At 38.0% G+C, this 144,179-nt stretch overlaps 2 pseudogenes; both read right to left on the minus strand.

Moving 5' to 3' along the window:
• Positions 1-13,235: 13,235 nt before the first annotated feature.
• On the minus strand, positions 13,236-106,616 carry LOC139438525 (olfactory receptor 2G2-like; annotated as a pseudogene).
• Positions 106,617-115,039: 8,423 nt separating this feature from the next.
• On the minus strand, positions 115,040-116,481 carry LOC101440882 (ornithine decarboxylase pseudogene; annotated as a pseudogene).
• Positions 116,482-144,179: the final 27,698 nt, after the last annotated feature.

Genomic DNA, 144,179 nt, shown 5'->3' on the forward strand with positions numbered 1-144,179 from the left:
CTTGTGTTTGTCATGTTTTGTTTGTTTTTTTCCTTCCCTTTTTGTCTTTTTTGTTGCTTGTACACTCTCCTCCAACTCTGCCTCTCCTGTTTTTTTTTTTTTTTTTGTTCCTGCAGAACTCCCTTTAGTATTTCTTGAAGGGCAGGGTTCTCGTTGGCATACTCTTTTAATTTCAGTTTATCTGTGAATATTTTTAACTCTCCATCATTTTTGAATGCTAGCTTAGCTGGGTGGAGTATTCTTGTTTGGAAATTAGTTTTTGTTTTATTATCTTGACTATATCATACCACTGCCTTCTTGCCTCCATGGTTTCAGATGAGAAAGCAGCACTTAATCTTATGGAGCCTCCCTTGTATGTGATGGTTCTCTTTTCTCTTGCTGCTTTTAGAATTTTCTCTTTGTCTTGAGCATTGGATAATTTGACAAGTATATGTCTTGGGGTGGGCCTGTTGGGATTTATGATGTTTGGGGTGCATTGTGCTTCCTGGACGTGTACATCTCTCTCTCTCAGTAGATTTGGGAAGTTTTCAGCCATTATTTCCTCCAACACCCTTTCTTTCCCCTTTTCCTCCTCTTCTCCTTCTGGGATGCATATAATACATATGTTTGTGCATTTTTCATTGTCATTCACATCCCTAAGTCCTAACTGGATTTATTCTATATTTTTATCGATCAGTTTTACTCTCTGTTTGATTTCAGATCAGATGTACTGTCTTCCATGTCACTAATTCTCTGCTCTGCCTCTTCTAATCTGCTGCTATTTGCTGGGAGTGTATTTTTGATTTCTTAAACTGTGGTGTTCATCACCATCATATGTTATCTTTTTGCATATGTCTGCAATTTCCTCTCCCAGTGTTTTCTTCATCTTGTTAATCTCTTCCTTTGCTTCATTGAGTTGGTCTCTAATATATGTTTTGAAATCTTTAATTACTTGTCCAATGTTCTGCTCCCCTTCCTGGTTTTTAGTTTGTTCATTGGATTCAGCCATGTTTTCCTGATTATTGGTTTGGTTTGTAGTTTTTTGTTACTGTCTGGTCATTATGTTATCTTGACGGGATTAATCAGTTCCTTAGCTTCTTTGTCTAGTCTTCCGGATCAATTAGTTGTTGTTCATACATAAGTGTTATGTATTCTCTTTGTCACTTTGTTCTTCTTACTCTGTTTTTTTGTTGCTTGCTAAGTTCACTTTGAACGAAAATATTAGGGCCAGGGAACAAAAATGAGTAAGAAAAGAAAATGTATAAAGTAGTATAGGTAATAAATGTTATCAGAGCAACAATGTGAGATCTGGGAGAATGGATATTAGACCCATGTAAGTTGTGTAGAGTTATAGCTGTAAGTAAAGTACCTATAATGAGACAGTCAACTGAATATGGGGAGGAATATAGTATGAAATAAAAAGCCAGTGTTTTAATGAGAGAGGGAAAGAGAAAAGAAAGACAATAATATTAAGAGTGGATAAAAGACAGAAAGCAGAACAAAGGTATTAGACATTAAATGTCAGACAATTAAGGGGCCAAAGAAAGGAAAGTGGAATGTAAGAGAAACAGTAGATGATGGAGGATAGAAAGATGTGGGGGAAAGGGGATAGTGTAGGTGGCCAAAATCAATACATACAGAAAAGTGAAAATGGAGGATGAGGAAACACAGCCAAATGTTAAGTGCTCCCTGCAGCACCTATTATCTAAATAAAATAAAATAAGAAGGAAAAGAGAAGAGAGAAAGGGGATGGGCAAAGAAAAGGGAGGGAAACAAGAAAAAGAAAAAGAAAAAAAAACTAAATAAATGAAAAAGGACCTTGGGGGATAAAATGGGAGAAAAGACCAGGAGACAATGCAATATTAGCAACCAAGACAAAAAAAAAAAAAAAAAAAGAACCAACGTTTTAAGCTAGGAATCTCTTTGCAGTTAAATAATACACTTAGGGATCTGACCTTCCCCCTTTCTCCTTTCCTCACTTCTCTCTTCCAGGGCAGCAGGAAAGCTGCCTGAGAGGTCCAGTAGGAGATTCAAGTAGGTTCTTTTTGAACCAACTCAACACAGAAGACTATAGCTCTTTATTTCCAATGTGAGATCACCTACACCTTACCAGCAACCCTAAATATGCTACTGGAAGCTTGGATAGCATCTCCTACAGTTCCTCATCATTAGATGTGCTAGGAGAGGTCTAATTGATTTTCTGCCTCCACCTTCTCCCAGACCAAGTTTCCTATCCCTGGATGTTTAGGTAAATTGGGCTTTCTCAGCAGATTCACCTCTCCTTTCTTCCTAGACTCTCCCCAAGACAGCTGGTATACTCCTCCAAGTTCAGGGAGAGAGAGAGAAAAAAAAAAACACACAAACTCCAAGGGCTAGGTTAATCAAGGACCTCAGATAGACCTCAGGGTTCGGTATATTCAGGAATGGGAAGTCTGTGATATTGCAGACTCAAGGTGTGTGAGTCTCTGAAGTGTGGTCCACCAGGGTTTAGGGGACACAGACCTGGGAGCCCTGTATCCAGTTAACAGCATGCCTAGGAGCACCACAGCATAACACAGCCTTCAGGGATCCCCACAGCTGGGTGCCAGCCCTAGGGGGAGGGGTCCTACCCACAACCTCTGACCTTCATGTCAGAAACTCAAAATTCCACCTCTAACAAGAATCTCCTCTGTCACTGTCTCACCAGATCGACATCCTGACACTTCCTGCCCTGCAAGCCCCTGAAACCGCCCACTCAGGGTTTGGGAACACCCCACATGACAAAGATTCCAGGGATCACCAAGGCCTGGCCACCAGCCCTAGGGGGAGGGGCTCCACTTAGAACCTCTGACCTCCATGTCAGAAATGCAAAAGTCCACCTTTCACAAGAATCTCCTCCATCACTGTCTCACCAAATCAACTTCCAGACCCCTCCCACACAGCAAGCCCCTGAAACAGCCCACTCAGGGCTTGGAAACTCCCCAGCATAGCAAAGCCTTCAGGAATCCCCAGTGCCAGGCCACCAGACCCAGGGGGAAGGGTCCCACCCACAACCCCAACCTCCATGAAAGAGACCCAAAATTCTACCTCTTGCAAGAATCTCCTCTGTCACCATCCCACTAAATTGATGTCCAGACACCTCCTGCCCTGCAAGCACCTGAGTTAGCCTAGTCCAGCAGGACTCCAACTCTACTCAGCCTCTTCTTTGCAGGAGAGATTATCACTCAGATGCAATCTTGCCCCCCCCCATTCATCTCTTGATGGACATTTGGATTGTTTCCAACTTTTGGCAATAGCAAATAATGCCGATATGAAAATTGGTGTGCATATATCTGCTTGCGGACCTGCTTCCAATTCTTCTATGTATATTCCCAGCAGAAGGATTACTGGATCATATGGCACCTCTATAGTTAGCTTCTATAGCACAGGAACCATCAAACTGTGCACAATGGCTGCACAATTCTATATTTCCACCAGCAATGGATAAAGGTTTCTATTCCTCCACATCCTCTCCAAATCTTGTAGTCCTGTTTTTAAAATAGTTGCCAGTCTAATGTGTGTAAGATGATATCTCTTGTAGTTTTGATTTGTATTTCTCTAATAGCTAGTGATATTCAGTATGTTTTCATGCACTTTTCAGACATTTGTATTTCTTCTTTAGAGAAGTGTCTATTCAAATCTCTTGCCCATATTTAAAAAATGGGTTGTATGTTTCTTTTATTTTTGAGATGTAGGGTTTCTTTTAAAATTCTAGATATTAGGCCCCTATCAGATATATGGTTATCAAATATTTTCTCTCATTGAGTAGGTTGCCTTTTCTCTTCCTTGACAAATGGACACTATAGGCAGGGCAGACAGCTCAGGATTTTGGCACCCTACCAGCAGGCCCTACTTCAAATTTATGCTCTATATGACAGAGTTGGGCTCAGTGGTGGTTTTCCTAACATGGCTCTTTTGCCTCTTCCATTTGAACCTGTAGTTAGTGCTAAAGACTCAAATCTCTGGGTTGTCCATGTACCAGGTGGGCCCTGAATCTCAACAGATTTGCAAAAGCTACTCTCCAGTTCATTGGCTCACCCAGGATAACTAACCAGATGATAATTGACAACAGCCATCTCAAGGAACAGAGAGTCTGCAACTGCACCCAAGATAGTCCCATCCATTGATCCCATGGGATCTAAGCCTCTTTTCAACTAGAGACAGAGTGGTCCTCACCATCCCAGAATCCTCAGAATTGGGGAATGAACAATGGACAAGAGGAGGCTTACTGTTATTCTATTATAGACTTATTGTGATCCTAGCAATGGAAGAACTCTTATCATTGACGTGGAGGCAGTGGCCACTGGAGGTTCTGAGGGGAGGGAGAAGGAAAAATAGGTATAATTTAGGGATATTTTTGGGACGTGGGAATTGTCATGAATGACATTGCAGTGACAGGTATAGGCCATCATATATCTTGTAATAACTTACAAAAATGTGGGAGTGTAAACTATAATGTAAATTATAATCAACACTTAGTGGCATGTTCCAAGATGTGTTCATCAATTGTGGCAATTGTACCACATTAATTAAGGATATTATTGATGTGGGAAATGAGGGCTAGGGATTGGGACATATGGGAGTCCCCTAAATTTTTTATGTAATATTTATGTAATCTACGTTTCTTTAAAAAATTTTTTAAAGTATATTAAAAAAATAGTACAAATTTAAGCATATTCTTCCCTGAATCAGAACAAATGTATGTTAATATCACATGATATTAAAAAATAGGGTGGTATTTGGGTGAAAATACACCTAAAGCAATCAATGGACTGTAGAGAATAGTAAAATATTAATATTTTTCTATCAATGGTAAAAAAAAAAATTGACTGAAATAAACCAAACACAAAGTACTACATATTGTTAGGCTTCATTTATATGAAATGTAAATAAAAATAAATTTATAGAGATGGAATTAGATTAGTGGTTATGAATGGCAGGGGAAGGACAGAGGGATTGATGACTGCTAATGGGTAAGAGCCTTTTCTTTTTGGAGTAATGAAAATGCCCTAAAATTGAGTGCAGAGATGAATGCACAATGCATTCATTTTTAGAAAAGCCATTTAATGAATACTTTAGTTGGATTATATAATATGTGAATATATCTTAATAAAATTGCTTAAGGAAAAAAAACTCCCAATGCAGTGAAGTCAAGGACAATAAGTCTTCACTAGTGATTTAAGTAGAATTTCTCCAAAGGAGATATACAAAAAGCCTGAAAAGATACTCAAAATCATTGGTTATCAGAGAAATGCAGATCCGAACCACAGTGAGATACCAATTAACATCCACTAGATGGCTATCACTAACAAAACAAAAAATAGTAAATGTTGGTGAAGATACAAAGAAATACAAATCCTAATATATTGCTAGCAGCATTGTAAAATGGCACAGACTCTTTGGAAACCAGCTTGGAAATGCCACAGAAAGTTAAAAATAGAATTACCATAAAACCAGCAATCCCACTTCTTGGTATATACTCAATAAAACTGAAGGCAGGGAACTCAATATCCATAACCAAAGAATGACAGAGGACCACCATGTCACACCTTATACAAAATCAATGCAAGATGGAATAAAGATCTAAATACAAGAGCCAAGACCATAAAGACCTTCGAAGATAATATTAGGAAGCATCTACAGGATTTTGTAATAGGAAATGGCTTCATAAACTTTACACCCAAAGCATGAGCAGTAAAAGAAAAAATAGATAAATGGGATCTCCTCAAAATTAAAACCTTTTGCATCACAAAGGGGTATGCCAAGAAAGTGAAAAGACAGCCCACATGAAGGGAAAAAGTATTTGGTAACCATATAGGGGCCAAATATGGAGCACATATAAAGAAATCCTGTATCTCAAAAATAAAGATATAACTCATTTAAAAAATGGGCAAGTGATTTGAACAGACCCTTCTCAAAAGAAGAAATACAAATGGCTGAAAAGCACATGAAAAGATACTCAACATCACTAGCTATTAGGGAATGCAAATCAAAACTACAATGAGATACCATCTTACATAATTTGAACTGGTGGCCATTAAAAAACAGAGGACTACAAATGATATAGAGAATGTGGAGGAATGGGAAACTTCATCAATTGCTGGTGGGAATGTAGAATGGCCCAGCCATTGTGAAAGATACTTTGGCAATTCCTCAAAGAAACTATAGATCTTCTATATGACCTAGCAACTCCACTTCTGGATATATAACCAAAAGAATTGGTGGTAAGGACAGAAACAGTTATATGCACACCAATGTTCACAGCAGCATTATTCACTGTTACCAAAAGTTGGAATCAGCTCAAATGCCCATCAAGAGATGAATGGATAAATAAAATGTGGTATATACATACAATGGGATATTACTCAGCCATAAGAAAGAATACAGTACTAACGCATGGGAAAACTGATGAATCTTGAGGACATTACATTGCATGAAGCAAGTCAAGTCTTGAAGGACAAATATTACATGACCTCTCTGATATGAATTTAGCAAATCAAGATGACAGAGAGCAAGGGTCTGAAAAATAGGGTTACATGAAATAGAAAGGGAGAAGTTTGTTAACTAATGCCCGTATATGTGAAATCTATGAAAAGGTGGAAATGAGTAGTTGTGCAGTGAAGGAATATGGCAGGGGTACAGGGTTACTACTATTGGGTTGGGCAGTGCAAGCTTGACAGGGTGGGGAGGATTGTTGGATGCTCCATTGAACTGGAAGGATTGTTGAGGGAGGGAGGAGGTAAACACTGGGGATTGGTAGGTATGTGGCTGAAATTACAATGTTGAGAAAGCTCTTTTGGCAGTATGAAAAGGGTTACTAGTTTAGGGTGTTGAATGGGGGTCATTTGGGACAGGGTGCACCTGGGACAGTCTTCTAGAGAAATGGCAAATGATCATTTCATCATAGTGTGTTGTATCATTGGGGAAAGAACCACATAATGAGTGGGAAATAGACTCCCATCCTGGGGAGGCCCAATAAGTTCTCAAAATAAGGGGAGGGTGCCTCTTGAGAGCACACACAGTTTCTTATAGGGAAAGACAGACTAGTGTGTCAAGCCCTCAGCATTGTTGCAAGTATCTATGAATCTTGTCCTTCAAGGAGTGAAGTCTGGTGGTTGCAGTGGACCCCATGGGGAGAGGGAGGGAAGAATAGAATATATGGAAGGGGGATATTTAGGGGACAATGGAAGTGTTCTGCATGATCTTGCAATGATGGATATAGGCCATGTTAAATTTCATAAAAAATTTATAAAAATGTGTGGTCTAAAGTGTAAACCATAATGTAAACCATTGACCATGGTTAGTAGCTATGTTTCAATATTTCTACATCAGTTGTAACAAATGTACCATCCATATGTAAAAAGGCTATTAATAGGGAAGGGGAGAAAGGGGGAGGATTTGGGGTATATGGGAATCCTCTATATTCTGTTTGTGACTTTACTGTGACCTAAAAGTTATTTGAAGAGAAAATGAAAAAAGTAAGACATTGAGGAAGAAATGAAAGAAAATTCCACTGTACATACAGGACAACAGATATTACAGTGATGAAAGGCAAAATGTCAAAAAAAAGTATTCATTTTTTAAAAATATTTTTTATTTGAATACCCCAATTTTTAAACTTTATTTTAGTTTTTGTTTTTCTGTTTATATATTTTATTTCTTGTGTTGAAACCCATTATTATTATTTCATTTTCCTATTAATTACATTTGGTGATATTATTGGCTTCATTTTGAAGAAGTTTTGTATCACAGAAGGGTTACAACTGTGGTGGAGGAGCATCATTGGTGTGGGGTGTCAATGATGTGGGATACATGGAAGGAAGTTCACCTGGACATACATGTGAGGTATATACATGTGCTGGAATGTTCATGGGGCATTGTCACAGTGAGTGGAGATTCATGCAATAACTGAAAGAATATTGAATTCCCATCCTGGGAAGCTCTGCCACATTCTCTAATGGAATATCAACATTCCCCAAGTATGGAGGCAATGACTAGAGAAGGATAGTCCATTGATGGACCCCTGATATTGATGACTATGCTTATAAGCCTTTGCTCTTGAAATTGAAACTTAGCCTAGTGTTGTAGGGTGCCTAAGAGTTACCCCCTGAGATCCTCCATGTCACTCAGATGTGGCCTCTCTGTAAGCCAAACTCAGCACATAAATATATTACCATATGTGACTCCCAGGGATAAGCTTCTCTGCCACTGAGAGTTTATTACCAAGCACTGGCTGGTGATGCAACTTGAAAAAGACCTTGAATAAAAGGGGGGAAATGAAAAGACAAATGAGTTTATATGGCTAAGAGTCTTCAAAATTAGTTGGGAGGTCATCCCAGAGGTAATGCTCATGTATGCCTCAGCCGAATCTCATAGACTACCAAAGTATATTCTACCCCAAATAGTGGGGCTCCTGAGGGCTCTGGAGACACCCAGGTCCTAGAGTCATGGCAGGTAGATTTCAGAGTTTGGTGTCTCTCCAATGGGCCCTACTTTGGAGTTTGTGCAACCTAGTGTGACAGAGTTGGACTTAGATGTGACTTCTCTACACATGCCTCCTCTGTCCCTTCTATTTGTACCTATAGTTGGTGCTGACATTGGTAGGCGTACATCCAAGAGATTTGAATCTCTGGGCTTTCCATGTGCCGGCTGGGCCCTGAGCCTCAGTGGAGATGCAATACCTACTTTCTAGTTCATTGGACTCACCCTGGACAACTGACAAAGAGGTGAGGATGGACAACCACCATAGCAAGTAACTGAGAGTGTCTTCAACTGCAAGCAAGAGTCCCATCCATCAGCCATATGGGATCAAGGTCCCTTCTCAATTAGATGTGGAGTTGTATCACCATCCCAGAATCCTCAGGATTGGTGAATAAAGAATGGACTAGAGTGGACTTGCTGGTATTCTACTATAGGCTTATTGTGATTCTAGTAATGGAAGAAATTATTTAATTGACGTGGAGACACTGGAGGTGCTGAAGGTTGGGAGAGGGAAAAAGAGATGCATTTTCAGGACTTAGAATTGTCCTGAGTAACATTGCTATGAAAGATACAGGCCATTATATATCCTGTCATAACCTACAGAGTTGAGTGGGAAAGAGTGTAAAGTACAGTGTTAACTATAATCCATGTTTTGTCAGTTCTTCAGATGTGCTCATCAATTGCAATGAATGTTCCACTCCAAAGAAAGAATTTGTTAATGTGGAGAAGAGTGGACACTGTGGGGATGGGGAAATTTTGGGAGTCCCTTATATTTTTGTGTGTAACATTTTGTGTAATCTAAGTATCTTTTAAAAAATAAAAAAATACTTATAAAACTCTATTACAGATGACATGATCTTATATTTAGAAAATTCTGACATATCTACAACAAAGCTTTTAAGCTAATAAATGAGTTCAGCAAAGTGGCAGGAAACTAAATCACTATGCCAAAAAAAGGCGGTGTTTCTAAGTACTAGTAATGAGCAAATCGAGGAGGAAATAAAGAAAAAATTCTATTTATAATAGCAACAAAAAATTCAAATATGTAGAAATTAATTTAATCAAGAATGTAAAGGACCTTTATTCCAAAAACTACAAAACACTGCTAAAAATAATCAAAGAAGACCTAAACAAATGGAAGGACATTTTGTGTTCATGCATTGGAAGACCAAACATCATGAAGATGTCAATTCTACTGAAACCCATTTATATATTCAACACTATACCAATCAAAATTCTAACAGCCTAATTAACAGATATAAAAAAAGTCAATTACCAAGTTTATTTGTAAGGGAAAGTGTTCCTTAATAATAAAAAACATCCTAAAAAAGAAAAACAAAATCAGAAGATGCATGCCTCCCAATACTGAAGAGTAGTATATAGCTACAGTGGTCAAAACAGCAGGGTAAAGGAAGCTGACTTGGCCCAGTGGTTACGACATCCATCTACCACATGGGAGGTCTGAGGTTCAAATCCCAGGCCTCCTTGACTGGTGTGGAGCTGGCCCATGTGCGGTGCTGATGCACGCAAAGAGTGCCCTGCCACACAGGGGTGACCCCTGTGTAGGGGAGCCCCATGTGCAAGGAGTGCACCCTGTAAGGAGAGCCACCCAGTGCAAAAGAAAGTTCAGCCTGCCCAGGAATGGCACCACACACACAGAGGGCTGACACAGCAAGATGACACAACAAAAACAAACACAGATTCCTGTGCTGCTGACAACAACAGAAGCAGACAAATAAGAACATGCAGCAAATGGACACAGAGAACAGACAACGGGGGGGGGGGGAGGAAGGGGAGAGAAATAAATAAAATAAATCTTAAAAAAAACCAGCAGAGTATTGGCATAAAGATAGATACATTGATCAATAGAATGAAAATGAGAGTTCAGAAATAGACCCTCACCTTTAAGGTCAAATGGTTTTTGATAAGCCTACCAAATCCACTTTTCTGGGCCAGAACAGTCTCTTCAACAAATGGTGCTGGGACAACTCGATATCCATACAAAAAGAATGAAACATGAGCCCTATATCACCCCCTATACAAGAATCAACTCGAAATTGATCAAAGACCTAAATATAAAAGCCAAGACTATAAAACTCCTAGAAGATAATGTAGAGAAATATTTACAAGCCCTTGCAGTAGGTGGCAGTCTCCAAAACCTTATACCCAAAGCTTAAGCAACTAAGGAGAACATAGATAAATGGAACCTCCTAAAAATTAAACACTTCTCCAGCAAAAAGGACTGTGTGAAGATGGTAAAAAGGCAGCCTACACAATGGAAGAAAATATTTGGTAATCATACATCTGACAAGGGTCTAATATTCATTATATATAAAGAGATCCTGCAACTCAACAATAAAAATTCAAATGACCTGATTAAAAATTGGCCAAAAAACTTGAATAGGTATTTTTCTTAAAAAAGAATTACAAGTGGTGAAGAAACACATGAAAAAAAATGTTCAACATCACTGGCTATTAGGGAAATGCAAATCAAATCTACAGTGAGATTTAATTTCAAACCTACTAGAATGGCCATTATTAACAAAACAGAAAACTGAAGGTGTTGGAGAGGATGTGGAGGGGCAGGAATGCTTATTCACTGTTGGTGGGAATGTAGAATCCCCACTGTGAGTCTGTTTAGTGGTTCGTAAGAAAGTTAGATATAGATCTACCATGTGAATCTGCAAGACCACTACTAGGTATATAACCCAGAAGAACTTAGAGCAGTGATATGGACAGACATCCACACACCTATGTTCATAGTGACATTATTCACAATTGCCAAAAGATGGAATCAACCCAGGATTCCATCACATGGAATTTTATTCAACAGTAAGAAATAATGAAGTCGTGGAGCATATGACAACATGGATGAGCCTATAGAACTTTATGTTGAATGAAGCAAGCCAGGCACAAAAGGACAAATATTGCATGATTTCACTATTATGAACTATTAATAAATAAAATGAGAAAAATCATGGAGTTAATAATAGCAAGAATATGTCACCAGAAAATAGAACCTAGTTACAGAATGAAAAGCTGAAATTTAATCTTTGCAGAATTGGTAAAAATGTGTTTTTAAATGTTTAGAAATGAATGAAAAATGTCAAAGAACATTTTAGGATTTATAACTTATAGCACTAACATATGAGCATTATAGTGGTTTGTTTTTTGTTAATTTTTTTCTTTTTTCAAGTCTTGAAAAGGAAAATGCTCTAATATTGATTAAAATAATAAATGCACAACTCTGTGATTATATCAAATGTCATTGATTGTAAACTTTAATATAATAATATGGTGAGTTTGGGGAAAAATACACCAAATGTAAGATATATGCTATAATTAGTAGTAATATATTAATAGTAATATACTATGATGCTCTTTCATAATTTGTTACAAGTGTTTCACAAAAATGCAAGGTATTGGTTGTGGGTGATGTATGGGAACTGTATGATGTTATGCATGTTTGTTTTCTAAGTTCACAACTTTTACTATATACTTACTGTTTCTGATTGTTCGTGTAAGTATAACATACTTCAATAAATTTTTAATGGAATAAAACAGGCTGTTAGAGAGAAATACATAATTTAATATGAGGTTTTGAAGATTAGAGATTTGAGCTTAAAGAGAAAGCTGGGAGGCATTGTAAAGCCATATGCAAAGGTTTTATTTTAAATTGTGATTAAATCATAATGTACTTGCTGTTCTCAAAAACCTAGTGAGGGGGGAAGTGGCTAAGACTTAATCAGTTGGACTCCCATCTACAATATGGGAAGCCCTGGGTTCACATCCCAGAGCCTCATTGTGAAGACAGGCTCACCCACATGCTGCGGAGAGCCCACAAGCACCATGGACAATCGCCTCAGCAAGGTGATGCAACAACAACAAAAAAAGGGAGACAAGCAAAAAAAAAAAAAAAGGCAGAAGAGCATGCAGCAAATGGACACAGCGAGCAGACAGCAAGCAAGCCACAAGGGCGGGGAGATAAATAAAAAGTAAAAAAATACAGACACAAAAGAATGCACAGAGAATAGACACAGAGAGCAGATGGCAAGCAAAAAGCCACAAGGGGGGATTTTTAAAAAAACTAGTAAGGGAAGAAATACAAAAAATCAGAAACTTATAATACAGGACTGGGTGTGGGGTGCAGCACTAGAGGTGAATTCAGATGGGACTTACAAATGGGACTTAAGGGGCTTAGGAACCCATACTTAGAGTTGATAAAAGAATATCACTGAAGTTTAGTGTTTTCTCTTTCTGTTCTGAGCAACTGGTCAAAGTATTTTAATTTTTGTGAAAGAAAAATTGTAAAAACTTTATAATAATTCAGTAGTTTATAGCCATCTAAAAATATGGCTGTGGCTATTAAACAGAATAAATATTATAAAAACTAACTTTAAAAACAATAAAATCCTTAGAACAGTGATCTGTTTTAATTGGGTCTATTGCATTTCAGGTCCTAGTATACAGCCCAGTTTAGAAATAATGTAATGGTAGTTGTGCAAATTGGCCAAGTCCCACAGCTCTTCTGTGGTGAAATGGGCACTCAAACTCAGATTGTTCAGATTCTGAAATTCAAGCTCTAATTTATTCTCTTCTACTGAATTCCATTGACAGGGTCATGAACATAACAAAATTAGTTATTTAGTCACCCTTCATTAAGTGATTCACCCTTAGTAAGTCTCTCCTAAATGTTTCTTGATAATCATGTCCCACTCAGTCATAGAGTTTCCAAAATTTTTTTTTCAGTGCTGCCTTTACTTCTTGTTCCTCAGGGTATAGATGAGTGAGTTAAGCATGGGGATCACCACGATGTAGAAGAGGGAAGCAAACTTTCCTTGGTCCTTGGATCTACTTTTGGCTGACTGCAAATACATAAAAATGATGGTTCCATAGAAGATGACTACCATCAGGTGGGAAGAGCAGGTCCCAAATGCTTTATGTCTTCCAATGGCTGACTTGATCTTCAAAATTGCTTGAGCAATGTACCCATAGGAGATTAGGATGAGTGACAAAGGCACCACCAGGAATAATACACTAGCCACAAAGAGCTCAGCCTGGTTGAAGGTGGTGTCCACACATGCCAACCTGATGAGTACAGGGACCTCACAGAAGAAATGATCCACCTGGCAGTGACCACAGAAGGGCAGCTGAAGGGAGAGTGTGGACTGAATCAATGTAGTGGCCACCCCACTGAGCCATTCCATAGAGGCCAAGACATGGCGGAGCCAAAGATGCATGAAAAAATATAATGTAAAGGATGGCAAACAGCAACATAGTGATCATAGGTCATCACAGCCAACTACACTGAGTGTATCCACTACAAGGGAGACATAGAGTTGAATCATGCAGTCTACATATGTGATGGACTTATCTGAACACTTGAGGTTGACTAGAAGCTGGGGAATGATACTGCTGAGGAAGCAGAGGTCCAGGAAGGAGAAATGGGAGAGGAAAAAAATACATAGGAGTGTGGAGTTTAGAGTCCAAGATGGACACCAAGATGATAGGCAGTGTTGCCTAGAAAGGTCATGAGGTAAAGGAACAAGATTATTCCAAAGAGAACCAGCTCTAACTGAGATTTGTCTGAAAAACCTATCAGAATAAATCCAGAGGAGGCACTCTCATTGGTCCCCTGAATTACTCTTACTTTGACCTTTCACTTCTGAAAGATGAAGTCATATCATGTATTAACCTCAGGGATTTTATGACAAATCAATGACAATAAAGATTTAGTGCTAGGGGCAAGATGGTGTCTGAGTGAGTGCATCTCTTAATCTCTCCTGCAAAGAAGCAGGTGAGTACGATCAGAGTTCTGCTGGACCAGGCTGTTTTGGGGACTTGCAGGGCAGGATGTGTCTGCACATTGATTTGGTGAGACAGTGACAGAAGAGATTCTTGCAAGAGGTAGAATTTTGGGTCTCTGACATAGAGGTCAGAAGTTGTGGGTGGGACTCTTCCCCCTAGGGCTGGCAGCCCAGATGTGGTAATCCCTGAAAACTTTGTTGTGCTGAGGTGTTCCCAGACCCTGAGCAGGCTGTTTCAGGGGCTTGCAGGGCAGGAGGTGACTGGATGTCAATTTGGTGAGACAGTGACAGATTCTTGTGAGAGGTGGAATTTTGGGTTTCTGACACAAAGCTCAGAAGTTGTGGGTGGGACCCCTCCCCCTAAGGCTGGCAGCCCAGCCACAGGGATCCCTGAAATCTTTGTTGTGCTACAGCATTCCCAAACCCCATGTTTACTGGATACATGGTTCCCAGGTCTGTATACCCTAAAACCTGGTAGCCCACACTCCACAGACTCACATACCTTGAGTCTGCAATATCCCAGACTTCCCATCCCCAAATCCAGCACCCTGAGGCCCGTCTGAGGTCCTTGATTACCCTAGCACTCCACGTTTTTTTTTTTCTTTGAGCTTTGAGGAGTGTACCAGCTGACTTGGGGAGAGTCTGGGAAGAAAGCAGAGGTGAATTTGCTGAGAAAGCCCAATTTACCTAAATGTCCTAGGATAGGAAACTTGGTCTGGGAGGAGGTGGATCAGAAAATCAATTAGACCTCCTCTAGCACACCTAAGGGGAAGAGACTGTAGGACATGCTATCCCATATTTGGGGTTGCTGGTGAGGTGTAAGTGCTCTCATGCTGGAAATAAAGAGTCACTGTCTTCTGTGTTGAGTTGGTTCAACAAGAACCCACTTAAATCTCCTACCGGACCTCTCAGGCAGCTTTCCAGCTGACCTGGGAGAGACAGAAATGAGGATGGGAGAAAGAGGGAATGTAAGATCCCTAAGCATTTTATTTAACTGCAAAGAGGATTCCTAGCTTGAAACTTTGATTCTTTTTTTTTATCATGGTTGCTACTGTTGCATTGTCTCCTGGTCTTATCTCCTATTTTATCCCACAAGGTTCTTTTTCATTTATTTAGTTTTTTTTCTGTTTATCTTGCTTGTTTCATCCCCTTTTATGTTCCCCCCTTTTTTCTCTTTTTTTCTCTCTTTTTCTTCTTTTTTATTTTATTTTCTTTATTTAATAGGTGCTGCAGGGAGCACTTCACATTTGCTGTGTTTCCTCATCCTCCATTTCCTCTTTTCTGTGTGTATTAATTTTGGCCACCTACACTCTCCCTTTCCTCTACATCTTTCTATCCTCCATCATCTACTGTTTCTCTTGCATTCCACCTCCCTTTCTTTGGCCCCCAAATTGTCTGATTTTTTAATTTCTCATATCTTTGTTCTGTTTTCTTTTATCCACTCTTGATATTATTGTCTTTCTTTTCTCTTTCCCTCTCTCATGAAAATACTGGCCTTTTAATTCATACTATATTCCTCCCCATATTCAGTTGACTATCTCATTATAGGTACTCTACTTACTGCTATGACTCTACACAACTTACATGAGTCTAATATCCATTCTCCTAGATCTCACATTGTTTCTCTGTTAACATTTATTACCAATACTACTTTATACATTTTCTTTTCTTACTCATTTTGCTTTCCCTGGCCCTAAATTTTCCTTCAAAGTGAACTTAGCCAGCAACAAGAAAATAGAGTAAGAAGAACAAAGTGATGAAGAGAAGACACTTACACATGAACAACAACTAATTAATCACCAAGACTAGACAAAGAAGCTAAGGAACTGATTAAACCTGTCAAGATAAAATGATGACCAGACAGCAACAAAAAACTACAAACCAAACCAATAATCAGGAAAACGTGGCTGAATCCAATGAACAAACTAAAAACCAGGAAGAGGAGCTCTCAAAACATATATTAGAGACCAACTTAATGAAGTAAAGGAAGAGATTAACAATATGAAGAAAACACTTGGAGAGAATACAGAAGGAATTGCAGTCACACAAAAAGATAACAGATATGATGGTGATGAACACCACAGTTCAAGAAATCAAAACTACCCTCTCAGCAAAGAGCACCAGATTAGAAGAGGCAGAGGACAGAATTAGTGATGTGGAAGACAGTACATCTGAAATCAGAGAGTAGAACTGATCAATAAAAAGGTAGAAAAAAACGCAGCTGGGAATTAGGGACCTGAATGACAATGCAAAATGCACAAACATACATATTATAGACATCCCAGAAGGAGAAGAGAAGGGAAAGAGGACAGAAGGGGTGTTGGAGGAAATAATGACTGAAAACTTCCCAAATCTACTGAGGGAGATGGATGTACACGTCCAGGAAGTACAATGCACCCCAAACACCATAAATCCCAGCAGACCCACCCCAAGACATATACTTGTCAAATTATCCAATGCTCAAGACAGAGAAAATTCTAAAAGCAGCAAGAGAAAAGAAAACCATCACATACAAGGGAGGCTCCATAAGATTAAGTGCTGATTTCTCATCTGAAACCATGGAGGTAAGAAGGCAGTGGTATGATATAGTCAAGATAATAAAACAAAAAAATTTCCAACCAAGAATACTCTACCCAGCTAAACTAGCATTCAAAAATGATGGAGAGTTCAAAATATTCACAGATAAACCGAAATTAAAAGAGTATGCCAACAAGAACCCTGCCCTTCAAGAAATACTAAAGTGAGTTCTGCAGGAACAAAGAAAAAAAACAGGAGAGGCAGAGTTGGAGGAGAGTGTACAAGCAACAAAAAAGACAAGAAGAGAAGAAAAAAATTTTAGACAAACACAAGTCCAAAGAAAATATGGCTAACATAAATAATTCTTTGAAAGTAATAACACTGAATGTCAGTGGATTAAATTCACCTGTAAAAAGATTCAGACTGGAAGATTGGATAAGGAAATATGACCCATCTATATGCTGTCTACAAGAAACACATCTTAGATAGACCCCGGGATTCAAGGAGGTTGAAAGTGAATGGCTGGAAAACAATCTTACAAGCAAACAATAACCAAAAAAAGTCAGGAGTAGCTATATTAATATCAGACAAAATAGACTTTAAATGCAAAACAATTGTGAGAGACAAAGATGGACACTACATATTAGTGAAAGGGATAATCTTTCAAGAAGGATGAACAATCATATATATTTATGCTCCTAACAAGGGAGCCTCCAAATACATGAGGCAAACATTGGAAAAGCTAAGTGAAATAATAGATGCCTCTATAATTATACTGGGGGACTTTAATACACCACTATCAACTTTGGACAGAACATCTCAAAAGAGAATCAATAAACAAAAACTCTGAACAGCATATTAGAGGAGCAGGACTTAATAGACATATACAGATCATTACACCTGAATACAGCAGGGTATACATTTTTCTCAAGTGCACGTGGATTATTGTCCAAGATAGACCATATGCTAGGCCACAAAGAAAGGCTCAAGGAATTCAGAAAGATCAAAATCATAAAAAATAATTTCTCTGATCACAGGGGAGTGAAGCTGGAAATCTACGAGGACCAGACCCAGATTTCACACCAAGATATGGACATTAAACAGCACACTCTTAGAAAAACAGTTGGTGAAGGAGGAAATTTCAAAAGAAATTAATAACTACCTTGAAACTAATGAAAATGATAACACAACCTACCAAAACTAATGGGATGCAGCAAAAGCAGTACTGAGAGGGAAATTTATAGCAACAAATTCATACATCAAAAAAGAAGAAAGAGCAAAAATTGAAGAACTAACTGCACATTTGGAGAAATTAGTAAAAAAGGAAATAAAAAAGCAACCCCACAGTAAGAAGAAAGAAAGAAAGAAAGAACAAAGATAAGAGCAGAACTAAACGAAATAGAAAATAAGGAAGCACTTGAAAAGATAAACAAAACCAAGAGCTGGTTCTTTGAGAAGATTAATAAAATTGACAAAACCTTAGCTAGACTAACAAAAAAAGAGAGAAGATGAAAATACACAAAATAAGATCCCACAGAAATAAAGACGATCATGAGAGGATACTTTGAAAAACTATATTCCAACAAAAATGACAATTCAGAGGAAATGGACAAATTCCTAGAAACACATAAGCAGCCTGTATTGATGAAAGAAGAAATTGATGATCTCAACAAACCATCACAAAGAAAGAGATAGAATCAGTCATTAAAAACCTCCCAACTAAGAAGAGCCCTGGGCCAGACGGCTTCACTGGTGAATTCTACAAAACATTCTGGAAAGAACTAATGCCACTCTTGCTGAAATTCTTCCAAAAAATTGAAAGAGAAGAAATATTGCCTAACTCATTCTATGATGCCAACATTACCCTGGTAACAAGTCAAACAAAGGCATCACAAGAAAGGGAAATTACAGACCAATTTCTCTAATGACACCAAAATGCTCAACAGAATACTTGCTAACCATATCCAACAACACATTAAATGAATTATACACCATGACCAATGAGATTCATTTTGGTTATGCAAGGATGGTTCAACGTAAGAAAATCAATCAATGTACTACACCATATAAACAGATTGGAGGAAAAAGTCACATGATTATATCTACTCATGCAGAAAAAGCATTTGACAAAATACAGCAAACTTCTTGATAAAAACACTGCAAATGTTTGGAATACAAGGAAATTTTCTGAACATGATAAAGAGTATATATGAAAAACCCACAGCCAACATTGTTTACAATGGTGACGTCCTAAAATCTTTCCCTGTAAGATCAGGAACAAGACAAGGATGCCCACTGTCACCTCTCTTATTTAACATTGTCTTAGAAGTACTTGGTCGAGCACTGAGGCAAGAACCAGACATAAAAGGCATTCAAATTGGGAAGGAAGAAGTCAAAATTTCATTATTTGCAGATGACATGATCCTATACATAGAAAACCCTGAGAAGTCTACAAGAAAGCTTCTAACTCATAAATAAGTTCAGTAAAGTCGCAGGTTACAAGATAAATGTACAAAAATCAGTAGCATTTCTGTACACCAATAATGAGCAATCTTTTGATGAAATCAAGAGCCAAATACCATTCACAATAGTAAATAAATAAATTAAATACCCAGGAATAAATTTAACTAAAGAGGTAAAAGACTTATACACAGAGAACTACACAACACTGTTCAAGGAAATCAAAGAAGACCTAAAGAAATGGAAGAATATTCCCTGTTCATGGATAGGAAGACTAAATATTAGATGTCTATCTTAACAAAACTGATGTACAAATTCAATGCAATCCCAATAAAAATCAACACATCATTCTTTAAGGAACTAGAGAGACTAACTATGAAATTTATTTGGAAAGGAAAGAGGCCCTGAATAGCCAAAGACATATTGAAAAAGAAAAATGAAATAGGAGAAATAACAGTACCTGACTTCAAAACATACTACAAAGCTACAATAGTGAAAACAGCATGGTATTGGCACAAGGAGAGACACAAAGACCAATGGAACCAAATTAAGAGTTCTGATAGAGATCCTCATATATATAGTCATATAATATTTGATAAAGCCACCAAATTCTCTCAACTGGGAGAGAATGGCCTATTCAACAATTGGTGCCTGGAGAACTGGATATCCATATGTAAAAGAATTTAAGAGGATTACCAACTCACACCTTATAAAAAAATCAACTCAAGATGGATCAAAGACCTAAATATAAGCATCAAGACCATAAAGACTTTGTAAAGCAGTGTAGGGAAGCAGCCACAGGACCTTGTAATAGGAAATCACTTCATGAACTTCACACCAAAAGCACAAGCAGCAAAAGAACAAATAGATAAAAGGGACTTCCTCAAAATTAAAGCCTTCTGTACCTCAAAGGAGCTTGTCAAGAAAGTGAAAAGAGAGCCAACACAATGGGAGAAAATATTTCATAACCATATATCTGATAGGAGACTTATAACCTGCATATATAAAGAACTCCTATATCTCAAAAATAAAAAGACGAACAACCCATTTTAAAAATGGGGAAAAGATTTAAACAGACACTTCTCCAAGGAAGAAATACAAATGACCAAAAAGCACACGAAAAAATGCTCCAGATCTCCAGCTATTAGGGAAATGCAAATCAAAACTACAATGAGATACCATCTTACTCCCATAAGATTGCCAGCTATGAAAAAAACAGAAGACTACAAATGCTGGAGAGGATGTGGAGGAATGGGAACACTCATCCACTGCTGGTGGGAATGCAGAAGAATCCAGCCCTTCTGGAGGACAGTTTGGCAGTTTCTCCAAAAACGAGCTATAGATCTGCCACATGACCCAGCAATTCCACTGCTGGGTATATACCCAGTCGAATGGAAAACAAGGACACAAACTGATATATGCACACCAATGTTCATAGCAGCATTATTCACTATTGCCAAAAGTTGGAATCACCCAAATGTCCATCAACAGATGAATGGATAAATAAAATGTGGTATATACATACAATGGAATACTACTCGACTTTAAGAACAAATACACTAAAACACATGGGATAACATGGTTGAATCTTGAGAACCTTATTTTGAGCAAAGCAACCCAGGCATTGAAGGACAAATACTAAATGACCTCAATGAATTACTGTGATCTAAAACTTTTGTGAAGACAAGCTTAATAATTAGGGAAAAAAGGTCAAAGGATATAGACACTGAGGAAAAGATGGAAGAAGTTGCCTTGCCAATTTGCACATTTATTGCAGTGATGGAAGGCAAAATATTAAAAACAAAGCTTTTACATCTTTTAATTTTTTGATACCCCAATTTATTTTTACCTTAATTTTTCTAAAAATTAATATGTATTCTATATCTAACCTTTAAACTCATCACTATATTCCATTTTACTATTAATGGAACCTGGCAATATATTAGGCTTCATTTTTGAAGAAGTTTTGGAGCACAGAGAGGTTCAACAATGGCAGGGGAGGAATACTGGTGTGGGGTGTTATTAACAGGGGACACATGGCTGGCAGGGAGTTCTCTGGGTATATATCCAGGGTACATAAAAATGGATATTTTCATAGTGGTTACAATTAAAAACAACTGAGGGAGTGCTGAGTTCCTAGCCAGGGGAGCCCTATCACATTCCCTAAAGGAACAGCAACAACCCCCCGAATGCAATGGCAAAGACCAAAAAAGGAAGATCCAACAATGAGACCTTGACTAATGACTATGCTTGTGAACCTGTGCACCTGAAATAAGAACAAGGCCTAGAGCTGCAGGGTGCCTAAGAGTTACCTCCTGAGAGCCTCCGTGTTGCTCAAATGTGGCCAGTCTCAATGCCAAACTCAGCATGTAAATGCGTTGCATTCCCCCCAGCATGACTCCCGGGAATGAGCCTCTCTGGTGTTGAGGGATTACTACCAAGTACCAGCTGATGATGTAACTAGAAAATGACCTTGAATAAAAGGGTCAACTCAGACCAGCAGAACATCTCAGTCTACATATAATACCCGGAGTTAAAAATGCTTTTTGACCTGAATAAAAGGGGGAAATGGAAAGGACAAATGAGTTTATATGGCTATGAGTCTCCAAAAAGAGCCAGGAGGTTATCAGAGGGGTCACCCTTATGCACACCTCAGCAGAGTCCTAAAGACAGATAAAGTAGATACAACCTCAGATATTGGTTCTTCTGAGGGCCAGAGACCCACAGTTTCTATGGTCATGGCAGATGGAGTTCAGTCCCATGTCAGTTGGCCCTACTTTGCAGTTTGTGTTTCTGTATGATGGAGCTGGATTCAGATATGATCTTTGTTCACAAACCTCTCCTGTTACTTTTACTGGATCTGTAGTTGGTGTTGGGGTTTAATGTATACCCAGGGGACTTGAATCTTTGGACTGACCATGTGATAGCCAGGCCCTGAGCCTCAATAGACTTGCAACTCCTACACTCTGATTTATTGGACTTATTCCCCCCTCAGCTAATATGGAGGTAAAGAAGGTCAACCACCACACCATGGAGCCAAGAGTGCCTTCACCTGAAAGCAGGAGAATTGCAAGCAGCATCCATGTGGAATCTAAGCCCTCTCTTGATATAGATATGGAGTGGACACAACTATTCCAGGTCCACAGGATGGAGGATTAGAGTATGGATTAGAGTGGACTTACTGATAATCTATTCATGAACTATTGTGGTTAGTAATCAAAAAAATGTGGCATTGGTGTGGAGAAAGTGGCTACGGTGGCTGCTGGTGGTAGGGAGTGTGAAGAAGAGATGTGATGTGGGGACGTTTTTGGGACTTGGAGTTGTCCTGAGTGGTGCTGCGGGGACATTTACCAGACATTGTATGTCCTCCCATAGCCCACAGAGTGGACTGTGGGAGAGTGTGTGCTATGGTGTGGACCATTGACCATGAGGTGCAGCAGTACTCAGAGATGTATCTACGAAGTGCAGTGAATGTCTCATGATGTTGGAGGAGGTTTTTGTTATTGGGGGAGGAGTTGGGTGACGGGGTTGGGGGTATATGAGAACCTCATATTTTTTTAATGTAACATTAAAAAAATAAAGAAAGAAAATAAAAAGGGCCCAAGCAAAAAAGGAAAAAGATTTAGTGCTGCCTAAAATATGAGTGGTTATATCCCTATTATCAAATATCAATAAGTAAAGGAAAATTCCTTGAAATGTATGGAATGATCTTTCCTAAATTGTAATTTTAAAAAATTAAGCAATTGTAATATATTACAAAACCTAGCATTCAGTATGCTTTTATGATTATTCACAGGTTTAGAATTTTATTCAAGAAAAATCCGTTAAACCTCCTATAAAAGAAGCAAAAAGAACATTTCTGGAATAAAATATGGTTTCAATTTTATTTAGCTTAAATGTAATCTCCCTACATTTATGGAGTATCAAATAAATTAATATTATATTTATTAAACCTTTAAGATGCTGAAAGTTCTAAATCCATGTTTAATGGAATAAAGTTAAAAAAGGAAATGTAGGTCTACCCTCTCTGCAATGAATGAAGTAACTTAATAGGTAAAAAAAAAAAAAGATTTTGTGCTGGGAAATCAAGCCTTGGAAATAGATGAAGAAAAAGGCCACACTAGAAAATATTAGTGTGTGTGAACACAGTCTACTGGCTATAGGTTTTCCAACTACCTTGAGACAAAACAAAAGGTCATTGTGATTATAAAGCTAGAATATACAAAGTTTAAGGGTTCCTATTTGGAATGATGGAAAGGTTTTGGTAATGAATGGTGTTGATGGTAGCACAACATTGTGAATGCAATTAACACCACTGAAATACATTTCTGAATGTGATTAAAAGGGGAAATGCTAGACTGTATAGCTGGTAACAGAAAATTTTTTAAAAAGTCCATGGAACTACACTACACAGTGACTGCTATGTTAAACAATGGACTCTAGTTAATGGTAAAATTGTAAAAATATCGTGTTATCACTTGTAAAAAACATTCCACACCAATACAAGGCATTGGTGGCAGAGTGGTGTATAGGAACCCTGTATTTTTTGCATGGTTGTTCTGTAAACTCACAAATACTCTAATAAACAAGATTTAAAAAATAAATAAATTTGTGGGGACATTGCTGTATATATTGACTAAATCAAATAGCAGGATATGGTAATTAAAGGTAAGTTTGAGTCAATTTTTCAAAGACCTTAAAGGTCAGTAAACCTTATTTGTATATTATTCATCAAGTAAAAGGAAAGTCTTCATAAGAGGGATGTGGCTTTGTTTGAATTTTCTTTTTAAAGATGTGTGTCTAAACAATGTAGTAAAATTTAAAACAGAAACCACTTTAATCCAGAAATGATGTTAAAAAAAATAAATGGATAGACAACCAGCAAGATGACAGGAGAGTAAGGAGCCTAGAGCCAGCTCATGCAACAGGGCAGTTAGTAATCACCCAGAGCTATCTGAAGCTCCTGTTTGGGAGCTCCAGGAGACCAGAAGAACATCCTCCAGTATCCTTGAAAGAATGGAAGGAGGAGACTACCCACCTGCAGAGAAGATTCATGAGTAAAGTACTCCATGTCCTGGAAGCCGGTGACAATCCTCCACTGGCATTTCAAGCCACCTTAGGAGCTAATCTGTGGCTAGAATTGGAGGCTCCACTTCCCAAAAAAAACAGGGGAGGAAGAGATAGTTGGGCACCAACTTCAGCTACTGATTAGTAAATTTGGCAGGCTAAATTATAACCCTAAGAACAGATAAAATTTGAACATGTCCAAGTCAGAAAGAGGCCAGACTCTGCCCCTGCCATGAGGGGAAGCAGGGTGCACTGAAAATCTTAGTGCTGGCAAGGGAAGCCTTCTTTCCATCCAGATCAGATTGCAGTTGTATCCTAAGCCCCAGCCCCACCTCCAGCAGGGAGGAAGCAGGGGAGACCTGTGCCAGCCTCTCCTGTTAACTGCAGGTATATTTGGCTGGACAGAGTTGGAAGTCTACCTGGGCAAATGTGGTCAGTTTAGACCCACACAGCATAGATTGCTGCCCACACCTGTAGCCCCATCCACATCTCAGGCAGGGGAGAAAGAGACATGAAGCTTCATCAGTCTCTCAGGCAACTATAGTCTAGGCCTGCATGACTTGGATTACTACACTTGGCTGTGGCTCTGTCACTACCCCTGGCAAAGGAGAAAGTTGGGAGAAGCTTCATTGGTCCCTGGGGCAATGAGAGAAGCATGAGCTTCTACAGCTTAACAGCATCAACTATATTCTTGGCACCTACTACACAACCAGCAAGGGAGAAAGGGCAAGAAGCCCTAAACTAAAGAGAGAAACTGCACCCAGAATAAATGCATCTATTAAGCCACATGCCAAGACACCAACAAAAAATTACAATCCACACCAAAAAAACAGGAAAATATGGCTCAGTTAAAGGATCAAGATAAGCTTCCAGATGACATAAAGTAGTTCAGACAACTAATCATAGATGTTCAAACAAATCTTCTTAATAAATTCAATGGGATGGCTAGAGAGATTAAGGATATTAAGAAGATATTGAATGAGCACAAAGAAGAATTTGAAAGCTTACATAGAAAAATAGCAGATCTTATGGGAATGAAAAGGGTAGTAAATGAAATTAAAAATACATTGGAATCATATAATAGCAGATTTGATGAGGCAGAATAAAGGATTGTTGAGCTTAAAGAAATGGCCTCTGAAAGTGAACATACAAAAGAACGGCTGAAGAAAAGAAAGGAAAAAATAGAACAAATTCTCAGGAAACCAAACAACAGTAAGAGACATGAAAACATACATGTCATGGGTGTCCCAGAAGGAGAAAAGAAGGGAAAAGGGACAGAAGGATATTTGAAGAAATATGGTAAAAAATTACCCAACCCTATTGAAGGACATAGGTAGCCATGTCCAAGAAACACAATGTACTCCTATCTGAATAAATCTGAATAGACCAACTCTGAGACACATGCTAATCAGAATTTCAAATACCAAAGACAAAGGGAATTCTGAGAGCAGCAAGAGAAAAGTAATGCATAACATAAGGGACACGCAATAAGTTTAAATGCTGATTTCTCAACAGAAACCATGGAGGTAAGAAGACACTGGTCTGATATATTTAAGATACAGCAGAGAAAAACTTCCAGCCAAGAATCTAATATCCAGCATTATTGTTTTTCAAAAATGAGGACTAGTTTAGAATATTCACAAATAAACAGAAACTGAAAGAGTTTGTAAACAAGAGACCTGCTTTGCAGGAAATACTAGAGGGTGTGCTATAACCTGAAAAGAAAAGTCAGGAGAGGGAGACTTGGAAGAGAGTCTAGACATGAAGATTATATCAGTAAATGTAATTAAAAGTGTCAAGAGAGTGATGAAAATAATATATGACAGATAAAACCCAAATATTTAGGAATAAACTTAACCAATGATGTAAAGCAACTCATTGGTTAAAAAAAAACAAATTAATTAGAAGAACATTCCAATGTCACAGATTGGAAGACTTAATATCATTAAGATGTCAATTCTTAAATAAAAGTAAAAATTTTAAAAAGGTGTTTCACTCAAATTGATATACAGATTCAATGGAATCCTGACAAAAATTCCACCACTACTTTTTAAATAAATGGAAAACATAATTATCAAATTTATTTGGAAGGTTGAGGGGTTCTGAATAGCCAGAGACATCTTAAAAAGGAAAAACAAAGTTGGGGGACTCTCACTTCTGGGCTTTAAATCAAATTACCTAGCTACAGTGGTAAAAACAGATGGTACTGGCATAAAGACAGACACATAGACCAAAGGAAGAGAATTGATGGTTCAGAAACAGACGTTAACATCTAGGGTCAAATGATTTTTAACTAGCCTATCAAACCCACCCAACTTGAGCAGAACAGTCCAGTCAACAAACAGTGCTGGGAGAACGGGATATCCATAACCAAAAGAAGGAAAGAGAACCCCTATTGCACATCTTATATAAACATTAGCTCAAAATGGATTAAACCTAAATATAAAAACAAGAACAATAAAGCTTCTAGAAGAAAATATGGGAAAATATCTTTAAGACCTGGTGGTAGGTGGTGGATTCTTAAAGGAAATAAGAGGAGGACTGAGATGGACTACTGATATTTAATGTATGTGGAGGTTTTAATTAACTAGTGTAAAAGTGTGGACATGTATAAAGTTGATGGTAACACATTTTAGTGAGTAACAGCTGGTTTATAAATAGGAATGTGGCTGAAAAGGGCAATCTAGGAATGTAAATGCCAACTAAAGAAAGCTAGAGAATAATTTAGGGACTGAATAATACAGTAAACCCAGAGGTGGGTGAGAATTGTAGTTGATGGGACAGATTCAAGACTGTTCTTTGTGAGCTAAAGAGATGTACATCACTATTTGTGGGGGTGGAAATGTGGAGAAACATGGGAAAAATACAAATGGAATGACCTATGTAATGTGCTTAACAGTAATAATGTAATATTCATACATCTATGCCAAAGATGTACTGTGTTGATAATGGGGGAGTATGGAAAAAGTGTGTCAAATGTACACTATGGTCCTGGTAATAATCTGATGATATTATCTCATCCGTAAAAAATGTTCCACCACAGTGTGGTGTGTTGATAGAGGGGTGTTGTAAATGGGAATACTACACATGTGCATGATTGTTTTGTAAATTTACCTCTGTCATAAAAAATGTATTTAAAAAAAAATTAATAGGATGGGTTAGGGGAAAATATACCAAATGTAAGATAAGGAATATATTTAGTAATAAGATTTTGACAATATTCTTTAATAATTTGTAACAGGGCAGCGGACTTGGCCCAGTGGTTAAGGCATCCGTCTACCACATGGAAGGTCCACAGTTCAAACCCCGGGCCTCCTTGACCTGTGTGGAGCTGGCCCATGCACAGTGCTGATGCGCACGAGGAGTGCTGTGCCACGGAGGAGTGTCCCCCCCGTAGGGGAGCCCCACGCGCAAGGAGTGCACCCCGTAAGGAGAGCCGCCCAGCATGAAAGAAAGTGCAGCCTGCCCAGGAATGGCACCACACACACGGAGAGCTGACACAGCAAGATGATGCAACAAAAAGAAACACAGATTCCTGTGCCGCTGACAATAACAGAAGCGGACAAAGACGACACAGCAAATAGACACAGAGAACAGACAACCGGGGGGGGAGGGGATAAATAAGTAAATAAATAAATCTTTAAAAAAATAATTTGTAACAAATGTCTCACAACAAAGCAAGGTGGTGGTGGTCAGTTGGTAGATGGGACCCCTGTATGATGTTATGTATGTTTGCTTTGTAAGTTCAAACCTTTACTATATGTTAATTGTTTATGTATGGTCACGTGTAAATGATATAAAATAATAATGGGGTGTGTTGGGGGAAAGATACACCAAATGTAAAATACTTTGGCTAGTAGTAATATTTTGAGGATGTGCTTTAATCATTAGTTAAAAATATTTCACAACAATGTGAGGTATTTAGGGTAGTATGAAGTATGAGAGCCCTGTATAATGTTGTACATGTTTGTTTTGTAAGTTCACAATTATTACTATACTCTTATTGTTTATATATGTATGTTTATATATGAATGGATATCCTTCAATAAATTTTTTTAAATGGATATATTTATATATATGAATGAATACATGAAGAGCTTATTAATTTTTGAGATTATATTTTATACTCTACTTAATTTTCACATTTGGCTCCATTCATTTATAAACAACTTTTTAAGAGCACATTATACCTCTTAGAGAAATAATATTACTTAATTATTTGTCTTTGGACATGAAATCAGTTCATGTATCCATCCTTATTTATTTAATGAATATTGTGTTTGAGGTCCTACACTACATATCAGGAATATAAAATTAAAAATACATTGCAATCAAGAACTTTGTTGGCTAGGAAGAAACAAGCAAGCCCCCAAAAAAGTAGAAGTTGTTTAAGGGTTAGCCATATGTTCTCCCATCCATGCCTAATTATGGCACTGCAGGTTGATGGATGTGAAATGGTTTCAGGCCATCTCTGTGAATCCTCTCTTCATAGTAACCATGTGCAGATAAGTACCTAGACATGTGAAGAAAAGGGAATAAAGTGAAGAAAAACCAATAAAGGTAAGGCAAGCAATAGAAATGTAACAAGCATTTAATCAGGATCATTAGAGAGCAGTTTTGGGTAAGAGAGTCATGATGCATTTAGCAGAGATTTAAAGATTAATTAACATGGGTTTGAAAATGAGCATAACTCCTTAATTTCAGAGAAAACTTTCATAAAGCCCATCAGGTCATTTAAGAATGGATATGAATAATGTTGAGGTTGCCAGTTACAATAGCTGGGTAACCAATGTTTCATTGCACTGTATCTCAAGGGGCCTGGTGCATTTTTCTTCTTGCAGGCAGCCAGTGGGAGTCCTTCAAACTGGGCATCATTGAATATGCTTGGAAAAGCAACCACTAAGCACTGAGTCACTTGGTGGTGGGGTGAAACCCTACTCTGTATCTGCAGGGGACTGTCCACCAACATAATCCTCTGAAAGAACCCCCAGATCAATGGGAAGCTATACCAAATGTAAGCAATAGACCATATTACTAGTCATATTTTGATGATTTTTAAAATAATCTGTAACAAATATTCCAAAACAATGCCAGGTGCTGGTGGATGGGAAATGTATGGGAATTCTGCACATGATGCATGAATTTTTGTAAACTCACAACTTCTCTAAAAATATATATATTTTTTAAAATGTTCAATTCTGGTCCAGTCATTCTGGAAATAAATCCAAGAGTACCTATCACATTGTTGAGCTTGCAAGCTGCTTCTCTCTGCACAACAGAATTCACTGTCTGGTCTGGATGTTGGGCTCAGAAAACTTCTGTCTACTATGACCTATTTTGGAAAAGAGAAGTGTGCCCTGCCTTTTTAGGCTGGATTTTTCCTGAGAGACTGCCAGGTTTGGAATAACGGCTACTTATAGAGGTTCAAGAGTGGGGTGATAAATCTGGATACTGTGCTCAGTGTGATCACTGACTCACTCACCTTGGAAAATTATTCCTTTCCTCAGAAATGAGTTTCTCCATATGTCAAGTGAGGGTGTTAATACCAGTTTCTTGATGCATCTAACTTATCTTGTCATGAGGAGCTGGAAACACATTTACTGCAAAATACGATAATTTAACAGGACCCATGAACTGTGAGTCCAGAAGATGGCTTTGAGTTCCTGGTGGCCATGATGATAATAAGAGACATTGGGCTCACCAGGTGCCAAGCTCTGTTCTGAGATCTTGACCTCTACGGGACTTTTTAGTGCAGTAACCCACCCAAGGGGACTCTAGGGGAGAAACAGAATTTGATCACAGGAGCTCACAGCCCAAAGTTCTCTGTTTTTCCCTAAATTCTGTTTAATGATAAATTGCTATATTTTGAGTTTTAGTTTTAGGCTTCCCAACCTATGCTGATACCTTGGAGAATACTTAAATATTTAGCATTAAACACTTGATCTTCCAATATCTTTAGGAGTCCTTAACACTACAGAATTGTAGATAGAAAACAGTGTTCAACTTGGTGCTTTAACAATTCCTATTTCACAAATGTGTAATGAATGTCCTGATTTTGGATAAAGAGAGGAAGGGATGTTGAATACAAATATATTATGTAGACAGAACCAGTGGGAGGTGGTCTTCTGGTAAATATTAAGGGCAACCAATGGCATCAGGAAAGGGACAAGGAGTTAAGATATGCAATTGTGGAAGAAGTGGATATGATAAGCTTGGTCACTTTACATTAGCTTACTCAAACAGTTGAGAAAAACATGGCATGAATGAGGCCAAAATATAAAGTTTAATCTCAGGTATTATTTTCTGATTCACAAATGCTTACACAGGACAATGGGGAGGGGTATGATAGTCCAAAACTATTTCTAACCTTCAACATGAGGAACCCTAAAATCTATAGGTCTAAGTAAATCTACTCCAATCAATGTGTATAGTTATAGATTGATTTTTTGAAGTACTTAAATGCTACTTATAGGATAAACTGGTAGAGGAAGTTATAAAATCATACATAAAAATCTAAGGACTTATATGTAATTGGTTACCTGAGCTTCCTACTGGAAATCCATAACTGAACTTAGCTCTGGTAAGGGAATACAACATCATTACTATAACAGTCATATAAAGTGATCTCTGCAATCACATACCTTTTTTTGTGTTGAGTAGTTCTCGCTTTCTCCTAAAGTGGAATAAGAGCATAGAGAAGAAAATTGAACAAAAATGTAATCAGTGGTGACACTGATCCAAAATGATTGGCCACCAGCTCCTTGCAGATCCTTGAACTCATGCTTTCTTCCCTGGAAAATGAAAATTAAAAATAAAATGCTTTCTGGACATGCTCTATGGAAAAATTAAAATCATTTTTAAAGTCAACAGATAGTACATTATTAATAAAGCAAAAACGGCTCAGAAATAAAGCTACTATTGTCACCTTAGAAACATGTTTCTAAAGTAACATAATTATGATCACAACTAGATAGCAATAAAGTGAGCTCTCTCGTAATATCCAATTCTAAAATCATTGGAATTTCCCTTAAGCTAATATGTTAATTCAACCACAAGATTCCTTGGAAATGTATTATCCTTCCAGATTCCAGATTTTGGAATACTCCAAATTTCTAGAAAATGGTGGCAATAAAAAATGCTATATTTTTAACAAGCCACATTTAGAGAAGTGTAACTTGGTAGTAGGTACTGCCTTCTGCTTCCCCTGAACTCTAAGAATAAACATGTTCTATTATGAAGCTGTCAGTTTCCCTGAAGCATGGATGCTTGCATTCTCTATTGACAGCTCATGGGTTGTTCCCTTGGGATATCAGGCTCCACTAGGAAACTCTTATTTAATACAAGATGGCCAAAGAAGAGTATCCTAGGAGACCAATGTATTGTAATCCCTAAAGTCATATATTTCATCACCTGATACATTATTTTTTAGACTATGAAATTTCAATATTCAAAAAATGCTCTCAAGACTTAATTGAACACATGTGCACAGTCCTTTATTCATCTATCAGCCTATCCATCCATCCACCATCCATCCATCTATGTATCCATCTACATGTCTTTCCATTTGCGATCTTCATTTAAGTCCCAGTAATGGTTTCTTGTTATTTTTAGAAAACTTCCTCCTACAGACTGCAATGCTCAGTTGTAATAATTTCCCTTTGCCTATTTTTTTGGTTATAGTTACTCCAGTCTTGCTTAGTATTCTATTTATGTTCCTCACATTTCAGTTTCTCCTCCATAATGAGACACTATAGCCTACTCTACTCACAATGGAATATTCTTCTCACAGTGTATCTTGTCTCTGTACTTCATTTCTCAGAAGCCTTGCACAAACTGCCAGGAGGAAACAAATCCATTTTTATTGATGCTACTTATTTTACTTACTAACATGTAAAAACAGTTGAAAAAATTACATACCAATTTTTAAAGTCTGGCTTCCACTCTGAATTTTGTGCTGGCAGGAAATGAGAATATTTGGATGATCTTATTTCTAGTGCTGAGCAGAGTGCCTGACATAACAGTTGCTCAATAAATATTGTTAACTGAAGGAATTATTTGAATCCCTCCATCCATATTACTATTAAATCAACCAACATTTACTTCACATTTGAAACACTTTATTATGCACTTATATAAAACTAGTAATATGACATAACTATTTATGTAAATATGGTACTTTGTAATAAGAGCCCATAAAATCTGAGTCATGTTTCCTAAGCATTTTATGCCTCAACAACCAAAATTACATGCTGAATTAAATCAAATAATGAGTGATTAAAATGTATTAGCCATTATATGCAAAATGCCATTCCAGTCATTTCTTTTTTTAAATTGTATTCATTTGAAAATACATAGATCACAAAAAATGTTACATTAAAAAATATAAAAGGTTCCCACATAGCCCACACCCCCACACTCCTCCTACATCAACAATCTCTTTCATCATTGTGGCATGTTCATAGCATTTGGTGAATACATTTTGGAGCACTGCTGCACCGCATGGATTATAGATTACACTGTACTTTAAACACTCCCCAGTACATTCAGTGGGTTATGGCAGGATATATAATGTCCAATATCTGTCCCTGCATTATTTAGGACAACTCCAAGTCCCAAAAATGCTCCCACGTCACATCTGTTCTTCCCTCTCCCTGCCCTCATCAACTACCGTGGCCACTTTCTCCAAATCAATGCTACAGTTTCTTCTATTACTAGTCACAATGGTGACTAGTGACTTCTATTACTAGTCACCCATTTGTCCACTCTAATCCATATTTTATTCCTCCATCCTGTGGCCCCTGGGACGGTAATGTTATTTCACCTCTATATCGAGAGGGGGCTTAGACCCACGTGGTCATTTCTTGAGTGCTTATCTTTTTCTGATCACTAAATGGAGATGTGATGGTGAACTTGTCTTTAGGTAGATCACACACTGGCAAAAGAGAGAAAAGGTTTGTAGCCAATGAAGTACCATGTAAGAAAAAAAAGCAGGCATTATTTAAGAGCAAAAGAATCTTCTGAAGAAGAGAATAATATTTTGAGGGTTTTGAGAGAAAAGTAAAAATTAGCCAGTACTATGAGGAAAGATAGAAAAGAAACATTTCATGGAAAAGAATTATAGTGGACAAAAATACAAGGAAGGGGAAAACATATGTTTTCAGGTAGTTTTACAGGGCTGGAGCTTAAAGAGGGCATGTGAGTATTCAGAAAGTCACAAGTATATAGTCAGAGTATGAAAGTCTTAGAATGTTATTTGACATCATCCTATTCAATAAGCTCATCAACTTGAAGTAAAATGGAAATATTGTAGGTTTTGCTTATTTTAACAGAAAATTTATACTTCATTTCTGAAGAAAGAAAGAGATCTTTTTGCACTTAGGAGGCTCAAAAGCTATTGGTGATACTCTGTCTTAAGTTGGGTGGTAATGACATGGATATTTAATTATCATTATATATATATAGCTAAAATGGATAAATAAATTATAACTGCAGATAAATAAGGCATAATGAGTGTATGGAATGATCTCCTCCAACTCCCAATGTCACCATTATGGAATATAAAGTTTTTAACCTAAGAGAATTAAAAGAATAGGAGAAAGATTTTCTTTTTGGAAATGAGTTATGGATACAAGGTAATAACAAAAATAAATAAAAGTAGGCCTCAACAAGTCTAAATTTTAAATGGAAATGGGATGGAAAAAGTAAAAACCCTTCAGAAAAAGAAGAAAAAAGTGGAGGAACCAGTTGTACAATAATACAGAGACATCCTATAATTACAACTCAACATGTGTGATATCAGGGCACAAATAGGAAAATAAGCCAATGGAAAGAAGGAAGAGCCCTGAAACAGGAACATCCATCCATGAGTTATGTATGACCAGATTGGCACTGCAGATCAATGGAGGAAGGAAAAATTTTTTAAATACTTAATACAGGGATAATTAGGTATGTATATAAAATTGAATTGTACACCTGTGTCAATATTACACAATAAAATGCAAGGTCAATTACATGCAAAAAGCTGAAGGAAAGAACATAAAGATATTACAAAGTATTATTTGTATTATATGTTGTTTATTCTTAACAAGACACAGAAATTAATAACAACCATGAATAAGACTGAGAAGTTTATGGCAGAAAAATTAATAAGATCCAGTTAATGAAAGACAATATAAAGAAAGTTAAAGAGACACTGACTGATTAGAGAAGACTTTACAACAGATATAAATGACAAAGACTTATGTCAAGCATATATTAATACCTTCATAAATCAGTACAAACATACAATCCTATAGGAAAATTAGACAAGATAATTGAACAAATACTTCAAAACAGAAATAATTTAGTAAAAGAAAGGTGCTCAGAGGGAAATCTAAATTAAAACCAAAAGGTGGGAAACGGACTTTGGCCCAGTGGTTAGGGCGTCCGTCTACCATATGGGAGGTCCGCGGTTCAAACCCCGGGCCTCCTCGACCCGTGTGGAGCTGGCCAGGCGCAGTGCTGATGCGCGCAAGGAGTGCCGTGCCTCGCAAGGGTGTCCCCCGCGTGGGGGAGCCCCACGCGCAAGGAGTGCGCCCGTGAGGAAAGCCGCCCAGCGTGAAAAGAAAGTGCAGCCTGCCCAGGAATGGCGCCGCCCACACTTCCTGTGCCGCTGACGACAACAGAAGCGGACAAAAGAAACAAAAGCAGACAAAGAAACAAGACGCAACAAATAGACACCAAGAACAGACAACCAGGGGAGGGGGGAAAATTAAATAAATAAATAAATCTTTAAAAAAAAAAAAAAAAAAAAAAAAACCAAAAGGTGATACAATTGCATACCTACATGTGAGATTTACCAAAATTTAAAAAGCTGACAACATGATGTGCAAAAATAATGTGAAGCAACAAATACTATTATACACTGACATTAGGACAACATAATAGACTGTTCAGGAGTCATTTTGACATTTTGTAACAAAATTGAATATCTGCATTCAGTATAGCCAACAATTATGCCAACAACTTCCCTAGAGAAATCTGGGCATGTGTACACAATGATACATGCACACAGGAGAATTGTGGGAAGATGGTGGAGTAGAATGCTCCAGGAATCAATCCCTTAACCAGAACAACTAACTATTAAATAGTGAGGAACTGTCTGAATCAACTATTTCAAAACTCCAGAGTTCAGCAGAACACTGCAGCAACCAGGCAAGGGCTGAAGGAAGATGTGTCTGCTGATATCTCCCTTTTCTCTCAGGTGTCCTTGTTTCCAGCTTCTTGCTTCTCTCTATCTGAATTTCATTCTCTTCTCAAGGACTCCAGTAAGAGGATTAGGACCCACCCTGGATGAGGTGAGTCACATCTTAAGATTCTTCTCACCAAGTTTCTACTTAAACTAGATCCACATCCACAGGAATGGATTAACATGAAGAACCTACTTTTCTGAGGTACATACAACTACAGACCATTAGACTGCTCTTCCAATTTTTGGAAAAAATTAAGATTGGTCTTAATATTTCTTGGAATATTTGATAAAATTCCCAATGAAGTAATATGGTTTCATTGTTGGGAAGGTTTTGATGACTGTCTTTACTAGTTATTATTTGACATCTATATCTTCTTGAGTCAATCTGGTACTTTGTGTGTTGCTGGAAATTTTTCCATTTCATCTAGCTTATCTAATTTGCTGTTGTACAGTTTTTCATATTATCCTCTTAAAGTCCTTTTTATTTGGTGGGGTAATAAAAAGGAACAGTAATAATGTTCCTCTTTTCATTTCTGATTTTAGTTAGTTTTGCCTATCTCATTTTTCTTTGTGTTTAGCTAAAGGTTTGTCAAATTTATTGATTTTTTGGTTCATGATGTATATTGTTTTTTGTTTTTTGTTTTTTTAAGATTTATTTTTATTTATTTAATTCCCCTCCCCTCCTCCGGTTGTCTGTTTTCTGTGTCCCTTTGCTGCGTCTTGTTTCTTTGTCCACTTCTGTTGTCGTCAGGGGCATGGGAAGTGTGGGCGGTGCCATTCCTCGGCAGGCTGCTCCCTCCCTCGCGCTGGGCGGCTCTCCCCATGGGTGCACTCCTTGTGCGTGGGGCTTCCCTATGCGGGGGACACCCCTATGATGCACGGCACTCCTTGCGCGCATCAGCACTGTGCATGGGCCAGCTCCACACGGGTCAAGGAGGCCCGGGGCTTGAACCACAGACCTCCCATGTGGTAGACGGACGCCCTAACCACTGGGTCAAAGTCCACTTCCCATATATTGTTTTTTGATTCTCCATTTAATTCATCTCCATTTCAAGCTTTGTTATTTCCTTCCTTTTGCTCCTTTTGGGTTTAATTTGCCCTTCTTTTACCAGTTCTTCCAGTTTTGAGGATAGTTCTCTATTCAGAAATCATTCTTTTTTCTCATCTTTAAAAATTTTTATTAGAGAAGTTGTGAGCTTACAAAACAATCATGCATAATGTGCAAAATTCACATACGTCACCCATCCACTGACAACTTACACTGTTATGGAATATTTGTTACAGATTTTGACAGGACATGATTAGAATATTAACACTAACTATGGTACATATTGTACCTTTGGTATATTTTTCCATATATACACTGTTATTAACAGTATGTATTAGTATTGTACATTTGTTATAGTTCATGAGAGAACATTCTCATATTTGTACTGTTAACCATAATCCATCTTCTACCACATGGTTCACTGTATTATACAGTTCCATGCTTGTACATTCCATCCAAAATTTATACTCAGGTGTTCTCACTTTCATCACAGGGTTGTGTAACGTTTACCCCAGTTAATGTTTGAACTTCCTCCTTATTAAAAGAAAAAATCTCATACCCCCAATATTGTCCCTTATCACTAATATAACACTTTCTTTAACATTGATGCAAGAATATCACAATATTGCTGTTAACCATAGTACATAATTCATATTAATTGTATTTTTACCTTACACTATATTCTTACTACCTTGTAATAGTGATGTACCTTTGTTCTTGTTCATAGAACATTCTTACATTTGTATTATTATTATTATTATTTTTTAAAGATTTATTTTTATTTATTTAATTCCCCTCCCCTCCCCTGGTTGTCTGTTTTCTGTGTCTTTTTGCTGCGTCTTGTTTCTTTGTCCACTTCTGTTGTCAGCGGCACGGGGAGTGTGGGCGGCGCCATTCCTGGGCAGGCTGCTCCCTCCTTCGCGCTGGGCGGCTCTCCTTATGGGTGCACTCCTTGCCCGTGGGGCTCCCCTACGCGGGGGACACCCCTGTGTGGCAGGGCACTCCTTGCACGCATCAGCACTGCGCATGGCCAGCTCCACACGGGTCAAGGAGGCCCGGGGCTTGAACCGCGGGCCTCCCATGTGGTAGACGGACGCCCTAACCACTGGGCCAAAGTCCGTTTTCCATTACATTTGTATTATTAACCATAATCCCCGCCCACCTCCAGGTTCACTATGTCATTCTGTCCCAAGATTATTCTCTAGCTTTATTTCAGTTGACATTTACATCCCTAGACTACCCCTTTCAGCCACAATCCCTCTTTTTTCTTTTTTAATGTTACTGTTTAGAGCTATAAATTTCTCTCTCAGCACTATCTTTGCTGAATCTCTTAAGTCTTGGTACAACATATTTTCATTTTCTTTTACCTGAAATTACTTCTTAATTTCCCTTGTGATTTCCTCTTTCACCCACTGGCTGTTGAATAATACATTGTTTAATTTCCACAAATATATGAATTTTCCATTTCTATCTCTGTCAGTGATTTCTAGTTCATTTCATTGTGATTAGAGAAGGTAAATGCTATACTTTCAGTGTTTTGGATTCATTGGGACTTTTTGTGATGTAATACATGGTCTATCCTTGAAAATGATCCATGTGCACTTGAGAATAATATATATCCTGTTGGGTGAAGTGTTCTATATATGCCCAGTAGATCTAGCTCATTTAGAGTATCATTCAAGTTTTCTACTTTTTTATTGATCTTTGTAAAAATATTCTATCCATTGTTGAAAGTGGTGTGTTAAAGTCTCCAACTCTTAGTGTAGAACCATTTCACCCTTCAAATCTGTATTTCTCCTATATATTTTGGTACCTTCCTCTTAGGTGTATATATATATTATCATGTATATTCCTGCTGAGTTGTCTCTTCTAACAGTTTTAGACTTAAAATCTATTTTATCATATTATTATTGCTACTCCAGCTCTCTTTTGTTTTATACTTGTATTGTAAGTTTTTGCAATCCTTTCACTTCCAACCCATTTACACCTTTTAATTATAATTATTGGGTAAACAGCATATTTTATCCATTCTGCCAATCTGTACCTATTGATTGGAGAGTTTAATCCATTTACATTTAAAGTAACTATTGATAACTCAGGACTTATGTCTGCCATTTTGCTATTTAGTCTTTGTAAGTCTTATGCCTATTTTGTCCCTCACTTCTTCCATTAATGTCCACTTATATATATTATAATTTCATAGTCATTTGGTTGGTTATTTTTTGTATTATACCATATTAAGTACCTTCTCATTTCTTTCTCAGTTTATTTTTCATGTTTTCCTATGGTTACCAAGGACTAAAATCCACTCTAAATATGTAGCAGTCATATTTGATTTGATACCAATTTGACTTTTATAGCTTACAGATAGAGTGTTCCTATACCCCTCCATTCCCCTACCTTTTTTGTACTTGTTACAACTTATATTGTTTTTAAAATAAAATCCATAGATAAATCATTACTTTCTTTGCATTTGCATTTTAACACCTTTAGTATATGAAAAGAGGAGTTACATACTTAAAAATACAATACAATAATACTCTTATTTATAATTATTCTTATGGTTTGCTTTATCTGATGACTTTAATGCTTTATGCCACTTTGAATTGCTCTCTAGTTTCCTTTCCTTTCGAACTGTATAATAACCTTTAGCAGTTCTAGTGTTGATAAAGTTCCTCAACTTTTGTTAATCTGAGAATGTCATAATCTTTCCCTCATTTTTAAAAGAATGTTTTTCCAGATATAAAATTCTTTGTTGGCAGTTATTTCCTCTCAATATTTTAATTATTTCACCCCACTGCCTTCTTGCCTCCTTGTTTCTTATGAGAAATTCATGTGGGCTATGGGTGGGAGGCTCTGTGTCTCTTCAGAGATAACCTAAGCTCTCTGACTTGTGGGTGTGATGGTAAGAGGCTGCAGTCCTGCCCTTGGTAACAATGGCAAGGACTCCAGTCCCAGGAAACAGTTTAACAATGCAAGGTCTATAAACTTTAAGTATTTAGGGGAAATGCCAACTAAATATGCTAAAAGCTTACCTAGAATGTCTGAAGTCCATGCTAAAAGCTTACCTAAGCTGTGGAAGATATATATGCTAATTGAAGCCTATTGAGAACTGAAACAAAGGGACCATTTGGCCTTTCCTCTCTGTATAAAAGGGATTCAAAAATCTTGTTTGGGGCTTGGGATTCAAACAGAAAGCTCCCGAGTCTGGCCGGCCGTCAATAAACCATTTTTCCTTCTCAAAATCATTCCTGAGTCCTGGTCTCTCTATATGCAAATAATTGAAACTCTCTCAAATTCTACAACATTTTTGGCAACCACGAAGGGATAACAAACGAAGGCCAGAGATGGTAGCATTTTGCTGCCCCTTCCAAATCCCTGAGGAAGCTGGGAGGACTCAGGTGAACCCCAAATCTGGGTGCCCCTGGATTAAATTTAATCCAGAAAAGATGTGGGCTCCACCAGAATCTTCCCGACAAAAATTGAGGGCAATGGAAGGTCTGAAGAGAAAGATTCTGGGAATGAAAAAGAACTCTGAACATGGAAGAAGGTAAGACTCCCCAGGTGAGCACAGTCTGGAAAGCCCTAGCTTTAATTGCTAGGAAGGGGAGGATGATCACCTCCCGAGAGAACCCTAGTAGCCCCAGAAAGTTGGGGGGAAGCCATTCTCTCTAGGCTTGGGAAAAGGAGAAAAACTGGGGAAAAGTCCTGGTGTTTTGGGTTTGTCTAACTGCATGTTAGAATCTGGTACTGGTCTTATATCCACTAAAGGAGTGGAGTCTTGATTTTAATAGGAAGGGTTGTTTATAGGTTCGAGTCCTAATGTCCTGGAGAAAAACCAGGAAAAAGCCCTGGTGTTTTGGGTTTGTCTAACTGCATGTTAGAATCTGGTACTAGTCTTATATCCACTAAAGGAGTGGAGGCTTGATTTTAATAAAAAGGGCTGTTTGTAGGTTCAAGTCCTAACATCCTGGAAATTGGTCTAGATTAAAAAAAAAAAAACAAGGATTAGGTTAGTTTTCACATTAAAAAAATGTTGATTTTTGTAACCTGGTGGCCTGCTGCCTCAGTCCCCCACTCCTGGGTTGGACAGCAGTGGAGGAGACCATCTTAGGCCAGTCCTATGGGCAGTGAAAGGATGCCCAAGAAGGAGCTAGGTCGGTGCCATTTCAGCACTAAATTCTATTCCTTATTTAACAAAGGGGAACAGGTAAAAACTAAAATGATTGTCATAGAGGAAGCAGTTAAATCACAAACTTTTGTGCTGGAAAGTTAGATCTCAGATAAGCTGTAACTTCTGGAGTATCCAATCTGTGGAAAAGCAGAGGAAGAGCTTGTGTGCTAGGCTTAGGGATATAAATTGTGTCATTTTTCTTTGTTCAGGGCACCAGCCATATCTGGCTCTGTGCCCCTTCTTGCAAGATTGAGAATAAATTCTTTTCTTCTCCACAATCTGGTGAGCCTTATTTACTTCCAGAAGATTTCTTTGCAACAAAATAAAGGTAATTAGTGGCTCTATTAACAAATTTCAGTAAGTAAAGAAAAGTCCATAAAAACTATGGAGAGATCTTTCCTGGGTTATGATTAAACAAATTAAATAATTGTGTAATGTGTTTTAAAACCTGGTAGTCAGTATGCTTTTAAATTATTCATTTTCATAATTAAACAAAGAAAAGTTTTTAGCTTCCTGTAAGGGAAAAAGAGAACATTCCTTGCATAAACTATAATGGTTTCAATTTTATTTAACGTGAGTGTAATCTCCCATAGTTAATTTATAAACTAAATTAACATTATGTACGAAATCTTTAGAGTAATGAAAATTGTAAGTTCACATTGGTGAAATTAGGCTAAAGGAAAAAGATTGTAGATATGCTCTCTTAAATAAATAGAGTAAATTTCTTTGGTAATTGTAATTTAATAAGTTTATTTAAACATGATGTGTCTAGTCAATGTGGTTATAGTCAATTATAAGGAGTTTGTAAAACATCTGCCAAACTGAAAATGTTTAAATAGTTCTACTTCTAGAAGTCATTGTTAACTAAAACTTAGATTGGTATTGGTAGCAGAAATAACTTAATGATAATAAAACCTGTCTGAAGGCCACCACAAAGTACATATTTAAGTAAATGGTAATAAAAAGTTATCTTGATTCTATTGGAAATCTTCTGTTTTCATTTTAACAATGAAAAATAATATTTTTCCTTTATTACTAAAGTACCTACTGTTATCTTCATAGTAAAATTGTGTAAGTAAACAGTCATTTGATATAGTGTTGCATTAAGTTGTTTAAAATACATATAAAAACAAGGAATAAACTTTAACATTGTCAAACTCTTGTGCATTCAAACCAGGCCTTGAATACATTACAGGTGGCCTCTCCATGTGAGTTATTGGTGAGGCTGGTCACTGACCCCTCAATTAAAAATATTTGCTATATCAGCGTCTGGTTCTGCTCCTGAAGTCAATGGAAACTACGTTGCAGTTTCAAGCTCCTGCAGCAGCCAATAATGACTCAGTACAGCCAAGTGTACAATGGATATCGCCTCCAGACTGGCCCTGTTCCATAGTGCCAGAGAGCACTATGCACCAGGCTAGTAGAATACTGGAAAATCTCTCTAAGATCAAGGATACTGTGACTTGCTCACTGCGATGAAGAACATGCTAAGTGGAGCCATGATACCAGGATACTGTAAGTGAAACTTAAACACAAATGGCATTATGGCATGCTCTCATGGAGAGATAACATGTAAAGTATTACAAACCTGAAACTCAAAACTAATAATTGCAACTCTGAATCCTTATGCATTAAGTAATACATTAGTTAATATTAAGTGCTGTACTTTTATCCTGTACTAAATATATGCCTAATAATTATAACGTTATCTTTTCTATTTTGGATCAAGTGCAGAAGTATATTAGACATGTTAAATTCCTGGTAAAATCATTTTCTAAACAGTTAATAAACATGTCTATAAAATAAGGTGGCAGTCTCAGCCAGTCTCAGTCAACTTCTATATTCTACTGTACTCTGCTGTGTAGCAAAAGTGAGGCTTGCTTGCTGATGGTGAGTCACCTATTGAACAAGTCAAAATTGCTAGAAATTGTACAATTAAAACCAAGGTGTAAAAAAACCTTTATTCTGTAGTTCTGATCACTCCCACAGGTGAAAACTAAGAGAATTTTGAACTTAGTGTTCTAATCCTGAGTGAAGCCAGTTGCCCAAGGAGTGCCAGTTGACCAGGAGCATCTGACAGAGCGAATGAGTGCCAATCATTGAACAGCTTGGAATGTGTCTTCAGACAAAGCTAAGTGTCTGTTGCAATTTCTCTCTGAAGATGAATAACTTAAAAAAGAATATATATGCTGTTCCCACCAGCTTTTAAGGAGTGCCATCTTTATAGGCACCTAACCTTGTCTACCTCTGTAATCCAATGTCCTCTTTTAAAAATGGGTATTCCAAATTTTTAATTAAGTTTGTTTCTTTCAGAGTGAACATCTTATTAACCATATGAAAACTTCACCCAATTTCGTACAGAATGCCAGATCCATCTTCCTCCAGTTAAAATAAATTAAGAGTTTTACACCTTATTAGGCAATGACTACAGCCCATGGCCAGCAGGAAGCAGTTACAGAAAAGAGATCATCTCCCTTCAGCACCCCTTTTAAATTAAAGGTGTAAACTCTTCAAGGGTAAAATAAAATTAATAGATGGATCTGGAACCTGACTGGAAATCCACATGAGTGCCGGTGGCCACAGGATGACTGCAGGAGGCCCCCGCCCCAGGATTCTGCTGTCCAGAATGGAAACTTCTAAACTTTTAAAAACACTCCTGGATGCTACACTAAAGATTGATAAATAATCAATCAAAACAACAAACAGCCATCCACCTCATAGCTCCAACTATAATTATGCCAAAGCTTAGCAAGTTAAACTTTGGCAAAGGGGGGAAATGGTGTGGGCTATGGGTGGGAGGCTCTTTGTCTCTTCAGAGATAACCTAAACTCTCTGACTTGTGAGTGTGATGGTAAGAGGCTGCAGTCCTGCCCTAGGTAACAATGGCAAGGACTCCAGTCCCAGGAAACAGTTTAACAATGCAAGGTCTATAAACTTTAAGTATTTAGGGGAAATGCCAACTAAATATGCTAAAAGCTTACCTAGAATGTCTGAAGTCCATGCTAAAAGCTTACCTAAGATGTGGAAGATATATATGCTAATTGAAGCCTATTGAGAACTGAAACAAAGGGACCATTTGGCCTTTCCTCTCTGTATAAAAGGGATTCAAAAATCTTGTTTGGGGCTTGGGATTCAAACAGAAAGCTCCCGAGTCTGGCCGGCCGTCAATAAACCATTTTTCCTTCTCAAAATCATTCCTGAGTCCTGGTCTCTCTATATGCAAATAATTGAACCTCTCTCAAATTCTGCAACAAAATCAGCACTTAAAATAATTGAATCTCCCTTTTTCATAATGTGTTATTTTTCTCTTGCAGCTTTCTGAGCACTCTCTGTTGTACTCAGTAGTTTGAATAGAATGTGAAAGTACACTTTTCTCTTCAGGTTTATATTGCTTGCTTTTCCCTTGGCTTCTTAGATATGCATATTCATGTCTTTTGCCAAGTTTGGGAAGTTTTCTGTCATTATATCTTTAAATATTCATTCTGCCTCTTTGTGTCTTTCTTCTATTCCTGGGAATTTCATAATGTGTATATTGGTACACTTGATATTTCACAGGACTCCTATGCTATTTTCCCTTTTTATAATTCATCTTTCTCTTTACTCATCACTCTTGCTCATTAATTTTCTTGTCTTCAAATTCATGAATTCTTTCTTCTTCCACTTCCAATATGCTTTGAGACCCTCCTGGGAAGTTTTCATTTTAATTATTGTGGTCTTCAACTCCAGTAGTTCTGTTTGGTTCTTTATAAATATTTTTATCCTTTAGCTTTTTCTCTGTATTTTCCTTCATCTCCTTGAACATATTGAATAACTTTTTTTTTAAAGAATTTGTCTGGTATGTCCAGAGAAGTATGGTCTTCATTGCTGTTTCTAGAATTGTTTTTTCTCTTATGAGTTCCTCTGTTTGCAAGCATTTGAATGCCCCTCTGGACTTACACAGAGGCAGACCTTCCTTCTCCAGGTGTCCCACTGTAGGATGTAAAGCAGACAATTCCTTGCCACAGGCTGTCTGCCTCAATTGTTTTTTACACTGCTTTAGTTGTCTCAAGCTGCTTTTGCCTGTAGGACAAATTCTGGGAGGAGGGAAAAGCTGGATAGAGTTTCCCAAGAAAGTCTTTTCCTGCTGGATCAAGGCCAGGAACCACAAAACCAGCACCAGCCAGAGTAGCTTTCAGGGTAGAGGATCAGATAGAGGCCAGTAAGTATGTCAGGGACTTCTTTCATAGCTCCACAAAGTTATACTTTCTTGACTTGGTACCTTTCTACAAAATGTAGTCCAACTATCTTCCACAGGTCTGAGGATGCATTCTTTCTTTAAGTCTCCTCTGTCACTTTTGCTGAGGATGGGGAGGCATGGAACAGTAATTGCCCTTAAGGCCATGCCCCCAGAGACAGAAAGTAGTTAATCAAGAAGCAGTGGGAAGCTTTGGGCCTGTGCTGTACTCCCTTCAATCTTGGGAACCAGGTTTTACATGTCTCTGTCTGGCACCAGCAATCTATGGCAGTGACTGGATCCCACTGCTGCCTAATGTGAGAGTGGGGGATGGGTGTCAGTAACCAGTGAGTAAAGAGAGCAATTTCTTGGTATTTACAAGGAATAAGTTTAAGAACATGTGTTTCTGGGGTACATATAGCTCCAAACCACCACACCATTTCAAAAATGGGTAAAAGACTTGAATAGACATTTCTCCAAAAACAACATACAAATGACCAGAAAGCACACGAAAAGACATTCAAGCCATTAAAGATGCTTAGCCATTAGGGAAATGCAAATAAAAAACACAATGAGATACCATTTCACACCCACTAGAATGGTTACTATTTCAAAAAATGAAAATTACAAGTCTTAGAGAGGATGTGGAGAAATAGGAATACTCATTCATTGTTGGTAGGAATGTAAAATGGTGCCACTGTGGAAAACATAGAATTAACATTTGGTCTGGCAATCGCACTCATGGGTGTATAGCCAAAACAATTGAAAGCAGATATCTGCACATCCATGTTCTTAGTGGCATGATGCCAAATGATGGCAGGAATCCAAGTGTATATTAATTGATGAATGGATAAACAATATGTGGTAGATACAGAAAATTGAATATTATTCAGCAACAAATGGGAGTGAAATTCTGATACAGGCAATAACAGGTTGTACCTTGAAGACATTATATTGAGTGAAATAATCCAAACACAAAAGGGCAAATATAGTATGATCTCATTGAAATAAGTAAAGTAAGCAAACTCATAGAATCAGAATTTAGAATGTAGGTTAATAGAGTGGAGGTAGGAAATAGGGAGTCAATGATTAAAATGTACAGAGGTTCTTTTTGGGATGGTGGATAGGTTTTGGTAATGGATGGTGATGATTTTAGCACAACATTGTGAACACAATTAACATCACTGAGTTATATATTTGAATACGGTTAAAAGTCAAAATTTTAGGTTGTATATATGGTAATAGAACAAAAGAGCAAAATGCAAGGCACAAATAAATATATAAGGCACTTCTTATAGAAAGTTCAAAAACAGGAAAAACTTTGCAATATTGTACAGGTGCTTTAAAAGGTGGTTACGTGTGGAGCTGGCCCATGTGCAGTGCTGATGCATGCAAGGAATGCCATGCCACCACGTGCAAGGAGTGCACCCCATAAGGAGAGCCACCCAGTGTGAAAGAAAGTGCAGCCTGCCCAAGAATGGTGCCGCACACACGGAGAGCTGATACAACAAGATGACAGAACCAATAGAAACACAGATTCCCATGATGCTGACAACAACAGAAGCAGACAAAGAAGATGAAGCAAATAGACACAGAGAACAGACAACCAAGGTGTGAGGGGAAGGGGAGAGAAATAAATAAATCTTTAAAAAAAATAAAAGGTGGTTAAAAATTAAAAACAAGAATTCAAATTCCTATAATGTCAGTTGTGTGGTAATTCCTGGGAAAAGTAAAGTATTGACCATTGGGATGGATTTGAGTTATTGGCTATATTTTCAATTATATGGGTGTTTGCCTTAATGTTTAAATTGACCATTGTGTTCTATGCATTTTTATGTTTACAAAAGAAAAAAATGGTTAAGAATAATATGACTCTGGAAGGGTAAAAGGTGCAAGCTCAGTGGAAAACATTTTGGTAATTTCTTAAAAATTTCAATGTAGAACTACCTATGATCAACAGCCATTCTTCTAGGTATATACTTAAAAGAAATGAAAACAGAATACCTAATATATTCTTAAACATGAATGTTCATGTCAGTATTATTTAAAATAGCCCAAAGGTGGAAACAACTTAAGTGTTCATCAAAAGATAAAAGGATAAATGGAACATAGTGTGTGTGTATATATATATATAAACATATTTAATGGAATAATAATAATGGAATAATATTCAGTAAAAAAAAAAGAATGAAACTCTGATGCATGCCACAACATGGATGAATGAAACTATTATGCTGAAATAACTAGATACAAAGGACAGATATTCTATGATTCCAACTACATGAATAAACTAATATATACAGGCAGAAAGTTGATTAGAGATTATCAGAGCCTGTATTGGGGAGAATGGAGAGGTATTGCTTAATGGGTATAGAGTTTGTACTTGATGTGAGGAAAAATTTAGGCAATGGTTGGTATTGATGGTAGCATAGCATTATGAATTTAATACTTCTGAATTGTACACTTAGAGTTTTTATTTTATCCATTCCTTTTTCCTTTTTTTTTTTTTTGCCCTATTTCCTTTACCAAGTTTTCAACCTCCTTGGGGTTTCCAATATAACTCTTCAAAATATGGAGAAATATCCCAGGAAAACCACAGACTGAGTCATTTAGATGCTGCCTTACCCTCTCACTTGTGCATAAAGTATTTTGGGTTCATTCAAATGTAGAGAGCAGTTTCTATGTGTTTTACATCATATATCATATTTTCTAAGAAGCAGCTATTATGCCATGCAAATAATGAATGTATCTTTGCCTAAAATTCTAATGTCAAATTATCATATATATTTAATATGTTTCAGGGTAGTAAAATGCCATTATATAAAAAAGAACTTGATGGAAATTTTCAAGAGACATTGTGGTAGTATATGAAGCAAGTTTAAGTCTCTTACCATCTCCATGGTATGGTGCTTTTCCTGACCACCATCATCTCTACTGGATTCCTGCATGAGATTCAGTCTGTTCCCCTGCTTCCAACATCAGTCCATGTGTTTCATTCACAATGCAGCAGTCAAAGACATTTTTAGGATAAGTCATACAATAACTTCAAAACTCTCCATTGGCTTTCCATCTCATTCAGAATAAAATCCAAAATCCTTTAAAAAGCCAGTAGGTATTTTGGGGATATTAAAGTCTTAAATGGGAAGTTAAGACTTAAACTGTACAGAGTTTGGAACAGTGGAAATATTTTGGCAATGGATGGTGATGGTGGTAGGACAACACGATGAATGTAATTAAGAGCTCTTAAATATATATCTGATTGTGGTTAAAAGGGGAAATGTTAGCTTGTATATATGGCAATAGAATATGTATTTTTTAAATTCATGAATCTATACTACACAGTGAGCCCTAAGTTAAATCATAGACTATAGCTAATAGTACAATTTTTTATATGTGCTTTCACCAATTGTGGCAAATGCACCACACCAGTGCAGGGTGTTGATAGTGACATGTGTTGGCCTCCGCTGCTGCACTGCAGGCGGGTCACTGCAGGTGAGTCGCTGCCGGGGATCGGGCCTACGCCACGGCCGGACCGGGGCGGCAGCGGGCGGCTCAAGGCTTGGGGGACGCGCGGTTCGATGGAGGAAAAACCACGGAGACGAGGTCTATGCGCAGGTCTGATTTTATTCGGGAAGTACATGGGGTTTTATAGTGTCATGGAGGCGGGGAGGTTGTGGGAGGGGCATGTCCGCGGGGCAGCTGAGGATTGGCTGCAGAGGCAAGGGCGGACCTGCGGTTTATGACGTAAGCCATTGATGGCAGAGGGGGTTGTTTCCGAGGTTGTGCCGGGGCGGATACGGGATGAGGGCGGTTGAAATGAGGCGGGGAGAACAGCGATCGGCTGGGAGGGGGAAGATAACAGTGGCTGGGAGGAGGGGCGGAGGGAGGCAGCAGCACAAACTGCTGCTGAGAAGGGCCATAATACAGGGAGGTTACGAGGAACAGGCGGGCAAAGTATAAGGAAGCGAAAGGCAGGGTGGGAGCAGGGGACAGACATGGTAAATGGATATTCTGTATTTTATGCATCATTATCTATAATCCCACAACTCTAACAACAGAAAAATTGGCCAGTAGGTTTCTACCCAAACTGACTTCACTTTTCCTCTGCACCTCATCTCATCCTAAGCTCTCACTTGCTAATTGGGATCCCTCCACAATGTTTTATATCTTTTCCATGTTCCCTCCTCAGTCCTGTATGATTGGAATATTTGTTCTCATATATTTGCAGGATGAATTCCTTCACATCCTTCAAGTGTTTCTCTATCATGTCTGTCTTGGTTTGGCAAAGGGATACAGATGCAAAGTAACAGAAATCTGTTGACTTTCCCAATAAAGTCAGCTTTTGAAGCAAGGTGGTGAGTGATCTCTACCTGGATCTCAGGCCCAGCTGCTCTGCTCTCTTCACAAATTCAGCTGTAAGCTCTCAGGCAAATGTCTCTTCTCTCCCCAGGGCCTCAGCTGTGTTACCTTCTCCTTTCTGTCACATGGCAGGAAAAGAAATGAGAGCTCTCTCTTTCTGTGTCTTAACAAATGTCTATTTATATCAGACTAGCAAAGGGGTGAGGACTCAGATGAGTCACACCTACTGATGTAGTCCAATCAAAAGCCCTAAAGCGGGAAACGGATATGGGAGGTCCGCGGTTCAAACTCTGGGCCTCCTTGACCCATGTGGAGCTGGCCATGTGCAGTGCTGATGCGCGCAAGGAGTGCCCTGCCACGCAGGGGTGTCCCCCCGCCACGCGCAAGGAGTGCGCCCGTGAGGAGAGCCACCCAGCGTGAAAAGAGGGAGCAGCCTGCCCAGGAATGGCGCCGCCCACACTTCCCATGCCGCTGACGACAACAGAAGCAGACAAAGAAACAAGACGCAGCAAATAGACACCAAGAACAGACAACCAGGGGAGGGGGGGGGGAATTAAATAAATAAATCTTAAAAAAAAAAAAAAAGCCCTAAAGCAGGTGTTATTTACAAGGGGTCAATGAGCTTGAATTTAAATTTAAAAAACATTATTCTTGTGGGGATGGGTTGGTATATTTATGATATATTTATTAAAATATATGTGTGATATATTTATTAAATAATACACCTTATAGTGTGGACTTCATAAGGGGTCTGTGGTTTTCACCTGACTGGCAAAGAGGTCCATGGAACAAAAAAGGTTAAGAACCCCTGCTCTAAAGCAATCTTACAAAATAATTTAATAATTATTTAATGCAGTTAAAGGGTATCACACCCAGAGGAATATATTAGTTTACAAACAATCTTTCTCTTTTTAGCATACATAAAATAATCTCAAACTGCCACAATCCCTTCTTAATTAGTACCTCCCTGGAAATCCCATTTAAAATGACAACACCTTCCCAACATCCTATTCTCCTAATTCTTAATTAATTCCTGTTTTTCATAACCTTGATAATACAGTCATACTATGTAATGGTTATTTAATGAATTTATATAATACCATAATGAAAAATACTATAGCATACATTATGATATTTGTTGCTTATTTAATGCCTTTACCTGCTAGAATGAAAATGAACTCCACATGGTAAGGGATTTATGTTTCTATTTAAACTTAACACATCATAAGTCCCAATAAGGATTTGTGGAATAAAGAAATGGAGAATTTGAATGAGAAAATTTCAAGACCTGAGAATACTTGTAACAGGGGAATGCAAAGATTTAACAAATGCTAGGCACAGGGACATTAATTAAGAGTCTATTTAATGAAGTTAGAGGTCCTTATTCCCTCTCCTTCATACTACACCCAGGAGACTAATTGCCAAATAACCACCCTTCAGTGGATACTGGGGGATTCTCTTCTGGAGAAACATCTATAGGAAAATGGTTCCCAAAAATGAGTGTTCTATAACAATCCACCTTTTGATAAGAATGACCTTCAAAATTTTTCAGCATTGTTAAATATGAATGGATATATTTGTCACTCAAAAGGGTACTGGTGCAAAGTACCAGAAATCTGTTGGCTTTTATAAAGGATATTTATTTGGGGTAGAAGCTCACAGTCAATGCCTTAAAGAGTCCAAATCAAGGTACAATAAAAGGTACTTTCTTACCCAAAGTTATTTGCCACATGTTGAAGCAAGATGGCAGGTGATGTCCATGCGGGTTGAGCCTTCCTTTTTCCTCTTAAGAGTCTGTGGTCCCTCAGCTGTAGGCTGGCATAAGGTTGTCTCTCAGGGTTTCTCCACTGCTCTGCTTTCCTCAGCTGCAAATTATCAGGCTTGTCTCTTCCCAGGGCTTCCTCCATATGTATTTGCTGTCTCTCTTCCTTTTCATCTTCTCTGTCTCTACTTCTCTGTTCTTGGTTGAGCATCCATCTATATAGCCCACCAGGGGGGTGGGGACTCAGCCCTGCACACCCTAATGACATGGTTGAATCAAAACTTTAATCTTGATTTAATAAAGCAAAAGTGAAACTTCTGAAGGACTCACACCCAGGGAAACAGACCAGTTAACAAACACAATCTCTTTTTGGAATGCATAAATAATATCAAACTGCCACATTCCACCCTCTGAATTTCAAAAAGACTTCACCATATTAAAAATAAACCCAAAACCTTAAAACAGTAATAATGCTAAGTACAAAATCACATCATAATCAGTTTCTAGAAATACAGTTTGTCTTGGGGCAAAGTTCTACCTGGCTGTTGGCCTCTGAAATTTACAAAACAATTTATCTGATTCCAATATACAAAGGAACAGGCAAAAGATAAACATTTTCATTACCATACAGAGGATTTGGGAGGGAAACATGTATCACTGGTACCCTACAGTTCCAAAACCCTGTAGGGTACACTTCATTATATTTCAAAGTCTGAGAGTCATTCTGTGTGTGTGTGTGTGTGTGTGTATTTTTTAATATATTTCTTATTTTTAAAAAACATTACATAAATGTTATATAAAAAGCAAGGGGGGATTTCCATATACCCTGCTCCCTATATCCCCCACATTTTTCCACTTTAACAACATCCTTCAATTGATTAACACATTTTGGAGCATTACCACTAAGCATGGATTATAGTTTACATTGTAGTTTTCACTCTGTCCCACACAATTTTGTAGGTTTTGGCAAGAAGTCTGTATCTGTCATTGCAATATCATTCAGGACAATAATATGTTTTTTCTTTTCCCTGGGATCTCGTGGATCCCATCCTTTCCACAGGCTTGCCAAATGGCCATTTTCCTGGTTCCACACTCATTGAGCATCTGGGTGATGGCTCCAGAACTCACCATCCAAGAATGTTAGGGTGATGGCCACACTTTACCCAATCTCTTGAGTATTCTCAACCCCTTAGTACAGTGAGGGGGTGGCAACGGTCTCCCTAAACTCTGAAGAACATGCCCAACTCTTTCAGAGAAATAGGCTGGCAACCTCACCTTCCCTCATCTATGGGAGACATGCCCACACTTCTCAGACCTATGGAGTGTTGAACTGCAGAATGTTCTCCACCCTCTCTGTAGCCTGGGGCAGCAAAACTCTCCCTAAACAGGATGGAACATCGACCTTCTTCAGCTGCTGGGGAAAACTCACTCTTTCGGTACACATAGGTGGGTTTCCTCTCTTGGCCCAAGGAGATGTCTTAATTCCAGACCTCAGCTTCCATGGTTTTCCTCTTAAAACTGTTTTCCCTTTCATCTTTCCCCTCCATGTCCCTTTTAGTCCAGGCTGACAGTGTTCTTCTTCATACAGCTTTCTCAATAAGCTTGTTGGTTTAGCATGCTGGAAGCAGGGGACCAAGCCATCAGACAATAAAATTTTCCACAAGTCTTTCCTAGATAGCTGCATTTTCAATCCTGACTTAAAAGTTCCATGTTTAGTTAATTCTTCAAATAGGGAACTATCTTCTGGGGGCTTGATTGCCATAGGCTTGAAATTTCTAGAATCAGTTCCTATTTTCTTTGTGTCCCAGTCAGCTATCATCTTATCTCTTTCCTCTAACATTTTGTTATAAGCTGCATGGATAAGCCAGGCTGTATTTTCCACATTTAATTTGGAAATATCCTTCTCTAAATGTCCAAGTGTGTAGATTTCAAATTCTGTCTTCAATATACTATCAGGAGTTAATCTTGTTAAGTTCTCTTTGGCTTTAAAACATGGATCACCTTTCATCCAGTTTCCAATAATAGTTTCATCATTAACTTCCAAGGCCTCATAAAAAGTCTCTTTAGCATCCATATTCCTACCAAAAGTCTCTTCAAAGAAATCTAGGCTTTTTGCATCAAGCATCTCACAATTCCTCAAAAAAAAAAAAAAAAATACCCCTTCTCCATTTATAAAATCTTTCCAGCATTTTGGTAATTGCAAAAGCACCACCACACTCCTGGTATCAAATTCTGTATTTGCCAAAGGGGTGCCATGCAAAGTACCAGAAATTTATTCTTTCATAAAGGGTATTTATTTGGGGTAGAAGCTTACAGTCACAAGGCCCTAAAGAGTCCAACATAAGGTACCATAAGTGGTACTTTCTCACTCAAAGTCATTTGCCACATGCTGAAGAAAGATGGTGGGTGATGTCTGCAAGGGCTCAGTCTTCTTTCTTCTTCTTAAGGCTCCATGGTCTCAACTTCTTCTGATCTCAGCTAAGGGCTGGCATATGGCTTGTCTCTCAGACTTTCTTAGATGCTGTATTCTATTCTGCTTCAAGCTATTGGATTCATCTCTCCTCCCAGGGCCTCTGCCATATCTATGGACCTGTCTCTCTTCCTCTGTGTTCTACTTCTTTGTTCTTGATTGAGCATCCATTTATATAGCCATCAAAGGGGCAGGGACTCAAACCTTCACACCCTAATGGCATGGTTGAATCAAAATGCTAATTTTGATTTCATAAAGTGAATGTGAAACCTCTGAATTTAATAAAAAGGATTGTCACTCTCAGAGAAACAGACCAGTTTACAAACATAACATATATCTCTTTTGGGAATTCATAAATAGTATAAAACTGTCACGGTGGACAAGCAAGTATTTGAGGAAATTCTATAATATAGGAGATAGACTGCAAAATTGAATACACAGGTATTTAAAAAGGAACTCACAGGAAAGAGACAATTCATGTGCAGAAGACAGTCCACCTAAAATAAAAATTTAATATCCTTAGAGGGAGAACAAATGATACTGCATTCATAAAACAAGACCAAGATTCTATAAAAGAGAAACAATCTTAGAGGAAAAATAGTTACTAAAATTTAAATAATGAGAGCTGAAAAAGTATTTAATATGTTTCTAAAGATAAGCAGGATGATTCAAAGTAAAATAAAATTAATAAAAGGGGAAAAGAGATATGAAAACTAGAAAATCAGTTAAAATGGCTAAAGCTCTATTAATATGATTTCAAAATGTCATATATTTGTGGTTTATATTATGGCACAGGCCACTTCCAATTCACGTTTCTCTTTTAGTTTTGGTGAACTAGGCTGCAGCAACAAATTGACCCAAAGTTATAATGAATTAAATGTAGTAAAAGTTTATGTCTTATTCAAATAACAGTGTAGTTTGTTTCCAGATCAGCAAGAGTGGGGACAGACTTCAATTCATGCATAAATTCAGTCCTCAGGTTGACCAAAGTTCTGCATATGCAATAAACATGTCACCCAGAAATAGATCTGAATATTAAGTGAAATCTTGGGAATCTTCTATGAGATACACTTGGAAACTTCACTCATCATTCCACTTATGTTCAATTGACTATCACTTAATTATGGACCTAACTATCATAATCATCCCAGGATCCACAGGATGGAGGAATAGAGTATGGATTAGAGTGCATTTACTGATATTCTACTATGGAACTATTGTGATTAGCAGTGGAAGAAAATGTAGCACTGATGTGGAGAAAGTGGCCATGGTAGCTGCTGAGGGGAGGGAGAGGGAAGAAGAGATATGATGTGGGGGCATTCTCAGGACTTGGAGTTGTCCTGGATGGTACTGCAGGGACAGATGCTGGACATTGTATGCCCTGCCATGGCCCACTGGGTGGACTGGGGGAGAGTGTAAACTATAATGTAAATCATTATCCATGTGGTGCAGCAGTGCTCCAAAATGTATTCACCAAGAGCAATGAATGTCCCACAATGATGAAGGAAGTTGATGTGGGAGGAGTAGGGTGAGGGGGTGAGGGGTATATGGGGACCTCATATTTTTTTAATGTAACATTAAAAAAGAGAGAGAGTTAATGTTGGGGTTTAAGATATATTTAGGGGATTTGAATCTCTGGACTGACAATGTGATAGCCAGATCCTGAGCCTCAACAGACTCCAGCACCTACAATCTGATTTATTGGACTTACCACACTCAGCTAAAATGGAGGTGAAGAAGGACAACCACCACACCATGGAGCCTAGAGTGATTACAACTGAAAATGGGAGGATTGCATCCAGCATCCAGGTGGAATCTGAGCCTCCTCTTGACATAAAGGTGCAATGGACACAACCAATCCAGTGTCCACATAGAAGAGGTGGCATTGGATTGGGAAAAGTGGACATAATGGACAAAGGGTATGGGGAAAGGCAGGAAGAGATGAGAGGTGGAGGCGTCTTCGGGACATGGAGCTGCCCTGGATGGTGCTTCAGAGGTAATCACCGGACATTGTAAATCCTCACAGGGCCTACATGATGGAATAGAGGAGAGTATGGGCCATGATGTGAACCAATGTATATGAGGTGCAGAGGTGCCCAAAGATGTACTTACCAAATCCAATGGATGTGTCAGGATGATGGGAACGAGTGTTGTTGGGGGGGGGGAGAGGGGGGGTGGGGGGGTGGGGTTGAATGGGACCTCACATATATATTTTTAATGTAATATTATTACAAAGTCAATAAAAAATAAAAAAATTAAAAAAAAAAAAGAGAGAGAGAGAAAAAGGCTGGGAAATATATATTCAGAAAAAAGGAAAACTGATTTTTATTGCAGTTGCTTGCACATTTCTATTCCATGCCATATTTTATTCTTTGGAGACCCTACTAAGCCTTTGCTCTTGCTTTGCTATCTCCTCATCTCAGTCTCATTAATAATTCAGCTTCATAGATCCTGGTGGTAGGGAGAAAGTTGAAGACTCCACAATGTTCTCTGCAATAGCCATTACCAGAGCACCCTAAATAATGATGTTAAATTCACCCATTCTGACCCACTTGGGGGAAATCACCAAAATGCTAAAAGGAGTAAGAGCAAGCAAAACCAAGAACTTAGGTGTCACAGTCTCTATTTGCAAAACCCTAATTTGAGAATCTGATAAATTCTGTTAGCTCAAGTTCTTTAATACATCCCCGAACTGCCAATTTGCCCGATCCCATCATTATCAACATAGTTTAAACTACCATAATTTTTTAATGGAACAATTGCCTGGTAACAATTCTACCTATTTCCATTTTTGCCTCCAGTGCAATCCATACACAGAAAACAGAATACACAAATTTTTTAAAGTCTCAGTTAACCAATAAATAAATAAACTTAAATAAATGTATAGAGATTAGTTAACTTTATGTCACAACAAAGTTTTGTCACAGTTTATGTATTAACAGTGAACCATAAGGTAAACCATGGACTATAGTTAATAGTACAGTTATAAAAATATGATTTTATCAATTGAAACAAATGTACAATGCTAATACAAGGTTTTAATAATAGGGTAGTATATGGAAACACTGTATTTTATACACGAGTTTTCTGTAAACCTACAACTTCTCTAGTAAAAAAGTATATATGTAAATGAGTATTTTAAATTTGTATATTTACATGTAAATTTATATATTTTGAATTTGAAGATAGCTTTATATGTATTTCTGTATCTCTATATCTTTTTTTTCTCTCTCTCCCTACTTCTGCCCCCTCTCTATTCTTGAGTACTACTCCAAATAGAACAGTGAATTTGGATAAGACCTTTTTCTGATGGCTAATTGCATGTGTCACCTTGGCTAGTTTATGGTGTACAGTTTTTTGGTCAAGGAAGCACTGATCTGATTGTTACTGTGACGGTATCTCATAGATGGGTTAGTATCTATATCATTTGATTGCACATATGGGTGTTTGCATCTACAAACAACAAAAAAGATTGCCCATAGAAATGATAGAGTTTTCCTCATCTAATCAGTTTTCTGATTAGTAAGGCAGAACTTAGGATTTCAGCAGTCAAAAGTTTGTCTATGTCTGCATCAGTCAGCCTATTTCTCCTTCAGAATACAATTTCAACTTCACTGGAATTTCTAGCTTGTGGCCTGTCCTATGGAATTTGGACATGTTAATCCCTGATCACGTGAGCCAATTCCTTTAATATTTATATATGCATACATATCATATTGGTTCTCTTTTTCTAGAGAACTCCAATACTACCTTTATAACATCAGAGTAGAGAAATAAATCTCAGACAAAAAAAACAAAAAGAGCAAATCATAATGACAGTAGAAAGTTTACTAAAGTAAAACCTGTCCCCAAAAGACACCAAAATTAAAAGGCAAACTATGGTCCTGTGATTTATATTCTCATTGAAACATTTAATACTCATTTGTATGCAGAATATATGAAGATCACACTCAAATCAGTAAGAAAATGAAAACAACCAATAGAAATATATGCAATAGCAATTCATAGAACAGGAAAACTGAACTTCTTTTAGCTGTTTGAAAAGGTGCTCAACATAACCTAATTAGTGAAATGCAAATTAAATCAATAATGAGATGCTTTTTCACAAACATCTGATTGGTGATAATTTAAAAGGGGAGGAATGGGAATTATCTGCCACTGCTGATGGGAGTATAAATTGATCTTATTTGAAAATCATTTGGCTATAGCAAATAAGTTGGACAAACACATTTCCCACAACTCAGTAATCCCACTCCTTGTTGGAATATGTAGAGATATGTACAAGGAAATATGCATCATTAATCACCACAGCATTGTTGGAAATAAGAAAACATTTGAAACCACCTTGTTTTAATTTTCTAAAAGCTGCTAGGAACAAAATACCAGAAAAATGTAGGCTTATATAATGGGAAAAAACAAGGAGATGATGATGGACAATGACCATCCCAAGGAACAAAGGGTGTCTGCCACTACAAGCAAGACAGTCCATTCATCTACCCCAGGGGATCTAAGCCACTTCTCAATTTGAGGTGGAGTGGGCATCAGCATCCCAGAATCTTCAGGATTTGGGAATGAATGAAGGACTTAGAGTAGAATGGCTGGTATTCTACTATAGACCTAATGTGATTCTAGCAACTCATATAATTGATATGGAGACAGTGATTTCCTTCTTATGATAAATCTGATTTGATTATAATGTACTTTTCAATAAATTGCTGACTTTGGCAAGCTAAAAATAAAATAATGTACTTTATGGGATCTCTGTGTATTATGCATGATTTTTCTGTAAAAACAATTTTTCTAATAAAAACATTTGAGAGAATCAACAGAAAAAATGTCTATTTCATTCAAATTAGACTACAGCATTTCAGTTGTGACTAAGAAGTCCACAGCAATTTAATGTCATGCTAGATCATTTTAAAGGAATCTTATGTGATCTGGAGTAAATTATTACAAAATTCTTATAAGATCTTTCAAAATTCATTGAGAAAAGATAATACCTTTTTATCCCCAAATTCCTTGAGGTCAGGAAACATACTTTGTACAAAGGGTGACTTGAAAAAAACTGCTTTGCCTACTTACTCACTTATGAAAATAACTTTTATTTTTATGTTCATTTATTGATCACTATTTGCATCATTCATACCTGAAAATGTCAGGCATTCATTAAATATATTTTATTAAACGAGTCATTGAGAAAAACTAACAATACTACCTTCTGTTCTCAGAATACTTGATGTAGACTGTGCCATACACACTTAATTCTTAAGTTCTCATAGTTCACTTTAATTATGGAATTGTATTTGAGATAAAAAGAAATAATCCATGGGAAGCAGATGTAGCTCAAGTAAATGGGCTCCCATCTACCATATAAGAGGTCCACAGTTCATTACCCAAGGCCTCCTGGTGAAGGCAAGCTGACCCAAACAGAGTGCCAGCCCATGCAGAGTGCCACCCTGTGCAGGAGTGCTGCCCCACACAGGAGTGCTGGTCAACATGGAGAGCTGATGCAGCAAGATGATGCAACAAAAAGAGACACAGGGGGCGGCAGACTTGTCCCAGAGGTTAGGGCATCCGTCTACCACATGGGAGGTCCATGGTTCAAACCCTGGGTCTCCTTGACCTGTGTGGAACTGGCCCATGCACAGTGCTGATGCACACAAGGAGTGCCGTGCCACACAGGGGTGTCCCCATGTAGGGGAACCCCACGTGCAAGGAGTGTGCCCCATAAGGAGAGCTGCCCAGTGTGAAAGAAAGTGCAACTTGTCTAAGAATGGTGCCGCCCACATGGAGAGCTGACACAAGATGATGCAACAAAAAGAAACACAGATTCCCATGCCACTGACAACAACAGAAGCGGACAAAGAAGGAGACAGCAGAAAATAGACACAGGGAACAGACAACCAGGGTGGGGCAGGGGGAAGGGGAAATAAATAAATAAATAAATAAATAAATAAATAAATAAATAAATACATAAGTAAGTAAATAAATAAATAAATATCTTAAAAAAAGAGAGAGAGAGACACAGAGGAGAGACAATAAGAGACTTAGCAGACCAGGGAGCTGAAATGGTGCAAGAGAATGACTGCCTCTCTCCCACTCCAAATGTGCCAGGATCGGTTTCCACAGCTGCCTAAATGAGAACACAAGCAAAGAAGAACACACAATGAATGGACACAGAAAGCAGACAATGGAGGGAGGGGGGAGAAATAAATAAATAAATCTCAAAAAAAGAAATAATCCAATGCGATTCTTGAAAACAGGCGAAATATTCAGGTCTCTAATAATGGCTACATTTACCTTCATCAAGAGACAAAATAGACAATTTTATTGTTTGTAATAAGCCTTCTTCCATAAGGATTTGATGTGGCTTATAGAAATATATGAATTTCAAAAGCAAAGAAATGCATGATTGAAACAGTAGAAGGTAAAGGAACTTATAGGGAAAGAGATAAAAGTAAAGCTTGCACCCAAATAAGTGTGATCTAGGGTCTTATAAAATGACTACAAGTGAGACTAGAGAATTTTTCCAAACTCCACTTAGAGGGGTTAAATATTAATAGTGTGTATTACAAAACCAAAATCTTTTTACAATATTCTTTCCCAATAAAATATTAGGAAGATGAGGTTATATGTAACTGCTGTTTTCAATCACTAATGTTAAAATACAGTGCAAGATTCTCTCTAACAGTAATGGAGAAACCTGGATTTTCTATTTCCCAATCCACTTACATAGATGGTATGAATAGTACAATTATAATATTCTCCCATCATTTGTAACAGAGGTACCACACTAACGCAAAATGTTAAAAATAGAGGCAGATATAAGGGAACACTGTATTTTCTGCATGGTCTACCTGTAAACCTACAACTTCTTTAATTAAAAAGAAAAAAAAGAAAATAAAGCATGGTATGGAAGCAGCTACATGAAAATCTAGGGATAGGAAATGAACTACTGTGTCCCGTTCAGCTTTTCATCATTAAAGCCTAACACTGCTATCATCTTTCTCTTTATAAACATTCATTGATGAATGAATAAATGAGGGCAAGAATGAATGAAATAATAGAGAAATGAAAAAGAAAGATCTGGAGATCCTGCTGACTTCTTAAGCTTTGGTATCACTGTAGAACAATATCTGCTGAGTGTACTGATAGCTGTTTCAATTTTTTAAAATTATTTATTTATTTTTAAAAATTACATTTAAAAAATATGAGGTCCCATTCAACCCCCACTCCCCCCACAGCAACACTCTCTCCCATCATCGTGACACATCCATTGCACCTGGTAAGTACATCTCTGAACATCACTGCACCCCGTAAATCAATGGTCCACATCATAGCCCACACTCTCCCACGTTCCATCCAGTGGGCCCTGGGGGGATCTACAATGTCCCGTACTTGTCCGTGAAGCACCACCCAGGACAACTCCACGTCCCAAAACTGCCTCCACATCTCATCTCTTCCTCCCATTCCCCAAACCCAGCAGCCACCATGGCTACCCTTCCCACACACATTCCACATTTTCTCTGTGGACATTGGATTGGTTGTGTCCATTGCACACCTATGTCAAGTGGGGGCTTAGATTCCACATGGATACTGGATGCACTCCTCCTGCTTTCAGTTGTAGACACTCTAGGCTCCATGGTGTGGTGGTTGACCTTCTTCAACTCGATGTTAGCTGAGTGGGGTAAGTCCAATAAATCAAAGTGTAGGAGCTGAAGTCTGTTGAGGCTCTGGGCCTGGGTGTCATATTATCAGTCTAGAAATTCAAATCCCCTAAATGTATCTTAAACCCCAGCACCAACTACAATTCCAATAAAGTAGCATGCAAGTCTTGTGAAAAGAGATCCCCTCTGAGTCCAATTCCATCACACAGAAACACCAGCTCCAAAGAAGGGCCATCTGCCATGGCAGTGAACCCCATCTGCCATGACCATAGAACCCATGGGTCTCTTTATCCCTCAAAAGAACCAATACCTGGGGTTGTATCTACTTTATCTGTCTCTTAGACTCTGCTCATTTGTGCATAAGGGCATTCCTTCTGACAACCTCCAGACTCTTTTTTAGAGACTCATAGCCTTATAATCTCATGTCTCCTTTCCATTTCCCCCTTACATTAGGTCAAACAGCATTTTGAAGTCATGTTATTATATGTAGACAGGGATATTCTGCTGATCCGTATTGAACCTTTAATTCAAGGTCATTTTCTAGTTGCATCTTCAGCTGGTATGTGGTAGGTGATCCCTCGGTGCCAGGGAAGCTCATCCCCGGGTGTCATGTCCCTCGCTGGGGGGAATGCACTGCATCTACATGCTGAGTTTGGCTGTGAGAGTGGCCACATTTGAGTAACATGAAGGCTGTCAGGAGGAAACTCCCAGGCACAGTGCTCCTCTAGGCCTTGTTCTTATTGCATGTGTATAGGCTCAAAAGCATAGCCATTAGTATCAGGAGCCCACTGTTGGGCCCTCCTTCCTTCCCGGTTCTTGCTGTTGCCCCTGGGGGACTGCTGCTTCTCCCCCATGGTCCATGACAGTGACCCCCTGGCCAGGGGCCCAGTACCCCCCCAGCTGTTGTTTTTGTTTCCACTATGAGTATATCTAGACATTACTATATACCCTGGGCACATGCCCCGTATAACTCCCTGTCAACCATATATATCCTGTCAATAACATCCTATATCAGTATTCCTCCGCTGCCATTGTTGAACCACTCTGTGATCCAAAACTTCCTGTAAAGTGAATCCCAACATAATGTCAGCTTCACAAGAGTCTTAGATCACTGAAATTCATATATACAATATACAGTACTTCCCCAGATCCACCATAATACCTTTTCCCTTCCACAGCGATAATCTTTTAACTTATTCGTATCATATTTCCTGAAACTGATGTACAGATTCTGAGACAATAGCTTTCAAACAAGGTGACATCTGTGCTTACTATGTGGTCCATACTTTAGGTTGTACAGTTTTCTAAATTTTTTAGTTATCCTATGTTTTGCCTTATAGTTTACATTATTAGTCTGTCATCCCCTATATGTTTTTGGTGTAATATTACATATTTTATATTCATCCTCGTGTACTCTCACAAAACTCCTCTCTTGCCCCCATATTTACCTTGGTTCCATCCATTCCACATTCATTTTCCCCTCCCCTTGGGGCCCACAACACCAGCCAGTCTCCATTTCCCAAGAAGCCATGTCCAGAGATACTTGCAGCAGTATTCAGGGCCTGACTTTCTCAACTGCCCTAATGCCCTGGGAGCCATCCTTTCTGACGAGAGATACAGTTCTCTCTATTTGACAGCATTAGTCCTCCCCAGGATGTGGGTCCACCCCAACTCTCACTTCTTGGGTCTCTTCCCAATGGTACAACCCACCTTGGCAAAATGAGCCTTCAGCTATTTCCCCAGAGTCCGTCCCGCATCAGACCATACCCCCTGAACATCCTAAACAGGTAACCCTCCTACTTATACTTTGATACGATTTTCTCAACATTTTGTTCTCAATGAACACCTGACACTCTCCCATGTTCATATGTTGCCCCTCCCTCCCCCCAATTTTTGGACAATATTTCCCCTCTGCCCATCCCCAGCCCCCCTCAAACCCACAAAGCCCCATCCGAAGGCAACCACTTGCCCCCATTTTGTCACTTCTTTGTGCTCATACTTACCGCCAGCTCATCACAGATTCCACCCGTGCAGACATTAACTCATATCCTTCCTCCACCCCCCGATTTCCTGTAAGCCTCTTTTCCAGACTCTAGCTCTCTGAGGCAGTTTGCTTATTTCATATCATTGAGGTCATGTAGTAACTGTCCTTCAATGCCTGGGTTGCTTCACTCAACATAAGATTCTCAAGGTTCATCCATTTTACCTTCCCTCATACCCTAGCCCTCCCAAAAATAGCAGTGGTCATTTATATAAACACAGCCCCTATTCCAGGTGCTTTTCATTTATCTCATTTAGTCTTCTACAAACCCTTCAAATGTGGAATGTTACTGAAGCAAATAGGCATAAGTTTGGTATTTTATATTTTTGTATAATTTCTTTGCCTAACCACAATCTAGATTTAATCAGGATTCAGAGCTAATCAGGCCCTAGAAAACAAACTCACCCTAAGCAAAGCCTCAAGCTTGATAAATATTTGAAACCAGAATGCCAATTTATTAATTTTCCACAAACAATTACTTTTAAGCAGTCAAGCAGATAGAGCTTGACTTGACTGAACAGTAAAGAATCTCCTAGTATGAAAATGAAATAAGAAACTAAATTTTGGACAAAAGTTCTGGCTAATTAATTTATTTCTCCAGGCTTTCTATAGAGAGAGTTTTCATTAATTATTTGTCCAATTTTTCATATGAATTCTGGAAGAAATAAAATTATTCTATGGGGGGTGACTTAGTTACTTGAATGAGTGATGATGGCTGCAGTCAATTCAAGAGCTTATTCTTTTGTTACAGTGTATTTATAGATTCAAGTTAAAAGCCTTTGTCAACACAAAGCAACTCTCATCTATTCCTAAATTCCTAATTTTTGAATATTTTTTCAGTCTTGGTTTGGTCAGTAAAACAGAATGACTCTGAATATTATTGAATACAGGTGTTTAATAAAGGAAACAGGTCGTACTTGAACATAACAAGAACTGGATGAGTGAAGGTCAGGAAGAGTGACAGAAAGTCAAGGAAGGGAAGCAGACTTGGCCCAGTGGATAGGGCATCCGTCTACCACATGGGAGGTCTGCAGTTCAAACCCTGGGCCTCCTTGACCCATGTGGAGCTGGCCCACATACAGTGCTGATGCAAGCAAGGAGTGCCATGCCATGCTGGGGTGTCCCCCACATAGGGGAGCCCCACATGAAAGGAGTGCACCCCATAAGGAGAGCCACCCAGCACAAAAGGAAGTGCAGCCTGCCCAGGAATGGTGCTGCACAACAGAGAGTTGTTGCAGCAAGATGACACAACAAAAAGAAACACAGATTCCTGGTGCCACTGACAACAACAAAAGCAGACAAAAAGGACACACAGTGAATGGACACAGAGAACAGACAACTGGGGCACAGGTGGGGGGAAGGGTAGAAAAATAAATAAAATAAATCTTAAAAAAGAAAAAAGTCAAGGAAACAGTCATTGATGACTTCAGCTTGATTCAAGTTTTTCTGGACATTGCTGCAATTGTCAAGCCCCTGGGAAAGGTCAAGGCCTTGGTCTGCAGCAGCTAAGCAGGGACTTGTGGAGAAATCTGTGAAGCCTTTTCTTCTGGTTGCCACAGCCACCCTGGAATGATGACTTCTCCACTAACCAGTTCACTTTCCAAATACTGTGTAAGTTCCTCTCATTGGCAAACTTTAGCCTGAAACTATATACAGAGAAGAATCTTCTGGAAAATGAATTTCCCAGTGCAGAGGAGACCATAGAAGAGGATGGTTGTAATGCAAAGCTGATAGCTGACAATCTGGCACAATGGTAAATTAATTTTTCTGGTTATATTGAGATGGTTGCATGGAATCTTTCTTTTTATTCACTCAATATGGGAGTTACATTACTATATCTTTTTGATGTGGAATGTCCTTAAACTCCTATAATACATCCTATTTAGTCATTTTTACTCTTTTTACTTTTTAATTTTCTTTTTTTAAAGTTAATAGATGACATAAAATGTTACATTAAAAAACATAAAAGGGAAGCAGACTTGGCCCAGTGGTTAGGGCATCTGTCTACCACATGGGAGGTCTGCTGTTCAAACCCTGGGCCTCCTTGACCTGTGTGGAGCTGGCCCATGCACAGTGCTGATGCACATGAGTGCCATGTCATGCAGGGGTGTCCCACACATAGGGAAGCTCCACGCACAAGGAGTGTGCCCCATAAGGAAAGCCACCCAGTGTGAAAGAAAGTGCAGTCTGCCTAAGAATGACACTGCCCACATGGAGAGCTGACACAACAGGATGACACAACAAAAAAAGAAACACAGATTCCTGGTGCAGCTGACAACAACAGAAGCAGACAAAGAAGAAGATGCAGCAAATACATACAGAGAACAGACAACCTGGGTGGGGGGAGAAGGGGAGAGAAATAAATAATCTCTAAAAAAAAAACATGAGGTTCCCATAAGCCCCAATCCCCACCACCCCACCCCCATCATTTTAAAATTGTATTCTTTGAAGATACATAGATCATAAAAATGTTACATTAAAAAATATAACAGGTTCCCATATACCCCACACCCCTCTACCCCACTCCTCCATCAACAACCTTTTTCATCAGTATGGCACATTCATTGCGTTTGATGAATACATTTTGGAGCACTTGCTGCACCACATGGATAATAGTTACATTGAAGTTTATAATCTCCCCCCAGTACATTCAGTGTGTTATGGCAGGATATATAGTTTTACTGTTTTTAAATACACTTTGAAATCCAAGTAGATGAAAAAATTCAAACTAAACTATGAAATATATTTGCCATACAGATACTCTTTGAAAGAAATCTGAGGTGAAGTACTCCACTGAGAAAGGAAATTAATTTATGGTAAAGTTTTGTGCTATGGGATGTAAGAATAAATAAAGGGTTTAATAATGATCATTTTCAAAATTAGCAATAGCAAAAGTGGAAAAAATAGCCATGGAAATCTGCATTTAATATTCCAGACAATTTTGATTCATAAATATTAGTATGTATTTATTTTTTAAAATGTTTATTATTTATCAAGCATTTGCTGACCTACAGATATTAATTCATTTAGGTATGTAATATTATTATTTCCAATTTATAGATGAGAAAACTGAGATATAGAGAGTTAATTCATTTGAGATCATAATTCTAACAGCTGTGGATCGAGGGATTATTCCCAAGCAGTAAGTTCCTGGTAGTGCTATTAACTACTATATTATGTGTCTCAATGGCAAAGTTTGGTGGAGGGAGAATGGAGAGAGACCAGAGGAAGATACAAACAAAACATAATTCTTTTCTTGTTCAAAAGGAAAATGTGGATGTTGATAAGGAATGAATACTGCTGGAAAACAATGTTAGGCATTGTTCTTTTGCTCTTTAGATCAGATGCTTATATTCATGACAAGACTGAATTTGACCATCCTGCAACCACTGAAATTACAAATTATATTTCCAGCCAACCACGGGTACTAACTGGTTGTGGTTATGATTCCAAATTTGGAGCTTACACATGCTGATGGGCCCACCAGGGACTATGTGATTACTCCTGGCCTAGTGAACTGTGGTGACAGGGTTATGAGTATAAACATGTCTGATGGTGATCAACCTTAACTGGACTGGAGGTAAGTTCTCAAAAAAAAGGGTAATTGTAACTTGGGCAGAAATCCCAAAAGGTTTTACTAAGGTAGCCAAAGCCTAGATATATTATAGGGCCCTCCAATCCCCTCCTGGACTTTAAATTCTTTGAAATTGGAACTACATCTTATTTATCTTCCTTCTTCCCCCCAGTGCTCAGTGTAGTACCTTGAAAGAGATAAACTTACAACAGTGATAACTAGTACCAAATTTCAGAAGATTGGAGGGTCTTCCTGCTCTCTTCTGAAATCCTGGAGTGATCCCCAATCTAGTCTTCTTTGGCCCTGTCCTATGAGGTTGTCACAAGCTTCTCTTCTTTAAGAAGGAAAGAGCCACCAAGTATTGATCACACTCCTCTGTGTCCCTGGGATCTTGGCCTCTGAGGTCTTCACTTGCTTATTACTTGTTCCTGTGTGCCTTGTCATTGTTAACTAGAGCACACAATCCTTGGCACTGTCTCTCAGCAATCCTTTGAGGCCTGAGATAAAAATACCTTCCCACAGAAGAAAGTTACATTCTTCTCTCAGTTGCCTGAAAGTACCCAAATCCTAATACCATTTAATTAAACATACTTGATTGAGGATTTACCACCACATGTGTGGCCTGCATGAAAACACACATGAGGGTCTTATGATGGCTCAGATTTTCATGTAATATTTCTTTGTTCCTTTTGCTAGCATGATCATTTAATACTGGCTAGTTTTCTCACTGTCATTTTCTACATAAGGGGTTTATTTCTCATGAGCTTGTGGGACAGTTAAGTTCATGTGTCAACATGGCTACATTACAATGTCCAGTTGTTTGGTCAAACAAGCTCTGGCCTGATTGTTACTGTGTGGATATTTCCTGAGAGATTTACACATATTGCCAGTGGATTGCATCTATAGCTGATTACATCTACAACCAAGAAAGAAGACTGCCCTCAGCATAAGGGGAGTCTCCTCATCAATCAGTTGGAGGTCTAAGAACCAGAACTAAGGATTTCAGAAGTCAAAAGGAAGACTTTATCTCTGCTTCAGCCAGCCAGCTTCACCTGGAGAATTTCACTTCAACTTCATTGTAGTTTCCAACTTGCAGCCTGTCCTATGGAACTGCAACTTGTTGACACTCTCCACAGGCACACGTGCCAATTCCTATAATAAATCCTTTATTTATGTCACACACATGTGCATGTATATATAGACATACATTCATACATATATATGTAGGTATGTATGTGTATATGAATTATTCCTGCCAGATCTGTTTCTCTGGAGAATCTTGATGAATACAGATTGTAGTACTGAGAGTGGAATGCTGCTCTAACAAACATCTAAGTATGTGGAACAGGCTTGGAAATTAGGTAATGAGTAAAGCTGGAAGAACCTGAGGTGCTTGATAAGAAGACCAAGTTGCTTTGCAGTCTGTCGGTAGAAATATGGATGTTAAAGATAATTCCATTGAGAACTTAGAAAGAAATGATGAATGTGGTTCTTGTTATAACACAGCAGATAACTTGCTGAAATTGTGTTCTCATGTTCAATGGAAGGCAGAACTTACAGGCAATGAACCTGGATGTTTAGCTGAGGAGATTTTCAAGCTAAGTGTGGAAGCTACAGACTTGTTTCTCCTTGTAACTTACAGTAAAATGAGAGCAGAAAGGGATAAAATGAGAACTGATTTCTTACACTCATAGGAACCAGCAACTGATAATGTGGAAAATTCTCATTCTATCTAGATAGTGTTCTCTGAGACCAGGGCCAAAAGTGAACTATTGAGAGTGCATTCCCAGAGAATGGGACTCCTGATGAGGGTATGGTTAGGAAATTCTTTGCTAAAGAGGCTGTGGGTGAGCATGGGTCCAGACAGCATTGGGGTGGCACCAATGCTTGGAGAAACTGGAGCACACACAGCAGTGCTCAGGCAGAGTGAGATTGCCACTGCTGTCCTCAGACTCAGTGTGACCTGGGCTCCAGCACTGGGGAGAGCATGGCTGCTCTCACAAGCTCTTGGAAAGGGTGGGGCTGCCCCTCCAGCAGGCTCAGAGGACAAAGCCTCAATCCAGAGATGACCTTGAAATCTAATGAAGTTTGCTCTGCTGGGCTTTGGTCCTGCTTGGAACCTGTGACCCCCTTTTCCTTCCAGTTTCTTGTTACAGAATAAGCATGCCTATCCTCTGCATGTTCTACCATTGTGCTTTGGAAGCACATAACTTATTTTCCAGGTTTCTCAGGTCCACAGATGGAGAGGGATTTTGCCCCAGGAGAGATCACAGCCATAACTGATTTTGATGTGATGTTGAACTTGAGTTATTTTTAATCTTCACAGAATATCTGCTTCCACTTTGAAGTTTTCTTTCTTTTAGGACCACTTTTGTTGTTTGTCTCTGTACCTATCTATTTTTTAGGAGATCAACAATACTTTTAAAATGTGATTCTGAAAACATTTTACTCCAGCATTTTAAATTGTTTTCAGTTTAAGAGAGGGTACATACCACTGCAAATAGAAGTATAATATTGTTGTTTAAATGAAGACTTTTATTTAAGGAAACTTGATTCGAGAAAGTTTCATCTTCCTAAAACTGGTGTAATCAGGCCTCCTTCAGAGTGTCTTACAGGATGGGTATGGGCAAACACAGTTTGTGAATGCTTTTTATGTTTTCCCCTAAGACAATTCTAAATCAACATATTTTTAGTAGAAACTTTCTGAACTGACTCCTTGTTGTAGAATTTGAGAGAGGTTCAATTATTTGCATATAGAGAGGCCAGGACTCAGGAATGATTTTGAGAAGAAAAATGGTTTATTGATGCAGCAGGCCAGACTTGGGAGCTTTCTGTTTCAATCCCGAGCACTGAACAAGATTTTTGAATCCCTTTTATACAGAGAGGAAAGGCCAAATTGTCCTTTTGTTTCAGTTCTCAATAGGCTTGAATTAGCATATATCTTCCACATCCTAGGTAAGCTTTTAGCATGGACTTCAGACATTCTAGATAAGCTTTTAGCACATTTGGTTTGCATTTTCCCTGAATATTTAAAGTTTATAGACTTTGCATTGTTAAACTGTTTCCTGGGACTGGAGTCGTTGCCATGGTTACCAAGGCAGGACTGCAGCCTCTTACAGTTCCACACCCACAAGTCAGGAGAGACAGTTTAGGTTAAGGTTATTTCTGAAGAGACAAAGAGCCCTTCCACCCATAGCCCACATCCACTTGACATTCTTTATAATATGTTTATGCTAGAGAGTGCTGAATGATTAAGGAACTCAAGAGAGAAAGGCATACAGTTACCTCTACTTCCAACAGAAAAACTGAATTCAGTTCTTACTGGGTCATTACTTTTTCTTTGGTTTTCTGAAAATGTACCTCCATATAGAGCCATCCCTTAATGTTTCCTCTGTGTAACACTGTTATCTACATGAGAGGAATATCTCACAGATGGGATTCACATATAATAAATAACTAAAGAAACTTTTACTAAGAAAGCTTTTCCAAAGGCCAAACTGTGGCAATATTTATATGATTGGAAGAAAACCTTGGGAATATTTTTAAAAGGTTGAATATACAAAAGTTGATAAATCTAATTGCAATTGTGAAATGCTCCCAGTGGTAGCTCTAGAAATAGAACTTCCATCTCCTTTCCTGCCTTCTTACCTTTATCCCTCTAGTCTTGAGAATTTGCTTCCACCTTTAGAAACCCACCCTAATGTCATTGTATTCATCCCTGTCTTTTGAATAATGACTAGAAAGCACACCAAAGGCTTTTAAAGAGGTTGGGGTCACATTGGGCAGCATAAATGGAGAGATTCAGAGATGTGAGGTTCCAAAGAGGGAGGAAGTTTAAAGGATAAACTACCCAAGACTAACTGATAAAACTCATTTAATTACATCAATCAGTTTAAGGAGATTAATATCTCAGAATAAGGTTCTAGTCAGAACCTGTGGCTATCCTCCTTTTCTCTACTTTCCTTAGTGCAAAGAAACACAGAGTCATGAAAATATAATGTGGAAAGTGATCCTAGATACTCAAAAGAGAGAAAAAATATTCTTTTTCTGCCATAGTAATGAATAGGATGTAGGAGGAAAATGGGTGGATTCATAATTCCTACTCTTCTAAGGTCTTCAATAAGTCAATTCTAAAGTTTAGTATCTGCTATTTGTATCATCACCTCACTGATTTCAAAGTTTTGTCACTCAGGAATAGGTCCAACAGCATATAAAAGAAAACTATACTTGAAGTAGCTTAAAAAACAGATTTTTAAAATTTTAATTTTTTTCTCACACAATGGGGAATTTGAAAGTTGGTAATCCAAACCTGGTGCATCAGCACAACAGTCCCATTAGTGCCCCTGGCTTACAGTATAACACAATAGGGCATAACTCCTGTTCTCATGCCACAAGATGTCTCTTCCCAAACTCCCCTGGCATCACAACTATGGCAGAGGAAAGTCAGCTGAGACTGTGTCTGTTTTACAGAGCATTCTTAGAAGCTCCACCTAATGGGGTCCACTGATATGTATGGCCAGCCCTGTGTCAATTGCTACCTCTATCTACAGAAGAAGAATTTTAAAATGCAGTTTTCAAGTGTTCAGATTGCTATCTCAGGGAAAATAGTATTTCTTGTAAGGGATAAAGAGAGATTGGATTTCCAGTAGCTAATTGAGTACAGTGCTCTACATGGCATATAAACTTCATTATCTGCACTGTGACACTAATAGTATCATGTGTTACTTGGCCAAAAATTTAAGATTCCCACATTGCAGGATGGTATTTCTCTACCTCCTTGAAATTAGATGTGGATCATGCTTCTTAATTTGGCCAGTAACATTGAAATAAGTGATATAGATCATTCCCTGGAAAAACTAAGGGCAAGTGTTGAATTTTCCACTCTGGAATGGATCTAGTGATATTCCCAAAGGTTGCTGCTTCACCAGCCTGGGGCCTGAATGATGGCAATGAGTTGAAGCCCTCTGCTAACTCATGACAGACACATAACATACAGTAAGCCACAGAAGTTTGGGGTTATTTGCTACTACAGCATTATCTAGCCTACCACTACAGTTGTCTTCTAGCACTAGCTTCTATAGAGTGTCTGGTTATTTCTATTTCCTTATCATATTTTTATTACCTGTTTTAAAGATACATAAATTAGACAAAATGTTACACTAAAAAATATAAGAGGTTCCCATATATCCCACTCCCCATACCCCCTACATCAACAACTTCTTTCATTAGTGTGGTACTTTCATTGTATTTGATGAGCACATTTTGGAACATTGACACACAGCATGGATTATAGTTTACAGTGTAGTTTACCCTCTCTCCCAGTCCATTCAGTGGGTTATGACAGGATATATAATGTCCAGCATCTGTCCTTGAGTTGCAACACTTACTCTCTGGTTCTTTGGACTTATCCAGGCCAGCTAAAAAGGAGGTGAGGATGGTCAACCATTACACCAGGGAATCAAGAGAGTCTACTACAGCTGCAAGCAGGAGAATTCCATCCATCAGCCATGTGGGATCTAAGCCCCCACTCAATTTAGAGGTGGGGATCCCAGGATCCTCAGGATGAAGGAATAAAATATGGATTACAGTGGACTTACTGGTATTCTACTATAGAATTATTGTGACTCTAGCAGTGGAAGAAATTATATCATTAGTGTGGAAACAGTGGCCATGGGAGTTGTTGAAGGCAGGGATAGGGAAAAAGAGGTGTAATATTGGGGCATTTTCAGGACTTGGAGTTGTCCTTATATTTTTAATCATATTTTTCCTTATGCCTCCTATTTCCTTTTCCTTTATCTTTCCTTTCATTAAATTTCCCCTGCTTTTCTCCCTTATCTCTTTCCAACCGAATAGAACCTGGGAAAATATATAGCTCCGTCATTAGCACTGAGGTAAATAAAAGTTACTTCCTCTGAGCTATGGACTAAGATAGCATAAGCTATAGCAGTTCTACCTTTCTTCTACTTAGCACATGTTGAAGCTGTAAATTTAACCAGCCAAGTGCTCTGTCCAGTTTCTGAAATTGTTCTCCATTTCTTTTCTAATTTTCTGGTAAGATTGAAGGTTGGCACATAAAGAAGTCACTACTGTATAATTTTGTTACTAGATTAAATCTGATGATTGCTGAGCAAATAAAAAATGGTTTTAATTTAAATTTCTACTATACAAGCCAAGAACACAAAGGATAAATAGGGAAGGGGATGACAGATCACAGGATGTATGAACTGAAGTCTAATTGAAATGACATAAAAGATCATGCTTCTTGAAACTTCACACGTTCTATGTACGGTAGGCTGAATTAGCTATATACTGCTATATTTAGAGGTCATGATTATGATAGGGTTTTTTTCTTCTTTATTTTCTTTTAAATGTTACATTAAAAAAAATGAGGTCCCCATATACCCCCCCACCCCACCCATATCAACAACCTCTTCCATCATCGCGGCACATCCACTGCACCTGGTGAATACATTCTGGAGCACCACTGCACCACATGGACAGTACAGATAAGCAACATATTCCACAGCTAAGAAAGTTTTATGATGATTACAGCCAACAGACAAGACAAAAAGCATCTAAATGTGTTTTGCTTGAGGGATAATATATTGTGTAGTAATTAAGTCACGATGAACAGATTTATAATGAGTATATTAAGTGCACTTTAAAAGGAGAGGGTATGAAAGACTTAGAAATAATTTTTGTTAATTTAATTTTTAACTCAGGGAGTGTGTTGAAATGAAGATGAAGAGTTAAAGCTCCTGTTTCTACCACACTCTAATGCTTTAGGATCCTCATTAATGAGTCATAATCTTTTCTCTATCTTGGTAACATTCTCAGTAAAATTGAGAAAACAAAGCACATTCATTCCCTTGGGGCAACATAACATTGTTGTTGGTTTTTGCTTTTTCTCTCTTAACTCTGGGTTAATGACCCATAGCAAAAATGTGCATAATTTCATTAAAAATATTCAGAAGTTTCACCATTTGTAGTAGACATTAATTGTTTTTGCTTTTTTAGTTTTTTATTTTTGTCAAATTCCCATCTTCCTCCTGGGAGCTACCCCTTTTACTATGTGGTTCTTCTGGGATAATTAATCCCTGTACTCCAGAGATAATGTATCATGAATTATGAATTATTTCATTTGATCTGCTAATATTTTGTTAAGGACTTTTGCATCTATTGACATCATGCATCTATTGCATCTATTGACATCACTGTGGTATATACTTTTTTGTAACACACTTATCAGAATTTATTATTAGCATTATATTTGCCTCATGAAATGACTTGGGCAGTGATCCTTCTTTCTCCTTCTTTCTCTAAATCATTTATGTAAGATTGGCACTATTTCCTGATTGGATATTTTTGATAAAACATACCAGTGAAATTAGCCAGGCCTGGAGTTTTCTGGGTGGTTATGAGAATTACTTGACTGTTTTTAATAAATACTATATCCTGATTTCCTCACCAGAAATATTGCATCAGTCTCTCTGGGGATTGAGCCCAGGCAGATCTTAGTCTATTCAATATCTCCACTATCAATTCTAAGGTGCAGTTATTGGCTAAAATCCCTTCTTTAAATGTTCCATATCCTAAATGGAAGCCTCTAATTATAAATATGCTTCCAATTTCATAAAGTAAAATTTGTTTAATTGGCAGCTGGAATGTCTGACAAACCTAAGTATATTACTTTCATCTCTGTAATTCTAACACTCCTTATGTATTCATTTTTTTCATTCTTAGCCAAATCAATTGAGGTAGACATCTCTGATTTTGATATTCCTTATGTATTCATTTTTTTTCAATTTAAGCCAACTCAGTTGAGGTAATTTTATATTTCAAATGCACCCATTTTGAAAAATACATACATCCATGTTACCACCTCCCCTAGTCAATTGTCTTATCATCTCCAGAGAATTCCCATGTGAACCTTTTCATTTAACAACTGATGTGATATCTGCCAACCATATGTTACTTTTGCCTCTCTAGAATTTCATGTGAATGAAGTAGTAAAGTGTGAATAATCTTGTTTCTGGATAAGTCTATTGTTTCAGTGTTTTCCTCCTTTTAATTGAAATTTTTACACAATGTCAAACTAGTGTTAACAAAAGCAAGGGATTGGAAAGTCAGTAGAATTGAGATTAGGTCTTGGATTGAACCAAAGAAAAGAGAATAATCAGAATTTCAATCCTTTTCAGGTACTCTCTGCTTTACCTGTTCTTCCTCCTACTATAATATATTAGGATGTTCCCCAGGAACAAAAGATTTTTGGATCTGCCTTGCCTCCAAAGTCTGGGCCACTAGTGAAACTCTTAAGAAATACTTGAGGTCACTTAATTAGCTCTGCAATAAAATTAGCTCTGCAATAAAGACTGCTCTGTGCCAATCCTAACAAAGCATAAAACAAGAATTGAAAAGGTCTAATTAACTCAGTTAATTTAACTAAATCACAGAGAAAGACCATCAATATATAAAAGAATACAAGAAGTCTAACATCTAACATTAAGCATCATAAAATTGAAAATATCCAGTATCAGATAAAAATTACTAGGCATGAAAATAAACATTTCTGAGAGTTAAATAAATTAATTATTACAAAGGGACACATAAATGACAGAGATGAAAGAATTCATAGGATTAAAAAGGCAGAGGAAAAAATCATAAGAGAAATATAAAATATTAAAAAATAATCTAGAAATGAAAATACAGTATCTAAAATGGAAAATAGGACCACAGAAGAAAAGATAAGTGAACATGAGTATGTAGTAATAGATACGATCCCTAAAAAGAATCATCAAAAGAAAAATAAATTAAAGAAATGTAATAAAATATTAAGTATATATTTTTGTGTACTTAGAAAGAAATAGGATGGACATAGAAAGGAAATATACAGGAAGAACAAAAACAGATTTTTCTAAATTTGATGAAAAAATGTTTTCAAGCAGAAAACCATAAAATAATAACAATGCACATCACAATCAAATTCACAAGAAAACAATGATAAAGATAAAAATCTTATACACAGCAATGTAAAATGAAAGACATATTATCAACTGAATAAAAACTTAAGGGTGAAAATATCTTCTGATAATGACATCTGCAAGCCAGAAAATAATGGAATGACAATTTTTTCTTCTGCCAATTTTCTTTTATTTTAAAAGAAGGTATAGGTTACATGAAATTTACATCAAATATATAGGGGGGAAGTGGACTTGGCCCAGTGGATAGGGCATCTATCTACCACATGGGAGGTCCACAGTTCAAACCTCAGGCCTCCTTGACCCATGTGGAGCTGGCCCATGTGCAGTGCTGATGCACGCAAGGAGTGCCATGCCATGCAAGAAGTGCCATGCTGTGCATAGGGTAGCCCCATGTGCAAGGAGTGCCACCCAGCATGAAAGAAAGTGCAGCCTGCCCAGGAATGGCACCATACACATGGAAAGTTGGCACAACAAGATGATGCAACAAAAAGAAACACAGATTCCCATGTTGCTGACAACAACAGAAGCAAACAAAAAGAAGAACATGCAGCAAATGGACACAGAGAACAGACAACTGGGGTGGGCGGGTGGGCAGGGGGGTGGGAAGGGGAGAGGAATAAATAAAATAAATCTTAAAAAGTAAATATATAAGGGATTCCCATATACCCCACCCCATTTCTCTATCAAAATTTCCCCTATTAATAACATTTTTCATTACTGTGGTACATTTGTTACAATTGATGAATAAATATTGAAATATCACTACTAAGCATCGTCTATAGTTTACATTATGGTTTGCACTACAATTTTTTAAAAATTAATTTGATTTTTTCATTATCTTTTTTCAAGTTTATTAGATCACAGAAAATGTTACATTAAAAAACATGAGGTTCCCATATATCCCACTCTCCACCTCCCACCCCCATCAATTTTAATTGTATTTTTGAAGATACATAGAGTTCAAAAAATGTTACATTAAAAAAACAAGAGGTTCCTATATATCCCATCCCCTCACCTGACTTCTCCCACATCAACAACCTCTTTCATCATTGTGGCACATTCATTGCATTTGGTGAATACATTTTTGAGCACTGCTGTACCACAAGGATAATATTGCAGGTTACACTCTCCCCCAGTACATTCAGTGGGTTGTAGCAAGATATATAATGTTCAGCATCCATCCCAGCAATATCATTTAGACAACTCCAAGTCCCAGAAAAGCCCTCACCTCACATCTCTTCTTCCCTCTCTCTGCCCTCAGCAACTACCATGGTCACTTTCTCCACATCTATGCTACAATTTTTTCCATTACTAGTCACAAGAGTTCTATAGTAGAATATCAGTAAATTCACTCTAATCCATATTTTATTCCTCCATCCTGTGGACCCTGGGATGGTGATGTCCACTCCACCTCTGTATTGAGAAGGGGCTTAGATCTTACATGGATGATGGATGCAATTCTTCTGCTTGCAGTTGTAGGCATTCTTGATTCCTTGGTGTGGTGGTTGACCATCTTCACCTCCCTGTTAGCTGACCTGGGTAAGTCCAACAAACCAGAGAGTAGGAGTTGCAACTCTGCTGAGGCTCAGTGCCCAGCTGCCACATGGAGAGTCCAGAGATTCAAGTCTCCTGAGTATACACCAACCCTAGCACCAACCACAGGTTCAGTAAAAGTGATAGAAGAGGCATGTGTAGAAAGTTCACATCTGAGTCCAACTTCATGACACTGAGGAACACAAATTCCAAAGTAGGTCCCGCCGACATGGCACTGAACACCAGAGCCATCTGCCAAGACTATAGGGACATTTTAATGTAGAGAAAGAAAGAAAAAAGTTCCATATTAAGTTTTTTAGCTTTCCTGCTACTAATATACTTGTCCTTAGACTTTCTCTTTCAGCCACTGTCATACCCTTATCTATGCTAGTTAAAAACACTATGATGTGCTTCAACATTTCTATTCATTTCTAAAAATTTGCAAACTACCTTTTTACCAATTCTGCACAGATTAACATCCAGCTTTCCATTCTCTACCCTTATTCTAGTTTCTGGTGACCCATATTCTAATTATTAACTCCACGAGATTACATAATATATTTAGCTCATAATAGCACAATCATATAGTATTTGTCCTTTTTTGTTTGGCTCACCTCACTTGACATAATGTCCTCCAGGTTCATTTATGTTGTAAGTACACTTCATGACTTCATTTCTTCTTACAGCTGCATAATAGTCCAATGTGTGTATACACAATTTAACCATTTATTGGTTGATGGACACCTGGGATGTTTCCATCTTTTGACAACTGTGAATAGTAACACTATGATCATCAGCATGCAGACTTCTGTTCATGTCACTTCTCTCAATTCTTCTGAGTCTATACCTAGTAGTGATATTGTTGGGTCACATGGCAAGTCTATATTCAACTTCCTTGGAAAATGCCAAACAGTCCTCCAGAGTGGCTGTACCATTCTACATGCCCACTAACAAAGAATAAGCTTTCCTATCTAGCCTCATTCTATCCAATACTTTTAGTTTTCCAACTTTTTAATAATGGCCATTTTAATAGGTGTGAAATGATATCTCATTGTAGTTTTGATGTTCATTTTCCTAATCACTAGTGTAATAGTTAGCCAAAGGGGTGCTAATGCAAAATATAAGAAATCTGCTGGCTTTTATAAAGGGTATTTGTTTTGCATAGGAATTTACAGACACCAAGCCATAAAGCATAAGTTACTTCCCTCACCAAAGTCTATTTCCACGTGTTGGAGCAGTATGGCTGCTGATGTCTGCCAGGGTTCAGCCTTCCTGGGTTCCTCTCTTCCCAGGGCTTGGTTCTTTCTGGACTCAGTGTACTTCTCTGCTTGGGGCTTGCTTCTCTTTCCTCTGTGTGCTTACTTCCTGGGGCTCCAGCTTGAGACTTCAGCATCAGGAGGCAGGGCAAGATGACATCTGAGTAAGTACACTGTCGTCATCTCTCCTGTAAAGGACAGGCTGTATGGTAACAATTCTGCTGGAGCAGGCTGTTTCAGGAACCTACATGGCAGGGGATGTCTGGGCATTGATCTGGAGAGACTGCAGCATAATTAGTGCTTGCTCAAGGTAGAATTGTGAGTTTCTAACACTGAACTTGGAAGCCCTGGGAAGCCCCCTAGGGCTGAGGGCATAGCACTCCAGGAAAGCTGGAGTCATGTGCCAGCATTCCCAAGCCCCATGTTCCCCAAATGCATGAACCCCAAGCCCATGATCCCTGAACCCCCACAACCCACACTTCACATACCTACATACCCCAAGTCCACATTCTCTCAGGCCTTTGTTTTCTGAGCCCAGCACTCCCAGAAATCTGGCATTATCCTACCTCTCTGGTCTGAGACTAACTCCAGGAGTGGGAGGGTGTAAGCAGGAGGTTCAGGGGGACCCAAAGAATGTAGGTTCAATTTTCTGGTCTCCCCCTTTTATTGTTTGGAGGAGCATATCAGTTGACTTGGGGAGAGCCTAAGAAGAAAGAAGAGGTGAATCTGCTGAGAGACTCTGATTTACCTAACTGCCCTGGGATAGGAAACTTGGTCTAGGAGAAGGAGTAGTCAGAAAATTAACTAGCTCCCCGTAGTACACCTAAGGGAGAGGGACAGTAGGATGTACTATGCAGGCTTCCACTAGCATATTTAGGGTTCCTGGCAAGGGGTGGGTGCTCTCTCTCAAGAAATAAAGAAAAATTATTTTCTGGGGTGAGTTGGTTCACCAGGGACCCATTTGAATTTCCTACAGGAGCCCTCACATACCCTTCATATTGCCCTGGGAGAGAGGGAAGTGAGGAAGGGAGAAAAGGGGAAGGTCAGACTCCTAAGCAGTTTATTCAATTGCAAAGAGGATTCCTTGCCTGAGGCCTTAGCTGGTATTTTCTGTTGTTTTCTTGTTTTTCTTTCATGGCCCCTCTTTTTTTCCTTTCTCCTTTTTTTTTCTTGCTTTTTTGAAACTTTTTTTTCTTTTTTTATATTAAGTGCTGCAGGCAACATTTCTTATTTGCTGTGCTTCCTCATCTTTAATTTTCTCTATTCTCTGTGTACTGATTTTGGTTACTAACAGTATCCCCTTTCCTTTACCTCATTCTATCCTCCATCCTTTATTGTTTCTGTTACATTCCACCTCTCTTTGTTTAGCCCCCCAATATTTCTGACATTTTATATCTAATATCTCTAATTTGTTGTCTATCTTTTATTCACTCTTTACATTACTATCATTTCTTTTCTCTTTCCCTCTCTCCTCACCACACTGGCCTTTTAATTCATACTATATTCCTCCCCATATTCAGTTTACTATCTCATTATAGGTGCTCCACTTTTTTAGATTATAACTATACACAGCTTATGTGAGTTAAATATCCATCCTCCTAGATCTCACGTGGTTCTTCTGCTGACATTCACTAGCAATACTATTACATTTTATTTTCTTACCCCATTTACTTTCTCTGACCCTAATATTTTCCTTCAAGGGAACTTAGCCAACAACAAGGAAATAGAATAAGAAGAACAAAGTGGCAAAGACAAAAACTTAGCACACACACAAAAAACAACTAATTAAATCCAGAGATGAAGAAACTAATCAACTGAATAAGCCCAACAAGATAAAATGATGACCAGACAGCAAAAAAAAAACAAAAAACAAAAAAAAACTACAGACCATACCAATAATCAGGAAAACATGGCCCAATCCAATGAACAAACTAAAAACCAGGAAGAAAAGTGGAAAACCAAACAAATAAAGCTCTCAAGCTCATCATGGACCAATTCAATGAAGTGAAGGAAGAGATTCAGCATATTAAGAAAACACTTGGGAAGCAGACTTGGCCCAGTGGATAGGGCATCTGCCTACCACATGGGAGGTCCATGGTTCAAACCCCAGGCCTCCTTGACCCATGTGGAGCTGGCCCATGTGCAGTGCTGGTGCACACAAGGAGTGCCCTGCCATGCAGGGGCATCCCCCACTTAGGGGAGCCCCACATGCAAGGAGTGTGCCCTATAAGGAAGCCCATGCAAAAGAAAGTGCAGCCTGTCCAGGAGTGACACCACACACATGGAAAGCTGGCATAGCAAGATGACACAACAAAAAGAAACACAGATTCCCATGCTGCTGACAACAACATAAGCAGACAAAAAGAAGAACACACAGCAAATGGACACAGTTAACAGATATCTGGGGTGGGGGAGGGAAGGAGACAGAAATAAATAAAAAGTAAATCTTAAAAAAAACACTTACAGAGCATACAGAAGAAATTGTAATCATGCACAAAAAGATAATGGAACGATGGGGATGAACAGCACAATCCAAGAAATAAAAAAATACAAACTCAGCAAATAACAGTAGATTTGAAGAGGTAGAGGCAAAAATTAGTGATGTGGAACACAGCACATCTGAAATAAAACAGATAATAGAATTGGTTGATAAAAAGAAAAAATCCAGCAGGGACTTAGGGTCTAAATCAAAGCTACAATGAAATACAATCTTACTAACATATGACTGGCAGCTATCAAAAAAACAGAAGACTACAAGTGCTGGAGAGAATGTGGAGGAATGGGAGCACTCATCCACTACTGCAGAAGGGTCCAGCCATTCTGGAGGACAGATTGGTGTTTTCTCAAAAAGTTAGCTATAGATTTTCCATATGACCCAGCAATTCCACTGAAGAACTGAAGATAAGAATACAAACCAATATATGCATATCAATGTTCATAGCAGCATTATTCACTATTGCCAAAACTTGGAATCAACCCAAAAGCCCATCAACAGATGAATGGACAAATAAAATGTGGAATATATGTACAATAGAATACTACTCAGCTTTAAGAAGGAATACAGTACAAGCACATGGATGAATCTTGAGGACAATATGTTGAGTGAAGCAAGCCAGACATTGAAGGTCAAATACTGTATGAATTCTCTGATATGAAACCAGCAAACTGAGTGGTCTCAGAGAGCTAGAGACTGGAAGGTAGGCTAAAGGAATTTGTGGGGGAGAGGAAGGTTGCAAGCAGATGCCTACATGGGTGAAGTCTATGATAAGTTGGAGGTAAGTATTTGTACAGGGAAGGGAAAAGATGGGGCATAGGGATAACTTTGGGTGGGGCTAGGGTTGGGAGGAAGGATCAGATGGCCCAAGGAATTTGGGGGAAGGCTTGGGGGAACAGTTGAATATGGGAGAATGTCAGGTATATGTTTGAAACTATAATGTTGAGAAAACTCTTTAGAAAATATAATAAGGAGGGATTGTGTGTTTAAGGTGCTTAAGGGGGGCATCTCGTACAGGGGCAAGCTTCTAGGGAGAGTGTGAGTGCTCATTTTGTCATAGTGTATTATATCATTGAGTGTGGAGGTATACCCATAACCTGGGGAGACCTGGTGTTCCCAAATAGAGAGAATTATGTCTCTCGAGAGAATTGGTGGCTCCCAATTAGTTAGGACAATCTAGTATGCCAAGCCCTCAGCATTGTTGTAGTATCTGTAAATCTTGTCCCTCAAGTAGTGAAAATTGATTATCACTGTGGACCCTGAGGGAAGGGGGAGAGAGTTATAGAACAGATGGAAGCAGGGTAACTGAGGAGCAATGGAAGCACTCCACAAGATCATGCAATGATGGATATAGGACATGTTAACTTACACCAAACATGTATAAAAGTCTATATGCTAAAATGTAAACCATAATGTTTTAAATTTAAAAATTTAGAAATTTGTGCAGTCTAAAATAAAAACCATAATGTAAACCAAAATGAAACCATGTTTGATAGCTATGTTTCAAAATCTGTACCTCAGCTGCAGCAAATATAACATGAACATGTAAAAAGATCATTGCTGAGTAAAGAGAAAAAGGGTTTGATGTTAAATATATGGGAGTTCCCTATATTGTGTATGTGAATTGCTGTGATCTAAACCTTTTTTGAAGACAAAATTAAACATTAGGGGGAAAAAAGAAAGAAAGGATGTAGATACTGAGGAAGAAATGAAAGAAAGTGCCTTGCCACTGTACATACATGGCAACACCTATTACAGTGATGAAAGGCAAAATGTTTGAAACAAAGCTTTATAATATTTTTCATTTTATTAATACACCAATTTATTTTTACTTTATTTTAGTATTTCTAAATTATTCTATTTCTAAACTTTTAAACCCATCACTATATTTAAATTTCCTATTAATTGAATTTGGCAATACATTAAACTTCATTGTTGAAGAAGGTTTGGACCACAGAGAGGTTCGACTATTGGCAGGAGAGGAACACTGGTGTGGGGTGTTATTGATGGGGGTCACCTGTGCGATGAGAGTGCCACAATGATGGAGGAGGTTGTTGGTGGGAGAGAAGTGTTGTGGGGGGTTGGGGTATATGGGAAACTCTTATATTTTTTAATGTAACTTTTTTTGTGATGCATTTATTTTCAAAAAAATACAAATTACAAAAATAATGGGCTGAGTGGTGGGGAGTGAGGTATATGGGAAGCTCTTATGTTTTTTATGTTTTTTAATGTAACAGTCTTTGCGATCTATTAACTTTAATTTAAAAAGTGTAAAATAATAATAAATAAATGAAAAAGACTTCAGCATCAAACTCCAACATTAAAAACCTCAACATCAAAATGCTCCAACTCTGTCCTTTGCCATGCCAATGCCCTACTGACATGGTCCAATCAAAGCCCTAATCATAATTTTATCATGCCTAGGTACAAACCAGTTTACAAACATAATCCAATATCTATTTTTGGAATTCATAACTGTATCAAACTGCTACAACTAGTGAAGTTGAACATTTTTTCATGTTTTTTTCACCACTTGTGTTTCTTCTTTGGATAATTGTCTATTCAGGTCTTTTGCCATTTTTTAATCAGGTAGTTTGTCTTTCTAATACTGAATTTTAGCATCTCTTTGTATATCATGGATATTAATCCCTTATTGGATATGTGATTTCCAAATATTTTCTCCCATTAAGTGGATTGCTTTTTCAACCTTTGGCAAAGTTCTTTGAGGTGCAAAATTGCTTAATTTTGAGGAAGACCCATTTATCTATTTTTTCTTTTGTTGCTCATGCTTTGATTATAAGGTTTAAGAAACTGTTGCCTACCACAAAGTTTTGAAGATGTTTTCCTAAATTTTCATGTAGGAATTTATGGTTATCAATTTTATATTTAGGTTCATGATCCATTTTGAGTTAATTTTTGTATAAGGTGTGGGATAGGGGTCTTCTTTCTTTCTTTTGATTACGAGATACCCAGAATGGTCTCCCAGAACCATTTATTGAATAGACTGTTCTGACTCAGCTGGGAGGGGTTGACAGTCTTTTCAAAAATCACTTCACTGTAGATGTGATTTCTGTGTCCTCAGTTTGGTTTCATTGGTCAATCTCTCTGTCTCTATGCCAGTACCATGCTACTTTTACCATTGTAGGTAAGTAAAATGTTTTAAAGTTGGAAAGTGAGAATCTTCCAACTTCATTCTTCTTTTTTTAAAAGACATTTCTGTCTATTTGGGGTCCCTTATCCTTCCAAATAAATTTGATAGTTGGCTTTTCCATTTCTGCAAACAAGTCTGTTAGTATTTTTATTGGGATTGCCTTGAATCTGTAGATATGTTTGGGTAGAATTAACATCTTAATATTTAGTCTTCCAGTCCATGAACATGGAATCTCCATTTAAGTTTTCTTCAGTAACTTTGAGTGATGTTTTGTAATTTTCTGAATATATGTCCTTTATGTCCTCAGTTAAGTTTACTCTTAAATATTTGTTCTTTTAGTTGCTGTTGTAAACAGAAACTTTTTTCTGATTTTCTTGTTTGCTCATCAGTGTTGTATAGAAATTCTATTATTTTTTGCATAGTAATATTGTATCCCACAACTTTGCTGAACTCATCTATTAGTTCTAGTCACTTTTTTAAGGACTTTTAAGGGTTTTCTAAATATAGAATCATATCATCAGTGAATAGGGAGAGTTTAACTTCTTTTTCTATTTGGGATTCTTTAATTTCTTTATCTAGCCTAATTGCTTTAGCTAGAGCTTCTAGCACAATATTGACTAACTGTTGTGACACTGGGCATCCTTGTCTTGCTCCTGGTCAGTGAGAAAGCCTTCAGTCTTCCATCATTGAGTACAATGCTAGCTGTAGCCTTTTTATATATGTACTTTACCATATTGAAAATGCTTCCTTCTATTCTTAACTTGTGGAATATTTTTATCAAAAAGGATGTTGTATTTTGTCTAATGCCTTTTATGTATCAATTCAGATTGTCATGTGATTTTTCTTCAATTTTATCACTGTTATTTATTATATTAACTGATTTTCTTGTGTTGAACCACCCTTGTATACCTTGGATAAAACCTACTTGATCAGGGTGTATAATTATTTTAATGTGCCTTTGGATTCTGTTTGCAAGTATTTTGCATCTATGTTCATTAAAGATATTGGTCTGTAAATTTCTTTGCTTGTAGTATCTTTATCTGGTTTTGGTATTAGAGTGATGTGGACTTCATAGAACAACTTTGGTAGTATTCTTTCCTGTTCAGCGTTTTGGAAGAGCTTATGAAAGATTGGTTTTAGATTGAATGATTGGTAGAATTCTCCTATGAAGCCATCCAGTCCCAACTTTGGGAGGTTTTTGATATCTGTTTCAGTCTCTTCACTTGTGGCTTGCTGAGGTACTTTATTTCTTCTAGGGTCATTGTAGGTTGTGTGTTTCTAGGAATTTTTCCATCTCACCTACATTATCTAGTTTTTTGGTGTAGTTATTCATAGTATCCTCTTGTGATCTCTTTTATTTCTACAGTATCAGTGCAGCCAGGTTTCTCTTTTAAAAATGTAATTCTAGGAATGTTAATTATCTGTTTAAACCCATTCAGTGACTTCCACTGTCTTTATAAGCATATCCAAAATACTTAAAATAACATATAAAGACCCCATGTAACCTTGGGAGCCATTTCTTACTCCTCAGACTTCAGTTTTCTTTTCCACCTCTTATATTCCCTTCTTTTTTGTACCTCAAGTTTATTACATTTTCTCATACCCCAGTAGAACTGCATGTGCTATTGTCTCAGTTGGTAATTTTCTCTTTTGCTGCCTTGGCGATTTATATTTAGGTCACAATTTTAACATCATCTTTTCACCAGAGAGGCATTTTCTGTCTCTTAGATATTAAGTCACCTTATAGTTTGCACCCTAAACCGCACTTATTATAATGTATATCTGTCTCTCAAATAGTCTCTCTTAAGACTTCCTATTTTATTAGGAATCTTGAAGAATGTTTCATGGTAATAATATCATGTAGACAATTCAAATGCTTTTTCTTCTCATCTGCCAGTAGTGCATTTTATCATTGAATACAATTTTGATGATGCTACCAACCACAAAACTAATAAAAATTTTACATACCCTTTAACTCATTTACTTATTTGGTGTTGATAACTGAAAAATAATTATTAAATTCATGTTGAGTGCCTGATCTGTGAGACATAGTAATGATCAAGATAGACAGCTCATCTCTTCAGGAAGGTCTAACAGTTAAATAGTTATGATAAATGGATATATCTACCTTGTGAGGAAATGCAAGAGTCTCTAGGGCTGCATGGAAGAAAGGAGTGGGGGTGATCTAGAGGATTAGAGTTTTAGTCATTGAGACATTGTTAGAGTCATACATACCTCAGTTTGGATACTTGATCCGACATTAGCTCCCTTTCTGACCTTGGAAAAGCTACTTAACCTTAAGCTTCAGTCTCATCACCTGTAAAATAGATATCTTAATATCTTCCTCATGGCATTGTTGTGAAAATAAAATGGGATTATGCATGCAAAGCATGTATTACATGTTTGACATGTGAAAGTGAGCAATAATTGTTGCTTAAGTTATTTTCTTGAATCTTGAGTCATGATGAAAATATCACAAATATTTCCATATATGATTATTTTAAAGGCTTCATATGTTGTTTAATGAGTTGACTAGCATTTGTATGTTTCTTCTTTTTTGTATTATAAACAATGCTATGATAAACAATCTTGTATAGGATATCAGCAAAATGGTGGATTAAGAGCCTCTGAAAATTTACCCCACCATAAAAGCTAAAAAAAGCCCAGCAAAAGTTGTCAGAGTCAACATTTTTAGAATTCTGGAAGTTAACCAAAGACTTTCAATGAATTTTAAAATAATATGTGTTCTGTGGAAGACATCTTTGACACTGAGGGGGAAAGTAGGATCCTAGAAAAACTGCTGCTTGTATTGGAATGGGTAGTTTTAGTGGTAAATAACACAAATCAACCCCAAAGCAGTGTAATTATTGGATCACATTGATTAAATGTCAAAAGGTACTGATAACTGAAGTTGTGACTTGATCTAGTTCCTCAGGAATGTTGTAAGGATCTATCTACTTCTCTCTGATGCTTACATCTATATTGGTTTCTTTCTAAGGCAGGAAGTACCCAACACCATTGGTTCTAAGAGTATCAATTTCCAGTTTAGCAAAAAAAAAAAAAAATTGGAGAGTCTATCTATTTCTCTTTGATCAAATTCCCCTGTGCTCTTGCTCACTTTTATGGTTTTGTTTCTATTTGTATCCCTGCTGCAGTTACACATACTTTGACCAGTCACACTTGGAAGGTATCACCATCCTGGAGCCACATGTGGAATAAACTGACTTAAGCCATGTCAATTTAGAGTTGGAGGGGGTGCTCCCAAAAGATGAATATAGGGCAATACAAAAAGGGAAAACCAAAAGACAAAAAAAAAAAGCCAAGAAATGATGATGCATACTTTATAATAATAAAGGATGCAATCCATAATGAATATTTAATTGAATATTCCAAATAACACAATATGCATGTAGTAATAAAAATAAATATGTAATAAAAATAAAGATAAAAAGTATAATAGAAAAGAAAACTCACTAATTATAGAATCCTTAAATAAACCCAAGAGTATAATAGGGAATTACTGGAAGCATTTATTTTAAAATCAGAAACAACACATCCTTGTCGTATATTATGAGGAGGCACTAATTAATATAGATAACACAAATAAAAATGGTATCTTGTTGGAAAAAAATTAAAGGGCTTAATAACTAAAGCCAAGATAATTCTCTTATGTTAAACAATACTGAGACCAAGCCAAAGTAGTGTAAATGGATGCTCCATGAATACTTGCTCTTGGAAATTAAAACTGTGAAAGATCTAAATGGCTTAAGAATCAAGACAAAAAGCTTGCCCATCAAGACTCTCTTCAACAAAGTGTCCTTGCTACACTCCCCAATCTAAATAATTTCTGCCCATATCCACACACTCCTCTGCCTTGTAAGAGCTGTCTTAAAATCATTCAACTCATGCCCTATAATTTTATAAATATTTTTCTACCAAATACCTCACGTTGTATTATTTTATTCATATGAATTGTCCAAAAGAGGTTTAGTTATGGGGATAGAAAGCACTAAAGTTTTACACAGGACTAGGGGACTTGGAGAGAAATGGGGAGGGACTGCTAATTTATAGAGTTTCTTTTAGTAATGAGAATGTTCTAAAATTGACAGTGATAATGGTTGCACACCTCTGTGACTGTATTAAAAAGAATGAATTTTACAATTTAAATGAATTGTATGATATGTGTCTTAGTTTTCACAGCTGCTATGGCAAATACCACAGAATAGGTTGGCTTGACAACAGGAATTTACTGGCTGAACGTTTCAGAGGTTGGAAGGCTTGCCTCCTCTGAGAGTTTGTAGCATTCTGGCTGGCTGGCAATCTGAAAATTCTTGGGATCCTTGGCTTTCCAAGCCCAAAGGTATATTCTCTCTTTTCATATCTGGGTGTTCCTGCTGACTTCCTGCTTCTCCCCATGACTTTGTCTTTATAAGGCCTTCAAAAATAGGATTAAGACCCATCCTGATTCAGTTGGCCACATCTTAATAAAAAATAACATCTTCAAAAGGTGCTATTTACAATAGGTTCAGGCCAACAGGACTGGTATTGGGAATGTGGTTTTGTTTTTCTGGGGTAGATAATTCAATCTATGACAGTATGTGAATCATAAATAAAAAATAAATAACAGGAAACGGACTTTGGCCCAGTGGTTAGGGCGTCCGTCTACCATATGGGAGGTCCGCGGTTCAAACCCCGGGCCTCCTTGACCCGTGTGGAGCTGGCCATGCACAGCGCTGATGCGCGCAAGGAGTGCCGTGCCACGCAAGGGTGTCCCCCGCGTGCGGGAGCGCCACGCGCAAGGAGTGCACCCGTGAGGAAAAGCCGCCCAGCATGAAAAGAAAGTGCAGCCTGCCCAGGAATGGCACCGCCCACACTTCCCGTGCCGCTGACGACAACAGAAGCGGACAAAGAAACAGGACGCAGCAAATAGTCACCAAGAACAGACAACCAGGGGAGGGGGGGAAATTAAATAAATAAATAAATCTTTAAAAAATAAAATAAAATAAATAAATAACAATAAAGCTGTTATACATATTTTAGAGAAAGGAAATGAATGGGTTCAGAAAGATGAGTGAAAGTATTGCACACTTAAAAAACTGATTCCTGTAATTTATTTAACAATTATTTATGGGTCCTTGTTCCTATCAGGAACTACTCTTGATGCTGGGTAAACAAGGATAAATAAGGCAGGTGCTTCCCTGAAATCATGGGACCTAAATACAGGATAAATATGTTGTCCATGTGGAAGCATTTTTTCATGTGCCTGATAGACTTCTTCCAGAATACCTTTAAAGAAATGCAGACATACAGAAATATGACAAATAAATAAAGGCCACCACATGATGAATTACTGTTCAGGAAACATAGGTCTTTCTAGTAAGTAAAATGGATTAAGTTGCATATTATTGATAAACACATCCCATGTTCTGATGTTTAATCAAAACAGCACACAGAAGCTATATGAACTTTGTTTTATTAATTATATAAATTTTATAATAGTAAATTTCATTAATGTTATAACCAGAGGGTATCGACTCCTTGATATACAGAAATAAACATTCTCATATGAAACTCTACTACAGCTGATGTTACAAATGACAAGCTAAACTTACCGAGAAATAAAATTAAATAACCAATCCAATGTCCACATAGAAGAGGTGGCATTGGATTGGGAAAAGTGGACATAGTGGACGATGGGTATGGGGAAAGGCAGGAAGAGATGAGAGGTGGAGGCGTCTTTGGGACATGGAGCTGCCCTGGATGGTGCTTCAGAGGTAATCACCGGACATTGTAAATCCTCACAGGGCCCACTGGATGGAATGGAGGAGAGTATGGGCATGATGTGAACCATTGTCTATGAGGTGCAGAGGTGCCCAAAGATGTACTTACCAAATCCAATGGATGTGTCATGATGATGGGAACGAGTGTTGTTGGGGGGGGAGGGGGGCTGGGGGGGTGGGGTTGAATGGGACCTCACATATATATTTTTAATGTAATATTATTACAAAGTCAATAAAGAAAAAAGAAAAAAAATTAAATAGAATAATTAGTCTAAACAATATTTAAATAGAATAGAATAAATTTATAGATTCATATTATATAATACAGTTATGAAATATACTAACAGCTATAACTTATCAAATATCCAATTATGCCATTTTTATACTCTTAATAGAATAAGACTAAATGAGAAAAAATAAAATGTATCAGTTGAGACTAAAAGGTCTTGCTGTTGTGGGATTTAAAGTAGACTCGTTGGAATCAGGATCCACAGAGCAGGTGCTACATTTGTTTCCGGGTTATATAAACAGAAGCTGGAGTCAAAAGATTGGTGTTGATACATTGTTGTTACCAGTGGAGATTAATGTTGAGCCAAGGAATTCTCTTAGTAAATGGACTCTTGGGGAGTTTCCTCCTCACTTTCCAGAATAGGAGGAAGCACAGCATATCATCTTCTCAGAACATTCCTCCTGGGACTCCTTCTTAACCTCTGACATTTGACAGGAGAGCAATGTGGAAGAACAGAGCCTGGGTTGACTGCTCCCCTATCATGTGAGAGGGTTGAAGAAGATTCTATTGAGCTGCTTCTGCTTGTGAGAGGAGCTACAAGACAAGATCTGTCTTGACCTCCTGTGGCACCTGCTGACTGGATGGGGTGGACCCAACTTCAGGAACCCCAGGGTGTGGTAACTGATTTACACAGGGCATGGCTTTACCATTTCAGCCTGATGTTCCTCCTTCCTTGGGAAACTGTTGATCCAGAGGGTTCCTGGTTGTGGTTCCAGGACTCTGCCAAGTGCTCCATTTGAAATACGAGAGGTGGAATGATAATTTTCAGAAACTTCATGTTTTTCCTTGATTAGTTTTTGTGCCATGGATGTGTTTTATTTTCTCAGTTGAAACAGGTTTCTCCCAGGTATCACAGCTCTTATTTCCATATCATGAGTTTTATGCCTCTGGGAAATAAGGCTTTCATAATACTCAGTGATTCTATCAACTTTTTCTGCAATGATTTCTGCTTGAATTTTATAAGTTTTCAGCTTTTCACATCCATTGCTGATGTCTTTATTTGCTTTGGAAAAATATTCCTCCATCTTTATGTGGTAAATTCTCTTTAACTTGACAATTCGATTAAAACTTGTCTCCTTTTCTTGATGCAGATGGACTTGAAGTTTCTGTTGGAGCTTTTGTCTCTCCCTTCCAGTTAGGAGAGTTCTACCTGGAGCGAGCAAAGCTTTTTCAGTTTGGAATCTTCCAACATGACTTTCAAGTTCACTGATTATTTTAATTTCTTCTTCTAATTTTGCATGCATTTCTTTTCTTTTTCCTTAAGACTTTGTAAGTAAGTATTTAACTCCACAGCATCAATCAACATTCCTTTGGATTCTCCCACTATGAGGTCTCCATTTTCTGATGTCTTCAGTATATCCAATTCCATGTTCCCAAGATCTATATTATTTTCCTCAAGAACAGCAGCTGCATCACAAATCTTAAGCAAATGCTCATCTGGAGGTTTGATTTGACCCACTTTATTACTAAGAACTGGTTCCATAGGTAGTTTAGAGTTTCCTGAGATTTTTCTCTCTTTAGTAAATGTGCCCAGCTTACACTGTGGTTTTTGAGATTCCTCTGATAGAATTTTATGCTTCTTTCAAACCTGGAATTTTCCTCCAAAGCTCCTGTCATGGAAGCTGTTCTATATTTGCCTGAGAGATTTTGAAGGATGATTTGGTTGGAACTACTTGATGTTGGATTTGCCTTGTTAAGTCTTCTAAGGTGAGAGTTTTGCTTATAGTGTCAACCATCAGGTGAACTTCTTGTAAACATTTAGATGTCTCTCCTTTCCATGACTTTCTAGACTCGTCTACTTTGAGCCCAAGTGAAGAGTTGTAGATTTCCAGTTCTTTATTCATGAGTTTCACATATACAATTTCTGATACTTCGTTCTTGAATTTGTCTTACGTTATAGCTGAGTTAAGGTCTCCAAATTATTTTTCAATGTAGTGAAACATCAACAACTTGTGTTCCCTCTAGAAGAGCAGAAATGTCAGTGGCCAGTTTTTTGTCTCTCCTCCCATTATAATAAGATTTAATAATAAAAATCCCCACTATAACTATCCAAGCCACCAATTTCCACAGCATTCCCTGGACATCTAGGCTTTGTATAAAGTCCTTTAGCAGAGCTGCCAACACCAGGCACAAGGTTACCAAGATCAGGATTGCACAGAGCATCATGACTATCAGCAGACCATACAATGCTCTCAAGGCCTCTGCTGAGTCACCTCAGGTTGCCAGGAACCTGTTCCCACAACAAAAGATAGAACCCCATGGTGAGCATCCTGCCCAGAACCTCCAACTGCCTGGCAACCAAGGCAGACCTTAGTGGAGGTGGGGTTAGGGGTATAGAAAAACAATACCTCCATCTTTCCCACACCTTGACCCACAAATCAGTGATCACATGTCATGACCCAGGGGATACGGACTAAGCTCTGTAGGCTGGCAGGGATGGCCACCCTAGATTTTTCCTGACTGCCTTAGAAAAGAAAGAGTTAAGTGTCTTCCCATACCTGTAACCATCTGAATTATCTGTTGGGAGGTTTCATGGTAGAGGACTTGCAGACCCCCAATGCTGGCCACATAAACTTTTCATTTTGTGGCCTAGGACACCTAAGCCAACCCATGGTGATCAGATGAGACTCCAACTGTCAGTGCCCTCCTTAATTTGTGTCTGCCTGGCCTTGAATGTGTGTTATGAGTATGAGAGGGGTTATGACAGGCCCTGCACAGAGATTCAACTCACTTTACTAATTTCATCTTTAAAAACTAACTTAGAAATATTGGAATACTAAAGTCTTTAGATTTCGAGGATGTACATTCTGTCTGTGTGATCTTTGGATTCATTCTCATCTTTCTCTTGACCGTTCACAAAAGGGCTGCATTGATCACAAGGATTGCTAGCTGGCATCTGACTCTTTAGCAACATACTATTTTTTTAAACTTTTTATTTTGACATAATTTAAAATCTACAGGATGGTTGCAGAAATAATACAAACCCCATACAGAGAAATCCAACATAATCCCACACTCAAAGGACCCAGATACCCAGATCCAAAAATTTTAACATTTTTTCCATTTTGGTCATATCATTATATTATCTATCTATTCATCAATCTATCTATCTATCTATCTATCTATCTATCTATCTATCTATCTATCTGTCTACCATCTGAACATTTGAAAGCAGGTTGTACATGTAATCCTCAAACACAATGCTTCCTTTTATGTCTCTTAGGAAGGATATTCACTTATTTAATCATCTTAAGTGCAGTTATCCGGCTCAAGAAATTTTAGTGACATAAACCTCACACTCTAAATTTAAATGCTTACATTGAAAAAGAAAAAAATACTTCAAATCCATAACCTAACCTCAAAAGTAGAAGAAGTAGGGGAAAAAAGCAAACTAAACCCAAAGTAAGCAGAAGAAAGGAACTAAATATGAGAACAGAGATAAATGAAACAGAAAACAATAAGAGATAGAATCAACAAAATCAAAAGTTGGTTCTTCAAAAAGAAGTAGCTACAGAAGATAACCAATGCTCCTCAGAGTTCCCTTAGGAATAAGGGCATGAACTCGCTGAGGAAGGAGTTGAGGCAAGTTAGTATAGTGAAAGGGCAAAGGCAGCAGGCCCAGCAGGCAACCTGGCTGACAGACAACATGGCAGTGAGAACCTGCCAACACCTTGACCTTGACCTTATGGTCCGAGAATTGAGAGGGGTCCTGGATATTCCAAACAGGCCACACCATTGGCCCCCACCACTGGTGAGGTAGTCAATAACATCTGAGGCCCCTCCCCTTAGCATTAGCAAGGGAGGAATAATTAATAGCTTAAAAGGTGACCACACATGTCAAAACCCACTGCCTGCCTAGAAGACCCTGCATCAAATCTTGATGAGTATTTCATCCTTCTTTTCCATTTCTCAGCAAGCTCTGTTCTTTTCTCCCATTTCCCAATGAATTCTTTTTACTAACAAAAAAAGTTGGTTCTTTGAAAATATCAATAAAAGAAAAAAAGGGAGAGGATACAAATAATGGAAGTCAGAAATGAAAAGGGGAACAGCGCTTCCAACCCCACTGAAATAAAAAAAGGACTATAAGTGGATAGTATAAATAACTGTATGCCAATAAATTAAATACAATAGATGAAATGGAAAATTCTTAGAAACATGTATATTACCTACATTGACTTAAGAAGAAATAGAAAATCTCAACAAATCAGTAATTAGTAAAGTGACTGAAACAGTAAACCCCTCAACAAAGAGAAGCCCAGAACCAGATGGCTTCACAGGGGAATTCTACCAAAGATTCCAAGAAGATTTAATACCCATTATGCACAAATTCTTTCAAGAAATTGAAGAGAGAACAGTTCTTAACTCATTCTACAAGGCAAACCTCACCCTCATACTGAAGCCAGATAAAGATACCACAAGAAAAGAAAACTAAAGAATATGTCTTATGAATATAGATGCAAAAATCCTCAAGAATATACTAGCAAACTGAGTCCAACAGCATATTAAAAAGAATTATACACCACGATCAAGTAGGATTTATGCCTGATATGCAAGGTTGGTTTAACATAAAAAATTCAAGTAATGTAATATACCACATTAAAAAATGAAGGGAAAAACACATGATTATCTCAATTGATGCAGAAAAGGCATTTGACCAAAATCCAGTACCTTTTCTTGATAAAACTATTTAAGACAATAAGAATAGGAGGAAACTTCCCCAGCATGATATAGGACATATATGAAAAGCTGAGAACCAACATTCTGCTTAATAGTTTAAAAGACTGATAGCTTTCCCTCTAAGATGAGGAACAAAACAAGGATGATCACTGTTACTGTTGTTACTTAATATTGTACTGGAAGTTCTTGTTAGAGCAATTAGGCAAGAAAAAGCAACAAAAATCATCTAAACTGGAAAAGAAGGAGTAAATCTTTCCCTATATGGAAATGCTGTGATCTTATATACAGAAATTCCTGAAAAAAACCACAGTAAAGCTCCTAGTGCAAATAAATGAATTCAACAAAGTGGTGGGGTACAACACTCAAAATCAGTAGTGTTTTTATACACTAGCAATGAAAAATCAGAAGAAATCAAGAGAAAAACCCATTCATAGTAGCAACTAAAAGAATTAAATATCTACGAATTAAACTTAACAAACATATAAAGGACTTGCATGCAGAAAACTATAAAGGTTAAAAGAAATGAAAGAAAACCTAAATAAATGGAAGTGTATTTCCTGTTTATGGGTTTGAAGACTAAATAAGTTATGTTGCCAAGACTACCCATAGCAACTTGTGGATTCCATGAAATCCCAATAAACTTCCTATAACTTTATTTGCAGAAATGGAAAAGTCAATCATCAAATTTATATGGAAGGATATGTGTCCTAAATAGATAATGCCATCTTGAAAAAGAAGAATGAACTTGGAGGAGCCCCATTTCCTGACCTAAAATATATCACAAAACCACAGTAATCAAAATATCCTGGTACTGGCATAAGGATAGGCATATAAACCAATGGAATAGAATTGAGAGTTCAGAAATCAACCCTCATATTTATGGCTAAATTATTTTTGAGATAGGGCAAAACCATTCAATTGGGAAAGAACACACTTTCTTCAAAAATGAAAAAAAAATTAAAAAGAAGGAGGAGAACCCCTACCTCACACCATATGCAAAAATCAAATTAAAATAGATCAAAGACCTAAATATAAAAGCTACAGCTATGAAACTCCTAGAAGAAAAGGAAAGGTAGCATCTTTAGGATCTTGTGTTAGGCAATGTTTTCTTAGACTTTGTACCCAAAGCACACCAAGCAACAAAAAGAAAAAAAAATTGATATATGGGACTTATTAAAATAAAGCCTTTTGTCCTCAAAGAATTTTATCATAAAAGAAGACAAGCTACACAATGGTAGAAAATATTTGAAACCATATATTTGATAAAGGATTCATATATAGTATGTATAAAGAAATCCTTCAACTTAACAACAAAAAGACTAACAACCCAATTTAAAAATGGGCTAGATACTCTCTAAAGAAGATATAAAAATGATCAGAAAGCATATGACAAGATGCTCAACATCATTAACCCTCAGAGAAATGCAAATCAAACCCATAAGATACTATTTCAGCAACATTGGAATGACTACTTTTTAAAAAAAAAATGGGAATAAGTATTGAAGAGTATGTAGAGGAACAGGAACAGGCATTCATGATTGGTAGCAATGTAAAATGGTGCAGCTGCTGTGGAACACAATTTGGCAGTTCCTCATAAAACTAAATATAGAACTACCACAAGAACTGGCAATCCCAGTACTAGATATATTTCTGAAAGAATTGAAAACTGGGATTTGAACAGATATTTGCAAACAATATGTTCTTAGAGGTATTATTCACAATTGCCAAAAGACTGAAGCTACCCAAGTTACCATTAACTGATGAATGGATAAATAAAATGTTGTATATACATACAATGGAATATAATTCAGCTGCTAAAAAGAATGAAGTCTTGATACATGTGTCGACATGGGTTAGCCTTGAAGACCTCACATTGAATGATGTAAGTCAGACTTAAAGGCCAAAATATTGTATGAGCTATCTGATTTGAAATCACTAGAATTAGAAAGCTCCTAGAGTCAGAATCTAGAATATAGTTTACCAGGGGATGGAATGTAATAGGGAATGGGAAGTTAAGGCTTAAACTGTACAGGGTTCCTATTTGGAATGATGGAAATGTTTTGGTAATGCATAGTGGAGATGGTAGCACAATGATGTGAATGCAATTAACAGCACTGATACATGTATAAGAATATGATTAAAAGGGGAACTGTTAGATTGTATCTATGGTAACAGAAGAAAATTTATTTTAAAAATCTAAGGAGGGAAGCAGACTTGGCCCAGTGGATAGGGCATCCGTCTACCACATGGGAGGTCCAAGATCAAACTCCAGGCCTCCCTGACCCATGTGGAGCTGGTCCACACTTAGTGCTGATGCACGCAAGGAGTGCCCTGACATGCAGGGTGTCCCCCACATAGGGGAACCCCACACACAAGGAGTGTGCCCTGTAAGCCACCCAGTGTGAAAGAAAGTTCAACCTGCCCAGGAATGGTGCTGCATACATGGAGAGCTGACACACAAGATGATGCAACAAAAAGAAACACAGATTCCCATGCCACTGACAACAACAGAAGTGCACAAAGAAGAAGATGCAGCAAATAGACACAGAGAACAGACAACCGGGGTGGGAGGTGGGGAAGGGGAGAGAAATAAATTTTTAAAAAAATATTTTAAAAAAATCTAAGGAACTACACTGTACAGTGAACCCTAAGTGAAATCATGGTCTTTAATAGTACAATTGTAAAAGTATGCTATCATGAATTGTAACTGATGTTGCATGCCATTTCAAGGTGGTGGTGGGGTGGTATATGATAATCCTGCATTTTATGCAGGATTGTTCTCTGTACCCATAACTTCTCTAATAAAGAAAAAAATGGTCATTCTACAAATAAAATGATAGGAAAAAAGAACAAACACCAAAAGAATAGATTTAAACCCAACCATACCAATTTTTGTATTAAACAAAAATTGTCTACACAATTCAGGTAAAAGGAAGAGGTTGATTTTATTTTAAAGAGCAGAACCAATTATATTATTTCCATAAGAAACCACTTTATATTTATAAACACAGGTTATCATGTAGAGATCTACAAACAGAAATTTGGAATGACTGTGTTAACATTAGAAAAATATTTTGGAGCAAAGAAAATTACAAGGGCTAAAGAGCAACATTTCAATATAATAAAGAGTTCAATTCATCAAGAGTATATATTGTTTAGCTCAAACTACATGAAAAAAATGTTGCTACTACTGAATGGGAAAACAGAAAAATCAACAATTTTATTTGGCTATTTCAAAACCCACCCTAAAAAATAATAGAATGTAAGCAGAAAGTCATTAAAAATATAGAAAAGACTTGACCTATCTAATCAACAGCATAACGAAAAGATATTTATAAAACACTCTACCAAAGAACTGCAGAATAAAATGTCTGCATGTGTGTATGAAATATTTGAAAAGAGTATATTCTGAGTCATAAGACAAATTTCAAAAATTGTAAGTGATTGAAATCATGCAAAATATATTATTTTAACCAACGGAAATAAACAAGAAAACTCTATGGACCTTCTTCAGAGTGGCAGGAAGCTCAGATCATAGACAGTGGTTTCATTTCATTCTTGTACTTCTTGATATCTTGTATCCCAGTAGTATATAGCAGCAGGGTCACTTTAGAACAATTAAAATGGGCAGCACTCCTTCTGTTATCATGTGAAACTCTACCCACTATGTCAATACCCAACAAACATCCAAACATATGTTTACAACTTATATGCATGCCCTGGAAAACTCCCTCCTACCCATGCATCCTCCTTAAATGACATCCTACACCAGTGCTCCTCCTCTGCCATAGTTGAACCCCCCTGTGATTCAAAACTTTTTTTAACTTTTTGCCTTTCATCACTGTATTAGGTGTTGCCCTGTATGTACAGTGGCAAGGCAATCTTTTCCATTTATTCCTGTGTCTGCATCCTTTTTTAAAATGATGTTTTCAAAAAAGTTTTAGATCACAGTAAAGTCACATTTAGAATATATAGGACTCCCATATACACAACATCAAACCCTTTTCCCCCTTCCCTAGCAATGATCTTTTTACACATGGATGTCACATTTGCTGCAACTGATGTACAAATATTGATACATAGTTACTAACCATGGTTTCATTATGGTTTACGTTTTAGACTATACACTGTTATAAATTTTTAGTTACATTTAACATGGCCTGTATCCATCATTGCAAGATCATGCAGAATAATTCCATTGCCACCAGTTACCCCCTCTTCCATCCATTATATTCCTCTCTCCCTTTCCACCGGGGCCCACAGTGACAACCAATCTTCACTGCTTGAAAGACAAGATTGATAGATACTTGCACCAATGCTGAGGGCTTGACACACTAGTCTGTCCTCCCCCACTGGGAGCCACCCATGCTCTCAAGAGACACCCTCCCCTCTGTTTGAGAATATCAGGCCTACCCAGGATGGGGTTATAACACCTTTCCATTCATTGTACTGGTCTCCACCCACTGATATAACATAGTATGGCAAAATAAGAACTCATATACTCCCTAGAAGCCTGCCCCAGGTGAACCCTGTGCCAGTTGCCCCTATCAAGCATATATAAAGAAATCCTGTATCTTGAAAATAAAAAGACAACCCATTTTAAAAATGGGCAAGAGATTTGAACAGACATTTCAACAAAGAAGAAATACAAATGGCTAAAAAGCACATGAAAAGATGCTCAACATCACTAGCTGTTAGGGAAATGCAAATCAAAAGTACAATGAGACACCATCTTGCACTCATTAGACTGGCAGGTATTAAAAAAACAGAAGACTATAAATGCTGGAGAGGATGTGGAGGAATGGAAACCCTCATCCACTACTGGTGGGAATGTAGAAGGATCCAGCCATTCTGGAGGACAGTTTGGCAGTTACTCAAAAAACTAGCTATAGATTTGCCATATGACCCAGTAATTCCACTGCTGGATATTATATATACCTAGAACTGAAAACAAAGACATGAACTGATGCATGCACACCAGTGTTCAAAGTGGCATTATTCACTACTACCAAAAGTTGGAATCAACCCAAATGCCCATCAACAGATGAGTGGATAAACAAAATGTGGTATATATGTACAATGTAATACTACTCAGCTGTAAGGAGGAATACAGTACTAACGCATGGGATAACATGGATGAATCCTGAGGACCTTATGTTAAGTGAAGAAAGCCAGGCAATGAAGGACAAATACTACATGACCTCCCTGATAAGAATTAAGCAAATCAAGCTGTCTCAGATAGCTAGAGACTGGAAGATAGGCTTATAGAAAATATGGGGAGAGAGAAAGGTTGTGAGTCAATGCCCACACAGGCAAAATCTATGATAAAGTGGAGGTACATAGTTGTGCAACGAAGGAATAAGACAGGGGCATAGGGATACTACTGGGTTGGGCTTTGCAGGCTTCAGGGGGGCTAGGGTTGGGAGGATGGGTCAGATGGTCCATGGAATTGGGGGAAGGATTAAGGGGTAGCAGGTGAACACAGGAGATTGTCGGGTATGTGGTTGAAACTATAATGTTCTTTAGAAAATATAATAAGGAAGTGTTACTGGTTTAAGGCATGTCCAATCTCTTTTTTTAACATCTCCTGGGAACTCATCAAAGACCTTCACTGGAACCCCTGGTTTGCTGCCTGCCCTGAAGAATTTGGGCTTATGCATTGCCATGGTTGCATGAGGCAATTTTATAAAACCTCAAACTATTTACAGATATCCTATGTTGGTTTCATTTCCCTAGAGAATCTGACTAATACAGGCCTATACAATTTTCATTTTTGGAACCTTTACTTAAACATGGGGACTTCATAATCTAAATCTCTTTTATTCTTTCCTGAAAAATTCTCTAATATCTCTTTTCTCACTGTGGTATCAGTCCATATTTTTTTCTGAATACATGGGTGTATCTCACCAAGGATGACTTGAGTTTGCAGTGGCTACTTGAGGAATGTTTGAATTAACCAAGGACAACCATTTGAGATGTGCACTTGAAAAAGAAACTCCTGGTCTTTAACAAATTAGGAAGTGCATATTTGATTGATATTCAGAAGTTTTAAAAGGCTTAATGATTCAAAAATAGCATCTTTAAAAGATTTCTTATAACATGCTCTTAGATGTTTATGGTAGAAAAAAATAAGTTTTAACCTAACGAAAGTGACTCAAACTTTGATTTCAACAGTACTTGAGTTTTGTATAAATTGTCAACTTTAAGATAGAGCCTAAGATCTGTTGATACCTTAAAACCTTAGGCTTATGCTAAATTGAGCTTGCATGGTGTAGCAGTTTGATTTAATTGATGAATTCAAAAAAGAAATATTGGATTATGCTTGTAATCTGATCTGTACCTGGGCATGATTGAGTTATGATTAGGGCTTTGATTGAGCCACATCATTATGGCATTGGGTCCCCACCCCTTGGTGGGTGGGGATTCACAGATAAAGGTCATGGCAAAGGACAGAGTTGGAGTTTTGATGAGGGTGTCAGAGTCACGAACCCAAAAGGTACTGGGAATGAAAGACAAAGAGAGCCTGGGATCAGGGGATCTGAAAGCATTGAAGCCTCAAGCTCATCAGACAAGTTTATTAATCTCAGGGGCTTCTTTATATATCCCAAGCAATCATGAGAACCAGAAACTATTCTTGATAACTATTCCCATTACCTCAACCTGTGTAACACAATGAATCAAATGCTATAATTAATTCAAAGTACAAAATTTCAATGTTCTATTATACTGTTGAGAAAACATACCCATAAATCTTGTTGCCCAAGTTGTTCCATTCTACCTAGTCCTTGTTCCACCTGAATGTACACATCTCCTTGCTAGATTTATGACCTGCATGCATAGCTGTAGAGACAGCATGACTCAGTGGTCAAGGAAGTAACTTGCTTCCATGGAAAAAACATGCCTTTGTTTCCCACATTTCCCTCTTTTTGTTTTAGTCAGAATGGCTGTGCCTGTCTTAGGTTGCCCTCCTCTGAGAGGCTTACCCATCATTGACTACCAGCCAAGCACACTGACCATGGGGAACTCATTGCAAGGTTCTTGCAAGTACCAAATTATTGCCCTGTCCCATAGCATTCACATGGTGCAGTCTTCAGCAAACGCCTCGTCCCAGGGAGGGAACAACAATAAGCAACAAGATTAACACACAAAGTCCTATTCCTAATGCTGATAAAAAATGTTGAGACTTCCACCAATTTACTGGATTAAACTTATTGAAATGAGAAATCAAATCATTAAAGATATCCTTATCATCAGCTACATAAATCTGATTATTTCCAATATCGTTTTCTGTAATTCTTCTATTTCTAATGACATATTACCCTTATGACCTATCAAATGATTTCTAATCTTTTCCCAATCAAAAGTAGAATTATTATAAGCAAGCAGAGTAATACAAAAATTACTCTCTTTCCAATCACATTTTAAACCTCTAAGTAAATTTAAGTTGTATACTTGATCTCCAAGAGATAAAACTGCTGATTCTAGATCATTAACTCTATTGTTTAATTCTTCATCTATGTGCTCTTGACTATGCCATAAGTCACTAGCATTCTTATGCCAATCATGCACATATTGCTGAGTCTGCACAGTCTCATGCAAGGCCATGGTAGCTGTAGCAGCAGCTGCAATAACACCAATCAGTCCCAATATGCCAGCTATTAACAGTCCCACAAATCACTTTGAGCACTTCAGGATTTCTTGAGCCATATGGAACAGCAGTTGACTCTCAGGTGATGATTGCCAAATTCGGTTCAGTCGCACTGGAATCCACACTCCCCACCACCTTCAAGTCATTGTAATGAAATTTCCATTCTGTAAGACATTCTCAGACAAACAGGTATACAACACCCCACTTTTATAAAACAGAGCATTCTCAGTTATAGTTTTCCAACCACAAACACATAAGGATCTCTTACACAAGATTGAAAATGATGAGTTTGATCTAAACACAAATATTGACCATTCTATTATTCCCAATCCATTCTATAGTAGGTGCTATTCCCAGAAAACCTTTCCACAAATTCTTTTGACTATGCATCGATGTAATATTACACCATGGAGAAGGGATCCCTTTTCCTTTATATTTCCAAACACTATTATTTTTGGTAAAAATTATTTTTTCATCCAATTCAAGGGATTCATGAAACGGATATTGCATATTACTAATTGGCTGTTCTTTACTATTTAGACCATACCAAATAAATCTGCCATTATATTTGGTGGAACTCCTCATAGGGGCACTTTCCCACACTATTCCATAGGAATCATTAAAAACGACAGATCCTCTTCCTATATGGCATTCTTGCCATCCTTCTTTATCCCCAATATCTCTTTGCAGACAGTTATAGGTAGGTCTTTTAGTCACCATATAATTATAAGAAGGAAATAACATCACTAAATATTTAGTATTATTTTTGAAGATAACCATAGTCCAATTTTTAACATACATACATGGAGGATGGTTACCAATGCATAGGGGTCGAGAATCAAATGGTAATATGAGATTATAGATTCTTTATCCTTCCTCATGGGACTTAATTGGTAACCGATCATCAATTGGTCCAGGGAATATATGGGTCTTATTCAGATAAATAGGCAAGGATGGATCTTTCCAGGTTAACACTTTGAGTAATGGGGGGTTAGGTATATAGACCCAATAGGTGTAATTACCCATGGCTTCCTCATTACTTATGATCACCATGATCAGAAGTTGTAGGAGATCCCATCTCTTCATTCCATGGTTTAATCCTCTTCGCAGGTAGCCAAATTTGCTCTCCATTTTATGAAATACAAGAGCATAGCCTTGCCCCCCATACTTTAATCCTGCCTTTTTTCCATTCATTGCTTAAAATATCTTTCCAGAATATTGGTTGATCTTCATTTCCAGTGTCCACTGTAGATGTTTGATATTTTCCAAAGTGACATTCTGCAGGTGTCAGTGAATTATAAACATTAAGAAAATTTAAAGTAAATAATAATAATAATAATAATTGATCTTTTGGTGTTATAATACCATCATCTCCCCCTTTTTGTTTTAAAAGCATAGTTTTTAGGGTATGATGGCTGTGTTCAACTATGGCTTGACCTGTAGGATTGTAAGGAATACTAGTAACATGTTCAACAGCATACATAGAACAAAAGGAAGCAAAAGGCTTACTAGTGTAAGACGGGCCATTATCAGTTTTAATTTTCAAGGGGCATCCCATCACAGCAAAAGCAGATCACAAATGGGAATGAACATGATGAAAACATTCACCACTTTGTGCAGTAGCCCAGAAAAAATGAGAGTGTCAGTACAGACATGGACATATTGTAATTTACCAAATGATGGTATGTGAGTAACATCCATCTGCCACAGTTGATTAGGAGCCAGGCCTCTGGGATTAGTTTCAGCCTGAAAAGGCACTGTGGCCAAAGGTCCACAGGTGGGATGGCTGTGAATAATCTCTTGACCTTGATGTTTTGTCGATTGAGGAAATTTATGTCTAAGTCCCTTAGTATTAATATGAATTAATGCATGATATTTAGTTGCATCCTGCAAACATCCCACTAACAGATCATCTTGGGCATTTGGGGTAGCTAGAGGACCAGGAAGGGAAGAAGGAGACCAGATATGAGTAATATATATGGACTGGCTTCTTTGTCGAATGAGGGCTTGGTAAAGTCAGCAAAGAGTTGAGACAATTCATCGGTAATAAAAATATGAGCTCTTTCAATAAGAGCTACAGTTAAACACACATATTCAGAATCAGAGACAATATTCAAGGGCTCCTGAAACGTTTGTAAAACGTTAATGATGACTGAAAGCTCTGTGAGTTGAGCAGATGAATAAGGAGTCTGCCAAACCTGTTCCTTTTAAGAGGTAACATATGATGCTTTTCCAATACTACTATCATCAGTAAATACTGTACATGCATTTTCAATAGGAACGGTTTTCACATTTTTTGGTAAAATCCAAGTGGTTCTTCATAAGAACATTAACAATTTAGAAGTAGAATAATGATTATCAATAATGCCTTGAAAATTACTAATAGCAATTTGCCATTGAGGATATAAGTGTTGAATTTCTTCATGAGAAAGATCACAAATAATCCTGTCTGGATCAGACCACTTTAATTGTAACGATCTAACACAGCCTTTTGCTAGGATGGAAATTATTTTTTGGAGATATGTCTGCAATCTTTTTTGTTTATTATTAGGTTAAAAAAAAACACAAAAACCCATTCCAGTATACCTTCTTGCCAAAATAAAGCTGTAGGAGATTAAGGGGTTGAGAAAATAAATCAACAGATTTGTCAGGTTCTATTTGTGTTAATTGCCCTTGAGAAATTTGATCCTCTATCAATGCCAGTTCTTTTTCAGCCTCTACAGACAATGTTATAGGGCTAGAAAGATCTACATTCTTTCTGATAGTGACTAGGCTTCCCACATTCAAAACAATTTCCTTTCTTTCTGTCCTCCTTCAAGCTACCTTTAAAGGCTACGGCCACGACCACCTTTTTACATTCACTGTTAGCCTGACCAAAGCAAACGTTAACAAAATTAACTCTCTTGCTTCTGGTATCTCAATTCTTTGAATCAAAATGTCAGTTAATTGGGCTACAAATTCCACATATGGTTAATTCCCTGGATCACTTTGGCAAAAGATTGAGTGGGTTTTCCAGGTATACAAATCCGTTTCCAAGCTGCCAAAAATGAATTGTGCACTTGTGTTATGGCCTGATCATTGTATTGGAGCTGTCCTTGAATTCCAGACCAATCACCAATACCCAATAATTGTTCAGCAGCAGTAAGAATGGGAGGATTCTGTACTGCATTACAGTGCGCAATCATATTGGCTTCATCTGTCCACCAGGTTTAAATTGCAAAAACTCAGCCGAGCTTAAAACAGTTCTAGCCAGCATGTCCCAATCCCAGGGGATAAATTGGTCAGCTTGAGTCAGCCCCTGCACTAAGCCAAAAGCGTAAGGACTATTAGTTCCAAATTGTGCACAGGCTTGTTTAAGTTCTTGCAGAATTTAAAGTGGCAGGGGTTCATGATGAAAATTATATCCTCCTTGAGGGTTGTTTGCCTCTGGGGAAACTTGTTGAATATTTACCGGGAAAGCTGTTAGTAATTGCATTCCTTCAGGATCCCTCTGTCAAGATCCTTGCAGCAAACAATGCATTAAGGGAGTAGTTGGAACTGGATTTGGTACAAACACGTTGTTAGTGTAGGGCCTGGTGTCAATGGCATCAGTAAATATTCCCGGGGCTGTCGGCATTGTAACTGGTGAGACTGTAGGGGCTACATTACACAAATTAGGGTAAATGCTGGCTTTAGAAATATTCAATTTAGACACCTGCTTAGGCAGAAAGGGGTTAGTTTCTTTCTCATTGGGGGGCTCATCCTTTTCCTTGTCCTCTATTTCCTCCCTGTCCTCACTCTGATGGCCTGTGTCATGGGACTCCCTATAAAAGATAGTAATTTCTTCCTCCTCTGCTTCAGACTGCAGCGGATCTAAGGCTGCTGCAATCTGTTGCCCTAAAGCCCACACCAACAGTGATATAGTCTCTCCTTTTTGGTATGCTCTATGTAGCACCTTCATTACCTGTTTCCACTGTTTAAGATTTAAAAGATTTTTTCCTTGTGGCTGAAACCAATAACAGTGTTTTTGTACTAGAGCAAAAATTCAAGTAAATCAGCAGTTTTCACTGAGACTCCAACAGTATTTAAAAGAGATTTTTGTCCTGTGAATATTCTTCCAGACATCCTCATTGATTCCCCATACCCTGATGCTAGCAGAAAACAAAATTAATTTAAGATTCTCACCACTGTATTGTCAGACTTGAGTCACCTTTCAATGGACACCTCAACCTTTCAGGAAGGTTTTCAGTTTCCATGTTCCCAATACTGCCATGGAAGAATCTCTGCTGCAGTCACTGCTTTGGGCCCCACATTGGGTGCCAGATGTCAGAGTCATGGACCCGAAGGGTATTGGGAGTGAAAGACAAAGAGAGATTGGGATCAGGGGATGTGAGAGCATTGAAGCCTCAAGCTCATCAGACAAGTTTATTTTTATTTTTATTTTTTATTTTTATTTTTTAAAGATTTATTTATTTTATTTAATTTCCCCCCCTCCCCTGGTTGTCTGTTCTTGGTGTCTATTTGCTGCATCTTGTATCTTTGTCCGCTTCTGTTGTCATCAGTGGCACGGGAAGTGTGGGCGGCGCCATTCCTGGGCAGGCTGCTCTTTCTTTTCACGCTGGGCGGCTCTCCTCACGGGCGCACTCCTTGCGCGTGGGGCTCCCCCACACGGGGGACACCCTTGCATGGCACGGCACTCCTTGCGCGCATCAGCACTGTGCATGGGCCAGCTTCACACGGGTCAAGGAGGCCCGGGGTTTGAACCGCGGACCTCCCATATGGTAGACGGACGCCCTAACCACTGGGCCAAAGTCCGTTTCCCCAGACAAGTTTATTAATCTCAGGGATTTCTTTATCTACCCCAAGCAATCATGAGAACCAGCAACTATTCTTGCTAACTATTCCCATTACCTTAACTTGTGTAACACATTACCTTAACTTGTGTAACACAAATGCTATGATTATAATTCAAAGTACAAAATTTCAATGTTCTGTTATATTGTTGAGAAAACATAGCCATAAATCTTGTTGCCCAGGTTGTTCCATTCTACCTAGTCCTCATTCCACCTGAATGTACACATCTCCTTGCTAGATTTATGACCTGCATGTATAGCTATGGAGACAGCATGACTCAGTGGTCAAGGAAGTAGCTTGCTTCCATGGAAACAACATGCCTTTGTTTCCCTCATGAGGGTTTTTATGTTGGAGTTTGATGCTGAAGCCTTAAGCAGGAGCCCTGGGAAGTAAACTCACAGAGAAAAGAGAAGCCAGCACACGGAAGAGAGGAATGCTGAGCCCAGGAAGAAGCAAGCCCTTGGAAGAAAGGAGCCTTGAACCCAGAGAGAAGCAAGACTCTGAAAGGGAGGAACCCAGGAAGCCTGAACCCTTGCAGCCATCAGCAGCCATCTTGCTCCAAATACACTTTGGTGATGGAATTAACTTATGCTTATGGCCTGGTATCTGCAAGCTCCTACCCCAAATAAATACCTTTTATAAAAGCCAACCAGTTTCTGGTATTTTGCATCAGCACCCCTTTGGCTGACTAATACACATGGTATGCAGGATATGGTTTTGTAGAGAAAAATAAGAGAATAGTTCTTTCTTAAAGCAAAATCATTGGCTATTGAAAAATTTTAAAGAGAAAAAATACAGGATAAAACCTGGAAGAATAGGAAAGTTGCAAAGATTTGCAGAAAAAGAATTTTGTTTTTCATGGTTATTGCTGGATAAGACATAATGGGTTTTCCAATAAGATTTTTATAAACAGCATATGCATGCAAATTTGAAATTTGGTTTTTCCCATTAAAATGACAGCATTTTCTGGGATTATTGTTCTGCTTTCAGTAGGTGATTGAAAGAAGTTTTATTTGCCTTATGAGTAATTGGCCTAGAAGGCATTTATTATGTTTCTTATCACAACAATTCACTGCCCTGCATGTAGTCTTTAATATGAATGCATTTTTTAAGAGAATCAAGTCATCTTCCTTTTTTAAAAAAACATTTATTTATTTAATCATCTTCCTCTCCCACCACTCTGCTATTTTTGCTGTGTATGTACATTTACTGTGTGATCTTCTGCATCTATTTCTCTTTTGGTTTTCTCTTCTCATGTTTTTCTCCTCTAGGACTCAACAGTATTTGTTCCTGGGGACCACTGATGTGGAGAGAGGTTTGATGTCAATTGTGCCACCTCAGTTCCTGGTCTCCACTGTGCTTCACTTTGACTCTCCCCTTCATCATTCTTTTGTTGCATCATCATCTTGCTGTGGTACTCACTTCCATGGGTACTGGCTCACTCTACAGGCACTGACTCACTGTGTCACTGGCTCATCATGTGGGGCATGCTTCCTCTTCTTATTTTTCACCAGGAGGTCCCAGGGATCAAACCCAGGCCCTCCTATATGGTAGGTGGAAGCCCTATGACTTGAGGCACATCTGCTTCCCCTCATCTCCCTTTTAATATATCTATTTTTGTAAAGGATCATACTACTGCCAGAATATTGTTTTAATTTTTCGTTGTCACTTGGGTTAAATAAGGAGCTGAGTCTTGTTCATGGTGACCTATGATCTTATTTCATATACATTACAAACCTCCTGGCAATTTTGACATCTTGCATTTCCTCAACCAAATCCTAAGTATGTCTCCTTGATCAAAGATTTCTACAGGGGTCCCAGAAAATAAAAAATTGTGGGAAACAAAGGTATGTTGTTTCCATGGAAGCAAGTTACTTCCTTGACCACTAAGTCATGCTGTCTCCATAGCTATACATGCAGGTCATAAATCTAGCAGGAGATGTGTACATTCAGGTGGAATGAGGACTAGGTAGAATGAAACAACCTGGGCAACAAGATTTATGGCTATGTTTTCTCAACAATATAATAGAACATTGAAATTTTGAACTTTGATTTATAATCATAGATTTTGATCCATTGTGTTACACAGGTTGAAGTAATGGGAATAGTTAGCAAGAATAGTTGCTAGTTCTCACGATTGCTTGGGGTATATAAAGAAGCCCCTGAGATTAATAAACTTGTCTGATGAACTTGAGGCTTCAATGCTCTCACATCCCCTGATCCCAATCTCTCTTTTTCTTTCATTCCCAATACCCTTTGGGTCCATGACTCTGAAAAAAATTGTTAATTTTTTACCTTAATAGAAGAGAAATTTTAAAAGTTGTTAGGATTATTTGATATGTTGGGACTTGCATGGGATGTGTTGTCAAATTAAAAAGAATTATCTAATTTTCTGTTGGTTAAATTTGAGTGTGCAAAAAAGTTATTCATATAAACATTTCAGAAATTATATGAAGTTACTTAGAGAGTTGTCAAGATCTTTACTGCTCATGACAGGCACTAGTGCAGATTTGTAAGGTATTGTACAAGAGTGTCTTATTAGTCACTCAAGTGACTAATAAGTCTTATTAGTCAGTCAAGTTATTCTTTATAAAATGCTCCATTCCACAAAATAAACAAGTTGTCTGGTCATTTACATTGTATTCTTCTGGTGCTTTTTTTTAACTTCAACAACAACAAATAAATAAATAAACAAACTTTAAATGAGAAGGTTAGCATATTTACCTTGCTCCATCTGTCAACTTCACAACACTTGTAAAACTGAAAGTTCAAGAGGTGTCAAATACCTTGCAAAAAGGACCCTTTAAACATCTTGAAATGGATTTTATACAATCTCTACCACCTCCAACTTTAACCTTATACCCAATTACAATTAAACTTATCATTTCAAGTTTATGAAAATCAAAATAAAACTATTAAAAGCCATCACTGGAGACATGGGGAGTGGTGGAGATTTGGGCCCGAAGGGTATCAGGAATGGAAGAAAAAGAAGAATGAAAGAAAGAGGAAGAAAGTGAGAAAGCTGGGATCAGGGGGTCCATGAGACATCAGACAACTTTATTGTTTACAAGGAGCTCTATATATACCTCAGTCTACATGAGAACAAGCAGCAACATGCAGTTAACTATCAGCATTACTTTCATAGTCTAAGGAATTCAAAAAATCTTATCTCAAGGTACAAAGTCTAAGTGTTCAATTTACTACAAAAGGTATGTGCTCATCTTTCAGCCTTTAACAGCTTCCTCCTGTTTGCTGGGAACTATTTATTACTGAATTCCTTAGGTTGCAAGCATAGCCATGGAAACAGCATGTCTCTCCTTGTGAGACCTCTGTGTCTCAGTTTCCAAACTTTCCCTTTTTGTTTTGTTTGTTTGTTTAGTTATTTATTTCTCTCCCCTTCTCCCACCCAGTTGTCTGTTCTCAGTGTCTATTTGCTGCATCTTCTTTGTCCACTTCTGTTGTTGTCAGTGGCATCAGGAATCTGTGTTTCTTTTTGTTGTGTTATCTTGTTGTGTCAGCTTTCCATGTGTGTGGCACCATTTCTGGGCAGGCTGTACTTTCTTTCACACTGGGCGGCTCTCCTTATGGGGTGCACTCCTTGCACATGGGGCTGCCCTATGTGGGGGATACCCCTGCAAGGCATGGCACTCCTTGCACACATCAGCACTGCACATGGGCCAGCTCCACATGGGTCAAGGAGGCCCGGGACTTGAACTGCAGACCTCCCATGTAGTAGACAGACACCCTAACCAGTGGACCAAGTCCACCTCCCCCCCCTTTTGTTTTACTTGAGGTGACCATGCCTGTCTTAGGTTGCCCTCCTCTCAAAAGTCTTACTCATCATTGACTACCCACCAAGCTCTTTGACTTGGGGAGATTATTGAAGTGCTTTGGCTAGCACCAGATTATTTGCATGTCCCATGGCTGTTACACTTTGCAATTTTCTTTGAAAGCACTGTCCGGCACAGGCAAGAATCATGAGCAATAGAACAAATATGTTTAGCCCTATTCCTAAAGCTGACAGGAAATGCTGTGCTTTCCACCAATTAACTGGGTTAAATTGTGTAATATGTGAAATCATATCTGAGAAAATATCCTTATCATTTGCTACATGAATTTGATTATGAGACATCTCTAATATTTTCCTTTGTAATTCAATTATTTCCAGAGAGATATTATTTTTATGGCCTAATAAATGATTCTTACTTTTTCCATACTATATTTGATATATTATATGCAAGCAGAGTTAAACAGAAATTACTTTCATTCCAACCACATCTCAACCCCCTTAACAAATTCAAATTATACAATTGATTTCTAATATGTAACATAGCTGATTTCAAATCATTAACTCAATTATTTAACTGCCCAGAATCTATATGCTCTTGACTATGGCACAAATCACTAGCATTTTTATGCCAGTTATGTACATATTGTTCTGTTCATACTTTCATGTAAAGTTATTACAGCAATAGCAGCAACTGTAATGATACCAATCATCCCCAAAATGCTTATAATAAGCAGTCAAAGAAAGCATCTAGTCCATTTCAAGAATTCTTGTGCCATATGTAGCAATAACTGACTTTCAGGAAATGACTGCCAAATTCCACATCATTCTCACAGGTATCCAGATGCCTTTTCTTCTTCTGGCCATCACTATAGTTTCTTCATTGATATTCACCTTTACAGTGGAGCCAATTTTTCCTTTTCTCAGGTTTCAGTGGTAGGGCCCTGGACCTTTACAAAGGCATCTGTGTCAACAGTCCTAAAAGGGGTGTTAGTGGAGTGGGCAGGGACATGACAGCCACCTGTTACTACTAGCAGGTATCCCAGGTGCTTTTTCATAATCTGAGGGTGATTTACAACAGTCCATCATTTCTGTCTTGCTTTTAGTATTTGCAATCCACCCCCGGATAGGGATGGCAGTCTTTAGAGTGACCAGACCCTATTGATTTAAATCTTTCACTTTTAGCAGGACCTCCCATGCTGCACACAATTGCTTTTTTATATTGCACTTTTGGTCTCTTTCCAGAATTGTGATTAAAATCCAAGGGATATTTGTTTAGAATTTTGCTTTTGCCACAAACTCCACCCAAAGCCAATATTGGTGCTTGCCACGTCCAATTCATAGGCTAAGTTAATGTATGTCCACAGTTTACTTTCCTTTTCTTATTATTTAAAGCAGCTTGCTGGAGGTTTTCCTACTTCCATGAAGGACTTTTCCCTATTAATACATACAATGGTTGTAATATTTGAGCTAAGTGAGGGATGAAAGATTTTCAGTATTCCAACCATATTACAAACTACATTAACATGAGAAAACATTGTACTTTATCAATCACAGCAGAGGTTATAGTTTTGTTTTGCCCAACTAAACAATATTGAAGAATTCATTAGAGGAGGAGGGACCTCACAGTCCACCCCAACTGTCTGCCCACCCCAGGCTATCAAGATAAGATACCACTGTTTCTTCTGTTTCTTTTAATTTTGAAAAAAGGATTACTTATTAACATAATGTCATCAGCATTTTTTTAGCCACAGATTTCTTCTGCACAGCCAGATTCTTTGCCACAAGGCCAGGGCAGATGGTTGGGCTATATACACAGCCTTGGGGGGGCACTGCAAAAGTCTATTGTTGACTTTTCTACAGGTAGGAGAATGCAGGCTGGCTTGACTTGCCTAAGGAAATACTAAAGAAAGTCTTAGCACATTTTAAAACAAAATGATAGTGGCATAGTTGGATATTAATTTTTTGCAACAAGCTAGCAATATTTGGTACAGCTCCATACTACAATGGTATTACTGCAATTTATGATAAGAAGTTGTTTCTATGACACACACCTTTTTATATTAATTAAATCCATAATCATATTGTACTTTTGTTTAGTATTATGTTGAAATATTGGTAAATTTATACACTCTTAAGCATTCATATGAAACTTTTACTCATACAACTTTAGTTAACAAGGTTTAAAAATCTGGTTAATTTTATAACACTTTTAAAGACCTTCCATTCAATTTATAACATATTAAATGAACTCAACTATTTAATTTTTTTTTCAAGGTAATTAGTTTGGAATAAAAAGCTACTTTTCAGGATTTGATTTTGAGAAAGCAGGTTTGAAAATTAATTTCCTTTAAAAGAGATGAGAGCTTTTTTTCTTTGAACACTGAGGAAATGATGAGGTTAAAGCACAAGAAGCTATTTTGATAAAACAGACTTTCTTTGTATACTGATTATTCAAGATGAAAACTTTTTATAAACTTGTACCAAAACAGGCTAATGATTTGAGAGACTTTGAGAAAGAAGAAAATTTTAACTTTGCATTAGTATACTTCTTGATACTAAACTATTTAAAACTTTATAGACAGACCCATCAAATCTTGCTTAACTTTAACCATAAAAATTTCTTTTCCATTAACCTTCTACACTTTCAGTATTCATTCAGATTTTGTCACACATTTTTTCTTTCTTAATAATCATTTTTCTTAGGACAAAATCATCTCCTGTTTCCTTAACAATAAAAACACATTCCATATGTTACCAAACTTATGTCACATACATAAGTTACCAAAACAATTTTGGAAACTTTTCAGGCAACCTTTTTCCAAAATATAATTACTATCAACACTAAACAAACTTGTTAAAATAATGAACTTTTCTTCATTTTAAATACTTAGTAGCATGTAATATCAGAAATAGTCTTTTAGAAGCAGGTTTGCAGGGGAGGCTGGCTGCCAACAAGTTTTCTTGTTATAAAATTACCTTTTATTATTATTATTATCAATTCAGGTTTTGTTTAATAATGACTTTTTGCAATTATCCATTTAAGTACCTTAATTTAAACAATGCTTTGCTAAAATTCTCATAATTATTTGTAACCATATAGACTATAATTATATTATTTTAAGACAAATTTTACCTTCACAGGACACATTCCCCTACCCAAAGTTACAATAATTCTTTTACATATGGATATCCAGTTCTCCAGGCACCATTTTTTGAATAGGCCATTCTTTCCCAGTTGAGAGGGTTTGGTGGCTTTATTGAATTTTATATGACTATATATATGAGGATCTCTATCAGCTCTCAGTTCAGTTCCATTAGTCTCTGTGTCTCTCCTTGTGCCAATACCATGCTTTTTTCTCTACTGTAGCTTTGTAGTGTGATTCCTCCAATTTCGTTTTTCTTTTTTCTTTTTTTTTATTTCAAGATACTTTTATTTTTAAAACAGGTCACAACATTAAGCTTTTGGCCCATTCTGCGGTTATACAAGCTACAAATGCTTGTTCAGCAGGTGAGAGGCATCCCTTAGAAGTATGTTTGAAAGTGAATAAAAATCCATATAAAACAAAATAATCAAGTAGTTTCCATAGAAACACAGATAAGTGTAACCCCATCTCCTAGTCTTCCTTATCGCTGTCTGTGCCAACCCTACTCTTAGAAGGACATTTCAAAACTAGCAGTAATTAAGTTAAATGATCCCCCCCCCCCAAATCCCTCCATTCAAGATAAACTCACAGCAGCTACAAAAATGGTATTTACACATTAATACTAGCTGGAGCACAAGTGGCCGGGTGGCGCTTCATCCCACTTTCCCAAGCACAGGAAAAAGGCAGAGCACTGGCATCTTGCTCCTCTACTTCAGGTGGAAACCCCCGGCTCTCAATTTGTTGCATGACTTGCCATGCAGGCTCTGACATCACATAGTAGATGGTTGGCCTCTGGAACCCATTGAAAGTGGAAGCAGTAGCCACAGTGTAAGCCCCCAGCATCCAGTCAAACAGCATCCAGTTGCCCACGTGCATTTCTGGCAGGCCACAGTGCTCAATGATCCAATCAAGGCCATCACACGTGGGTCCCCATATGCTAGATGAGTAATACTTCTCATCTGGTTTGCATCTCTTCTGCATAAGAAGCTTTACATGCTCATGATCATAAAGGATACAATTAAATGATCCATACACTCCATCATTCACATAATGCATAAAGGTTTGTTCACTCGATTCATCTTCATCATCAGAGCCTGTCTGTTCCTTAAACACAATTTATTTTGGCAATGATATTCACTGCAAGTGTGAAAGCTGAAGCAGCATAATATCAGCCTGGTTCAGCTATGATTCTCACTCCAGAATCTAATGGGAAATACTTGTCTAATGCTGGATTAATGACACTGGTTATCTCTTCAAATTTAAGCTTCACGTCATCAGATCTGGGAAAGCCACCACCAATATCAAGTAGATACATGCTGAAACCAACCTCAGCTCCCATGTCAAAGACACAGCGGGCATCATAGATGGCCTGCACAAAAGTTTCAGGATCAGTATAGCCACTTCCCACATGGAAGCTGACATCAATGACATCAATATCGAGCTCTTTAGCCCATTCCAAAAGAAGCTTGCTGGTTTTCTGTGTGGCTCCAAATTTAACACTGAGGTGGCAGACTGCTTTGGAGTCATCGGTGGCAATCCACAAAACCAACTTTTGCCTTTGGATATGCCCTGGCCACTTTCATCAACTCAACCTCGCTGTCAAAAGTCATCATCTCAACTCCATTATTGGCGGCATAGTTAATTTGAGACACTTGTTTACAAGGGTTTGCATAGATTATCCTCTCTGGCGGCACCCCGAGACTCTGCACCAACTGGATTTCAGTCTTGCTAGCACAATCAAATCCTGTCCCTATGGAAGCCAGGGTCTTCACTATGGCTTTACTGTCATTACATTTGACTGCAAAGAAGGGGGTGACACGAGGAAGAACTTTTAACCATCTCAGATGTTTCTTTAGAATGTCTCCAAGGTCCACAACATAGAAGGCATCTTTATCATCATCAGAAGAAACTTCATTAATTTTTTGGCCCAGAATGTCCTTGGCAGTAAAACCTTCATCAGGAAATGGCAGTCAAACTCCTCATTACTGAAGTTGTTCATGGTTTCTTGATGTTCCACTGAAACACAACAAAATGGAAAACTAAGACAGAATTTAAAGAGATTTCTTTCAACTTTTCAGGAAGGCAATTCTCCAGGAATTCCAAATCTTGCTGAATTATAAGACTTGTGCCCTTGATGCAGCAGTAGAAATGTTCTCCTAGCACTTGGGCGCTGGGGCCACACCCCGAGGAGGTCCTGCAGCCCGCAATGCTGCCACCATTGCTGCCCACCTCGCTCCCTCCCGTTGGAGGACTGCTGGCCCAAGGAGGCACCAGAACTGCTGCCAGAGGGTGGTTGGTGGCAGAGCTGCAGAGGCCTGACTTATTTTTCTTTTTCAATATGTCTTTACCTATTCGGGGCCTCTTTCCTTTCCAAATAAATTTCATAGTGAGTTTTTCTAATTCCTTAAAGAATGCTGTGTTGATTTTTATTGGGATTGCATTGAATGTGTAGATCAGTTTTGGTAGGACAGACATCTTGATAATATTTAGTCTTCCTATCCATGAACAGGGAATATTCTTCCATTTATTTAGGACTTCTTTGATTTCCTTGAACAGTCTTGTGTATTTCTCTGTGTATAAGTTTTTCACATCTTTAGTTAAATTTATTCCCAGGTATTTGAAATTTTAATTTACTATTGTAAATGATATTTGTTTCTTGATTTCCTCCTGAGCTTGCTCATTATTTGTATATAGAAATGCTACTGATTTTTGTGCATTCATCTTATAACCTGCAACTTCACTAAACTCATTTAAGTTCTAGAAGCCTTGTTGTAGACCTCTTAGGGTTTTCTATGTATAGGATCATGTCATCTGCAAATAATGAAATTTTGACTTCTTCCTGTCCAATTTGAATGCTTTTTGTATCTGCTTCTTGCCTCAGTGCTCGAGCAAGTACTTCTAAGACAATGTTAAATAGAAGGGGTGAGAGTAGGCATCCTTGTCTTGTTCCTGATCTTAGAGGGAAGGATTTTAGGATTTCACCATTGTAAAAGATGTTGGCTGTGGGTTTTTCATATATACTCTTTATTATGTTAAAAAAATTTCCTTGTATTCTGATCTTTTGCAGTGTTTTTATCAAGAAAGGGTGCTGTATTTTGTCCAATTCTTTTTCTGCATCTATAGATATAATCATGATTTTTTCCCTTTAATCTGCTTACATGGTGTATAACATTGATTGATTTGCTTATGTTGAACCATCCTTGCATACCCGGAATGAATCCCACTTGGTTATGGTATATAATTTGCTTAATGTATTGTTGAATACAGTTAGCAACTATTTTGTTGAGGATTTTTGCATCTAGGTTCATTAGAGAAATTGATCTGTAATTTTCCTTTTTGTGGTGTCTTTGTTTGGCTTTGGTACTAGGATAATGTTGGCATCATAGAAGGAGTTAGGTAATGTTCTTTCTGCTTCGATTTTTTGGAAGAGTTTCAGCAGGATTGGTGTTAGTTCTTTCTGGAATGTTTTGTAGAATTCACCAGTGAAGCTGTCTGGCCCTGGGTTCTTCTTTGTTGGGAGGTTTTTAATGACTGATTCTATCTCTTTACTTGTGATTGGCTTGTTGAGATAATCAATTTCTTCTTTCATCAATATAGGCTGCTTATGTGTTTCTAGGAATTTGTCCGTTTCCTCTGAATTGTCAGTTTTGTTGGAATATAGTTTTTCAAAGTATCCTCTCATGATAATCTTTATTTCTGTGGGGTCAGTGATGACATCTCCCTTCTTGTTTCTTATTTTGTGTATTTGCATCTTATCGCTCTTTTTCTTTGTTAGTCTAGCTAAGGGTTTGTCAATTTTATTGATCTTCCCAAAGAACCAGCTTCTTGGTTTTGTTTATCTTTTCAAGTGCTTTCCTATTTTCTATTTCATTTAGTTCTGCTCTTATCTTTGTTCTTTCTTTCTTTCTTCTTCCTGTGGGGTTACTTTGTTGTTTTTTTACTAATTCCTCCAAATGTGCAGGTAGTTCTTCAATTTTTGCTCTTTCTTCTTTTTGGATGTATGAATTTATGGCTATAAATTTCCCTCTCAGTACTGCTTTTGCTGCATCCCATAAGTTTTGTATGTTGTGTTATCATTTTCATGAGTTTCAAGGTAGTTATTAACTTCTTTTGAGATTTCCTCTTTGACCCACTGTTTTCTAAGAGCATGCTGTTTAATTTCCATATCTTGGTGTGAAATCTGGCTTCACTCCACTGTGGTCAGAGATATTATTTTTTATGATTTTGATCTTTCTGAATTCACTGAGCCTTTCTTTGTGGCTAGCATATGGTCCATCTTGGAGAATGATCCATGTGCACTTAAGAAAAATGTATATCCTGCTGTATTCGGGTGTAATGATCTGTAAATGTCTATTAGATCCAACTCCTCTAATATACTGTTTAAAGTTTTTATTTCTTTAGTGTTTCTCTTTTGAGATGTTCTATCCAAAGTTGATAGTGGTGTATTAAAATCTCCCACTATAATTGTAGAGTCATCTACTCTTTCACTTAGTTTTTCCAGTGTTTGCCTCATGTATTTGGAGGCACCCTTGTTAGGAGCATAAATAATTATGATTATTTGTTCTTCTTGAGAGATTGTCCCTTTCACTAATATGTAGTAGCCTTCTTTGTCTCTCACAATTTTTTCACATTTAAAGTCTATTTTGTCTGATATTAATATAGCTACTCCTGTCTTTTTTGGTTATTGTTTGCTTGTAAGATTGTTTTCCAACCTTTCAACCTCCATGAATCCCTGGGTCTAAGATGTGTTTCTTGTAGACAGCATATAGATGGGTCATATTTCCTTATCCAATCTCCAAGTCTGAATCTTTTGATAAGTGAGTTTAATCCATTGACATTCAGTGTTATTACTTTCAAGGAATTTTTTATGTTAGCCATATTTTGATTGGATTTGTGTTTGTCATATTTTGTTTGTTTTTTTCCTTCTCTTTTTGTCTTTTTTGTTGCTCTTACACTCTCCTCCAACTCTGCCTCTCCTGTTTTTTCCTTTCTTCCTGAAGAACTCCTTTTAGTATTTCTTGAAGGGCAGGGTTCTTGTTGGCATTCTCTTTCAATTTCTGTTTATCTGTGAATATTTTTAACTCTCCATCTTTTTTAATGCTAGTTTAGCTGGGTAGAGTATTCTTGGTTGGATTTTTTTTTCTTTTAGTACCTTGACTATATCATACCACTGCCTTCTTGCCTCCATGGTTTCAGATGAGAAAGCAGCACTTAATCTTATGGAGCCTCCCTTGTATGTGATGGTTCTCTTTTCTCTTGCTTTTAGAATTTTTTCTTTGTCTTGAGCATTGGATAATTTGACACATATATGTCTTGGGGTGGGCCTGTTGGGATTTATGATGTTTGGGGTGTGTTGTGCTTCCTAGACATGTACATCCATCTCTCTCAGTAGATTTGGGAAGTTTTCAGTCATTATTTCCTCCAACAGCCCTTCTGTCCCCTTTCCCTTCTCTTCTCCTTCTGGGATGCCTATAATACATGTTTGTGCATTCTGCATTGTCATTCAGGTCCCTAAGTCCTAGTTGGATTTTTTCTATCTTTTTATCAATCAGTTCTATTATCTGTTTGATTTCAGATGTAATGTCTTCCATGTCGCTAATTCTCTCCTCTGCCTCTTCTAATCTGCTGCTATTTGCAGCAAGTGTATTTTTCATTTCTTGAACTGTGCTGTTCATCCCCATCATATCTGTTATCTTTTTGCATAGGTCTGCAATTTCCTCTCCAAGTGTTTTCTTCATATTGTTAATCTCTAATATATGTTTTGAGATCTTTAATTACTTGTCCAATGTTCTGCTCCCCTTCCCAGCTTTTAGTTTGTTCATTGGATTCAGCCATGTTTTCCTGATTATTGGTTTGGTTTGTAGTTTTTTGTTGCTGTCTGGTCATCATTTTATCTTGATGGGTTTAATCAGTTCCTTAGCTTCTTTGTCTATTCTTGGGGATTAATTAGTTGTTCTTTCATAAATGTTATGTCTTCTCTTTGTCACTTTGTTCTTCTTATTCTATGTTCTTGTTGCTGGCTAAGTTCACTTTGAAGGAAAATATTAGGGCCAGGGAAAGCAAAACGAGTAAGAAAAGAAAGTGTGTAATGTAGTATTGGTAATAACTGTTAACAGAGCAAAAATGTGAGATCTGGGAGAATGGATATTAGACTCACGTAAGTTGTGTTGAGTTATAGCAGTAAATAGAGTACCTATAATGAGACAGTCAACTGAATATTGGAGAAATAGAGTATGAATTAAAAAGCAGTGTTTTAATGAGAGAGGGAAAGAGAAAAGAAAGACAATAATATTAAGAGTGGATAAAAGACAAAAAACAGAACAAAGGTATTAGAAATTAAAAGTCAGACAATTTGGGGGCCAAAGAAAGGGAGGTGGAATGTAAGGGAGACAGTAGATGATGGAGGATAACAAGATGTAGGGTGGCCAAAATCAATTCACACAGAAAAGAGGAAATGGAGGATGAGGAAACACAGCAAATGTGAAGTGCTCCCTGCAGCTCCTATTATATAAATTAAATATAATAAAATAAGAAGAAAAAGAGAGAAAAGAAAAAAAGAGAAGAAAAAAGAGCATGGGCAAAGAAAAGGGAGGGAAACAAGCAAGAAAAAGAAAAGGAGAAAAAAGCTAAATAAACAAAAAAGGACCTTGGGGGATAAAATGGGAGAAAAGACCAGGAGATAATGCAATATTAGCAACCAAGACAAAAAAAAGAAGAAAAAGAAAAAAACAGAAATGCTGAGGGCTAGGATAATCAAAGACCTCAGTGGACTTCATTGCACGGTGGATTCAGGGATGGGAAGGCTGTGATATTGCAGACTTAAGGTGTGTGAGTCTCTGGAGTGTGGTCCAGCAGGGTTTAGGGGACACAGACCTGGGAACCATGCATCCAGTTAACAGGGGGCCTGGGAGCACTGCAGTGCAACACAGCCTTCAGGGATCCCTGCAGCTGGGCACAGCCCTAGGGAGAGGGGCCCCACCTGCAAACTCTGACCTCTGTGTCAGAAACCCAAAATTCCACCTCTTACAAGAATCTCTTCTATTACTGTCTCACCAAATAGACATCCAGACACCTCCTGCCCTGCAAGCCCCTGAAACAGCCTGCTGGGTGTGCTGCTGCACTACAAAGAGTTCAGGGACCACCCCAGACAGGCTGCCAGCCCTAGGTGGAAGGGTTCCTCCTACAACTTCTGACCTCCATGTCAGAAACTGCAAGTTCCACCTCTTGCAAGAATCTCTTCTGTCACTGTCTCACCAAATTGACATCCAGTCACCTCCTGCCCTGCAAGCCCCCGAAACAGCCTGCTCAGGTTTAGGAACACCCCACACAACAAAGATCCCAGGGATCACCATGGTCCAGCCGCCAGCCCTAGGGGGAGGGGCTCCAGCCAGAACATCTGACCTCTGAATCGGAAACCCAAAATTCCACCTCTTGCAAGAATCTCCTCCATCACTGTCTCACCAAATCAACTTCCAGACACTTCCCACCCTGCAAGTCTCCAAAACAGCCTGCTCAGGGCTTGGGAACTCCCCAGCAAAGCAAAGCCTCCAGGAATCACCACCACCGGGCAGCCAGTCCCAGGGGGAAGGGTCCCACTCACAACCGCAACCTCCATGAAAAAGACCCAAAATTCTACCTCTTCCAAGAATCTCCTCTGTCACCATCCTCTTGTGGAATTTAAGAGAAGTTCAATTATTTGAGTATAGAGAGGCCAGGACTCAGGAATGATTTTGAGAAGGAAAAATGGTTTATTGACGGCCGGCTGGACTCGGGAGCTTTCAGTTTGAATCCCGAGCCCTGAACAAGATTTTCAAACGTCTTTTATACAGAAAGGAAAGGCCAAATGGTCCCTTTGTTTCAGTTCTCAATAGGCTTCAATTAGCATATATCTTCCACATCTTAGGTAAGCTTTTAGCATGGACTCCAGACATTCTAGATAAGCCTTTAGCATATTTGGTTTTTGCATTTCCCCTAAATACTTAAAGTTTATAGCCCTTGCATTGTTAAACATTTCCTGGGACTGGAGCCGCTGCCAGTCCCTAAGGGCAGGACTGCAGCCTCTTACCGTTCCACACCCACAAGTCAAACAACTTAGTTATCTCTGAAGAGACAAATAGCCTTCCACCCATAGCCCACATCATTCCCCCCCTTTTGCCAAAGTTTACTTGCTAAGCTTTGGCATAATTATTGTTGGAGCTATGAGGTGGATGGCTGTTTGTTGTCTTGATTGATTATTTATCAGTCTTTAGTACAGCATCTAGGACTGTTTTTAGAAGTTTAGAACTTTTCATTCTAGACAGCAGAATCTTGGGCAGGGGCCTCCCGCAGTTATTCTGCTGCCACTGGCACTCACGTGGATTTCCAGTCAGGTCCCAGATCCATCTATTACTTTTATTTTACTCTTAAAGAGTTTACACCTTTAATTTAAAAGGGGTGCTGAAGGGAGACGATCTCTTTTCTGTAACTGCTTCCTGCTGGCCATGGGCTGTAGTCATTGCCTAATAAGGTGTAAAACTCTTTAATTTATTCTAATTGGAGGAAGATGGATCTGGCATTCTGTACGAAGTTGGATGAAGTTTTCATATGGTTAATAAGATGTTCACTCTGAAAGAAACAAACTTAATTAAAATTTTGGAATACCTGTTTTTAAAAGAGGACACATTGGATTACAGAGGTAGACAAGGTTAGGTGCCTATAAAGATGGCATTCCTTAAAAGCTGGTGGGAACAGCATATATATTCTTTTTTAAGTTATCCATCTTTAGAGAGAAATTGCAACAGACACTTAGCTTTGTCTGAAGACACATTCCAAGCTGTTCAATGATTGACACTCATTCGCTCTGTCAGATGCTCCTGGTGAACTGGCACTCCTTGGGCAACTGGCTTCACTCAGGATTAGAACACTAATTTGGAAATACTCTTAGTTTTCACCTGTGGGAGTGATCAGAACTACAGAATAAAGATTTTTACACCTTGGTTTTCATTGTACAATTTCTAGCAATTTTGACTTGTTCAATAGGTGACTCACCATCAGCAAGCAAGCCTCACTTTTGCTAACTGAGACTGGCTGAGACTGCCACCTTATTCTATAGACATGTTATTAACTGTTTAGAAAATGATTTTACCAGGAATTTAACATGTCTAATATACTTCTGCACTTGATCCAAAATAGAAAAGATAACATTACAATTATTAGGCATATATTTAGTACAGGATAAAAGTGCAGCACTTAATATTAACTAATGTATTACTTAATGCATAAGGATTCAGAGTTGCAATTATTAGTTTTGAGTTTCAGGTTTGTAATACTTTACATGTTATCTCTCCACGAGAGCAGGCCATAATGCCAATTGTGTTTAAGTTTTACTTACAGTATCCTGGTATCATGGCTCCACTTAGCATGTTCTTCAACGCAGTGAGCAAGTTGCAGCATCCTTCATCTTAGAGAGATTTTCCAGTATTCTACTAGCCTGGTGCATAGTGCTCTCTGGCACCATGGAACAGTGCCAGTCTGGAAGCGATATCCATTGTACACTTCGCTGTACCGAGTCATTATTGGCTGCAGGAGCTTGAAACTGCAATATAGTTTCCATCAACTTCAGGAGCAGAACCAGAGACTGATATAGCACATATTTTTAATTGAGGGGTCAGTGACCAGCCTAGCCAATAACTCACATGGAGAGGCCACCTGTAATGTATACAAGGCCTGGTTCGAATGCACAAGAGTTTGACAATGTTAAAGTTTATTCCTTGTTTTATATATATTTTAAACAACTTAACGCAATACATATATCAAATGACTATTTACTTACACAATTTTACTATGAAGATAACAGTAGGTACTTTACTTTAGTAATAGAGGAAAAATATTATTTTTCATTGTTAGAATGAAAACAGAATATTTCCAATAGAATCAAGACAACTTTTTATTACCATTTACTTAAATGTGTATTTTGCAGTGGCCTTCAGACACGTTTATTATCATGAAGTTATTTCTGCTACCAATACCAATCTAAGTTTCTTTAGTTAACAATGACTTCTACAACTAGAACTATTTAAACATTTTCAGTTTGGAAGATGTTTTACAAACTCTTTATAATTGACTATAACCGCATTGACTAGACACCTCATGTTTAAATAAACTTACTAAATTACAATTACCAATGAAAGAAATTTACTCTTTATTTAAGAGAGCATATCTACAATCTTTTTCCTTTAGCCTAATTTCACCAATGTGAACTTACAATTTTCATTACTGTAAAGATTTTGTACATATAATGTTAATTTAGTTTATAAATTAACTATGGGAGATTACACTCAAGTTAAATAAAATTGAAACCATAATAGTTTATGCAAGGAATGTTCTCTTTTTCCCTTACAGGAAGCTAAAAACTTCTTTTCTTTAAGTTATCAAAATTATTAAATTAAAAGCATACTGACTACCAGGTTTTAAAACACATGCATACTGACTACCAGGTTTTAAAACACATTACACAATTACTTAATTTTTAAAAATCATAACCCAGGAAAGATCTCTCCATAGTTTTTATGGACTTTCCTTTACTTACTGAAATTTGTTAATAGAGCCACTAATTACCTTTATTTCATTGGAAATAAATCTTCTGGAAGAAATTAAGGCTCACCAGATTGTGGAGAAGAAAATAATTTATTCTCAATCTTGCAAGAAGGGGTGCAGAGCCAGATATGGCTGGTGCCATGAACAAAGAAAAATGACACAATTTATACCCCTAAGCCTAGCATGCAAGCTCTTCCTGTTTTTCCATAGATTGGATACTTCAGAAGTTACAGCTTATCTGAGATTTAACTTTCCCACACAAAAGTTTGATTTAACTGCTTCTTCTATCACATTCCAACCATTTTAGTTTTTACCTGCTCCCCCCTTTGTCAAATAAGGAATAGAATTTAGTGCTGAAATGGCACCGACTTAGTTAGCTCCTTCTTGGGCATCCTTCCACTGCCCATAGGACTGGCCTAAACTGGTCTCCTCCACTGCTGTCCAACCCGGGAGTGGGAGACTGAGGCAGCAGGCCGCCGGGTTACGTCAACATTTTTCTTATGTGAAAATTAACCTAATCTTTGTTTGTTGTTTTTTTTTTGCAATTTATGGCTGACAAAGGTTTAAACTGGGAAATTACCAGGCAAACTGATTCTTAATTCCCTAGCCTAGTAGATAGGTTTAATCTGCCACACCTAGTCTTGCCTTAAAAGCTCTTGCAAAGAGGAGGCCCTTTTCCAATTGTTTCCATAATCAGATTTCTATGACTTTTTCATCCTGCTTAGTTTAATTTGGGCTTTAAGAATATTTATAAATATAACTGCATATTTAATTTTTAACAATTTGAATAGACCTCTTTTAAGAATTTTTATTTGTTAATTTGATATTATCCTGATGTATGAAGACATATATTGAGCTTTTTTTTTTTTAAATGGGCAGACACAAAGAGTTAGACACAAACACAACTCATTGATATTACTTATAATTTGCATTATTTTATATACTGTTTAGCTTAATTAATTAGGGGTCCAGAAATACATATTACTTATATAACTGCATATTTAACCTCAACAATTTGAGCAAATAGGCAGACATGAATAGTTTGACACAACAACATGACTTTAGTTACTTTAAACTTTTCAAAGACTTTTGAAACTCTTCTTAATTTGCACTATGACCATGCAGTTTACCACAAGAATTTTCTTTCTTACTTAATGGATTGTAATAACCAAAATGTTCTCAATGCCTTAGCACCATTTTGTTTTAGAACTTTATATTTTACTTTGAAATTAGCAGAATTTTGGATAAGCAACAAGATTAATTTTATATATATTTACTGAGGCTATTTGAAGCCTCAGGGAGACAGACTGCTTTCTCTCATGAATTGCCACTCTTAGGAACACTGACCTTCAAGGCAGGAGACTTCTCCCCCTCCACCCCCCTTTTTGATTTTGGAGATAATAAAACTCCAGTGGCCATTTAACCTTATTCTATCAGGCAGCAATTTATTTAGTTTACACTTGAATTCATGAGAGAAAGGGTTACTAATACCAGGAGAGGAGACAGTGATGTCCCAGCTCTTCTCAATTATGAAATAACCATAGGCAAAGGCAAAGGGTGAGGTTAGGCTTGAAGTAACCATAAACAAAGGAAAGGTTAGTGTAGAATTTACACTTAAATAATAGTTTCAGGCTAAATTCACCCAGCTATAATCTCAGTTATTGTCTTTCCACTGTTTTATAATATAAATGCATTTATAAATGATTTTAACTCTTAGTTACAGTTTTTATTAATTTTTTTAAAACCTATTAATTTTATAACACCCTTAAATACCTTTCATTCAACTTATAACATATTAAATGAACTTAACCATTACTTTAATTTTTCCTTTAAAGTAAAAGAATAAATCTCTTGCAGTTAGTTTGAAATAAAAGGCTACTTTTCAGGATTTGATTTCTAGAACATAAAATGTTCTTTTAAAAGAGGTAAGACTCTTCTTCAAACATTGAGGATATGATGAGGTTAAAGCACAAGAAGCTATTGATAAAAGATTTTCTTTGTATACTGATCTTACTCAATTTAATCATAAAAATTTTCCTTCCACAAACCTTCTACACTTTCAGTATTCATTCAGGTTCTGTCCCACACTCTACTCTTTCCAATAATCAATCATTTTATCTTAGGACAAAATCATCTTCTGTTTCCTTAACAATAAAAACACACTCCATATATCCCACATACTAAGTTACCAGGCAAACTTCTTACAACATATAATTGCCATTAATACTAAACAAGTTTGTTAAAAGAATGAACTTTTCTTCACTTTAAATACTTAGTAGCATGTAATACCAGAAACAGTTTTTTTGGAAGCAAGTTGGCAGGGGAGATTGGCTGCTGAATAAGTTTGTTATAAAATTGCCTTTTATTATTATTATTATCAATTCAGTTTTGTTAAATAATGACTTTCTGCAATTAGCCACTTAAATACCTTAAACAATGCTTTGTAAAACTTTTATATTTATACCCTTAAGACAAATTTTACCTTCACAGAACACATTCTCTTACTTAAGGTTACTACAATACCTTCTAAGAACCTGAGCAGAATGCAAACGTATTTTGGCTTTGACACCCTAAGGAGGGAACTTTACTGCATTTATTCTGATTCTGCTTTTCACCCTCTTCACTTCCCCCCCTTCCAGGCAGTCGGGTGCACAACAAACAGGAATGCGGCTTATGAATAGAATGGTGGACTCACTGGAAAGGGGCAAGCCGCTCCCCCCTTTCCAGCTTTCAGCCAAAATGGGCAGACAGAACCTACTAAAATTTGGCAACTCTCCCAGGGACCCAGCCACCCTGACTGGGACATCCCCAACAAACTTGGGTGCATGGCGCGGACACATATGGCCTCCAAGCCCCGGCAAAGGGCCAGACCAGAGAGAAGACAGCAGAGCATGCACAAACATCTAGACTCCGCAAACATCCAGACTCCTCAGCTTTTGCCCCAGAATCATTTCACTCCCTTGCCAATGGCAAGGGAGGACTCCAGCTCAGCTGTAATTCCACTTTACATAAGGACACAACTCCAACACTAGCCTTGAGCTGACACAGACAGAAGCACAAAGGTCACTAATATGACCCACAAGTTTATATATTTATTTTCACCATGGCTGCCCCCACAGCCATCACAAACCTCAGAACATTTAACATTTGGTATAAAGCGAATTCATTCACAAATTAGCACCATAACAAAAGATTTCAGCTAAGACTTTTCCACTGTTTAAACTTTACTCCCAGACCAAGCTCCACCAGAAAAGCCGATCCATTTTCCTGTAACCAAGTTTTGTTTCCCTTAATCTAGACCAATTTCCAGGACATTAGGACTTGAACCTATAAATAGCCCTTCCTATTAAAATCGAGACTCCACTCCTTTAGTGGATATAAGACCAGTACAGATTCTAACATGCAGTTAGACAAACCCAAAACACCAGGGCTTTTCCCTGGTTTTCCTCCTTTTCCCAAGCCTAGAGAGAACGGCTTCCCCCCAGCCTTCTGGGGCTACTAGGGTTCTCTCGGGAGGTGATCAGCCTCCCCTTCCTAGCAATTAAAGCTAGGGCCTTCCAGACTGTGCTCACCCGGGGAGTCTTACCTTCTTCCATGTTCAGAGTTCTTTTTCGTTCCCAGAATCTTTCTCTTCAGACCTTCCATTGCCCTCGATTTTTGTCGGGAAGATTCTGGTGGAGCCCACATCTTTTCTGGATTAAATTTAATCCAGGGGCGCCCAGATCTGGGGTTCACCCGAGTCCTCCCGGCTTCCTCGGGGATTTGGAAGGGGCAGCAAAATGCTACCGTCTCTGGCCTTCATTTGTAGTCCCACCAGAGTCGCCAAAAATGTTGTGGAATTTAAGAGAAGTTGAATTATTTGAGTATAGAGAGGCCAGGACTCAGGAATGATTTTGAGAAGGAAAAATGGTTTATTGACGGCCGGCTGGACTCGAGAGCTTTCAGTTTGAATCCCGAGCCCTGAACAAGATTTTCAAACGTCTTTTATACAGAAAGGAAAGGCCAAATGGTCCCTTTGTTTCAGTTCTCAATAGGCTTCAATTAGCATATATCTTCCACATCTTAGGTAAGCTTTTAGCATGGACTCCAGACATTCTAGATAAGCCTTTAGCATATTTGGTTTTTGCATTTCCCCTAAATACTTAAAGTTTATAGCCCTTGCATTGTTAAACATTTCCTGGGACTGGAGCCGCTGCCAGTCCCTAAGGGCAGGACTGCAGCCTCTTACCGTTCCACACCCACAAGTCAAACAACTTAGTTATCTCTGTAGAGACAAAGAGCCTTCCACCCATAGCCCACATCAATCCCACCAAATCAACATCCAGACACCTCCTTCACTTCAAACACCCAAAACAGCCTGGTCTAGCAGGACTCCAACCCTACTCAGCCGCTTCTTTGCAGGAGAGATTATAAGGACGCCATCTTGTCTCCTACCCACAACTATCTTTTTAACATAGGGTAAAGCATCTGCCATATCTGAAAAGATTCCAGGTGTTGATGCTGGGGCAGCCATAATTGCTGGCTCAACAGGTGCATTAGGTTGAACTGGATATAAGCTAGGATAAAGACCTGGATGATATATGGAGACCGCATATTTTATTAGAGTAGACAGGTATTTTCTTAACTATAAAAGGGTTAGTACTAGGACTAGGCATAAAGCCAGGAGACTCTCCTCTGCCTTTTGGCTCAGAATTTCTTTCTTTCAAATGGCCCTCCACTTTCTGTTTGTCTATGGGTTTTGAAAATATAGTAATTTCTTCTTTGTCATCTTCCTCTGATTGTAAAGGATCTAAGGTGGCAGTAATTTGCTGGCACAAAGCTCACACAGATAAAAGGAATGGATTCCCCTCTTTGATATGCTCTCTGTAAAGCTTTCATTACACATCTCCACTGTTTCAAATTTAAAACATTATGCCCCTGAGGCTGAAACCAACCACAATGCTTTTGTATTAAAGCAAACAATTCAATTAACTCACAACTTTTTACAGGCACCCCACTAGCTTTCAACAAAGTTTTTAACACTTGCAAATATTCTTCCACACTTCCCATTTGAATACCCATTACCCTGATGACTTTGTGGAAATGTTACTTACCTAAAAGAAGACTTGAGTCACACTGCTTTGGACGTCATTTACAACCCTCATAGGAGTCCTTTCCGTGGGTCCCAATACTGTTTTGGAAGACTCACTTCTTTGGGCTCTGCATTGGGCACCATTTGTTGGAGATTTGGGCCTGAATGTTATTGGGAATGAAAGAAAGAGAAAAAGAAGAATGAAAGAAAGAGAGAGAGAGCTGGGATCAGGCGGTCTGTGAGTAGAGACTCATCAGACAACTTTTTGTTTACAAGGCACTCTATATATACCCGTCTACATGAGAACAAGCAGTTAACTATCAGCATTACTCATAGTCTAAGGAACTTAAAAAAATCTTATCTCAAGGTACAAAGTCTAAGTGTTCAATTTACTACAAAACGTATGTGCTCATCTTTTCTTTTAGTCTTTAACAGCTTCCTCCTGTTTACTGGGGAACTCTGTATTACCACATTCCTTCGGTTGCAAGCATAGCCATGGAAAGAGTATGTCTCTCCTTGTGAGACCTCTGTGCCACAGTTTCCAAAGGGAAAAAGCTATAAAATATTCCAGTCTGTAACTGGATGCAGAAGTTATACCATACTCAGCCATGAAAGGATAGTAGCTGCGGTTGCAACATTACATGAGGTGTCAGCTGACTTGAGCAGGGGGCGTATTTTTTAGTTAATAGAGCTCATGATTTGCTGGTTGCTAATCTCAAGAAAAACCTAGCATATGTCAACTCACAGACTGACCTTTTTTGAAATCATACTGCTCACGCCTTAAAATATCCAAATCCTCTACTGTGATACTTTAAATCCAGTACTCTGTTGTCCATGCCTGAAAAAGATGATTCTCCAGATTGTGAGGTTCCTGTTTCTCAATTATTATCCCCAGGACCAGATTTACCAAAAATAAGGCAAAACAAAGCAAAACACACACACACAAAACAAAACAAACAACAACATAAAAATCCTTGCTAAACCTGGGTTAGATCAAATTTTAAGATGTGTCTTACCATAAAACAGAAACAGATAATTATGAGGCAGACTATGAAGTAACCACTACAGTAGAAGCAATTACTGGTCAACAAGCCCCTAGCCTCACCATGCCCTAGTGAGCTGTGGTAAAACTTTTAAATAGAGGCAGTCATTTAGCTAAAAGGAAATCACAATATTTATACTGACCGTAGGTATGTGTTTGGAGTAATTCATGATTTGGGAAGTTTATGAAAACAAATGGACTCCCTGAAGTCATTAGGAAACAAATAAAAAAAAATGGTAACTATCTGAAATAATAGATGTATTTCTATCACCGAAGGAAAAGGTAAAACAAAGAAAAAATGCTGTGATAAAAGTGGAAGCTCACACTCACAAAACTTAGAAGAAAAATGCCAACCTAGCAGCTCAACAATATGTGGAGACAACAAAACAGTTTCCTTATACAATGTCCCTCATAAGCCCTCTCCAAATGAGTTAGCTCACAGTTAGGAAAGTGTTTTTGTATTTGAAAAAGAAAAATAGAGTCAGTAGGGTCACCAATTAAATTCTGGGGATAGAATCTAGGAAGTGCTGGATGGTGCCCTGTTTGCCCTAGAGTCCCTAGAAGAAACTACATGTGAGCACTCCATGAAATTACCCATTACAGAATGCAAAAAATGAAAAAGGATAAGGAAATATATTGGTGGGCAGTCTTTGATAAGGTACTTTAAAAAATCTGTAACCAGATTCATACATGACAGGCTTGTAAACTAGGCAAAATTTATTAATGTATGTATCTCCATAACCTTAACCCCCACACCTGGACTATTTGAACATCAGCTGAAGGGCTTTACCAGCCAGTTCTTTCAATGGATTTTAATTATATATAGTTTATGGCTTACAGGTATTAAGAATGGGTTGAGGCATTCTCTTGTCAAAATAAGAATGCTTTAACTGTAGGGGAAAAAAAGAAAATGGTTTTCCAAAGCAGGGAGTACCCTTTGAACTCTCAAGCAAGCTTCAAACTCACTTCACTGGAAAGGTTATAAAAAAGTGTGTCAATAAACATTTATGTAATCTAAGTATCTTTTTAAAAATGTATATATATATATTTAAAGTTTGTGTCAAGTGGTTCCTATCCAGCAAATCACCCACTGCCCATACCATCCAACACCTATGGTAAGGTAGAATAAATCCATGAGATATACAAATTAAAACTTAAATATTGACTCACTGGTTCTGTCTTGTCCAAAACATTCCCTTTGGTCCTCATGGCCCTGAGGTCTATGCCATCAGGCAACACCACTGATCCCACAAGAGGTAATTATAGTGCAGCCCATGTATGGGGAACAGTTCACTAGAGAGGATCTGTAACAGTTTGATGTTGGATGGATCCCAGAGAATCATGTCCTTAGAGCCAATCCATTCCTGTGGGAGTGGACCTATTGTAAATGGGACTCTTTGATTAGATTACTTCTGTAAGGCATGCCCCAGGGTGGGACTTAATCCTCTTACTAGAGTCCATATGGAAAGAGACAGACACAGGTGCTCAGAGTGAAATGCTCAGAAGCTGAGAGAGAAACCAGAAACTGAAAGCAACAGAGTTCAGAGGAGAAAGCAGAGACTGACAGATGACACCATGTACCTTCCCATATGACAGAAGAGTCCAGGATCACCCACAGCTGATCTTTGAGGAGAGAGCATTGCCAGAAGATGTCTTGATTTGGACTCTTTTCTCAGCTTCACAACTGTAAGCTTGCAAGTCAATAAACTCCCTTTGGAAAAGCCAACTCATTTGGGGAAATACTGTTTTCATCAGCCTCGGTTAACTAAAACAGGATCCAATGATAGTGAATTGAGTTTTTTTCAGTATTGTAGGAAATCAGTGGAATATCCTCAGGGATTTTTTTTTTTAAGTTACTGAAGATTTACTGACCCTCTACCACCTAAAGACAACATCCCACAACCTGCAAACTGATGACATTATATTCTGGAAAAGAAAACAATGAAAAACCAATCTCTGACCTACTTGAAATAAACTTATCAGGTGTTAATAACTTCACATATAGCTGTCAAATTAGAAGGAAATGAGACTTGAGTACAACACATGCAGCTAAAACTGATGTCACTTCCAAGGTGGGTATATGAAATGGTACATGATTCAAAATTAAAATTAACCAAAATAATCCAGAAGCACTTGACACTGTGTGTGTATCTGATGTGGACAGGTACTGCCAAGATCATGGAACAAGAACCCATTCAGCCAAGTGTTTTGTAGATTATGGGGAAGTTTTTTCAGTGATGAGGTACAAACACAGATACCCAGCAAGATTGCATGAAATGAGAGGTTCATAACATCAAAGAATCTGGAGGGGGAGAATGGAAAATCTTGGCATGGCAGGTCCCAGCTTACCTAGCCTAGGTTCCTGTGAGGGTTCATGGTAAGGCAGGTTGGAGCACATGTTTACTCCAGGCGCTTGTCTTTACTGTGACCCAGATGGGAAGGATCCAATGGATCCTGGGCCTGGCAGTTTCACAATATATGGTACAAAAAGCAGATGTGACTAAGGCCATGTGGAGAAGCTGGGAGCAGCTTCTTATCATCCAAGCCATATGGAAATTGATGTCTTTCAAATAAATTATGCAGCAGGAAAGAGCTGCAGTGGCAAGGGGGCAATTGAAAAGAAGTGGCAGAGGCTGATCATAGAAGCTGAGGTTAGCTCTTATCATCCATACCTGTGAAGGTGCAGGTGTTGCTAGTTGTGGTTATACCCAGGGAAGTGTTAACTCAGGTGGTTGCTCAAAATGACTAAGTTAGGACAAGGTGAAGATGTGTCAAAATAATTTATTTCATTACACCAAAATTCCCTTGTTTAATTGACACCCTTGTGCTTTTATCTATATTTACAAAAAGCATATTGTTTTTATGCTTTTGTTATCTTCCTCAAAAGCCGATTTTCCATACTTTCTCTAGACATCAAGATAAAACCCTTAGTTTAAATAACACTATTAGGAGCAGATGTGGCTCAAGTGGTTGAGTGTCCACTTCTCACATTGGAGATCCTGGATTCAGTTGCCTCATGCCTCCTAAAAAATTAAGAAAAACAAACAAGAAAAACAAAAGAAAAAATCAATTCAGTGAAGCCTATGTGGCTCAATGTTTGAGCTCCAGCTTCCCACATATGAGGTCTCTGGTTCAAACCCTGGCCTTGGTACCTCAAACAGACAACAAAAACAACAACAAAAATCCCAAGGAGACTGCACTTCATCAGTCCAACAGTGGTTTATATGGACTAATATCCAGGTAACCCTTCCCAGGAGAACAAAAGGCAAGTCAGCAAAGCCAGCATCAGGTGACCAAGGGTATTGGCTCTTCTAGGTTTGAATTTCCTAGTCTGAAAAGGCAGACTGTGGTCAGCACTCATTTTGTTTTGCTTTAAAAAAAAAACATTCTCCTGAGAAAGGAACAAAAAATCATACTTTCATTTTTTAAAAGCATCACTACATAAAATTATGGGTTTACAAAGTAATAAAATTTGACATCCAAATAAAATAGTTTTTCTCCCAGGAATTTCTCAAACTCTTCTTGTGTCATATATGATGCTAACAAATATAAAGCAGGTAATCTAAATTTCAGTTTTGTGACAAAATGCATGTTTTTCCAAAGCTGCACAGAAAGCTCACCTAAACACTTGGGCCCTAGAGAGTGGCCTTTAGGGAGCAAGCTGGGCACCCAGCAGCCTCTGGGGCTGAGGTCCAGAAGCAGAACCTCCTGTGAGTGGGGACTGGACCATAAAGGCAGCAGAGAGGCCACAGGAGCCCAGAGACTTGGTGGGAAATCTCAGTCTCCATTCAGCCATGCTCCATTTGGTGTTCTCTGCACAAACCAAAGGCACCTGGATCCACTGTGTAAGGAGAGTGATAAAAGCACCTGGGGAAGTGGCTGCCTCCAGGGAGAAGACCAGGCTGGGGGAGCTCTCATTTACCCCCACAGAGCAGGGAAGAGCCTGAGGGCCATAAAGGACCACCTGCTCACAGGGCCTCTATTCTCTAAGCACCAAGCTCAAGCCCTTGTGAACCACATCCCTCCGGTATAAACCAATGGTCTCTTTCTGACTGCACTCACCACTGGGGAGGCATTACTACTGCCCATGTGCAGAGAATGGTTTGTCAGGTCAAATCCTCCAAAACTGCAGGTTCTCTGTGTGAAGGAGAGGCAGACAGGAGAGGAGTTACCCCTGAAGTAGCTGGCAGAGCAGCACACCAACCCCAGACCCCACTTGCGGGGTGTCACTGAGCCACAGATGTGTGGGCCGGTGGAAGTGATGGGGGAGAGGGTGCAGGACTCAGGTTCCCAGGAACCTCTTGCCTAAACAGAGGTCCACAGTGCCCCTGACATACAAACACCATGATCACCACAAAGCTCTCTGCATATTCTGTGCCCTAAGATTCCCAGTCTTGTCATGACCCAGCCTCCCATTTAACCTCCCTTATGTCAGTGACAAACAAAATAAGGGCTATTTATACAGGGTCATGCAGTTTTAGAAGAGAAGACAGAAGCCCAGTGGCTGCAGAGAGCCTTCTAATGGACTTCTGTGTAGTTTAAATCACTCAGAAAGGAACAAGGCTATGTTTATTGCAGGCTGACAGGCAGGCTCATGCACTGGTGTCTCCTAACCACAGCCACAACTTTACCAACCTACTTAAATATGACCCTTTTTCTAAACGTGTAAAGGGAGGAGACCACATTTCCCCAGAAAGAAAAAGTTGGATGAACAACTGTCTTCAACCACACTCTTTAATTTCATCAGGAAAATTATTGAAGTTTTATAAGGAAGAAGAACTTCAGTGTCCTTTTAGCTTGTTTCAAACTTCATGGAATGCCTTTATATTAGGTAATATAAGGCAGTAATTTTATATTTCCAGAACTTAATTTGAATACACTGTTGACTAAAAAACTAAACAAACAATACCTAAACTTCTAAGAAAATAAGTGAAAGCAAAAACACCCTATTTTTGGCACAGCTGATTATCTTTTTAAGTAGCTGTAATAAGATGTGAACAGCAGATACATGTTTCTCAAAGGACTATAGTTAATACTATGTATACTAGAACAGCACAATGAATACTAGAAATGCTGCTTATTTAAAATAGGCATGCTTGCTCTAAATACTTTAATTAGCTGACTGAGAAACACCCAGGAAGGGAAATTCCAGACACTGGGCTCCCAGATGTGGACTCAAATCCTGTGTCTGTCCTATGCAGTGTGATGAGTGAAGTGCTTAGACTCAGCTCTGGTTCACCAGCAGCAACACTTATGGACTGAAGACTGGATGGCAGGTGCTCAGTGAGGGCCACTGCACTCAGGACAGCCACCAGTGCCTCCTGACCACTGTGACCCTGAAGTTGAGGCTCAGTCAATGCCACAACCATGCAAATGAAGAGCTGGTATTCATTCTGTGAATTTCTACTCTAAAAGCAAAGCACACTGGGGAGGAATGGAAGGGCTGGATGTGGCAGTTTTGTCGAAAGAGGAGCAGGCAGCAGCCTTTCAAGGTGGCAGGTGATGAGGACACCACAGAACCTTCTCCCTCAGCAAACAGCTGCTGCTGCTCTGAATAATGTAGGGTGGACGCGATCTCCAATGGGACATTCCTAATTCATAGCAATTTAATGGGATATCTGACTTCCTTTATAGTCAACTTGGCTGGACCTCGATCTACTCTGTAAAAAGAGAAAGACCCACATGCAAAAACGTTCACCAAACCACCTAACAAAGCACATGGTGTTGCACCCACCCTTCAAGGCTGATTTTTAATATTAGCTTTCCCTTCCCACATTATAAGGCCAAGTAAAGGTTCTCGGTTCACAAAGGCAATGATTTTATTCCAGTTCCTTTCCCCTGACTCGGGCTTCATGACAGTGTGAGGTCCAGATGCCACACTTGGTAGCATCTGCACATCCTTCTTTAACCAGCAGCAGCTTCACAAGACTGGAGCCCAGCTTGTTATTTCTAATGCACATGAAATAGCTGATAAAGAATTTATGAGGAAACTATGACTGCAATAAGTTAAGCACATATTTAAGTTTCTAAATTCCTGCTGTATGCGTTTATTCTTAAAATTGAAAGCTTAAAGCTAAGAATGGACTGGTTTTCTTAAATACCAACTAAGACCACATCCTAAGATAAGATAAGCTATCTGGAAAAATTTTTCTTTCAATCAGTGGGGGATTGACAAGGAGTATAACAATAAACAGTCCTCAAACTAATCTCCAACTTTTTCTGTAATACCACATAGTTCTTGAAACAGCACTCCTTAAATGGAGAAAATAGGTTGTAAACATTAAAAGAAAAATAACCCAATCTTTGATTTTGTGATATAAATGAAGCTATGTATTCCTTGCATCTTCTGTACAATTATAGAAATGTTCATACATACTTGTGGAGAAGGCAGCTAGTAAGTGGAATATGCCATGCAGTTGTCATGCATGTCTCTTCCCCCAAACAAAAATTTAATGACCAAATAAAATAAAGACAAGTGACACATCCAGTGTGTATGAGGCATTATCATTTCCCTGAGGTTTCATTAAGCAAAGATGGCATTTTTAGAAGACAAAAAGATCAAGGTTGAAGAATAAAGGACAACTTTCAGTAAAATGAAGGAAATATATGAAAAGGAGAATGCAAAAGAACTTTAAAAATAAATAGAGCAAAGAAAACAATCCTAACCCCCTGAAAAACAACAAGAAAAATGTCTTATTTCTCAGTAAAACGTTGTTTTACATTACTTTCTCTGGATAATTAGAAAATTAAATGTTGTTTTCCTTATTGTACAGTAAAGAAATGTGCACAAATATAATTGAACACTGAACACATTTCAGCAAGTGCTAAACTGCCCAGTGCTGCCCTAAGTTCATAGTACCTTAAAAATATTTAAACTTGGGCTGAGATTACATACATTGCTATCATTATGGGGCAAAATAAATATTTTCTTTTAAAAAATGGTACTTGAAAACAACCTTGTCTGAGGTCTACATGATGCCTGTGGAATCAGTCCCCGACCCCCATGTTAGCACAAATCTGAAAAAAAGAACTTTCAGAGGGAAGTTCTTGATGAAGTTACATTGTTATAAATGATGACATATGCAGTCTATGATTTAGGTATCATATTGATAATGTATCATCTTCTGTTGTGAACCTACATATATCGTGAATACCATGAGGGTCATATGAACAACTGAATGTACTCAATTTGGAAAAATTGTCCGTGTCACATAATTTAAACCCACAAGGTTGGTCAGCCAATTAGGGAAGTGGGCTGTTTTATCATGGACATGAGTTGGGAAGACACTGGTGTGCTGAGCCTGTACCGAGTCTGGCCATGGTATATTATACAGAACAGATGTGAGACTGACTGAGCAAGAAAGAGAACTGTCATTTCAGCACAAAAACAAAACCCAAACAAAAAATACCATGGTAGAAAGGAAGAGAAACTTTTGCTACATAGTAATAGTATTAAAAGAGCCACAAGATTCCTTTTTAGAATCTTTTAGAATGGAGAAGGGTGTTTCACATTGGTGCTCACCAGACAAGGACCTGGTGACATATAAGTAGCACAGCCTTGGGCTGGGGAGGATGGCAGGATGGAGGGCCACTGTCATCCTGAAGAGCTGGGTGGGAGCCCAGGGCTTCTCCAGGCTCTGGGCATTCATACAGACCATGTGCCAGCTTCAAGGGGACAGACACATCCTCTTACCAGTCTAACCACACAGTAGTAAAACTGAGAAGCATTTTATTTTCTGTAAGCAACTGCTTCATTTCTGGCTACATACAGGAGAATAGACAAGATGTGTGTGTACATTTCCAAATGCTGCTTCTTTTGTTTAAAAAGATAAGAGCATCTAAGAGCTTAAGTAAAACAGAAGAGCTCTAATCTTCTTCCCTTTTAGTTAGCAGAGACAACAAGCATGTCTCTCAAGGCATCAAAGCAGAATGCTCTGATCCATATGGGTTCTCAGGAGGTTGGGGGGGCCTCCATACTTAGCTTCCCAGCCCCAGTGGCCTCCCACTATCAAGAGGACAGATGGGAAGAGGGGGGAGCATGGCTATTAGCAACCTTTGTTCCTTTTGTTTGGGGCTTGTGTTACCCTGTGTGACTGGAAGGGGGATGGAGCAAGAAGCTGAGCCTTTTTCTGGTCAGAGCCTCTGACTCAGGTTCTGATGCTTTTGCCTCAAGGGATCTCCTATTCCCAACCTAATGTGTTGGAATACAATAGTGGTGTGAAATTGACACGCAGGCTTCCATGTGCCCCATGAACAGAACTGGGGAGCCTCAAAAGATCCCACTGTAGGCATGAAAAAACCTGCATGGCAAATGTGCAATATCAACAATTATTTATCTACTGATATGCTATGAGCACCTCACAGATTCCTGTTTCAGAACCAGAGACCCTGGTTAGAACAAAACAATCATTACTGAAGTTGCTAAAGTCTGTTGGTGCACAAAAACACACACAATGAAAGACATTATATTTTATCTTGGCCACTATATTATGACCAAGTGATGAGAAACAATAATATATTATATATTGTTTAAATTATCTTCTAGGGGAGTTGTTTGTAGTGCCAAGCTCCTCTGTGAAAGAACACAGGAAAATGTCTACAGAAAGTTGGTAGTAGTCAACCAGCAGGAACCATCAGATTCAGGTGCATCTCTAAGTGAAAACAGGCGTCACCTTCAAGATGGCAACCATCAGGAAGCAGACTTGGTCCAGTGGATAGGGTGTCCATCTACCACATGGGAGGTCTGCGGTTCAAACCCTGGGCCTCCTTGACCCATGTGGAGCTGGCCCGTGTGCAGCACTGATGCACACAAGGAGTGCTGCCTCACGCAGGGGTGCCCCTGCATAGGGGAGCCCCATCACAAGGAGAGCACCCCATAAGGAGAGCCGACCAGTGTGAAAGTTCAGCCTGCCCAGTAATGGTGCCACATGCATGGAGAGCTGACACAACAAGATGATGCAACAAAAAAGAGACACAGATTCCCATGCCGCTGAAAGCAACAGATGCAGACAAAGAACACACAGCAAATGGACACAGAGAACAGACAACTGGGGCAGGGGAGAGGGAAGGGGAGAGAAATAAATAAAATAAATCTTAAAAAAAAAGATGGCAGCCATCAAAGGGACCCTGTGCAAGAGGTGTAGGAGGAGAAACCTTCATCCTCAAATTTGATTTTTAGACCTTCATCTAAAAGGAGAGTAATTAGTGAGACAGAAAATTCAGAAGACTTAGCTGGTGGACAACAGAGAAAGCACCACAAATCTGCTAGCATTTACCTTTCCTCTGATGAAAGTCTTGCTCTATAATAAGGAAGATATGGTGTAAAAGATTCTGTAGGAGTAAATCAATGGAGACTATCAAATCTGAATGTTGATACTGGTTTAAGTGAACATTCTGGTGATTGGTTGAATCAGGATTCAGTTTAAGATCAATTCAGTGTATAATTTGAAGTTGAATCTCTTGATTCAGAAGATTAGTGAAGAAGGACAAGAACTCTCATATGAAGATGATCAGGTTTATCAAGTTACTGTATATCAAGCAGGGGAGAGTGATACAGACTCATCTGAAGAAGATCCTGAAATTTCCTTAGCTCTCTGTGGGAAATGTACTTCATGCAATGAAATGTATCCTCCCCTTGTGGAAATGCATTACAACAGATGTGAGAATTGGCTTCCTGAAGATAAAGGAAATGATAAAGGGAAAATACCTGGGAAAGCCATACTAGAAAACTCAACACATGTAGAAGAGGACTTTAATGTTCCTGATTTCAGAAAAATGACATAGAGGAAAATAATAAAATCACACAAGCCTCCCAATCCCAAGAAAATGAGGGCTATTCTCAGCCATCAATTTCTAGTAGCAACATTTATACCAGTAAGAAGATGTCAGCCATCTGCCCATTGGGATTTAAGCCCCCTCTCAAGTAGAAGCAGTGGGATCACCATCCTGAAATTCTCAAGACTGGGGAGTGAACAATGGACTAAAGTAGACTTAGTATTATTCTATTATAGATTTAATATTATTCTAGCAATGGAAGAACTTTTATCATTGATGTAAAGGTAGTGGCCACCAGAGGTTCTGAGGTGAGGGAGAGGGAAGAATAGATATAATATGGGGACATTTGGGGCATTGGAATTGTCCTGCATGACATTGCAATGACAGGTATAGGCCATTACATTTGGTCATAACCTATAAAATTGGGTAAGGCAGAGTGTAAGCTATAATAGAAACTATAGTACATTGTTAATAACAATGCTTCAATATGTGTTTATCAATTGTAGCAAATTTACCACACTAATGAAAGATGTTAATGTGAAAAGTGTGGGAGGGTTAGGGTGAGGGGTTGGGGAATATGGGAATCCCCTATATTTTTTATTAAATGCTTATATAATCTAAAGCTTCTTTAAAAATTAAAAAAAAATTAAAGCTGTCTGAGAGTTTGAGAGGAACGAAACACAAGATAAAGAAAAATGCATGGAATCTAGTTTCCATCTTTGTGCCATTGAACCTTGTGACCTAAAATTGACTGTATCATCCATGACAAAAAAGGACATCTTATGGCTTGTTTTACATGTTCAAAAAAGCTAAAAAAAAACCCACAAAAAACAAAATAAGGCCTGCCCAATATGTAGGCAGCTAGTTCAAATGATTATGCTAACTTATTTCTCCTAATTTACTTGTTTGTAAGAGTAGAATTATATATTTCTAACTATGTAACTCTAAAAACTCAGATAGTTATTTTAGCAACATTAAATTTATTTTTATGGTTTTATACATATTGAAGTGTAAAAGTATCTCAGTCCATGTAGAATTCTTCTCCTTAATGTAATTTACCTACTTGGGGAGGGGATATGGTTTAGTGAATATTCATTTCATTTTAGGAAAATTTCACTTCTCTTTATAGTTCATATTTGGGTTTTAATGTAATTTGAATTGGCTATATAGCTGGTTATTTTGGCAACATTAAATTTATTTTTATGTTTTCATACATATTGAAGCTTAAAAGTATCTCAGTTCATGTAGAATTCTTCTCCTTAATATAATTTACCTACTAGGGGAGGGGATGGGTTTAGTGAATATTCACTTAATTTTAAGAAAATTTCACTTCTGTTTATAGTTCATGTTTGGGTTTTAATGTAATTTGAATTGGTTATATAGTTGGTTTTTTAACTCTATCCTTCATATTTTAATTCATTTCTACCTTCACTTAAATAAAAATAACTGATTTTTCAAAATATAAGTAGGGTATTCACATATACATTATTTAGTACATTTCTTTTAAGGAGATAAATTTTGTGAGAGAGATTTATTATTTAAATTTTAGATACTCTTAAATCTTCTCATCCTTACTCTGCTCTTTCGGAGTCTCTTAAAATATTCTTTACAGGGAAGCAGACTTGGCCCAGTGGCTAGGGTGTCTGTCTACCACATGGAAGGTCCACAGTTCAAACCCCGGACCTCCTTGACCTGTGTGGAGCTGGCCCATGTGCAGTGCTGATGTGCACAAGGAGTGCCGTGCCACACAGGAGTGTCCCCTGTGTAGGGGAGCCCCATGTGCAAGGAGTGTGCCCCATAAGGAGAGCTGCCCAGCATGAAAGAACGTGCAGCCTGCCCAGGGATGGCACCACACACATGGAGAGCTGATGCAGCAAGATGATGCAACAAAAAGAGACACAGATTCCCAAGCCGCTGACAACAGAAGCCGACAAAAACAAGAACACAGCAAATGACTGGGGGCAGGGGGCAGGAAGGGCAGAGAAAAAAATCTTTAAAAGATATTTTTTACCGATAAATAGAAATTGGTAGTTATATTCTCTGCCACTGAAGTAAAAAATGTACCACTTGTTCTCCAGGTATAGGTGGTGATGATATTGTCCATTGAGAGTCTTTAAGAAGAGCCAATACAACTTTTTTTTTTTCTTTTTTTTTAATTTTTTTTTTTTTCCAATACAACTTTTTTAAAGCTCTGCAGTAAAATGCGGAGTTGTCCTGGGAGGTCCAATGTGACATACATTTTCAGGATTTGGTGGGAATTGTTTGTTTCTCTCAAGTGAAAAACAGTTTAATTCACTTTGAAGTGTCTTCTTAGACAGGATTACACAGTCTCTATTAATTGCCTAGACATCAGAACTTTACTTAAGACCAGTTTCAGAAACAAGTGAATTCAGAAGGATTAATTCATAAATTAGTTAAAAGGAAGAACTGTTCATTTTTTAAAAAATAGCTGGAAAGGTCAACATTTCTCTAAATTATCCAGAAAATATACATCACTTCCTTCAAGAATTAATTACAGGGTCATGGGATTCTAATATTGCTGTCAAACTGCACAGATTAACTTATTGATTTATATATATGTATGAGTCCTTCAGCAAAATAGTATGAATAAGCAAACCTTTAGATAAGTGGAGTTGAGTTTTAATTTAAAGTTCCAGTGTTTTGCTTCTGGTTATGACAAGTTGAGGGCAATAAAATAAACTGAACTATGAGTTTAGAACAGAACTGAGGGCCAATTTTAAACAGCAACATAGTGTGGGGGAAGCTGCCTCTGGCACAGGTGTTGTATTGGCCATCTTGTTGCTAAGCGCTATTTTTAGATACTAACCCGGTTAAGTTTCCATTTCCCCACCTTCCCTGAAGCAATTAAGTTTCTATTCTTACACCACTCCCCCAGGCTCCAATTGGGCACTCCCTAAAGAGCAGGAAAGTCTTTCCACTGATGTTGCCAAATAACCATCTGCACATGTGTGTGGCATGAGAATCAAAATCTAGTTAATCAATCATTTACTGACACATGTGTTGTCATCAGTATGTACCACTTCACTCATCCCTGGCTATAAATACCCCTGATTGACCCTCAATAAACAAGACTTGATCAGAATCCTGTCTTGTCTCCATTCTTTGTGTCTCTTGTCCCTTTTCATTCCCAATCCCTCCCTCAGGTCTTGGTTCTACTGATCTGCGGGTCGGGTCAATAGTGTGTCTGTTATTAGCAGTAGATTGTTATAGATAGACTTCATAAAAACAATAAACACATCCACATATGACTTACC

This window comes from Dasypus novemcinctus, unplaced genomic scaffold (genome assembly GCF_030445035.2).
Source record: "Dasypus novemcinctus isolate mDasNov1 unplaced genomic scaffold, mDasNov1.1.hap2 scaffold_170, whole genome shotgun sequence".
NCBI classification, from domain to species: domain Eukaryota; kingdom Metazoa; phylum Chordata; class Mammalia; order Cingulata; family Dasypodidae; genus Dasypus; species Dasypus novemcinctus.